The sequence below is a fragment of the Rutilus rutilus genome (assembly GCF_951802725.1).
Source record: "Rutilus rutilus genome assembly, chromosome: 9".
Classification (NCBI taxonomy): domain Eukaryota; kingdom Metazoa; phylum Chordata; class Actinopteri; order Cypriniformes; family Leuciscidae; genus Rutilus; species Rutilus rutilus.
The window spans coordinates 25,156,708-25,278,913 of NC_140223.1; the positions used below are offsets into that span (position 1 = coordinate 25,156,708).

A 122,206-nucleotide genomic window follows, 5' to 3' on the forward strand; every position below is an offset into this window, starting at 1 on the left:
TAGAGTAACAAGTGTTCAAATAATTAAAGCACTCTGTGATGACAAGTTTATGGATCATTTTGTGTTTCTCTCTCTTTATAATAGGATATTTTTGGCAGTGACTGGTATTCTCTACAGTTGGACAGAATTCTGCACTGGGCTTTTCAGGATGTTGGTGTTTATATTCTAGATGTGTGGCAAATGACCGCATGTCACTACAGAAGAGAGAACATTCATCCTGGCCCTATCATCATTAAAAATGAGATTGACATTTTACTCTCTTTTATTTGCCCTTACTGAATTTAAATTAAAGTATCTTGACAATTTTGTGTTCAATAACTGTTATTACAAGATTAAAAACTGTCTAAAAAAACAGAAAAATTCTGTTTGACTTCCATGAGTTGTAATTAAATTGTCCAAATTATAAACCGCTTGAATTCTCAACTACAATCATTTTTTTTTAGAGAATGGTTTAGTACTTTTTTTTTTTTTTTTTTCATCCTCAAATTGGAAAAGCAACTTCTTTAACTTACTAAATAAACCTGCTGTCAGTGTCATTACTGTTTTTCAAACAACTTTAATAATAGCTTTAATAATAATCAGTTTATTTGTAATGAATACACTAAAAACTATGCAGTGATTATTTTTACATGTTTATTACATTTCTGTATTAATTATTACTTCATACTTCTGTTAAATAGATGTAAAATTAAAGCACTGTTAATTCAGTTTGTTGCTTTCTAATATTGTATTTGTTACTGTTTGTTATTTGCAACATTACTCTTATTTTTAATAACAAAATAATTATCTATCACAGAAACTTCTGTCTGTCTGTATGTCTGTGTGTCTCTATGTCTGTGTGTGTCTGTTAACCACATATCTCTCGAACTGTTAGTCCGATGGATTTCAAATTCGACAGGTGTCTCGCCACGGGCACGAGTAAGTGCAGTGCCAAGTATGACGTTGTTTGGATGTGAAATGCTAAAGATATCGTTAAATATATATATTTTAAAAGGTTGTGGTTTAAAAATAAACATTCTGACATTATAGGGTTGTATCGGTCAAAGAAGCCCCAAGAAGGTTGTGGTTTAAAAATAAACATTCTGACAATCTGTCAGCTACACTGTTTACTTCTGAATATTATAGTTTGGTTCCAGAACGTGATAAATCCATTTTGATTAATTTGAGTAAAAATGTGTTTTCTTTACGAAGAAAGTGGCAAGATGAAAACCACTATTTTCTGTTTAAAACTTTCACATAGCATCTTTAGGTTATAATATCATAAAAAATTCAAATCCAGATTTGGATTTTCTAAAAACGGATTACTTTTCCCCAAAAATGCAATAAATTAATGACACTTTTTTTTCAAAATGCTATCAAATTGAAACTATTGAAATCAGCCATCACTAAGAAATATCTCCTGAACTTTTTTGATGGCGATCAGCTCACAAAAACAGATTTTGCACAGGCACTTTGCACTGCTCCCTGAATCGATGCGCTTATTCATTTGTGGATGTTAACTGAATCTGTAAGTCAGCTATGCTGTTTACTTCTGAATATTATATTTCATTCTGGTGCGCTTAAAGTTATCGCTACTGTGTAATAGTAGCCTATGCTACTCACCAACTAAACATATCCTATTCAATGCGTTCACAGTCTCTTACACGGGCATCATTTGTAGTAGCCTATTCACAAACTGTTTCCTCAAGCATAGCGTTTTCTCGGAGTTCACTGTGTGCTTTCTACCATGCACAAATAAAAATGTCACTGAACTTTTACTGTGTAATTGTAACAATGAGCGCTCAAACACACCAAACCAACTATTACTAAAAACTCACTCAAAAACTGATTTTGCACTAGCTCTTAGAAGGTTGTGGTATTCATAAACACTCAGTCAGCTACACTGTTTACTTCTGAATATTATAGGTTATTCACAGCCATCATTTGTAGTAACCTAGCCTGCTCCCTGAATTCAATGCGTTCACAGTCTCTTTCACGGGCACCAAACCAACAATTACTAAAAACACACACAAAAACTGATTTTGCACAGGCATTTTGCACCATTAAAGAATTAGAGGAAAAGATGAAAAGAAGAATCGTTTTATAATCAAATTGTTACTGAAGCATGGGAGTCATTCAGATCCAAGTGCAGCTTGTCTTTATTAAACAGAGTAGTCACCAGGCAAGGGTCGTGCACCAGCAAACACAGCAGAGAAGATCAGGGTCAACCAAAAAATTTTGGTCAACAAACAGGCAGGATATCAGGGCAGGCAGAAAACAAACAGGATACAGGAACCAGGCAGAAGATCAGGAACAGACAAGGTCACAACCGGCAGGTAAACACATGGAAAACGCTTGGAAATGTTCACAGCAGCAAAACAAGACTTAGCCCCGAGTGTGGTGTGAGTGTGGCTTAAATGAGTGTTTGAACATGAGGTGCAGGTGTGTGTGTGTGTAATCAGTGCAGTGCAGGTGTATGGTGTAATCAGTCCAGGGAGATGCATGATGGGAAATGGAGCCCAGGGAGTGCGTGGCTAATCGTGACAGTTACACTTTGAATCGTAATTGAATCAAATTGTGAGGCAAGATTTACACATTTTATATATTCATTTTATTTTTTGCAAAAACTGTTTCCATTTTACCATACTTCAGCTGTTGAAACTTGTGTATATATATGTGTGTGTGTGTGTGTGTGTATAAATGTGTATGTGTGTGTGTGTGTGTGTGTGTATATACACACAGGCTATACTAATTCTGAAACTTGAAATCTAAAGCTCCAAGTAAAAAAAAAAATACACTAGATCTACTCAATAAAATTGTGGCAACAGATTGCAAGCAATATTATTATTTCAATTTAACAACACTTAACAATTTAGTGATAATGAATCAAATGAGATCCTTACAAATCAAAAATGAGTAACTGCAAATTGGTTTCCTTGGACAAAACAAAACACTATGCTAATGAATACTACTAAATGGAATTGTTTTGATTTAACACAAAAACAAGTCGGTATTATTATTTTTTAATGAGTGGATTAATTAAAATAATTTCATTAAATCTCATTTCAGCTATGAATAACAGACAGACGTCAAAGATGAATTATGAACTCCTTTATTATTGCCAACAACAGTCACAAAAATAGCATCTATTAGTATTCTCATAGTGAACATTCACTACTAAATAAAATTTAATAAAATAGATATAAGAAACAAGGTTTCTAGATTTGAGCAACTAGACTTGGTTAATCTAATAATCTCATATTAAAACAGCAGTGAAGACTTGTGCAACTGGACTCCATTTGACAGCTTTGAAGTATCAAGCTCCAAGAAATTTATACTTTGACTTGTATAGCCTACTTTGCAGGTTTGCAATAACGGGGCCCAGGCCCACTGCCGCCAGCGAGCCTGTCACTGTCACTGTCGGCATCAGAGAAGGACTGGGCAGCGTCCGAACCGGACTGCCCCGACCAAGAAGGCCCTTTAGACCTCCAGGAGGAGCTCGTCAGGGTCCTCTGCAAAGCTGTCAAGGAGCTGGACTTAACGTGGAATGCTCCGGACGAGCCTAGTAAGAGCAAGCTGGACTCGAGGTATCTTCTTTCTGGATGTTCATGAGCACGTGGTGAAGTCGCTGTCTGCACCAGTGATCGGTCACCCGCAGTTACCCGCGGTTACGAGTCATCCAAAAATATTTTTAATGATATTCGGGTCGCGGTCGGTCGGGTCGTTTGAAATAAAGATGCCAATTAAACCTTTGTAATTTATACTAGACACAATTTTCTATGAAATACACTTTATTGGCTGAATAACTGGTGCGAAGATGATGCATGAGCTCAGTCTGCAGGTAGAGATGGAGGCGGCAAGAGAAAAGGTGAAGACTGGGGAGTGGAAGCTCCGCAAATACACAAATAGAAAGAGCAAAGTGTCGGAGACATTTGCCGAAATAATGAAAGATGATGACCAAAGTGCTGGCTTTGTCATGTGTACTTGCGATGCTATTTACACATTTGATAGCCACAAAACTGGCACGAGTCCACAGGCTGGATTAATGGATATTATAGGCCAGGGAGGCTGATGTGGGGCATATGGGAGGGCCACACCCCCTCCCCCCGCACCCCTAGTTCCTATGTCTCAATGACGCTACGATGAGCATTTACTACTTTAAAAAAATGCGGGTCAGGAAGCGGGTTGGGTACAATATTTTCTTTTTCTTTTTTTCCGGTCTGAGTTGCGGGTGGGTTAGTTGAAAACGTCGGTCGGGTGCGGGTTGTTTATACATTGACCCGCGCATCACTGGTCTGCACCCCAAATGGCGTGCACCCACTCTTCCACGCAGGCTATGTGCGCATGCCCCCCGTCGAGGAGACTGTCGTCGTACACCTGTGCCCGTCCTCTTCTTCTTTGAGCACGGATCTCAGCCTGCTGTCCAAGCGGAGAAGCCCGTGCCGCGAGAAAGTCAGCGCGCCATCCTCGGCTACCAAGCCTTCATCCTGACAGATCGGTCAAGAGGAGGAGAGAGTTCACTGGAGACCTCGCCCCCAAGCGCCGTGTTCTGCATCGTGTTCCCTATGTTCCTGCAGGCGACAAATGCAATGTTTGTGTAAATGCTGTGTCTGTTTGTGTGAGTTCCACAATAAAAACACTTCGAACTCAAATGAAGATATTTTTGATGAAATCTGAGAGCTGGCTCACTCCATAGGCTTCTATGGGATCGAAACTTGCCGGCCCAGAAAAGTTATTAAAAACATTGTTAAAATAGTTGAGACTGTTGAGGCAAAAACAAGTAACTAACAAAATAGCATCAGGCATAAGAGACATCAGGATTCAAATTGTCCTTAAAAGATATTTATTCTTGCAAGAATGTTCCCAGTCCATCCACAGTCCAGCTGCAGGCGGAGTGAGGGCCCGTCCACACGGAGACGCGTTTCGCTGTATACGTATACATTTTTTATCGTATTGGCGTTTCGTCCACACGGATCCGGCGTTTTGGGAGACTGAAACCGCTATTTTTTGAAACCGGGTCCCAAAGTGGATAAATCTGAAAACGACACCCTTGCGGTTTCGTGTGTACAGCCAATCCGTATATTTTGTGAAACGATGATGTCATCACATCACGTGTCGTCTGTGTCACGAGTAACAGCAACAACAATAAAGGCGGACTTATATGATCGTATTCGTGCTGCAGAAGCTGCTAAGCCTACTAGCTTTATTACAGCAAAATCTATTGCTTCTCTGCAACTGTGGTGAGCAAAAAGCGATAATCTTTGTCTTCTTCTTCTTGGTTCGTATACAGCGCGCAAGGTTATGCGCATGCTCAAAGTCTTCTTCTCCGTGTATAGTGTATCTCTGTGGCAGAATTACAGCGCCCTATACTGGTCTGGCATATATACTACACCGTTTTTAGTCGGTTTCAGTGGTTTCGTGTGTACGCAGATATTTCTTGAGACGACGCCGTGTTTACGGAATTTTTTTTTAGAACGAGGAAAAAAAAATATCGGATCGGGAACGCACCGGCTTCGTGTGGACGTGGCCTGAGACCCAGAGCAGAGGTTGGCCAGCATTTTTATAGTGTTATCTCTTGTCACCCTTCACAGCACAAGGAACAAAAGGGACCCCCCTTGACCCCTCTTGACCCCTCCCCAGCACGGGAATCTCCTTACCTCTGAAATCTCACACACACACACCCTGCAGCTGTATCAATATCATAAAAGAAACTCAAAATACAGCCAAAGAACGCATGGCATTCGTTTGTTAAATTGTTGAAAATAAAATACAAAGAAAAGATGAATTTTTCCACAACAAGACCTTGTGTGAAATTGTATTTACTGGATGTTCTTATGTCACGTTCACAAACCTCTTTCGTTTCGTTTGGTCACACCACAAAGACATGATTGACATGATTGACATGACATAGGTCTGAGGTAAAACATTAGCAAAACATAAACCCCCGCCATTAGCATAAAGATAAAGAAATGTAGAAATGAATGTATAAATAAATGTGGACATGATTCATGAATATATATATAAATAAATGTGAACATAAATAAAATGAGAAATAAATAAATGCATAAATGAAAAAAAAATTGAAAAAAAAAAGCAATTATTCATAAATAAGGTAATACAGTATACAGTGGGTACGGAAAGTATTCAGACCCCCTTAAATTTTTCACTCTTTGTTATATTGCAGCCATTTGCTAAAATCATTTAAGTTATTTTTTTTTCCTCATTATTGTACACACAGCACCCCATATTGACAGAAAAACACAGAATTGTTGACATTTTTGCGCATTTATTAAAAAAGAAAAACTGAAATATCACATGGTCCTAAGTATTCAGATCCTTTGCTGTGACACTCATATATTTAACTCAGGTGCTGTCCATTTCTTCTGATCATCCTTGAGATGGTTCTACACCTTCATTTGAGTCCAGCTGTGTTTGATTATACTGATTGGACTTGATTAGGAAAGCCACACACCTGTCTATATAAGAGCTTACAGCTCACAGTGCATGTCAGAGCAAATGAGAATCATGAGGTCAAAGGAACTGCCTGACGAGCTCAGAGACAGAATTGTGGCAAGGCACAGATCTGGCCAAGGTTACAAAAAAAGTTCTGCTGCACTTAAGGTTCCTAAGAGCACAGTGGCCTCCATAATCCTTAAATGGAAGACGTTTGGGACGACCAGAACCCTTCCTAGAGCTGGCCGTCCGGCCAAACTGAGCTATCGGGGGAGAAGAGCCTTGGTGAGAGAGGTAAAGAAGAACCCAAAGATCACTGTGACTGAGTTCCAGAGATGCAGTCGGGAGATGGGAGAAAGTTGTAGTAAGTCAACCATCACTGCAGCCATCCACTAGTCGGGGCTTTATGGCAGAGTGGCCCGACGGAAGCCTCTCCTCAGTGCAAGACACATTAAAAGCACACCTGCAGGACTCCAAGATGGTCATAAATAAGATTATATGGTCTAATGAGACCAAGATAGAACTTTTTGGCCTTAATTCTAAGTGGTATGTGTGGAGAAAATCAGGCACTGCTCATCACCTGTCCAATACAGTCTCAACAGTGAAGCATGGTGGTGGCAGCATCATGCTGTGGGGGTGTTTTTCAGCTGCAGGGACAGGACGACTGGTTGCAATCAAGGGAAAAATGAATGTGGCCAAGTACAGGGATATCCTGGACGAAAACCTTCTCCAGAGTGCTCTGGACCTCAGACTGGGCCGAAGGTTCACCTTCCAACAAGACAATGACCCTAAGCACACAGCTAAAATAACGAAGGAGTGGCTTCACATCAACTCCGTGACTGTTCTTGAATGGCCCAGCCAGAGCCCTGACTTAAACCCAATTTAGCATCTCTGGAGAGACCTGAAAATGGCTGTCCACCAACGTTTACCATCCAACCTGACAGAACTGGAGAGGATCTGCAAGGAGGAATGGCAGAGGATACCCAAATCCAGGTGTGAAAAACTTGTTGCATCTTTCCCAAAAAGACTCATGGCTGTATTAGATCAAAAGGGTGCTTCTACTAAATACTGAGCAAAGGGTCTGAATACTTGGGACCATGTGATATTTCAGTATTTCTTTTTTAATAAATGTGCAAAAATGTCAACAATTCTGTGTTTTTCTGTCAATATGGGGTGCTGTGTGTACAATAATGAGGAAAAAAAAATAACTTAAATGATTTTAGCAAATGGCTGCAATATAACAAAGAGTGAAAAATTTAAGGGGGTCTGAATACTTTCCGTACCCACTGTAAATACATTTTCTTTTCTTTTTTTTTGTATATTTATGTTTATTTATTGATTATGTCAACTTTGGCATTCCATACAGACGCAATAACACATTGGCGTTCCCAAAGCATAATTGACGCAGCATCTCATTTCCCTTGTTCTCTGGGAACGAGGTTTACAGTCGTAACCAGAGACGTTTTTGAAATGTTCTCAAAATTGGACTGAATTCCATTTAAAAAAATACACATTATGACCAATAAATCAGTAGTTTGCTTTGCATTGAGTCCTCTAAAAGAAAATCTCACTTATCTCAAAGGTTTAATTCATCGCTGGAATAATGGGCTTTTAATAAAACTTGCGTGCCTATACAGTAAATAGTCAAATAAATGTTTTTAACTAGGTGCTACCTGACTAGAGAAAACGTGAATTTCTCAGGTAATATGGGGAGCGAGTAAACATTGTTAATTTACACATACTACTGACATTGTAACGGTGGGTTGAAATTCAGCTAAAGTTACACTGTTCTTTTGATACCAAAAGTAATGACAATGATTTCCACACAAAAAAGTAACAACTATGGTGACCATGCACCTATCCCACATTTTGCAGGACAATCCGAAATAGAGAGCTTTGTCTCGCGCCTTGCAAGGTGTAAGTAGTGTCCCTTTCATTTATGTCTGTATTATTTTTTTATTATACAAAAAATAATAATAATAATTTGCACAGCCGTCATGTTCTAGCTAGAGCTGGAAAATAACCGACCAATGCATTCGTAAAGAGGGTTTTTTATTCTTAAATACAGCTGCACCAGCCAGGACTTCTTCTAGACATACACTGGATAACATCCTGATTAAACCTGATGCATCCAAAATACTGTTGGAAAACACTTGCATCAGAATAATTTCTGTCAAGCTTGTGTATATTTTTGTTAAAGCTGTTATTAAGCAATGTCTCCTGTGTTTTATATGAGGTGCCCTTGGAGGTTCTCTACGCACATGTTTACTGGTTTTCCCTAAATAAATATACGTTGTTGTTAAAAATGAAAGTAAAAAAAGTGATGAAAGTTTTCACAGTGAAATGAGAGTTCCTTGTTTTTATTAAAATCAACAAATACAAGTTCAAGATGCACTGAATCCAGTAAATGCATTTAATGATTACATAATATAATAAAGGAAAATAAACTTGCCACTACTTAAGGGAATTTATTTTAGAATAAAAAGCTATTTTTACCAACTAGCCTTTTATTCAGTTCATTATATTTAGAACTAGTATAGATTGAATAGGTCCCATAGACTAAATTACATCGTATCACTCGAACCTGGGCAAATTAAGTGCCAGTCAAGTTTATTTGGTGATTTAAAACGTTATTATCCAAATTGATGGCAAATAGGCTTTACAACTAATGTAAAAAATATCAGTATATTTGTATGGTAAAATAGCAGTGAACTTACACACATGTCCCACATTCACTCGAAATCACATCTACTGTTCTGCAACAGAGCAATAACCAGGTGGTCACCAGATTAACGGCTAATAGACCCTATTCAGAGCAGCTCCATGACAGGTATGAAAGCGAGGCTTACCATGTTTTCAATGGCATCCACTGTAAAAAAACAAAAAAACCTCCTTGATCACTTATAATTTTCCACACCTCATGTTGTCTGGAGTTTGTTGTCTACTGAATTTTTTTGGGGAAAAATATGTTTAGAGAACAATCCCAAAACATTAAATAACAGTACAACCCATTGAAGAGATGTATGTCTATCCCTCACAGCATCGCTTTCCTTCCCGTTAAAAGATGGCGCTGCTGTGAATGAGGTCTATTGTGTAACGTCAAAGAAACGCAACAAGGCAAAATCATTTGATCATTTCCCCCAACATTTTATCTGACTTATAATACACTATGATACAGTTTTACACAGTAAGTGTAGATACAAAATAAAAATAACACCATGCAAACTTATTGACCATAAATACGTAAAATACAGAAAAGGAATAGACTACTAATGTACTGTTGTTTTGCTTGATAATAGCAAAGGTTAGTTTGAAAGCTAGTTTGATGTTACTGAAGTTATTGTACTACAGTATATTTATTTTGCAAAGTAGAAATAGCAGTGGGAAAACAACACACATAAATGTAATAAAAAAATGATGTCATGGATGGATCACCCATCCAGTATATAGTACAATTCATTCATCCATATAATAATAACAAGCCAATAAAAATGATCAGTGACTTAAAACCACCTGTATTTATACAATATCAATACCGTTCTTTCATCTAGCACCTTTGGATATAAAAGTAAAACTTTCATTTGGATGAATATCAATGCCATCAAGCAGAAGTAACAGTAGCAGTAGTATACAAGACTCTCTCGGCAAAAGATTCAGACTTCAAACAATTATTAAAGCAGTGACAACAGAAGTGCTTCTGAAATTCAAGTACACTTTCGGACTGTCAAAATCCCGAGGAGAGGTAGAGAGCAACCACTCCGAGTCACTATGTGTCTTTGCGTGCCCAAGCAAATAAACAAAAAGAGGCACTTGCAAACAAAAAGTGATTTGAATAGAGGGGTCCACTGTTGGGAAATCAAACCTCTGAACTGTTGTTGCTATCGAGGCATTGCGTCATCATGGGCTCTGTGCTGTTGGAGCTTTTGGGGGGCTCCGTGATGTTCTTCTCCCGCCTAGATCGCACCACCAGAACGGCGAGAACGACAAGGAGGATGGTGAAGAGAAGACCTACCAAGATTCCTATGATCAAGACAAGCCGGTCGTCACTAGAGTCCCTGTGATTCAGTTCTCTGGGAACGACACCCTCCGCTTGGGATTCCTTGTTAAGGTTGGGTTGTTTTTGAGTGCTGCGGTCCAGCGCTATATGCAAGATGTTTGTGCCACGATTATTTTCTGCTCCAATATCCTGAGCCAAATCTGGAACGCTGCTGGCTGACCTTTTGGAAATTGAATGGCTGTGTGTCACAGAATGATAGTCAAGGCTCCTTTTCCCAATGCCCCGATTTGCGTTGTCTCTGGACCGGACGGTGTAGATGGTGTGAATGTACCACTCTCTGCCTGCCGACACCTGGGAGGAGTGTTACAGTGTTAGCATCAGAACATGATCGCAACGTTTCTTAATGTGCCGGCTGTTGTGTGCATCTCACCTGAAACAAAGCTGTGGAATCCATCCTAAAGCCATCAGAGCCTGGCTGCCTTACCAGCACCAGCGCTTGAGGATCATCTACAGCGAGGAAAGCATTGAAACTAATGCTACCAAATGTTCTCGCCTGAGTCTCTGGCTGAGCTTTGTCCTGTAAAGCAGATTAAGTTCAAACTTATATGTTACACTGTCAAATGATCCTGAAATCAACGCAAAGCCAATGTTGTTCTCCATGCATGTTGTTCTCCATGCTCAATCCTGAACAGTGGTATAGTTAATTAAAACTAAAACGATTAACTCTTTCCCCAACATTGGCAATTTTCTGGCAATCCATGTTTTCAGTGTTATACGGTAGGGGGCGCAATTACGTATCTTCTATAAGAGTACAGAAGCTCCAGATCCCAAAACAAGCGAAGAAGCATTGGGAAAAGTAGCCTAACACAAACGTTAAACAGCATAAAAATCAAATCTGCCTAATATTACCGAATGAAATGTCGACCCAGGAAAAGGTATAGGACTTGAAGGTATAGGTGTTGATGGACTCAGTATATGTTTTGATCATCGTTCTGAGGCCGATCTGGATGTAGTCTTTGTCTCAAGTCTAGTCTCACGATTTTCTCAGCTTTTTGTTCAAAATGTTGCTTTTTTATGAAACTTGCCCACATTCAAGTGTTGATTAAAAAAATGCATGGTTCTGGGGGCCATGATTGTTTTGTGAAAATTATCAAAAATGCAGGTGCTGGCTGGCAACGTTTTTAAAAAAGCTGGCGAAGAAAGAGTTAAACAACATTTATGATGTTCTAAATATGATTAATTGTAACTACAATTAGCTGTTTGTATGTATTTCTTTAATGCAACTGCATGTAAGTGTTTTTTAGTTTTAGTTTTTTCTCAAAAACCTACTAAAAAGTAAATATTCATTTATATTAATGAATATTTTTTACAATTGATTTAAAGTTTAAAAGTAAATATTCAAATAAAAAATTCCAACTGTTTATGCAAAGTTTGTGTCAGTACTTACAATGATCTTGAATCGGTACAAAAGAGATGGTGAATCAGCTAAGCAGCCGTACTCAAAGTTGTCAGGGCTGTACTTTGGGATGTATCCATCCGCCCCTGTGCAAAGGAACACCTTCTCGATGTTACAGATGAACGAGTCTCCAAGATTCTGAACAGGATCTACCATTACACGGCCGTAGATGACATCTCCTAGAGAAATGCAACAGCCCTGAATTAGTGATAGGTGTCATACTTCAGTTCTCATAATCTTTACTTTGGTCACAGGATCAAATCACATATATGAATAATGTTGTTTTTAGCATTTTACCCTCTGAGAAAGCAGTATCACTCTCCTGACCAAAGCCCATGGAGCCGTCTGACAACCAGAGAGTCCTCTTTGAAAGTAGGAGCATCTGTGTGTTAAGACTGAACTCTGCTGGCACTGGATCACTCACCTAAAGGGAATAACATGCACATTACTTTTAACTAAACTTAATTTAACACAAAATTATAGTATCATTATATATTATATAATTAGAATTTTACTAGATTTTGAAATAGAGTTTGATGTACTATGAAAAATGACTGTAAATACTAAGTCCAAAAAGACAATTTATTGAACATAAGTTGCAAATATACGTAAGTTTCACTTATGAATGAATGATTGAATGGAGGCATTTACATAGCACTTTTACTGTGTATTGTTGTACACCCAAAGCACTTCACAATCATAACAGGGGTCTCCCCTCAACCACCACCAGTATGCAGCATCCACTTGGATGATACGATGGCAGCCACAGTACAACGGCGCCAGTGCGCTCACTACACACCAGCTATAGGTGGAGAGAGGTAGATAAAGCCAATTCAGTAGATGGGGATTCTTATGACTTTATCTTGTTGGCAGTGTTGCCAGACTGGGCAGTTTTGAATTTGATTGTGCGGGTAAAATTTGGTTTGGGTGGGTGGACAATTTTTTTGCTGGTTTAGGGTCAGCTCGGCGGTTTTCAAACTTCTAAATGTTATAGTCTACTTGGTTAATAAAAAAAACCTAAATCATGACGTTACTAAACACATGGTACTTGTAGCTGGATATTCAAGTGATTGCTATGCCAAAGTGGCATAAATATACAGTAAGTTGTATCTACAGTAAAGACTGGGAAAGTAACCCAACTCTCAAAATGTGGATTATACCTGTGGTGGGAGACGACTCAAAGGCTCTTTGTAAATATAACTAACTGTGAGAGCCAGGCCCAGAATGGCCATCGGGAGCACCGGGAGAATTCCCGGTGGCCTGGCGACTAATTTGGCCTGCTGCCCGTTTTTTATTTTTTATTTTTTTATATTACTACCTTTACCAGTGATCATTTTCAAATTCAAATTCACATTCAATAAAATTATTATTATAAAATAAAATCATGAATCTGTTAGTCTTGACTTGCAAGGCTACGATTCGACTTTAAGCCTCAGCCAAACGGTTAAACAGAAAATGTGAGCAGCACCCGATGATGGACAGAAAACGGCCAGGTGGAGCAGAGAGGGAAAGGACAAAGAAAAAGAAAGCACTCCAAGAACAAGCAGCAAAATGTTGCAAAATTAATTACCTGTTCAGGGCTTCAAGTGCAGGTCAGTTTCATCTTGTAAATACTGTATTATTTTCCTCGTTAACTTAGTATTGAACTGCTAGCAAATGTAAGCGGTATATATATATATATATATATATCGATAGATATAGATGGTCATGTTTTAGTTTAAATTTCCAATAACACTAGTACTCCACTTTACTTAGTGTATGAGGCTGATGATCCTGGTGGAAGGGAGAGATGGAGAGATATTAGGGAAAATGAAGAGAAGGAAAAGAGAAGTGAGGGTACCGTTTAAGAGAAAGTCTTTAATTATTTTTCACGCCTAAGGACAGCCTAAGGATTTAGACCAGGGGTGTCACACTCAGTTCCTGGAGGGCCACTGTCCTGCAGAGTTTAGCTCCGACCAGCTCCAAAAACACCTGCCTGGAAGTTTCTAGTAATCCTGAAGACCTTGATTAGCTGGATCAGGTGTGTTTAATTAGTCTTTAAAACTCTGCAGGGTTGTGGCCCTCCAGGAACTGAGTTTGACACCCCTGATTTAGACCAATAAATGTAATTTAGGAAAAAATAGGGTTGTCTGTGTTTCTGAATTTTATTTGGGTGCATAGGATGGCCTGGATGGCTGTAGGATTTCCCGGCCTGAAATTGTGTCCCAGTCCGGCCCTGGTGAGAGCACAGCTGAATGACTTAATTGAAATCGATTATGGGACAACTCCTGTCCATCGTCATGTGTACACTGGCTTGACCAGGACATCTGCCATTTTAAAACCATCGAGACTGCACTCTACTCATCCCCGACAGCTGCTGAAAGAGGTTTGAATCAACAATTAATCAGTTTTGACTGTGCTAAGTTCTGCTTTTTAGAACTGATTGTATTGTAAACCTGTTAGACTGTAATGCAGGCTTTGCAGTATGTATGATGTGGTCCCTGCAAGCTTTAAGTGCCCTAGACACACACAGGAAAACTCGGCTATACAGCCACTGACGTGAACCCTTTGATGAGTGCTTGTGATTCAGTACTGACCTGTTGGAAGCGTATGTCCAGATCAAAGGTAATTGGCTCTCTGGGATGGCACACAGGGCGGAAGCTATACTCGACACTGGGAGGAGCCGTGCAGGGAACCAGTTTCACTGTGTAAGTTCCTGAGTAATCCCTCACCTGGAGGAAAGTATTTCAACACTTATCAGGAAAGACAGTAAAGGACCCAATAATGACAAATACAATCATGAACATTATGGGCCTTATCATACATCCGGTGCAATGCAGCGCCAGGCGCGATGCAAGTGTTTTTTGCTAGTTTCAGACTGACGCAGTCATCATTTTCATGTACTGCGCCACGTTGTTTAAATAGAAAATGCATTTGCGCCCATCTGTGCGCCCACATGGGCGTGCTGGTCTGAAAAAGAGGTGTGTTCAGGTGCATTGATGGCACATTGCTATTTTGAGGCAAATGAAATAGACTGTGCCATTGACCAACTTAAAGGGCACCTATTATGACTCTTATAACAAGACGTAAAATAAGTCTCTGATGTCCCCAGAGTATGTATGTGAAGTTTAAGCTCAAAATACCCAACAGATAATTTTTTACAGCATGTTTAAATTGTCATTTTTTGGAGCTCAGAAAAACGTTTTAGTGTGTATCCCTTTAAAAGCAAATGAACTGCTGCTGCCGGCCCAGGGGGCGGAGCATCACGAGCTCGCGCTCAGAGCCAGGACAATCTCATCTGATAATATCAGAACAGAAACTCTCACTTGCGGTGTTCATTTCGACTCGGAGTCGGACAATAATGCCCACAGAGCCAGAGAATATATGCTGTATGGAGATAGAACAGGTAGCCTGACGTCGTCATACTCATATTCTAGTCAGAATGTGAGTCTGATACTGCTCCATAGGACTTTAATTATGGGGCGTGTCTCAACTGAACCAGGAAAAAAAAAACTCTGCACTCAATTGAATAGACCTACAACCAATCAGAGCAACGGAGTAAATGACGCATGTTCTTCATTCATATTTTCAACCAACAAAATGTCGCGGCTCTCTGTTCCTCTTTTAAAATGAATGCGCTGTGGATATCTTCTATAACAGACGCGATGGCGGAATCTACACGATTCCGGAGGAAGTTCGGGAGGAACACGTACAAATAATCAATCCAATATCAACTTGTCATCAAACAATACCATGACTAACGTTACCCTATATCAGCATGAGGAAGCATATTCACTCAGTCAACTTACCTAACACTCCTTGACAGTTTTTCAGCATCCCTCCACCACCCCGAATCCTCACTCTTGTCTTGGCTTGTTCTCTCACAACCAGGAATACCGGGGGGAGTATGGCTACCGAGCCCACAGCCCTCTCCTCGGACAGCACGTCATATACGCATCTGACTTATTTGTGTGAACTCATGAAATCTAATATACGCATTTATTCTATTTGACTTATTTGCAAGTGTGAACTCGTGAAATCTCAATTCTCCAGCGGCAGTCTTCTTTGTTATAAACTAATTCAAATCAAGCGCTCTTTGGTGACGTGGGTGATTACGTAACCGCAGATCTTCTGTCCATCATCGATTAAAGCCCGCCCTGGCAATTTGATTGGCCCGGCCTTCTGGGAGCCGAGCATAATTACTCCTCAACGGATCGAGTCCAGACCGAACTTCCCGACCAAAAAAATGTTGTGGGTGGGGTTCGGGCTGGCACCCAGGCTATAGAACAGGTATAGTTTAGTTTAATTACGGTTATAACTTATTTGTCATCTGCTTTTATCCACTATTAATGCAAGCCTGCTGTAGCAAACCCCGTCTGAATGATGACCAAAATATACTGACGAGTTCAGTGAAGTTTACTGTACATCACACAAAAGATGAGCGTTAGTTTTACTCCAGAGAATCACTGTAAGAGCTGAATAAACACAGTATAAGAAGTGCGCATTAAAGTCTTATCCATAAACTCTCTCTCTCTCTCCCTTTCATTATCATCAACATACACAGCGAAGTACACAAAACACTCGTTACAACTAACAGTAAACAAATATATACACACCTTTTCAGTGGGTGCTTAATAAACTGGTAAACCTTATATCCGTAAATTGACTCGATGAGCTGTCATAAAGTGCGTGCTCTCACTTTCATTTCTGCCGTGGTCAGTAACATTAGGCCTGTCGCTCCGGAGACCGTAAGCTGGATCACAAACAGTACAGAGCCATCCTCGAGTAACAACGAGAGTAAATGAAGACTGCTATGTTCATTCTTACATCCAACAACAAAACACCTCAATCGCTTAGGAGACATTCTTGTCTACAGCTGCTCAAGCGTCGAAACAATGGCAGACTTTGTGTCCAGCTCACTCAGGGCGGGTCTATGCTCAAACTGCAGTGTCAATCAACAGTCGTGGGAGGGGCCTGTGCAAAGTGACGTCACATTGCCCCGAATCTGAGAACAGCTCGTTCTGAGACAGTGCTTATGATTTATGGGGATATAAAAAAAGCACTGGGTGGATTTTTTATCATTATAGGGTGGTTGTGTACACACACTGCCAACACACATTTATGTTCAAACACCATGTAAAAGTGAATTTTGCAAAATAGGTGCCCTTTAAATCTGGTCTAAAGTCAATGGCGCAATTTTGTTATTTAAAGAGCGCGTTGGTAATGTGCGCTTATAGGTGGGTCCACAACGTGCGTACACTCTGCTTATTAAACACACAGGGCACACAAACATGCCAAATATGAAAAATAAAAGGATTACAATGTAAAAGATTATTATTGTGTACATAAAGATATGGTGGAATCCGGCTTGTCCCGTATGTAGATGGTCTGCTCACACGCTTTAACCTTGCGCATGAGCATATCTGTTTGCGCTCTGGAGACGCATTCGGTCTTTCCACTACCAAATTCCTTCATGTAAATAGCGAATCTGCCATGGCGCGAGCACAACTGTCATTTACAGGGAATGGAAGATGAGACTCTGATTGGCTTATTGCACGTAAAGCCCAAAACACACCCATTACTCAAGAGAATAGACACAACCCTTTTAAACTATGCGCCTGATGCGCCGACCATTTTTCCCGTCGTTAAACTAGCAGAAATGGATTCCGACACGGCCTAAGTGAACTTGCGCCGTGCACTTTAGACCATGCGCTTAGATCGTTAAAATAGGGCCCATAGTATCAAGAGCAGATTTTGATTTGAATGCAGAAAAATCAGACACCCTAAAGACTTACAGCAAAATCAGAGATGAAGGTCCATTGCTGCATTGGCTGGTTGTATGTTGGCTCACTTCTCACCAAGCTAAGGTTAAAAGTCAGCCCAGGGTGATCCGCACACATGACCATGGAAGTCATAAGGGAGGCTGTGTTAACAGAAATGTTATTATTCAGACTGAACACAAGTAAGTTCACATGACACTGCCTCATCGTTACAAGTTTCAATGAAATGACCCATTAAATGAACAAATTTCACAAGAAAGGTCTCTTAATTCACCCCCAAATAATTGTTTTTATATATATTAATTTATAATAATTTGAAAACACTCAAACATTACATTTGGCATTAACTGTTATTTACAAAGATACTTTAAAATATCTTTAATTGAATTACAGTTATAAGAATAGAGTTATAACAAGAGCTGGTTCTAGAAATAAGCTTAATTTTCTATATTCAAAATACATTTTATTTTCATCCAGTTGTATAATTGCTTTCATGAAGCTGTGAGCAAAATAAAAAATAAAAGCAAAGGAAAAACAATTATTAGAACCAGATGAAATCATTTACAGGTACCTTTTATATATATAATATGCTTAATAAGTTATAACACACCTGAATGTGCAGTAACAAAGAGCCCCCGAAAACGTGCTTCTGTACGGAAGTTGACAACCAAGCGACCTTGTTCGTTTATGCGCATGCTTGTAGGATAGAGGGCCCCTAAAAAATAAATTTCACATAATGAAAAAATCCATATAAACTACTGTTCAAAAGGTTTGGATTAGTAAGAATTTTTTTAAGTAACAATAACAACTTGTACATTGTTACAAAGGAATTCTATTTCAAATAGAATGCTTTTTTTTTTCTTCTGTTTTTCTATTCATCAAAGAATCTTGCAACAAAATGTATCACAGTTTTCAAAAAAAAAAAAAAAACCACATTAAAAACACAAACGTTTTCACCATAAATAAATGTTTCTTGAGCATCAAATCAGCATAGAATGATTTCTGAAGGATCATGTGACACTGAAGACTGGATTAATGATCACAGGAATAAATTACATTTTAAAAATATATTCAAATAGAAAATTGTGCTGTCTTGCCTTGTAATTCAGCCTCTGGTGGACTACCAATGCCATCTCTCCACAAGATGGCAGTATCATAAACAAAAGTGAGACGCAGCTCCGACTGCAGGTCAAAGTGCTGCCAACCACCAGCACCAACGGGTGAATGGAACACGTATGACACGTGCAGGGGCACACGCAGGGTCACATAAGACTGCACCAGGTTCAGCACCTACACAGGACAGAAAGGTCAATACTATAGTAACTACCCAGATAACAGTTTTTGGAACATACCTGGAAACCTGCCCAGAATGAACATACTAACGTTCTCTATTAATTAGTCAGAAACGCTTTCTTTACGTAAATAGAATGTTCCCTTTAGGTTTGGAGAAGGTTTAGATTTGTTTCATTTATAATTATAAAAATCACTTTTAGTTAAAGATCCATAAAGGTTATCTTTAGGTTGTCACCAAAAAAAACCTGCCCGCAACATTATGGGAAGATCTGTTTATGTTGTCAAAAAAAAAAAAAAAAAAAAAACTCCTCCAATGTTCTGGAAAGGTCAATTTATGGTTATAAAAATAAAACCTACAGTTCTTTATAGGTTCTGTACAGGTTGTCACAAAAACCTCCCTGAAACTTTCTTAAAATATATTTTTGTTTACAAAAAAGAACCTACATATTTTTTAGTCCTGAAAAAAAAACCAAAAAAAAAACATGTCATTATAAGGTTGTTCTGTGTTTGCTGGGTAGACAGTCTCAAATAATTTAGCACATGAGAATTAGACTTCTAACCTCATGATTATTACACATATCCATTGGTTGACTATATTAAGAGAAGCAAAAAGCTTTTGGAAAAACTGCATGTACATATGTGCAACCAGCAGATGGTGCTGTTGCTTTTACTTTACGTTAACTCTGCAAGCCTCATCAGTTTACCCCATAGACTGATTTAAGAAATTATAAATGAATTGAAATAAAAAACTTAAACTCTTAAAATTACATTGACAGTCAGAATCACACATTTCTAATAGAAAAATGTATCCTTAAAGATTTGCAGTAAACTCAAATTAAAAGTACTTTAGCTGTGAAGCACTGCAGCATAGTCCACTAACTGCTAACTCTTTAAGAAAGTGTTTTGGATAACTTCACAGATCGACTTCACTGAACTTGAATGTGGCCTGTACACCCGTCCATCCCTGTTTAATGACACTAGTCCACTTTAATTAACTGCAGAGTAAACCAACAGAGCCTGTGTCCATGGTGAAGATGAACAACTGCCTCAAACAGGTATGTAAACAGTTGTCTTCCAAGCTTGTTTTAAGGTCTACCCTTTCCAAGCTAGTTGTTAAAAGGGAAGAACAGAAAAAAAAGAGAAGATTTTTTATAATCTAAAGGTCAGTTTTGACTCATTGTTGGCAAAAGACAAATAGTGGGCTGCTTAAACTTGAGGTACATAAAGCAAATGCCTTTGCCAATAATCTAAAACGGATAGCCACAACATAATGGTTTGATGTGATCTCACAACTGTGAAATAAGTTTAATATGTTTGGCATAGACTGGAAATCCATATATCAAGAGCAGGAGTCTAAACCTTGAAATTAATTAAATACATTCCTGAATTGACACTGAAACAAAACAGTTAGCCGCTTTTAAGGGCACAAAATACATTCTTACACTACCGTTCAAAGGAAGTCTCTTTTTCAAAGTCTTAATCAAAGGCTGCAGTTATTGGATAAAACTTACAGTAAAAAAATAACTGTTCCCTTTCAGTCGCTCGACTGAATGGGATCACGCTAGGGAGCCTGTCATCTTCGAGTACTATTGAATGAGCCAATGCAATTGGCGTGCATGATTCGCATCACACACTCCGCCACCGCGGCACGGGTATAAATACGGAAGTGGTGGCACGCACTAGTGGCCTCGGAGCCGATCGTTTTTTTTTGTCTCTGAAGAGTATTGTTGTATACAACGAGTGAGTGTGTCGGTGTTCTTCTAGGAAGACTCTCCCAGTTGCTGGTGGTTCTACAGTGCGAGTGTAGCGGTGATCGCGAGCATTGAGCTCTCGACTGCTGTTTCAACAGCATCAAATTTCTGTGTTTGTTGACGGCTGGTTATTGGGGGCGGAAAAATGTTTCAGTTTACTGTTCATTGTTGCCGTGGTCATTCCCCTGTGTGCTTCGGCACTGGTGATGGGTCCCATTCCCTGAAAGAACAACACGGGTGCGTTTGCGTCTTTTTCAAGATGCCATTCCACCCGTGCGTTTCTGGATGCGATTGTTCCCTGTCCCCCCAAATGGACGGTCACAATAGTTGTATCACGTGTTTGAAGAATGTGTATATATATATCTCTATCACATCACAGCCGGTGGAGCCCCCCGTTGACCAGCCGTTTTATTTGGGGCCTCTCCAGAGGACAGAATGCCGATTGCAACATCGGAGGGTGAGCTGACCTCTGGAAATGATGACTTGGCTCCCTCTGGGAGTGTAATGTTGCCCGAGTCAGATCCAGAAGCATCAGCTATGCTGAATTGGGCCGCCGAGGCTGTCGGGCTCGAGTGGAATCCTCCACCATATCCCGAATGGTTGGATGATTGGTATCTTGGGACAGGCCGCGCTGGTTCTCAGCTCGCTGCCCCAGTGACTTTCTTTCCGAAGTGCATGGAGAGCTTGCCAGGTCGTAGACGACACCTTTCTCTGCCAGAAACTGCCCGAATAAGCTTCCCCCCCCAACTACCCTTGACGGAGGAGCAGTGAAGGGTTGCGAGGCTGTCCCTCCAATAGAGCGGTCTGGCGCGACACAGGTGCACCTGTGTCCGGCGGCCGCTGCTTTTTGGACTGGGCCCCTTGTCTCCCCCCTAAAGCCTGTGAGTTCTCGCCCGTTCTGACGGGCAGAGCTTACAAGGCCTGTGGGCTAGCCACCTCCTCTTGCATGCCATGGCGCTGCTGCAGGTCTAGCAGGCCCGGGCACTCATGGACATGCACAGGGGTAGCCCAGACCATGTGCTCATAGGTGAGCTCCGCACCGCATCAGACCTTGCCCTCTGGGGCACGAGTGTCGTGGCGTGCGTGATTGGTCTGGCGATGTCCACGTTAGTGGTCCAGGAGCACCATCGTTGGCTCAATCTGGTTGTTATGGCGGATGCGGACAAGGTTCGGTTCCTGGTCACTTCATTCCACTAATTACTGCTGGCCTGCTCAATCGTGCCGCTGACAAGCCTCACGACAGCCTCTGGTCCAGATAGAGTGGAGACTCCTTCCCCAGCTGGTCAGCTGTTTGGGACCACTTCGGGGCCGCACAGTTACGTCTGTTGCCCCTCCGGACTCGTCCCTCCACCAGTTGTTTCTTCTCCTGTCTTAGTGGATATCCCTCGACACAGAAAAAACTCTGGCCACAGCTGGCCCAAGGGCCCCCGCAGAAATGCGTTCCCCAGTGAGCCTTCTTGCACTACGCTGCTAAAATCAGGAAGAGATGGAGCAGGTCCTGATAGTTGCCCCTTATTGGCCCAACCGACCTCTTCTCTCTACAGCCTTCCTGACTCATTCCTCTGAGTACGTTCTCAGGGATGGGGCATGGTGGCACCCGCGTCTAGACCTTGGAGAGTTCCAGGTCTGGTTCTAAAAAGAACAGGACGCAAAGGTTCTGGTTACTACCGCAATAATTTTTTTATGCCGTAGAGACCATCGCTTCTGTGAGACAACCTCTTAAAAAAAGAGGCTCGCTTCCCCTTAGAAGTGGAACCTATTCGTTGAATTGAGTCTTCTCTCCGTGAGGAGATCCCGAAGGTGTTCGATCACTTCAGTGCTTCCTTTCTGCTAAAGGTTGGAGTGAGGGCTGTCTCCTCCACCTCAAAATGTTGTGGCCTCAGTATTGACGCACATCATGATGCAGTAGATACAAATCCGTGGGAAGTACGACTGGATCTTCAGGATCCTGAGGGGAGCAAGGAGAAAAGAAATAACCTCCTTGCATCCCTTCTTTACCCTCTTGGGACTTATCTCTGGTGCTACTGCACTGCAGAGACCTCCCCTGAGCCCTACAGGCAGTGAGTTAAAAATTCTGTTTTTAAAGAAACAGTTCTCCTGGGACCAGGTGGTGAGCCTGCAAGCGCTGCCCCGGAGGAGGCAGACCCAGCCCTGGCTTTTTCTCTGTCCGTCCGCTCCAGTGCGGTTATACGTGATCAGAATGCAAAGCCTAGACCTTAGACCAGCTCTGTCTGTTACAGAAACCAGCAGAAGGGAAGGCTGTTTCTGGACGGTGAGCTCCTCCTAAGCGAGGGTATTGCTCCATCCTAGGCATTGACACAGAGTGCCTCGCTGAACAGATTTTAAATAGAGTTGGGGGCTGGGCGACACCTATACACATTCACTAGAGAACTAGTCCTCTCTGCCGTCACTGTTCGGTTGATCTGAAGTCCCTGTTATAGGCTGTAGTCATCCCAGTGACATTTCAATATGTTGTACTGCCGGTCATTCGCTCAGTCCATATGTGTATTCTCCACATGTTACCTCCCTTTGGGCAGGATGTGGTTTCCGCAGCGTCCCTTCCTTCCTTGATAGGGTACGCTCTTCCAGTGGTCCTGTGGAACAGCAGTTGACTTCCCTGGCCTAAGCCTTGCCCTTCTCCGCCTCAAAATTGCGGGGGGTCAGGAGGCTTTCGTCCAGGCACTGGAAGGTGGCAGCTCTAGTGGCGCTTTCCATAGTAGATCCCGTTCAGTCGAACGTCGACTACGTCGAACGTGAACGACTGAAGGAGGGAACGGAGATGTAGTCCCTTAGCCACTATAGCTGGACCACGGCTGACTCCGAGTTACTCTCGGCTCCTCAGCGAAAAGCAACTAGTGCGTGCATCCACTTCCGTATTTATACACGCGCCGCAGGGGCGGAGTGTGTGATGCCAATTGCATTGGCTCGTTCAATAGTACTCGAAGATGACAAGCTCCCTAGCGTGATCCCATTCAGTCGAACGTTGACTACGTTTTCTATTTTATGTTATTTATTCTTGTGATGCAAAACTGAATTTTCAGCATCATTACTCCAGTCTTCAGTGTCACATAATCCTTCAGAAATCATTATAATATGCTGATTTGGTGCTCAAGAAACATATCTTACTGTTATCATTGTTAAAAAACAGTTGTGCAGCTTCATATTTTTGTGGAAACCATGATATTTTTTTTCAGAATTCTTTGATGAATAGAAAGTTTAAAAGAAGAGCATTTATTTATATAAATCTTTGTCTTTACTGTCAATTTGATCAATTTAATGCATCCTTGCTCAATAAAATAATTTCTTATAAAAAAACACTTTTGAACGGTAGTGTATTTGACTTTTTATTTGCCTGATGCTAAAGGCATGATGAAATGTAATTAAATAGTTTTCTTCTCTTTCCTCACCTGTCCATCAGTCCCGATGTTCCCTCCACAATCGTTGAGCAGTTCAGACATGTCATAGTAGCTGACAAACTCCCACAAGCATGCCTCCAGATGCAGGTTTCGGTAGAATCGTAGGGTATTTTGGCCCCTGAGGGTCGTGCTATACTGGTAGGGCGCAGTCCCGCCAATGGCATCTGGATTACGGGTGGCGTTGGAGATGAAACCGTAGCGTGTCCGCACCTCTGTGAAGTCCAGCAGGTTTGAGCAGCGATGGTTTCCAACACGCGTGCCATCTGGACTCAGGGTCAGTTCAAAGTTGGAGAGCGGCCGAGTGGAGACTACAGGTAACATACCTAACAATGGAATGAGGCAGATGATGTAACATGGATGTATCTGTTGTTATTGTTAAGTAAAAGTCAAACTAAAAATATTGAAAATATTTTTTGACATTGGAATAAAACATGCAGGCATAAATAAATAAATGAATAACTGTTTGAAGTTCCAAAATAACTAAAACTGAAACAAAAATCAATTTAAGCTAAATAGAAATATAAAAAACTCAAAACACTAATAAAAAATTACAAAACTACATAAAAAGTTTTAAAACCTAAACTAAAATTACAATGAAAATGGAAAATCTAAAAATAAAAGCTAATTCACAATATTATATAATTTATAATAACTATAAAAGTACAGAAATAATACTAAAATAACACTGATCTGATCTGACAGACATTTATCAAACTCTTTTAAACAGCATTTAAATATATATATATATATGTGTGTGTGTGTGTGTGTATGTATATATATTATATATAACATTTTAAAGAAAAGTCATTGTGATTTATCAATGTATATGATTTCCTATATGCTGGACAGTCTGATAAGCAAAATCTGCTTACACTACGGTAGGTGTACTGACCATCAATATGGGGCATGGTGACAGTCAGTTTAATGAGGTTTGGATGGTCTGGATCTTCTGCTCCAGTGTAGCGCAGTCTGGCAGAGAAAGGTTCAGCTCCAACTGTGCCAACAACCCGAGGCTGGCACATACCTGATGCCAAAAGGAAGAAAAATGAAACAGCAGCAGATTAAAGGGGCATGAAAAAAAATGTGCAACCCATTTTACTTCCATATATTTCTGAGTGAAATAGTAAATTTGCTAAATTTGTAAGACGGGACTTAATGTTTTCTACTGGAAACCGATTGGATCACAATAAGTGGGTGTGAATTATGCACATTAAGCAAATACGTTTTTTTATGCCCTTTTATGCAAACTTCCCTCCGTCTCATTCACTTGGATGTATGTCATTGCTTACGTTGCACGAGTGCCCACTACTGGTGGAACAGTCGTAAGCCCTTAATCACTTAGAATCTGCTATGGTTATGCTTTATTATTTGAAGTTTTTCAGTTCACTTATGAATTTGTTTAAGCTCCATTCTTTAGGCCTTTGAAGGCCCAAGAAAAAGTGCTTAGGTAAGTTTGTGAGTCTATGTCTAAAGGTGGAGTTAAATGCAGCCCAGCAAAGTGTAATTCTGACTTTTTTTCTCAGATTTGCTAGATATAAACTCGCAATTGAAAGTTATAATGTCAGAATTTCCAGTTAGAAAGTCAGAATTGTGAGATATAAACTCGCAATTCTGACGGTTTTTCTTGCAATTCTGACTTTTTTTTCTTGCAATTGCAAATTTATATCTCACAATTCTAACTATATAAACTGGCAAGTCCAATTCTAAGGGAAAAAAGACTTGCGAGTTTATATCTCGGAATTCAGAATTTTTCGAACAATTCAGACTTTTTGTCTCACAATTGCAAGTTTATATCAGACAATTCTGACTTTATATCATGCAATTCTAAAGGAAAAAAAGTCAAGAGTTATGAGATAAAGTCATAATTACCTTTTTTTTTTATTTAGTGGCGGAAACAAGCTTCCACAGGTTTTAAACTATGGTCATGGGAAACTACATTTTCCCATTGACTAACATTATAAGTGGACATTTTATGGAAATAAACTTTTAAATATTATCATAGAGATTACTTTCAAATGTACTGTGGAAATTACAAATCCTAAACAATACTGTAGCATAGCAAGGCTAAAATTTAATCAAGATCAAATGATGCAGAGCTCAAAAAAAAAAAAAAAAAAAAAAATTATTCAGAAAATTAAATCAGACAATCACTTGTCTTTTCATCTTATTTTATTTATTTATTTTTGTCCCAGAAATGGTCTAAAACTAGTGCTAATTCTGTAATGCACTAAACTCACCATCTTCCTGGCTGATGGAAACTATGGGGCTGGTGAGCTCCAGGCCTTCATCCCCATTTGAGTTGACAGCCCGGGCTGCACACTGCACACGCGAGCCTGCCTGGAAATACACTGAGTCTAATGTGATTGTTTTGGAGGAGGTGAAGAAGGTGTCAAAATCCACCTCCTTCATGGGGCTGGTCACACCGTCAGGTCCTGTAGGGGCACTGACCAGCCAGCGGTACCGGGTCAGGGTGTTATTGATGTGCTCCGAAACACAGATGGAGCCCGTCCGGTCAAAGTCAGGATACTTGGAGTTGCATGACTATAATAAATATAGAAATAAATTAACATACTGTATATCCCGTATATATACTGTATGTATGTATACATGTGTGTGTATATATATATATACATACTGTATATACTGTATGATGGAGACAGAATATATAAATAGTATATATATACAGTAGGAGACAGTATATACAGTATATATATAAATATATATATATATATATATATATATATATAGTAGGAGACAGTATATATACAGTATATATATAAAACTAAATACTGTATGATGGAGACAGATGGATGGAGACAGACAGACAGACAGACAGACAGACAGACAGACAGACAGACAGATAGATAGATAGATAGATAGATAGATAGATAGATAGATAGATAGATAGATAGATAGATAGATAGATAGATAGATAGATAGATAGATAGATAGATAGATAGATAGATAGATAGATAGATAGATAGATCTTTTATGTTCATTGTTTCCCTATATAGTGAACCTACCGTGACACAGAGTACGGGATATCCTGCGGCTGGCTGAGTATCTCTCATCCTGCTTGTATCATCGTACTGCAACAGAGACACCACCACTGGCACAGAGGGGAAGGTCACGTCAGCCATACTGTTCGCCTCTTCAATGTAGATGATGGCTTTGGTGACCTGAAGGTTTGGAAGAGAAGCTATAATGTACACAATGTGGGTCTAATAGACAGCAAGATTATATACCTTGTTTCCATACTCCAGGGCAAGCATATTTTGGAGTACCTGAATTTCTGCTACCATGTTCTCATCAGGTTTGAGGTGGACCGTGAAGGCCTCTCTCATCTCTCGCACACCATCATACAGGATTTCCACCTCTACAATGTGCTCTGTCTCTCCCTCTTTAAACTCCACATCTGCAGTTGGGAAATTGCCATATTAACAATTATATTCTTGGTAGTATTTATTATATTTAAATCAACATAAATTATGTTAATATAACAAATACTATTAGGAATACAATTGGCTTTGTGGAATCTTTGTTTCTGATTGGTCAATAGTGCTATCCAGTGTTATGTTATTCCCAGATAACAACCACTTAAAACAGATGACACAGGCTCATCTGGGTTACTAATGTCAGCAGCGTAAGGAACGTTTTTTCTTTGTGGATGTTTTGCGTTTGGTGAGCTAATAAAATATTAAAACACAGTCGAATCAATATTTTGTGTACAGTTATTTAATTATGCCATCCAGTATTGTGGACTCGCTCTCTCTTGTTTCATACAAACGCAGCTGCTGCCATTTTGTGACTATTGTATTGTAAAATAAAACAGTTTATCGATTTTATCGATTTATCGATTAACAGTATCGATTTTAAAACAGTTTAATCTGAAATCAATATATCTAATCCCATTATTTATGTGGCGAAATGCTATGTAATAAGTGGTATGACTGTATACTGTATTTCTTAAATGTCCGTTTAGTTTGAACTTGCTGCGTTGCAATGGCTCTCTCTGCGAAACTTTGCGTTTAAAGACAAAATTTTTTTTTTTTAACTCAGACCAATATTTCGTGTCTAATTATTTACTTATGTGGCAAGTAGCCGTGTAATAAGCGGGACAATGTACATCCAGCCGGTTGTTCTTAAAATAACCCCCTTCAGGCTGATTAAGATCCTCATCACCCTGTCGGGGGTTATTCTGAGAGAACCACCAGCTGGATGTACATCATCCCTTACATAATTTATGCTGATTTAAAGGAAAAACTGTTGTTTTCATAGTAGTATTTGTTTTAAATCAGAATAAATTAGGTAAATATAACAGATGCAACTATGAATAATTTTTTTTAAATCAGCATACATTAGGTACATATAACATACTACTATGATGAATACTAAAAACTTTTTTTACAGTAATGAAAATTCTTTTTTTATTCTATCTTATTCAATTTATTCTTTTGTATAAGGTTACTGTGAATGTGGGTTGGCAATGTTTTTATTGTTATGAAAATGCTTAATGTTCTTTGATCAGCATCATTTGAAAGTTAAAATTATGATTTTGGGGTAAAACATGTTCTTGTGAAATTCCCCAGTGAGTTGTCTTACAAAACTGTGCTATGATGTTGTGTTTGAACCCACCTTCAGAGATGGGATGGTAATCTTCTCCAGAGGAAGCTGAGCCGTCCTTTGTGTGGACCCGAACCACTGACACTTTGGACGTGTCTCCTGTCCTCTGGACCGGGATCCTCACCACTGAGATTTGCCCTGACTCACTGGGTTCACTGACACTGAACTTGGTTGCTCCAAACCTGATAATGGCCTCTGGGGAAGGAGGGTTGTGGGAAAGTTGATATGTATGTCAGCACCGCATTATCACTTCAGTCAGTACTAATATCGACCAATCAGCTTGACCAGACTGATGATTAAAGATCTTTAAAGATTTAAAGGGATAGTTCACCCAAAAATGTCAATTCTGTCATCATTTACTTACCCTCAATTTATTCTAAACCTATATAAATTTCTTTATTCTGCTGTAACACAAAAGAAGATTTTGAAGAATGTCGGTAGCCAAACATTTGATGGACCCCATTGATTTCCATAGTATTTTTTCCCATACTTTGGAAGTCAATGGGGCCCATCAACTGTTTAGTTACCCATATTCTTCAAAACATATTCTTTTGTGTTCAGCAGAACAAATAAATTCATACAGGTTTGGAACAACTTTAGGGTGAGTAAATGATGACAGAATTTTTGGGAGAAGTATCCCTTTAAGCAATCTATTTGCAAGTGAACTCATAAATGTTGACAAAATCATACATTTATCTTTAAAATTGTCTATCTGATAAGTGCATTTAAATTCTACATTCATTCTTTTTGATCCTGTTTGAAATATTTATTATGAAATACTATTATACTAACGGTTTTCCTCTTTCCACATCTCCTATACATCTTTAAAATCAACATTTCTGAATTTCTGAAAAAAACCTCACAGCCTTACAGTACATTTTCTGCTCTTAGGCCAATTAAGTACTTTCTAGGACAGAGATTAAAGAAATTGCAAGTGAACATAAGTGGGTACAGAAATGTGGGAAAGTAAGAGATAAAAGCCTTACTGTCAGCATCATCCTTTATCTTGATGAGTGTCTCATTCTGAGCCCCTATGGAGGCCCCAAACGGAGACTCACTTTTGGGGCTTCCTAGCACCAATCTCAGCTCCTCATCTTCCTCATGTTCAGTGTCATCCACGAGGATGAGGACACAAGGCTTCTCCACCTCACCTACACAAGTAATCATTTCAAGAGAGAGTTGTTGTTAAGAACGCATAAAATATGTCAGCACATCAAACAGCAAAATAATTATTTAGGAAAAATCAATGGATTTTCTTTTAGAATAAGTCATTTTTATAGCTTAAACACACTTAATAATACCTGGTAAAAAGACAATGGTGGAGACGTCTATGTTTGGCCTCTCATTGAAGTCCATCATGACTTGGGCTGTGCCTTGACGACTGTAGCATCGCACGCTTGACTTGTAGCTCAGATCTCCGCTCCGGTACACAATAGCAGAAATCTGTCCATCATTCTCATTACCCGTGTACGTAGGATCCCGGAACTGCACCTTGGGCACTAAAAAACAAAAGTCTCAAATTTAACCAAATCCTGTTTATCGTAATTGCTTTGGCCTTGTTTTTGCATACTTTAATTTGCCTTTTTAAGGTTTACTATAAGACCGCTCACAATCTGAGATTGAGTCGTTGATGTAGATTGTAGCTTTTCCTGGTTCTCCCAATATGCCATTCATGGGCATACGGAGAACCAGCTCAAACTTCTCTGGCCCTTCTAGCACCGGCTGTCCCAGGTCATCCAGGATCGTAACCTTGAACGTCTGCATGTTGACGCCCGGGGAAAAGTCCAGGTTCTTACTAATCCCAACATAGTCCACACCAGCTGTATTAAAGATTTGAAGAAAGTCAGTGGGTCAATGGAGAAACAAATTAAGAAAGTTCAATGACAAAATAACAATTTCCTCTCACAGGTAAATTAACAGTGGGAAAATAAATGCCTCTCTCAGTATCACAGGACTGCAGGAATGGCCAACCTTTTTGGCCCGAATAAAGCAAAATAAATAAAGAACTGATATTATGCAAAGATGCAAAGAGAATAGCTACAAACCTCACAAATGCACTAACCAAAGTTCAAAACTGGTTAAGTCAAATTTGTCTCATTCTTAACACGAAAAAGACTGTTGTAATGATGTTTACAAAAAAACCTGTGAAGCAGGTCTAAATACTGTAAAACTTGATTGTAAGACACCCACTGAACAACCACCAACAAGAAGCAGATCTACTGTGTTTTTGGGAGGAGAGGAATTGGAGCTGGTAACTCAGTTTAAGTACCTTGGGGTTATACTAGATTTGAACCTCACTTTCACAAAACACATAAAAAAGGTAACTATTGCTATAAAATTGTATTTACATAATTACAAACAAATCAGGTCTTTCATTACAACCGAGGCTGCTAAATCCTATCTCCATTGTATGATTTTTTCTCACATTGAACACTGCTTTACAGTATGGTCATTTGCTGGTGTCACTGCACTAAAACCCATTGATCAACTCTACAAAAAAGCAGTTAAGGTATTTGATAGGAAATGTCTCGGTTACGTATGTAACCCTCTTTCCCTGAGTAGGGAACGGAGACGTTACGTCAGTGACGACGAATGGGGTTTCGCTTAGAAAGCCTATCACCTTCAAGTATATAAAACGAGCCAATGGCAAAGAAATGCCATGGGTCTGCGGAATTTGCATAGTGTAACTCTGCCCCACCTCGTGGGTATATAAGGTATATAAAGTACGCCGGCAACATGCAGATATGTCTTCGCTGAGGAGCCGAGACTGAACTCAGGCATTCCAGCGGTACAGCGGAAGTGGCAGGGTTACATACATAACTGAGACGTTCCCTTTCGTGGTCACTACGAGTTACGTCAGTGATGACGAATGGGGTTCCCAGTCTAATCACGCCACCTCGGCTGTCTTCCAGTGCTCTGCTTAAGTCTGAGATCCCTTTCATGAGACTAGCACGGACGAAGGACTCCTACTTAACACAGGAATACCAAGGTACACTGGGAAGCATATCTCAGCGGAAATATGCAATCAGTGCCAGCCCGAGGGGGCGGGAATTTAAGAATACACATATGACCCGGGAGGGAGCTGCATATGGAGTATCACTGGGGTGTCCAGCCGCAGGTGGAATATTTCAACCCCAGGGGTGGCAAGGTGGCTTGCCAAGGGAAAGACACATGCTCAGAGAGGCTTACAGTGGAAATACACATGTGGGGGTAGCCCGGATGGGGAACCATGCACATGGAGGCACCTAGCCAAGCGCGAAAGCTGCCGGTGGCATAACTCTGGCGTTGACGTCGACAGTGCTGGAGGAACTCAGGGCCTGCGGGGAGGCTACCTGAGGAGAAAATCGCGCGTATCCCGTCCGTGGAGAGGAATGGCGGAATGTCTAGTACTGGCTGGTTGAAGCGAGTACATGAGAAGAAACTGGCTCCACTCGGAGATTGTAGAATCTCGCGAATGTGTTGGGTGTCGCCCAGCCTGCAGCTCTGCAGATGTCTGTTAGCGAGGCGCCATGCGCTAGAGCCAAAGAGGAGGCCACACTCCGGGTGGAGTGGGCCTTCACACCTAGGGGGCACGGTCGGCCTTGCTGCTGGTATGCCAAAGCAATGGCGTCCACTATCCAGTGAGACAACCTTTGCTTGGAGAGAGCCTTTCCCTTCAGCTTCCCACCATAACAGACAAAGAGCTGGTCTGAGGTCCTGAAACACTGCATTCTGTCTACGTAAGCACGGAGGGCGCGTACTGGACAGAGCAGTGCCAAGGCTGGGTATGCCTCCTCCAAAGGCAGCGCTTGCAGGTTCACCACCTGATCTCGAAAGGGAGTGGTGGGAACCTTGGGCACATATCCAGGCCGGGGTCTCAGGATCACGTGAGAGTTAGCCGGCCCGAATTCCAGGCACGCTTCGACAACCGAAAATGCCTGCAGGTCCGCTACCCTCTTAATGGAGGCCAATGCAACCAGGAGCGCTGTCTTCATTGACAGGAACTTAAGCTCCACTGATTGCAGAGGCTCAAAGGGAGCACTCTGCAGGGCAGTTAACACCACTGAGAGGTCCCAAGAGGGTACGAGAGGAGGGCGGGGAGGATTCAGTCTCCTCGCTCCTCTCAGGAACCTGATGATCAGGTCGTGCTTTCCCAGAGACTTACCTTCAACTGCATCGTGATGTGCGGCAATGGCGGCAACATACACTTTCAGGGTGGAGGGAGACAGCCTTTGCTCCAACCCTTCTTGCAGGAAGGAAAGCACGACACTGACCCGTGGGGTCTTCATGACGGGAAGAACACCAGTTGACGAAGAGGTTCCACTTCAACGCATAGGCATGTCTCGTGGACGATGCTCTAGCGGAAGTGATGGTAGCCACCACCGCTGGTGGTAGGGTACTCAAACCTGCCTCGTCCCGTCCAGGAGCCACACATGGAGGTTCCAAAGATCGGGGCGAGGGTGCCCTGTCTCTGAGAAAGGGGGTCCTTCCTCAGAGGAATTGGCCAGGGAGGTGCTGTCGCGAGGAGAACTAGTTCGGAGAACCAGGTCCGGTTGTGCCAATAAGGGGCAACCAAAATGACCTGCTCCTCGTCCTCCCTGATCTTGCACAGGGTCTGTGCAAGACGGCTCACTGGGGGAAACGCATACTTACGGAGGCCGGAGCACTAGGTGCCGGAGCACTAGGTCCCTGTGTTCTCAAACCTGGTCTCGAGAGTGAGCTAGGATCAGCCAGTCGTCGAGATAGTTCAGGATGTGAACCCCGTGTTCCCGTAGAGGAAGAAGGGCTGCCTCGACGACCTTCGTGAAGACGCGAGGAGACAGGCGTAGCCCGAATGGGACAACCGCGTACTGGTATGCCTGCCCCTCGAAAGCAAACCGTAGGAACGGTCTGTGTCGAGGTAGAATGGAGACATGGAAGTAGGCGTCCTTCAGGTTGATCGCTGCAAACCAATCCTGTGGCCGCACACATTCGAAGATGTATTTGGCTGTGAGCATCTTGAACGGCATCCTGTGAAGGGAGCGGTTCAAGACGCGCAGGTCCAGGATTGGTCGTAACCCACCGGATTTCTTGGGTACAATGACTACGTTTACATGCAGCCAATAACCCGTTCAAAACCGGGATATTAGCAATAACCCGGTCGCGCACGGCCATGTAAACACCGGCAAAAACCCGGATATGCTCATATCCCGGTTTTTAAAAACCCGGATATTACCCCTGGGGTACCCCTTTTCTAACCCGAATATTTGGTCATGTAAACGTGTATCGGCATATCCCCATCAAAAGGAACATTGATTTGTGTTCTGCGCATGTTCTATTCGCAAGGAATCTTGGTCTTTTGAGTAGAGACGGCGCATAAAAAAACCCGCGTGCAGTATACCGGAAGTAAACAAGAAGTAGAGGTAAACATTGCGAGACGCAGCACAGCAACACACTTTTGGAGCGAGAAGGAAAGCGCAAACAAGGCGATCGCTATCTGCCCCGAACTATTCATTATCCGGGTGCTGCTGCTGTTGTTGTTGTCTTTGGATACAGGAAGAAGAATTGGAAATGACGCATATTGCGTCTTAAGGTTGTCCGTACGTCCTGACGCTAACCGTGCGTCGCCGTTTACATCGGGATATTCCCAACTGATTACAAATTCCATGTATACAGGAGTAACTGTCTCTGCTCACGCATGTAAACGGGTTATTCCGAATGTTTCAGAAACCCAAATAGTGACCCTAACCCGACCATAACCCGGATATTGGCTGCATGTAAACGTAGTCAATGAAGTAGGGGCTGTAGAAGTCGGACTTCATTTCGGCTGGAGGGACGCACCTTCTCGATCGCACCCTTCGCCAGTAGGGTGGTGATCTCCGCTCTCATGACAGGGGCATTGCCACCGACCATAGTGAAGCGGACTCCCCTGAAGTGGGGAGGAGACCGCGCGAACTGAATCGCGTAGCCGAGCCTGATGGTTCTCGCGACCCAGCGGGACAGTCTGGGAAGCTCTAGCCAGGCTCCCAAGAACTGTACCAGCAGGGTCATGTGAACCACAGACGTACCCTCGGTGGTGCAGCGAGGCGGAATGACCGGCCCAGACGTGGGCAACGTAGCGACCCGGTGTGGGGGCACGGTCATTAGCCGCGGGGGCGTGCTCTGGCAGGGGTCTGGTGACAGAGGGGGACGAGAGTGGCGAGGCTCGTGAGCGGCGCGCACTGTCATCCGAGAACTCTGTGTGCTCAGAGATGGGTGTATCAGTTCTTTCTTCGACCAAATTAGGGTGCTGCTCAGCGTGGAACGAGCAGCGGGGTCGGGAAAACCAAGGATTCTGGCCCTCCCCCACCGGGGGAAGGAGTGGCCCTGCTACCATCTCCTGGGAAGAACTGATCGCCATCTCTGAGCAGCCTGTCTCAGGACCGCCGCTTAGCCTGGAGTTTAGAGGGGCGCAGGGCGGGAGAGGGCTGTGGCGCCTTCCTGCGGCTTCCTCCACAACGCGGCCCGGGTGAAGGCTGCTGCCAGAGCCGTGCGGGAGGGGCGGGAGGGCGCCCTCGGCGGTGAGCAGACTGAGGATTCTGTGCCGACGGCTGGGTGGAGGCAGCAGCGGGCTGTCGAGGCAGAATATGCTTAATCGACAGTGCTGGAGGAACTCAGGGCCTGCGGGGAGGCTACCTGAGGAGAAAATCGCGCGTATCCCGTCCGTGGAGAGGAATGGCGGAATGTCTAGTACTGGCTGGTTGAAGCAAGTACATGAGAAGAAACTGGCTCCACTCGGAGATTGTAGAATCTCGCGAATGTGTTGGGTGTCGCCCAGCCTGCAGCTCTGCAGATGTCTGTTAGCGAGGCGCCATGCGCTAGAGCCAAAGAGGAGGCCACACTCCGGGTGGAGTGGGCCTTCACACCTAGGGGGCACGGTCGGCCTTGCTGCTGGTATGCCAAAGCAATGGCGTCCACTATCCAGTGAGACAACCTTTGCTTGGAGAGAGCCTTTCCCTTCAGCTTCCCACCATAACAGACAAAGAGCTGGTCTGAGGTCCTGAAACACTGCATTCTGTCTACGTAAGCACGGAGGGCGCGTACTGGACAGAGCAGTGCCAAGGCTGGGTATGCCTCCTCCAAAGGCAGCGCTTGCAGGTTCACCACCTGATCTCGAAAGGGAGTGGTGGGAACCTTGGGCACATATCCAGGCCGGGGTCTCAGGATCACGTGAGAGTTAGCCGGCCCGAATTCCAGGCACGCTTCGACAACCGAAAATGCCTGCAGGTCCGCTACCCTCTTAATGGAGGCCAATGCAACCAGGAGCGCTGTCTTCATTGACAGGAACTTAAGCTCCACTGATTGCAGAGGCTCAAAGGGAGCACTCTGCAGGGCAGTTAACACCACTGAGAGGTCCCAAGAGGGTACGAGAGGAGGGCGAGGAGGATTCAGTCTCCTCGCTCCTCTCAGGAACCTGATGATCAGGTCGTGCTTTCCCAGAGACTTACCTTCAACTGCATCGTGATGTGCGGCAATGGCGGCAACATACACTTTCAGGGTGGAGGGAGACAGCCTTTGCTCCAACCCTTCTTGCAGGAAGGAAAGCACGACACTGACCCGTGGGGTCTTCATGACGGGAAGAACACCAGTTGACGAAGAGGTTCCACTTCAACGCATAGGCATGTCTCGTGGACGATGCTCTAGCGGAAGTGATGGTAGCCACCACCGCTGGTGGTAGGGTACTCAAACCTGCCTCGTCCCGTCCAGGAGCCACACATGGAGGTTCCAAAGATCGGGGCGAGGGTGCCCTGTCTCTGAGAAAGGGGGTCCTTCCTCAGAGGAATTGGCCAGGGAGGTGCTGTCGCGAGGAGAACTAGTTCGGAGAACCAGGTCCGGTTGTGCCAATAAGGGGCAACCAAAATGACCTGCTCCTCGTCCTCCCTGATCTTGCACAGGGTCTGTGCAAGACGGCTCACTGGGGGAAACGCATACTTACGGAGGCCGGAGCACTAGGTGCCGGAGCACTAGGTCCCTGTGTTCTCAAACCTGGTCTCGAGAGTGAGCTAGGATCAGCCAGTCGTCGAGATAGTTCAGGATGTGAACCCCGTGTTCCCGTAGAGGAAGAAGGGCTGCCTCGACGACCTTCGTGAAGACGCGAGGAGACAGGCGTAGCCCGAATGGGACAACCGCGTACTGGTATGCCTGCCCCTCGAAAGCAAACCGTAGGAACGGTCTGTGTCGAGGTAGAATGGAGACATGGAAGTAGGCGTCCTTCAGGTTGATCGCTGCAAACCAATCCTGTGGCCGCACACATTCGAAGATGTATTTGGCTGTGAGCATCTTGAACGGCATCCTGTGAAGGGAGCGGTTCAAGACGCGCAGGTCCAGGATTGGTCGTAACCCACCGGATTTCTTGGGTACAATGACTACGTTTACATGCAGCCAATAACCCGTTCAAAACCGGGATATTAGCAATAACCCGGTCGCGCACGGCCATGTAAACACCGGCAAAAACCCGGATATGCTCATATCCCGGTTTTTAAAAACCCGGATATTACCCCTGGGGTACCCCTTTTCTAACCCGAATATTTGGTCATGTAAACGTGTATCGGCATATCCCCATCAAAAGGAACATTGATTTGTGTTCTGCGCATGTTCTATTCGCAAGGAATCTTGGTCTTTTGAGTAGAGACGGCGCATAAAAAAACCCGCGTGCAGTATACCGGAAGTAAACAAGAAGTAGAGGTAAACATTGCGAGACGCAGCACAGCAACACACTTTTGGAGCGAGAAGGAAAGCGCAAACAAAGGCGATCGCTATCTGCCCCGAACTATTCATTATCCGGGTGCTGCTGCTGTTGTTGTTGTCTTTGGATACAGGAAGAAGAATTGGAAATGACGCATATTGCGTCTTAAGGTTGTCCGTACGTCCTGACGCTAACCGTGCGTCGCCGTTTACATCGGGATATTCCCAACTGATTACAAATTCCATGTATACAGGAGTAACTGTCTCTGCTCACGCATGTAAACGGGTTATTCCGAATGTTTCAGAAACCCAAATAGTGACCCTAACCCGACCATAACCCGGATATTGGCTGCATGTAAACGTAGTCAATGAAGTAGGGGCTGTAGAAGTCGGACTTCATTTCGGCTGGAGGGACGCACCTTCTCGATCGCACCCTTCGCCAGTAGGGTGGTGATCTCCGCTCTCATGACAGGGGCATTGCCACCGACCATAGTGAAGCGGACTCCCCTGAAGTGGGGAGGAGACCGCGCGAACTGAATCGCGTAGCCGAGCCTGATGGTTCTCGCGACCCAGCGGGACAGTCTGGGAAGCTCTAGCCAGGCTCCCAAGAACTGTACCAGCAGGGTCATGTGAACCACAGACGTACCCTCGGTGGTGCAGCGAGGCGGAATGACCGGCCCAGACGTGGGCAACGTAGCGACCCGGTGTGGGGGCACGGTCATTAGCCGCGGGGGCGTGCTCTGGCAGGGGTCTGGTGACAGAGGGGGACGAGAGTGGCGAGGCTCGAGAGTGGCGAGGCTCGTGAGCGGCGCGCACTGTCATCCGAGAACTCTGTGTGCTCAGAGATGGGTGTATCAGTTCTTTCTTCGACCAAATTAGGGTGCTGCTCATCGTGGAACGAGCAGCGGGGTCGGGAAAACCAAGGATTCTGGCCCTCCCCCACCGGGGGAAGGAGTGGCCCTGCTACCATCTCCTGGGAAGAACTGATCGCCATCTCTGAGCAGCCTGTCTCAGGACCGCCGCTTAGCCTGGAGTTTAGAGGGGCGCAGGGCGGGAGAGGGCTGTGGCGCCTTCCTGCGGCTTCCTCCACAACGCGGCCCGGGTGAAGGCTGCTGCCAGAGCCGTGCGGGAGGGGCGGGAGGGCGCCCTCGGCGGTGAGCAGACTGAGGATTCTGTGCCGACGGCTGGGTGGAGGCAGCAGCGGGCTGTCGAGGCAGAATATGCTTAATCGCCTCAGTCTGCTTCTGGACAGTCGAGAACTGCTGGGCAAAGTCCTCGACTGCTCTGCCGAAGAGGCCAGCCTGGGATATGGGGGTGTCGAGGAAACGGGTCCGCTCGGCCTCCCGCATATTGGCCAGGTTTAGCCACAGGTGTCTCTCCTGGACCACACATTTCACTTTCGTCGCTCAGAGAGTAAGGTCAGTGGCGGCACACAGCTCATCAAAGAGCCCTGGGTCAGTCCTCCCCTCGTGCATGTCCTTGAGCATCTGGGCCTTGTAGACCTGCAGAGTGGCCATGGCATGCAGTGAGGCGGCTGCCTGCCCCACGGCTCTATAGGCCTTTGCCACGAAAGTGGAGGAGAACTTACAGGGCCTTGCAGGGGTGCCTTTGGTTGCCACGGGAAGAAGCACTCTGCGGACACAGTTCCATCGCAACAGAGCGTTCAACCTGGGGAACCCCAGTGTACCCTTTGGCAGCTGCCTGATCAAGAGGAGGAAAGGCGGAGGAGGTCGCCGCGTATTGCGGTTGGACGGTGACGGGGGTCAGCGGCCGCACCCAAAAAACAATCGTCCAGCCGCGAACGCACAGGGCCGGGTGGCGGGGACCACTCGAGCCCAATGGCCGTGGCTGCCCGGGAAAGCATGGCCGTCAGCTCGGGATTAGACTTGGGCAATGCTGGCACGCCTGAAGGCGGCAGCACAGCCGAATCGTCATCTCCCGAGGACTCCTGCCCACATTGTGATGCAGCGATCGACATCGTATCATCCTCTGGAGCGCCGAAAGAGACCCGTGGCACGCCGAAAGACGATGCCGCAGGCTCAGTCGGGACGCTCTCGGGTTGCATTGCTTGAGAGGGGGGTGTGGAGCATGGAATAGTCGGCGCTTTATTCCACACCGTCACCCTCAGGTCACCCTGGCCACCAGCCGAAGTACCAGCTCTCGTGGAGGAGGTAGATTGGGGTGTGGATGAGGGGACTCTCCCTCGAACGAGATCAATGAGTCTTGACCGAAGCAATGCAATGGCTTACGCTGCCTTAGCGTGGTCAACGCCCAGACAAGCAAGACAGCGATTGTGCCCATCAGAGTCGGATATAACGCGACACAGAGTGTTGAAGTGACCAGGGAGATGAACACAGAAACACTGGCAGATCACTGCACAGATCAGCAGGGAATGTGCACTTGCTGGAACTCGCTGTCACACCAACACCTGGAAAGAAGCTCGTCTCGAAGAGTGAAGAGAAGATCTCAGATTTGGCTTGTGGAGTGAAGTGAATACTTGGCTCCGAAGTGAAAACATATCTGCATGTTGCCGGCGTACTTCCTTATATACCCATGAGGTGGGGCGGAGTTACGCTATGCAAATTCCGCAGACCCATGGCATTTCTTTGCCATTGGCTCGTTTTATATACTCGAAGTTGATAGGCTTTCTAAGCGAAACCCCATTCGTCGTCACTGACGTAACTCGTAGTGACCACGAAAGGGAACCACAGTCGTTTCACCTTTGTTCAATTTTAGTCAACTCCTAAGTTTTGAAAATCTCGAAGTATTTAAAAGTAGCTGTGGAATGGCCCCACCACCCTGGGGGATTTTATCAAAAAAGAGAAACAGTGAGACTAGTACTAGGTCAATTACTCGGGGGGGATTGTTAAGTACAATTTAGAAAATCTACTTTTGGACAAAACGTCCTTTCTATTAAAGGCTGCACAAATTGGAACAGTATGCCAACGGAAATTAGAGGTAGCCCCACTTTTGTTTCGTTTAAGAAACAGCTTAAAAGATGGCTGAATAACAATCAAAACTGTGAACATTAGGTAAGAACTATGCATAGGCTCTTTAAAATATGTAACCCTGGATCACAAAACCAGTCACAAGTCGCACAGGTAAATTTGTGGCAATAGCCAACAATACATTGTATTGGTCAAAATTATCGCTTTTTCAAATAGTCGTTTCTCGGCCAAATATTGTCCTATCATAACAAACAATTCATCAATGGAAAGCTTATTTATTTAGCTTTCAGAAATCTCAATTTTGAAAAATTGACCCATGTGACTGGTTTTGTGGTCCAGGGTCATATATGCACTTGCAGATAGGTAGATTTATATATTTATAACAACCACTTTGGGAAAAATACGCGCTCTATATGTCTATTAGTTGTTATGTATGTTTTTTTTTTCTATGTCTGGGACTACGGATGGAAATCAGCATTGTGCTAAATCCGGCGTATTTACGTCAACTTATATTGTACGTTCATCAATATGCACTGTCCCATCCAAATAAAGAAAGAATGAAATGAAATATTAGACTGATAAAAGAATACATTTGTGGTTAGCCGTGTTGGGTGTAATTAATTACTAAATAATCTATTAACTGTCATTTAATTACTTTTCCCTTGAAAAGAAGGTCCCCGGTTCAAGCCCCGGCTCAGCCAGGAGTCCTTTCTGTGTGGAATTTGCACATTCTCCCAGTGTCAGCATGGGTTTCCTCCGGGTGCTCCGGTTTCCCCCACAGTCCAAAGACATGCAGGTTAGGTGAATTGTACATGCCAAATTGTTGTAGGAGTGTGTGTAAGTGTGAATGTGTCTCAGTGCTCGGTTGTGTCAGAAAGGGCATTTGGTGCCCATCTAATGTATTATATTAACCGAACATGTTGACAGTAATTATATATAAATGCGTCTGCACAAAGAACTGCCATACATGTGTCTGTCTGATACATACCTTCGGCTGAAACAGGGTCAGTCTTTCGAGACCGCACTGTAACCGTTCCGGTTTTGGAAAGATCACTTCCTGTTCTCCAAACCCGGACTTCGACATAACCGTCACTCTCATCTACATGGTACTCCATTTCTCCGAAATAAAATACTGGTGCTGTTAGAAAATAAAGAGAGATGTTTAATGGAAGGAACAATCTAGATATAAGCATGATCACTACACGAGTAATGTCATAAGATAAAATAAAATATTTAGAAGAACTGTTATTGTTCATTTTATGAAAGTCAGTGGGGTCCAAAACAACACTGGACCCCTGTGAATTTAATTATACGGACAAAGAAACCCAAATATATTTTGTGTTCCATAGAAGAAGGAAAGTCATACAGGTTTGTATTGAGGGTGAATAAATTATGACAAATTATCCCTTTAAGAATGAGGAACTGTCTGAGGCAGCTTTGACAAAAGGTACAGGGATGAGAGAGACGGGCTAGCATGGACCTGTCTGTCTGCAATTAACACTTTACCCATCTTAGAATTCAGTGCCAAATCCTTGTTCATAGCTCACAAACACCTTATCTGCTGGTGAAAGGTCTATGTCACACTCAGCTTCCAAATGTGTTTTCTTGGAAAACACAGTGTCATGTCCTGAATCTGATTGAGAGTAAGACATTGAGGGTGTTGAAGGAGTTTAAGCCACTATCCGTCCATATAGGAAGTGCATCTAAGCCCAAGGAAAATAAACAAAAAGTGTGCTAGACTCTTTTCCTCCCGTTTTATTCTTGTGTGGCATTGAGGACTCACACGACGTGATAAAAAAAAACCCAGCAGGTAAATTTTTTACCCCTAAACCAGCACTGAACTGTTGATGCATTAGGATGGAGTGCATTGATGAGGTCATGCGGGGTGTTTGGAGGGTTTTTTTCCATTAAAAAGCTTAAAATAGAACCACTTCAGCATTTGAGCTTTTGTTAGGGCCCATCATAGAATGGTTTTACCAGTCAAAGAGTTATTCAAGCTCCAACTCTTACATTATGAGGAAATACTGACAGGGACAAAGTAAAAGTTGAGTGACAGAAATAGTTCACGGAAAAATGAAATTTCTGTCAAATTTTCCATGCCACATTATGCCAAGTTTGACATCTGAATGCATGTCTTTTGATTGATTACCAAGTGATGCATTCTAACGTTTAGTTTAGAATGTAGAGTTAGTTTAGAAGAAAACACAAGTTTGGAAGTTAATGTGACAGAATTACATTTTTTGGTTTAAAAAAATCCTCAAAAATGAATAAATACTCAGAATGAATTCTGAAGGATCAAGTGACAATGATGCCATCACAGAAATCATTTACATTTTAAAATATATTCAAATAGAAACCAGCTATATTGAATTGTAATAATATTTCACATTATTACTGTTTTTGTTCTGTATTTTTTATCAAATAAATGCAGCCTTGGTAAGCATAAGATACTTTTTATAAACATAAGTGGTGCTTTTCTATTCCAAACTTGCCGTCGCAATACAGCTGATTACTATTGCTTAATTATGAGCACTAGTAAAAATTTTGTATTTCACATTTCCTTTTTAATGTGCTGAAACTACTAAATTAACGACTTGCATTAATGATCAAAGGCTAAACTTAAACTCACAAAAAAGTTGACATGCTTCACCTGCAATAAAACGCTCATAACAATCGTGTGAAGTTGCGTAAAAGCTCACAGGGGGCTAATATGTCTTTAGGCACTGCCTAGAGTTTTGTGTCCAAGGGCGAAAATTGTTCATGATGTGAAAATCCCATTATAAAATGTAGAGTTCAGAAAAACAGAGAGGCAGTTATCTCCAGCTTTATCTAGGTCTTGGAGACACATTAAATATAATTGCATGATGTGCCTTGGCACTGCCAGAGCCTGTCCCTGCAGAGACATAAAGTACTGTGGGCGATCGGAAGGTGATATAAAATGAGTGCTTTGGTTTTGCTAGTTGTGTGGGTGCGTTTTGGTGTGTGTCTCACTGCTCCCACAATCAGATAAGGTTCATTTGTAAAAGGTACAAACAGTGAGCTTCAAAGCACCACAGTCCATTAACTGAAAGGCAAGCCATTGGCTCCTACACGACCCAAACCCAAACTCAGGCGCATCAAAGGGTGGATCAGGTTACCCATGTGGCAGTCTGCCTTGGTGCTAGTGGGCTAAATTTGGACAACTGAGGGTTTTCTTTTCTGCAGTTAGGTACACTAATGCATTATCTTTCCAAAACTTGAATTATCTGGCCTGTAGCCTATAGTGCACTCTGACATTCACTCTTAACTGGCATTTTACTTCACTGCACATTTGACCGCTTTGGTCAAAAGCTGCTCTTTAAAGTAACTCCAGCCAACAACCTTTTCACAAGGACAGAGCCAGAAGACATTAATGCACAGCTCCTTCTCACCTCATTTCAACTCTCTGTAATTAAACCTTCAGGTGGAAAAAGCTGAAACAAACCAGGGAAATGCAATCATTTCAAAGACTATGATTTCTGAAACATAAAATATTTCTTCCTATTTCTAAAATATTGTTTAGTGTGACATGGCCGACGATAGCATCTTTATTTATTTATTACTAAATTACTAAATCAGTCATTTTACTTAAATGACAATTAATAGCTAATTTGAAATGACTGAACTTAAATATACGAGCTTGATAAAAAATATATATATGTATATAGCACAGTTTACATCTGAAAAAGACTTGGCATTAGCCTGGGGAGAGAGGCAGAAAGAACCCAGGGAGTCTGGTGTGCGGTTCACACATCTAGGCACAGACACGTTTGTGCGCTTGAACTTTCCTTAGCATTCCCACCGAGCGACAGCATTTATAAAAAGCAAAGACCTCTGGGTGCAAGAAAATGGCAGAACACATTAGCACAGCGCTAAGTGTTTTTCAGAGAGAACACATTGTACACCTTTCCACAGGAGCTCTCAAATGAGTCTGAATTGATTTAAGGTAATTTTCTTGCAAAAAGCACCAGGACAGGTAATTTTTGTGCAAAAAAGCAGGTCACATTTACTTCAACCGCATGTAATATGGAGACCAAACGAATGATTTCAGTCACAATTGCAAGTTCTATATGCTCAAAAGTCCAAAAACTGATGATTACGTAATGAATATGAGATTTAGATTCCTTTTAAATTTAAACATCTGATGAATGGTTATTTAACATTTTTAATTATTTCAAATTTTCATTTGAATCAAAGAATCATTAAATGCTGTTATTGTTGATAAAATCTTTCTTTAACTAACCAGGAATAAACAAACAGTTTCACAACAGGACTTCACCACAGGACATCTGCCTCGTCTCCCCCAGGCTGACCCAGAATCGGAAGACTGAATCTTAATAATAGGCTCCAGACAGACAGCCACCTACACTCATTTTGCTCCCTCCGGATACTCCCTTCCATCTCTCTCTCCAAGTGGTTCATAATCATAGCTTTATTAGCCCAACACACATTCACTGCCTGACATCAAGCAGCATATTAGTGAGCCCGATCCTTAGGTACAAGTATCCTCTTGTTTTACAGTTACAACAACTCGCGCAGTTCTTTCTCTACGCTTCCGAGAGTGATTTTTGTCAAATCCAGCGGCAGTTACTGCAGCGTGCGAGAACACGTCCCCAACACACTCATAATCAACAAACAGATTTTCTACATGTGATGTTGCCAGCTGATTTCTGTTACCAATACAATTAAAGAAGGCTTCTGAGAACCAAATGTTTCTGTTTATTCTAAGTACGTGCTTGTCTGTCACTCTAAATGCTCGAGCTTGTTACAACAGGATGGATTCTGATTGGCTGTCATTGTTTTTATTGTTCTTAAGCTGGATAAAATCGTTCTGAAAGTGATTTCAACGATATTGTTTCTCTGTGCCCCTAATAGATGTGGTGTGAACTCTGCTATTCTTTAATATTAAGAACGATTTTTAGAACTATATCTTTATCGTTATCTTTATAGTTATCGTCCTTGGTGTGAACGGGCCTTAAAAGGTTCAGAGGTAAAGGTAGAAAAATGAAAATACGGCTTTCTCACTATAAGCTAAAACAACAGAAATCAATAGAAAGTCCCAACCTGGAGAGTAAAACAAACGTGTGTGAAAAACTCAGTACAGACAGAATAGAGTATAGTACTACCTGTATAAAGCCTATAAGAGAGGTTTGTCTATCTATCTTTCTATCTGTCATTCTATCTATCTATCTATCTATCTATCTATCTATCTATCTATCTATCTATCTATCTATCTATCTATCTATCTATCTATCTATCTATCTATCTATCTGTCCGTCCGTCCGTCACATATTTTTTTAAATAAAAAAAAAACTACCAAATAAAAAAAAAGTCCAGTGTAAGCAGACTATTTTTACCCGGTGTTGCTGCTGTCTGTGCGTGCTTTGAGTACTCTAAGTAGGTGGCACTCAATAAGCTGACACGGAGCTGTCTTTTCTAAAAACAGTCGATCAGGTTTCAGGTGTATGCGTCATTTGCAAAGGCGAACGAGCACTGCTGTCAGACAGTAGCTCCAGGCGATGTTTTCGTTCTTTCTTTCTTTTTTTTTTTCCTCTCCTTCTTGCGGAAATTCTTGACATCAGCCAAGAATCTGGACTGGAAAACAAAATAACAATGAAGATACAAACAAAGCCAGTTTCTACAAGGCAGTGTTGTCCTCCACCCTGTGTATTTATCCTTGACAAATCACCCGTAAGAAACAGGATCAACCTGCGAACTGATATGCGTAAGAGACTTCCAAATGTCATTTACGTCACCTTGAAAATCAAGAGCAGTTTTAAAACTGAAAAAGTGCTGAACAAAATATCTTTAGTGAAATTTGTTAGCTCAAATATCTATCTATCTATCTATCTATCTATCTATCTATCTATCTATCTATCTATCTATCTATCTATCTATCTATCTAGTATAAAGTTTACAACATCGGATAAAATAAATACAAGCAAAAGCAGTAGAAAACTAATTTCACAAATAAAATCAGTGACAATTTTCAAACTAAATAGCAAAAGAAAATCAAAATACTAACAGAAGTCAGATACAAAAATAATCATCAAGGAAAATTAAGCAATGGAATAATATTGAGTTTTAAGCAAAGATTTAAAAACCTGTAATGTGCAAATCTAATGTGAACTGACAACCTGTTCCAGAGTTAAGGGCCCGCAACAGCAAAGGCACGTTCTCCTCTTTGTTTTAATCTGGCTCAGGAAACAGTGAGCAATCTATGACTACCGGTGCGAAGAGCTCGAGAAGGGTTATGTAGAGATATAAGTTCAGATAGATATGAGGGTGCTAAGTTGTTTAGGGACTTAAAAACAAAAAATAGGGTTTTCAACTCCACTCTAAACCGCACAGGAAGCCAATGCAATGATGCTAACACAAGAGTAATGTGAGTGAATTTACAGAGGCCCAATAAAAGACTTGCTGCACGCAATTTGGACCAACTTGAGACGGACCAAGGAAGTAGCGTTCATTCCACAATACAGTGAGTTACAGTAGTCTAAACGTGATGATATAAAAAAAATGAATTACTCTGTCAAAGTCTTGAAAAGAGAGAAAAGGCTTGATTTTGGAAAGAAGACAGAGATGAAAGAAACAAGATCTAACCACTGAGTTCACTTGTTTGTCAAGTTTCAACTCCCTGTCAAGCCAAACGCCTAAGTTTTTAACAAGAGTTTTGGCTTGAGATGCTTGAGATGTGACATAATGATCATTTACAAACTTTGTGTGACATCCAGATTTACATCCTCCAAACTCCTATCTATCTATCTATCTATCTATCTATCTATCTATCTATCTATCTATCTATCTATCTATCTGCAAACACAGTCAATTATCACCTAAAAGTCAGCAAAGCAGCTGTAATGAAACGGTCACCATTGATCACAGTCACAGTCACTTGATCTCCCACACTACCTCAAATGCTTCCTGTCAATGTTTCACTTTCCTTACATTTGGAATGGCTTGGTGACATTCTGGACAGAGTTACAGATTGAAAAATATTCTCTGAAGCTGACCCTCATAAAAATCCTGACAGAGACATCAACGTGGCACCACAGTTGTGCTGACGCCTCCAGAGCTGACCCTGGAGTCTCAAACACGGCGTTTCAACACGCAACGGTTTAAATTACATCACAACGACCAACTGTTGGGAATTTCAGGCATGTAACCTCTGTCCTCTAAAAATAAGGACACTTTAAACACCATAAAATGTTTCCATAAATAGTAATAAAATCAGTCTTATCCACAATTCAATTGCCCAGAGATAGGGGAGCTTTGGCAAAGGCAGGCTGTCTATCGCCTGATTTCCCTGCTGTTTTGTTTTCCATGAGATTTTTTAATGAAAGATTTGCTTGTATAAACCAAATTATTTCAAAAGATGTTATACATCAAACACAAACTGAATAAATTTAATTTGCTGAAGTTTTACCTTCTGGTGTGTGTGTGTGTGTGTGTGTGTGTGTGTGTGTGTGTGTGTGTGTGTGTGTGTGTGTGAATGCAAATAGATTTCAGACCTCCCACAAACTTGAGGGCTCCTTTTTTCCCAACAGAATCCAAGTTTCATGTAGGTAGAAATTAAAAATCAGCGTTTTTTGTTGGATCTTTTACTTCCAGTGTACCCCATCTGTGTAGGATAAGCATCGGTCTCAGGAGATAGCCAGGCAGCTGGGAGGGGAGGGGAGGCCCGGAGGTGTTGCTGAACAAAGAGGCACCGTGGGGAGATATGATAGAGAACAGCACCTGTAACTACGCCTGGAGATGAGCGATAAGGTGCTTTCTGGGGCACAGACGCACGTGTGCACACGACTGAACACTGCTTTCTACTTCATATTGGATAGTCTTGTTTTCGGTGCACATTTAGGGCCAGATTTACTAACAGCTTGCGCCAGCGCCAACCTTCTTTTGGTGTTAGAAAACCACTGTCAGGATTTACTAACGACAGGCAGTGAAAAATTTGCGCTGAAAAGGTGTTGACAGGGTTACTTTTGTGGCTGACCTTATTGCATATGCATTTGTAGGAGTTTCCCTTTCAGATGCAACATTTATGAGAGGAGAGTATTGAAATGAATCACGCAAGGTGATTTACTAAGGTTTGCGCTAGTCGATTTACTGGTATTCGCGCCATTATTTAAAGACCAAAAAAAGCATGTCTTAAACCAGACGCTAATTTGCGCTGCTCTTGGTAGATTGTGTTGGTCATAATGAAAATGATCCGGCTGTGTCTGTGTTCTTTAATTTGCGTGTCGTCAGTAGATCATGCACAGAACTTTCCACTCCAGTCGACTCTTTTTTTGGAATTGCACTCTCACGCTTATTTGCCCTGTTTAGTAAATCTGTCCCATAATGTAATTGTAAATCAAATTGAATTTAAAGGATCAAATATACACAACAGGATCTGTTATATATGTTTTGTTTATCAATAAAAACTTCTACTTTCTAAATGGGTAGTTTATCTAAAAAGGGAAATTAATTATGCTCACCCAATGTCAGTTCTTCGCACATAGCTTTAGTATTTATTATAAAAGTCGAATAATTCAATGATAATTGCACTGTATGAAAAAATATATATACACGTTTTGAGCAACATGAAGATGAGTAAATGATAACGGAATTTTTATTTTATTATGAATTAAACTATATTAAATTAAAATTAATTATAATTAAATAAAAATTTCATCACAAAAATCTTTTTTTTTCCAAGCACAGCTTCACTTTGAAAAGTTCAGACAGGTTGCTCTTTGAAGCACCAAAAAGAAAGAAAGAAAGAAATCCAAAACACCATATTGGAATAATAACAATCTCTCTACAGACAAAATAATCAATTCTCCCCACTTTAAGGTGAGGCTGCACCCTTCTATGCTTTCATACTTCAGGAATTATGGCTGGAAAATCGTTTCAAGGTTTGCTGTGGTGTTCAATAAATCCTATGAATTTAGATTAAACATTCAGTGTGATCTTGCCTTCAGATTTCTGCGCTAGATCGCTACGGGACTGTGTTAAAACAAAGCCTCCGACAGCTTCCCAGACTGCTGCCTCGTATGGAAGCACCTGTCAAGACATTTTTTTCAAACGTCTGAGCCTGCAAGTGCCCCAAAGATTTAAAAGAACAGTTTGTTTTATAAGATGCCCTGCCTAAAAATTCAGAGCGCTCATAAATTATTTAAGAATTCTCCAGTCTTTGTGTGCATTGCTTAAGCAGTGTAAAACACTACTGATTACGTGAAGTCCCACTCAAAAGGCCCTGCAACTGTTACAAAGTCGTACTGCAGAACTTAATCCCACAGGATAATTTATATATATTTTTTAATGCCTCTGATCATCAACCTCAAACTACTCTCTTTTGGTGAAACGATATTACGAAACTGAAATATAAACAGCAAGCATGCCAAACAAATCAAACACATCCAACACAGTGAAGATTCTCACCATCATCTGCATCGGGCAGGATGGTCACTCTGGTGGTGGGGAACTCCTGACCCAGACGGCCGCCCATGGGCATGCTTAGGGTGACATTAAAGCTTTCCTCTGCCTCGTAGAGGGAGTCATCGATGACGACGACACGGCAGTGCCTCTCTGTCTCGCCCTTATCGAAACGCAGCACACTGTGGTGTTCCTCGGGTCGGGAAATGTAGTCAGAGTAGGAAAGCACTGTGGTGGGAACCGTGCCCTTGGCTGTACCTGCACGGAATAGGATAAAGGGAAGATTAGAGGAAGTTTTGAGCATTCATATTTAATCTCACAGGTTTAGTCAGGGACAAACGCCACTTTAAAGTCTAAACATGTAGTTGAAGAATTCTGATAAGTTTAAAAGTTCACGAAGTTTGATTTGGTTAGTAAAGAATGGAAATACCTTTAAGTTAAGTTTCATTCAGTTCCAATCATAATTCACCTTGTTGTGTGAAGCAGACCACCATGAGCTCTTGACTGACATCTCCAGATCTTCGCACAGGAATCAGAAGTTCTCCGATATCTTCCTCAATCGAGTATGTAGCCAAGGGGATGAACACTGTGCATTCTAGGGCAAAAAGCAACTATCACATTTAGTATAAATGCACATAAAACTTTATAGACAAAGAAAGAAAAGAGTTACTGAAATCATCATTCTGTGAGGAGCTTCATCGGTTCAGATGGATTCGGTTGTGTTTCAGACCTATAGTTCTGTCAAAGCTTGAAATTGATGTTTTCAAACAAACACCAAAGTTTCTAACCTTGTGTAACTTAAGTTTCTGTTTCTGTATTTTTAATGTGGGATTGATCTCTCACAACTGCTGTCAAAAGGTTTCGAATTTCATAATAATTTAACAAACCCAAGATTCATAAGTAATCGTAGTGGGAGAGATACAAATAACAACTCTTATCAGAAGAGTTGGGAATGGATAAAAAAATAACAGGAATAGGAGTAGCACCGAAGAAAACAGAATATAGCATGAAAGTTAATACTATGGTGTGTTAAGCTTCATATATTCATGGGTTAAAAACCTTTGGCAACTTCACGGTCACCATTTCAATTACATTAAACCCCTTTATCCGTATAAAACTTGACTTTCAGGTTGTTTGCATATGACGTCACGTTACTGCGTTGCCATGGCGCGAAATGCAGATGGAGGGCAGGAAGTGATTTGCTACATTTAGGAAGCACTATAACAAACTCAAAATGCCTATGTTTTGCGTCATTTATGGTTGCTCAAATTGATCAAACCATGAGGAGTTTTTATCGTGTACCAAAAGTTGTTGTTCATAAGGGGGGAAATGCAAGAAATTGACCGCAAACCTACGTCTGCGGTCGGGAGGAGCCGAATCGGAAAATGCCCGTGTGTGTGTGTAGTGATCACTTCATAAAAAGGTAAGTTAATACAACTTATGTGGCTATGTTTGTGTAATGTACCAGTTTCCGAACTTTGTAAAGTCAAAGTGATTGTTTCTTCTTTTCTCTGAGTTTGTAAGTTACCCCTGTAACTGAAGACAAACCCGTAACGTTGGCAAAGCTACCTACAAAGTGTTTTGAGGGTGCAGCCTTCAGTGGTTTAGTGGTGTTTCGGCGGACCTTTGAGAGTGGTTAACCTAATAACGTAAAGTAAACAGCCGTAAAAGTAACGTTGAGAAGCGCCGCAACGTTGAATGGTTGTTAGGGTTAACGTTACGGATTAACGTTAATCCACAGGACAAAAAAGAATGACAGGCAAATCTTTCAATTCAGTTGAAAAATCACTCCTCTTCATAACGCAAGGATCACATCCAACATATGTTTAGATTTTTTGTCTATATCTTTCTCTTGTAATAGCGCCTAAAGTAGTACAGTACAGACTTTCCTCCATCTCGTCCATTCTTCACTTCCTGCCCTCCATTTGAATTTCGCGCGTCATCACAATCACTTGACTGCAAATCACCTATTGGGACAATATATGGCTGAGCAGCTCTCTAAGGACACTAACTGGGTTTTCGTTCAGAAAACAACATTAAAAACTTGATTATATGCTTTGTAATCAAGAATAAAAGAAAAAAGGAAAAAAAGAAAACATAATACTAAGGTTATTTTGTAAGTGTAATAGCAGTAAAGAGCACAAGATATTTTAGGGACATCAGGCGTGAAATTCGCCATCTTAAGAACAGCAGCGTAAGTGTAAGATCTATGGAGAAAGCTCATTCAGTCAGATAAGAGAACAAAGGGACTTGCTCCTGCTAAATCAGCCGTAGATCCTGTCATCAGAGGCTTGGCTGCTCTGTTTTGAAGAGGAGGAACCAGGATGTTATTCAGATGTTCAGGAGATATTATGCTACGATTACAATGCACAGAAGGGTGACCGCTGTGATGTCTGCCCCCACCGACACTCTTTCTCCATATTTTTTCTCTTACCCTTTGCCTGGTTGGATTGTTTTTCTTATACACAAATGATCGTATTGCCTTCAAGTAACACTCACTCAGAAAATGAAATATAAAATGTAATATTTCTCATTTCATTAATTGAATGTACTATTAAAGTTTCATAAACTGACCCTGTTTACTGTCTTAATACACATTATGAGTATTTCAATGTTGATTCCACCCAAAAAAATAAATGGTCTTCGTAGCCTTTCCTTTTTTTTTTTTTTTTTACTGACATTTTTTCTCTTTTTTTCATCAATCCCTCTTAATTTTTTAACCCACCTCCTCAGACCACTTAAAAAAAAAATCCAATTCATTTCATTTCTAATTGATAAAATCAGTCCTGGCCAACATTTTGATTTTAATTTCACTCAGCAATAATTAATCCTACAGCAGTAAAATAGGTTGCAAATGACATTTTGTGTTGACGTTAATGTTGTCATTTGATTTGCCAGTTCAGATATTTGCCTGATATAAGAAAAAAAAAAAAAAAAATATATATATATATATATATATATATATGCATTACTGTTCAAAAATTTGGGGTAAGATTTAGAAATAATTTATTTTATTCAGCAAGAATGTATGATTAAATTGTTCCAATAAAATATATTTCAAATAAATGCTGTTCTTTGGAACTTTCTATTTATCAAAGAATATTATTATAATATTAGATATACAATATCATTTAGAATCCAGAAAAAAAAAAAAAAATATATATATATATATATATATATAGGCTATATAGCAATATATACAGCAAATATATATGTATACAGTGGGTACGGAAAGTATTCAGACCCCCTTAAATTTTTCACGCTTTGTTATATTGCAGCCATTTGCTAAAATAATTTAAGTTCTTTTTTTTTCCTCATTATTGTACACACAGCACCCCATATTGACAGAAAAACACAGAATTGTTGACATTTTTGCACATTTATTAAAAAAGAAAAACTGAAATATCACATGGTCCTATGTATTCAGACCCTTTGCTCAGTATTTAGTCGAAGCACCCTTTTGATCTTATACAGCCATGAGTCTTTTTGGGAAAGATGCAACAAGTTTTTCACACCTGGATTTGGGTATCCTCTGCCATTCCTCCTTGCAGATCCTCTCCAGTTCTGTCAGGTTGGATGGTAAACGTAGGTGGACAGCCATTTTCAGGTCTCTCCAGAGATGCTCAATTGGGTTTAAGTCAGGGCTCTGGCTGGGCCATTCAAGAACAGTCACGGAGTTGTTGTGAAGCCACTCCTTCACGTGAAGCCAGTGAACCTTCGACCCAGTCTGAGGTCCAGAGCACTCTGGAGAAGGTTTTCGTCCAGGATATCCCTGTACTTGGCCGCATTCATCTTTCCCTCGATTGCAACCAGTCGTCCTGTCCCTGCAGCTGAAAAACACCCCCACAGCATGATGCTGCCACCACCATGCTTCACTGTTGAGACTGTATTGGACAGGTGATGAGCAGTGCCTGGTTTTCTCCACACATACCGCTTAGAATTAAGGCCAAAAAGTTATATCTTAGTCTCATCAGACCAGAGAATCTTATTTATCACCATCTTGGAGTCCTTCAGGTGTGCTTTCATGTGTCTTGCACTGAGGAGAGGCTTCCGTCGGGCCACTCTGCCATAAAGCCCCGACTGGTGGATGGCTGTAGTGATGGTTGACTTACTACAACTTTCTCCCATCTCCCGACTGCATCTCTGGAGCTCAGACACAGTAATCTTTGGGTTCTTCTTTACCTCTCTCACCAAGGCTCTTCTCCCCCGATTGCTCAGTTTGGCTGGACGGCCAGCTCTAGGAAGGGTTCTGGTCGTCCCAAACGTCTTCCATTTAAGGATTATGGAGGCCACTGTGCTCTTAGGAACCTTAAGTGCAGCAGACTTTTTTTTTTTGTAACCTTGGCCAGATCTGTGCCTTGCCACAATTCTGTCTCTGAGCTCTTCAGGCAGTTCCTTTGACCTCATGATTCTCATTTGCTCTGACATGCACTGTGAGCTGTAAGGTCTTATATAGACAGCTGTGTGGCTTTCCTAATCAAGTCCAATCAGTATAATCAAACACAGCTGGACTCAAATGAAGGTATAGAACCATCTCAAGGATGATCAGAAGAAATGGACAGCACCTGAGTTAAATATATGAGTGTCACAGCAAAGGGTCTGAATACTTAGGACCATGTGATATTTCAGTTTTTCTTTTTTAATAAATGTGCAAAAATGTCAACAATTCTGTGTTTTTCTGTCAATATGGGGTGCTGTGTGTACAATAATGAGGAAATTTTTTTTTTAATGATTTTAGCAAATGTCTGCAATATAACAAAGAGTGAAAAATTTAAGGGGGTCTGAATACTTTCCGTACCCACTGTATATATACAGCCTTGGTGAGCATAAGAAACTTAAAAAATCTTACCATTCCCAAACTTTTGAACAGTTGAAATGTCCTTAGATCGAATACCTAAGACTGAGTAACAGACTAAACACATAACCTATGTCCAAACATAGTTCATGTTAAATCAACATTTCTAATGACTGGCTGAAGTTTGAGATAGTTTGTTTAAAGTTGAAATTAGTTTGAAAAAGTCTGGCTTTTGAACCCCCATACTGATCTTTGCTTTTGTTTTTGTTTTTTGTGAGCTCACCATCTCCGGGGTCAACGATTTCCACCGTTGCTGCTTCTGGGAACTCCAGTGCTCCCATGACAGGCTCTGACAGGACAATCTGGAAGGTCTCGGACTGCTCGTACAGGCTGTCCGACAAGATGCGCACCTTCCAAGTAGCAGTGGTCTGACCTGGGTTAAACTGGACTTGTTTCTGGGCCTTTCCTCGAAAATCTTTGTCCTTTTCAGCCGTACCATCTTTGGTGCCGATACCTTAAGAATGTAAGAGTAAATCAACTTTAAATCAAGCATATAAAGCATAATCCAAGCTGATAGGGACACAAGTTGTTGAAGCTCCACCCTCTGTGCCGGGAGCACCAGCTGATTTGCATTTAAAGGGACAGACACAAAAACTGAGCGTTTTTGCTCACCCTCAAAAGTGACAACTTTAACAAGCTATATAAAAATATCTGTGGGGTATTTTGAGCTAAAACTTCACAGACACACTCTGGGGACATCAGAGATTTATTTTACATGTTGTGTAAAGGGCATTATACCACCCCTTTAAGACTTTTATATACAATATTTTTTTATTATTATTATTATTTAATTTTTTTTGTTTCTGTAATTTTGCTTAGATATTCTTTCTGGAACTATACAAACAAAAAAATAAATGCAGTTTTTTCCAGTGCTTTGGAGTACTAAGAACATACAATTTTACGAAGGTACTTTGACAAAAACGTCTGCAAGGAATTGGCAACATATTTTTATTGGCAAAATATGTTTATATCACATCTTCTGTGTTTCTATAAATCACAGCAGAGTTTTGTTAACAGCCCAATGTAGAGAAGTTGCAGCATGTGTGACGCAACCATTCGGTAATAAAAAGACTCAAAGGGTGAGGTGTGTAGTTCTTTGAAAAGAGAATAAGATTAAGACTCAGAAGGCTAGTCCATCAACATCCCTCAAAAGATCAGATACTCATAGTCCCGCTGGTGGATTTCTGTCCACTTGGGTTGAAAAGGGTTTTACAATGCCAGGAGCTTCACAGCAGGTGTGCCATGGGCATTGTTAGCTCGTGAGCAACTGTGCGGCAAGGAGAACACTAACTTTCCAACACAGAAATCTCAAAGGTCACCAACAAAATAAGATATTAATATAACCCACAAATAAATAAATAAATAAATAAATAAACACAGAAAGAAGAAGAATTTCCAGGGAAAACTGCCAGGGGAAAGGCCAGACTAGAAGTGTTATGATGGACGCATAATGATGAGCTTTGGCAAAGAAGGAGAAATTGAGCTGCCGAAAGAAGAAAGACTACTTTGAAGCAAACTTAGAAAGAATCGCTTTGATATTAAGGTACATCACATAAAAAGGAGGGGTCCTGTCATGTCCTGCCTTTGCATGTGCCAGCAATAAACGAAATTATTCATAGAACATCAGCCCTTGAAGAGAAACTGAGGGAAGGAGTGAAAAATCTAAATAATAATTGAATAAAAATCATCATTTCAAAGACTTCCTCATCTCCTCGCTTCAGTACAGGAAGGTATGTGATCCAGGCCCAGCGAGTGGCAGACGAACAGCAGGACAGCAGCCCGTCTCACCGAGAGGCCCTGGACCGGAACCGAGGTGAGTTGTGGAATGGTGGTCAAGCTCGGCATGTGGATGGAATATTCATCTGTGTGATGAGAACTTGTGGAGGTCTGTCAGTGTGATCCTGCAAGTCTCATGCAGAGATCTAACCCTTGTTTTTACAGTCTTTTCCATCCATGCCAGTTTTGTTTTGGCCAGAGGTGAACACTCCACTGTTTTACAGCAGAATTGAATTATGTTTGCATCACTGATCATTATTTACCTGTTTATCATTGTAAAGCTGATTTGAAACAATCTGTATTGTGACTGTTGCGTTGACTACCGTTCATCGCCGCCCGCTGGCGGTAGTATGCATTTTCACGGGCGCTCAGGTGGGATTAATCTGTAATCAGCTGAGCGCGTGCAACGGCTTCTTCCTAGTATGTGCTGTCGGTATTTAGTAAGGGCAAACGAGCACCACAAACAGTTTGGAAACTCTACAGGTTGCACTGCACAAAACAACAAACCCGCAAAACTCTGGAAGACTGCCGGTTTTTCACTGTCAAGTGTTGTAGCTTTCCTGCACGTCCTCATCCTCAGAGTCCCTCCAAAGGAATCGGTGGAGGTGTACTTCTTGGTCCTCGAGCCAGACTGAATTGTACATCTTTTTAATGTCCCCAAGTGCGACCTTTTCGAAAGCGAAGGAGGACGGCGCGGATGCTGTTGAGGACGTCCGGGCCCTTTACAAGGACATCATTCAGGCTCTGGCCCTGGAACTTTTGACTGCTGTTCCATACGAGGCGGACTGGCGTGGTGAATGAATGGGGGTTGGGAGCAACCAGGTGGCTAATATACCATACAGGACCAATCCAGTTTCTCAGTACGTCTTTGGAAAGTTTGACAGCAGCATTTCTCTCAAGCATGTCATGGACTTGTGTTTTGTAGGCCTCTTTCCACTCCTTCTCCTTCGACAGTTGCTTTTCAGTTCTGAAGAACGTAGCTTCTACAGCTCTTCGATTGTTTGACAGAGTGGCCGGATTCTCCGTCCAGGGGTATTTTGCGTGCCAGTGTGGCTCGTCACTGTGCTGATCTCTGACTACATATGTCAAGCCACTCTTTATTTGCTCCAGCTCTCGCTCCTCAGAAAATGTTTTTTTTTTTAAATGTCATGGTTTTGTACACTGGTGATTTCTCCTTTTTCTATTTGAAGGTTTTTCACCTGCTATTTTAAAAAGAAAGAAAAGTCAAAATAAACGGACCAAATGGATCCAAAAGGACTTTGCTGAGTGGAATCCTGTTCTTTTAATATTCAGAGGCGAGGTTTTTCCTTTTCAAGTGTGGGAAATTGTGCAGGAAAGCTACAACACTTGACAGTGACTGTATTGGCACCTTGGTGTTGCTAGTGCCATGCTCTACCAGTTGGGCTACAGAAATAGATTTAGATTAAAATCTGATAAACATTCATTCCAGAATCTAACATTTTCTATTGAGGAGTAACATTTGCCCTTAGGAACTGACTTTCAGAGTTTTTTTTTTTTTTTTTTTTTTTTTTTTACATTAATAAGAATGATTTCTCCAAAGCACATAAAAACATTTTGTCCAAATAATTAAACCAATTCATAACTAGATCCTAAACTATTCTAGACTTAGAATAAAATATTATGAAATATATCAAAGATAACATAAAATACCTGGGAAAATATAATACTTTGGGAAATTTTTTGCTGTCATGCTTCTATGGCATTTTGGTTCATTTCTTTCCCTGATTCCCACACAAGCTCAATCTTTCACAAATTCATAAAATTTTGTTGTTCTTCTAAAATTCTTAAATTTGAGATACATATATCTGACAACCATAGTATTGTTCAAAGGTTTGGATAAATAAGATTTTTTTAATGCTTTTGAAAGCAGTCACTTATGTTCACCAAGGCTACATTTATTTTACCAAAAAAAAAAACCAGTAAAAACTGTACATACTTTTAAATATTCCTAATTTAAAATAACTATTTCCCAATTGAATATATTTTAAAACATAATTTATTCCTGTAATGGCAAAGCTGAATTTTCAGCATCATTACTCCACTCGTCAGTGTCACATGATCCTTCAGAAATCATTCTAATATGCTGATTTGGTGCTCAAAAAACATTACTTATTATTATCAATGTTGAATGTTTTGATCAATTTAATGTGTCCTTGGTGAATCTTCTTTCAAAAAAAGTAAAATCATACTGACCCCAAATTTTTGAACAATAATGAATAGTAGTGATTTGAAAATTAGCGCAGCATAGTTTGAAATCTATAGGGTTTAAAGTTTGTCGATCGTGTGTGTCTAATGACAGCTGAAATCTCCTGTCTGCATTTCGCATTGCTGGCACAGAGTAAAATGTTTTTATGCAGTCTACAAATGCACAAATCAGAAGATCTTACCGCTGATTTAGTCTGCAAGGTTAGTGAAATTAAGGTACATCTGTCAAACAGAAAAACTTATCGGCCGATACAGATAATTAAAAAATGCCAAATATTGGCAGATATATCGGCCTTGGCGACCACTAGTAATGAATGTACAGTCAGCTGGTAAATTAATACAAAATAAACCCTAACAGGGTGATCATAACCCCAAAACAAAGCTGAATGTACCACTTAATCAATAAATACTTGATGTTTTACGGTTCAATATAGGCAGTAATATAAAGCTGTAGTCCATTATTTTCTGCATAACATAGCAAATGATAATATCAATTGATATTCTCCAATACAACAAAAATGCATCTCTATGTGGCCTCCTCCCTTTAATTAACTGCTTCTTGCAGTTATGGTAATCCAACAACTAAACTTTGATCTTTGACCCTTCCCATGTGAGGTTCCTGTTTATAGGGATTTAATGGGTTTTTTTTTTCCTGCTGATTATGGAGACTCAACTTTGCCCTTAGGGGACCAGCAATGAAGAGATCTGTGGGAGGGTTTCTGACTTAAAACCAAGCCGTGCCTTGATGCAAAGCAAGTAGCCAAATCTGATGACATGAGGAGCAACATCTACAGAGGTTCAAAGAAACCAAAATAGTGATGTTATAAAGAGACTCCTATCAGCAAATTAGAGGTCACGGTTATTTCACACAACAAAAAGGCTTTTTTCCTTCATAAAATCTTATCAGTAGTGCATGATGGGAAATTAAGTACTATCTTAACATCACTTACTAACAAATGAGGTCTCCCCGAGGTAACCTCTACGTCTCAAGACCACCTCCAGAAACTTAGCCTCTTCATCAACCTGGTAGTACTCTTTCTCCAAGGATATCCATGCCCAGTTTAGCCGGAAATGTTGGTTCTTCAGCTTGTTGCCCCCTACAGAAAAACAGAGGAAACATATTGAACATACAATCAGCTAAAGATTAGTATCAAAGGTGTAGTAATGATTTGGAAAGGATCAATCTTACAGGGTATGAATTGTTTGCTGCTGTGCACTGATTGTATCAATCCATGTACAAACGTACAAAAGTTAGACTCTATACATTTTTGTTAGAAGCATGCAAAGGCTTTCTCTTTGAAGTAATAGCTTTAATATGGCCCACTGAGGTTTAATGGAGCTGAATTCTCTAATTCATAAAGGGTACCTTATTCATCTCAACAAGAACAGTGTGATCTCAGTCAAAAATCTCTGATGCAGCGGTGAGGGAAAGTGCAGGTTTAATTACTTCGTTTCTAATTAAAATAAAAAAGGTTTGTCTGTTTTCTATCTGTGTTAGTCTGTTTTATCGTCAGCGTTTGAAGTGCGATTCAAAGTGAGGGCTCGCTCCTGGAGGCCATCCCTACCAGTTACAATCTGCACACAAAGACAGCCACACACACAGACATCAAACACACACAATAAAAATGTAGGAATGCAAATAATGGAAAAATGTAATATGTCTAGTCCATCTATATTAATTTAAATATGCACTATTCAGATACAATTATGTAAATACATTATATAAATATGTGGTTTAATAAAAATTTGCTTTTTGTGTTTTTTTTTTACCTTGTCTGTAAGCTTTGGTTACCATTTTGTGCACAAAATGTAGGACACAAATATTATAGAACATAACTACATATATATATATATATATATATATATATATATATATATATATATATATATATATATATATATATATATAGTATGTCTATTCAATCTATGTTAAATTAAATATTCATACTTCAGATAGAATTAGAAATCAAATTTCTTCAGATAGAAATTTGTATTACACAATATGGTTTAATAAAATGTAAAAAATAAAAATTGTGGCTTTTTGTTCTTGTCTGTAAGTTTCCATAACCATTTTGTGCACAAAATGTGGGACACAGCTATTATACAAAATAACTACATTTTTACATAAATATTATTATTATTATGTTTTTAATTAAAATTGTAATAACTAAGTTAATAACTAAACAGTGATTAAAAATGGTTTACATTAAAAATGAAACCTGATAAATCATAATTATCAATTAAAAATAATGAATAGATTTAATGTCAAATCAACAGATTATGGCCAAAATTACTACTTTAAAGGGGGGAGTAGATTTGATGTCTTTGACATTTTTCATAGTAAGTTAATTTTGTGTTACATAATAGTCTAACATATATAAGAGACCTCATAAGAAAAACACCGTAGAAGGACACCAAAGTTACCATAATTGTGAAATGTGCCAAAAGTTATTTAATATAAGGACAAACCCTGATAAGTACCACCTAATGTCCTGTTTCATCAGGAAATGGAAAATTGTGAGTCTTACACACACACTGCACACAAAAAAAAACTTTCTTCGTATAACAAAGAGAAAGATTGATCTGTCTGACAGACCCATCCAATCAGCATTTGGGATCGTTTGTCCAGTCCAGTCCAGCTGGCATGTTAAGAGAAAATAAGAGATAGAGAGGAAGTGAGCAAGGGAGAGAGAGAGAGAGACTTCAATCCATAGGTCTGTTCTGCTCTGGCTTCTTTGTACTGAGCTATCAGTGGACTGTGGTTTGTTTGCTTTTGGCAACACTACACAGGCCGTACCCACCCTGCACACTCCTTTTCTCCTTCCTCCTCTGTTCAGTTGTCACGCTCTGCAAACCCGTCACGTCCAACTATCTCCGTTTCCCTTTCATGCAAAGGGCGAGACGCACAAGTCTGGATGTTTTACAGTTAACGCCAATGTGCATGTGTGTAAAGCTTGCTAGTAGCACCTGTTAAGCTTTCATGTATTTTTACAGCTACAATTGTCGAAAAAATCCCATCAATCAAAATATCTAGCATGATCAATGAGGAAGATTCACAATGTTAAACCATTACAGCACAGACACACATCCTATAAAAGTGTGTCACCTCTGATTATTCAAAAACCAACCTTGCACAAATATAGATCAACAACTAGAAGACACTTTTCCAATGATTCGGGGCCCTATCTTGCACCCAGCGCAATTGACTTCGTACACCGACGCATGTATCATTCCTATTTTGCACCCGCGCACAGCAGACTTTTCCCTCCACAGACGCACGTCAGTAAATTAGGGAAGGAACTTGCGCTCCCGAGGGTGGTTCAGTGAAAAGAGGAGGCGTGTTCCGGCGCAAACGTTCCCTGGTGCTGTTTTGCAGTTTCAGAAAACAATTCCGCCACAGACCAGGAAAAACCTACTCTAAAGTCAGTGGCGCGTTATTCAGATGCTATTTTAAGGGCGCATGCTTGGCCATAATGTAGTGTGTGCACAATGTGCATACACTTTGCTTCTCTCATCTACACAGACGCAGCAGTTCCCATTTTTGCAAACCATACATAATTACAAGGAAAAATATTACCACACAAAGGAAATCATTGTGGTGTCCATGAAGATGTGAACAAATAGGTATAAATTAGGGCTGCACGATTAATCGCAATTTCCATGTAATCGCACTTAAATCGAGATCGCTTATCGCGATTTTAAAATCGCAAAGGCTGCGATTATTTTTTATGCGCAGTTTGTCATTGATGTACGGCTCTGTAAACGCTGCTCCATCTGAAAGCACTGTGAGTTTGAGTCACTTATAACGTGCATTTGAAAAAAACAACACGAGTCAAATATCTTTCCAAACACGAGAATCATTTATGAACCTCGTTTTAATAACATGCAACATTTAATAACATGCATTTACTCCAAACTCACTTCATAAGGACAGTTGAGCTCCTCCTTCTGTGAGATGATGAGCTTCTGACACAGAATAAGGCAGTCGTGCATTTATAAGTCATGTTTAATCAAAGCGTTTCAATCTTCTGACTATTCAGCTACAGCGACAGGGATTTCCTGGAATGATGCGCCGTTATTGTACTTCTGCGGCGGGGCATATTTAGCGTGTTTGCGTGAGAGCGCCCTCTGGTGTTCAAATGGGGCAGTGTTTACTACCGATCAGCCGCACTCCACTGACAAGCTGCGCTTAAAATAATCGCAGCCTTTGCCAAATCGCGTGCGGTTTTATTGCGATTAATCGTGCAGCCCTAGTATAAATCTAGTTTACACATTTACCCAAATCATAATATGTCTGTTTAACTGAAAGTAATTCGGATGGGTTTCTCCCATCCCCATACAATCTCACTTCTCTGTATTTTATGGTCCTGAAGAGAACGTTGGTCTCCTTGGCTGCTAACCGCTCCTGCCGTGCGCCTGGCAAATACGCCGTTATAATAGCAATCCGCCATGGAACAAGCGCGCCTGCTTTTAAAGGGAATGTGAGATGACGTTCTGATTGGTTTATTTCACGTTACGCACAAACCACACCTATGAGTAATGTAGCTACTTCAGACCAACCCATTTTAGATTTGCGCTGGGCACAAGTGTCATTTATCCTGCAGGTATAATAGCAACAGCGCCCGAGATCCGCCCACAAAGATCGTTAAAATAGGGCCCTCGGTTTCATTTGAAGGATTTGTGAAAGCTGCTTTTATGAAACGTAACAAGCGAAGAAAGCGTCTTCAAACTGCAAGATGAAGCCCTGTCAGAGTAAAGAATTTAACCAACAATGACAGAAGATTCAGATCTGAGCTGAAGTACCTGCCTCATCTTCAAAGTCCGACATTTTGCAGAATAATTGGCTGTGTCAACACGCTTTTGATGAAAGAGAATTCGAGATTCGCAGAATACAAAGATTTTTGGACTTCAACAAAGCCTGCTCTCTGTGACAAGCGAATAAACAGGATCCACTTTACTTTTGAGGAAAGAAGTGAGGTGAATTTTCATTCTGTTTCTAGAGATTTGCCCCCTAAAGACAACATACAGTAACTATGTCAAAGTAACAACTCTAAACGATTCTAATTCTCCTCAGTGCAAAAACTGAGAAATCAAAGGGACCTTCGGTTGCACAAAATGACCTCTGTATAAGAGTTTATTTTGTGTGTGGGTGAGATCACTTAGCAAGTTCATATGCTATAGGAAGTTGATTTAGTTAAACATTCAATAGTTTCTGATAAAACAAGAAAATTCAACAAGTTCATTCACTTGACCTTATCTGGAAAAACCCTTCAAAGAGCATTTTCCAGAGTCAACCCGTACAACAGCTGTTTCCCACAGAAAGACCACATCAAGCTTTGACTTTGATGCGCATATATGCACATCATTTTAAATGCAATATGATAAGTCATGTTTAACTAACATATGATAGGCCTAGCATTGTTCTAGATCCGGCCCACAGTTCAGGTATTAGAGGTGAGGTTGTGTTTCAGCTGGATCAACCAACTTCAAAGAGTTCAAGGAAAACCTCACAGTTAATCTATAACTGTAGGTTAAAGGGGTGGTTCAGGATTTTCAACATCGGACCTCATTTTCAAGTGAGCCTGTTTGTCATTCATCAGTGGAGACAGTTTTCAAAAAAATTCATCCAGTCCTTACTTTTGGATAGTTCGCTGGTGCTAGGCTAGCGCGAGTCAACGGTAGATGCGTTAGCCTGCCATTAAAAACAGTTTTACCCACTCCACAGTACACCAAAAGCAAATAAATTATATAACGCCAGACTATCGATGTAAATGTATGTTGAGAGAATAATGTTAGAATTCAAACTACACTTGCATCTCAATGATCGCATTACATTTACAGGAACTAGTTTCTCAGCAGTGGCGGAATTTTACTTTGCTCCAGTTAGTACTGCGCCGAAAAGTAAACACAGAAAAGAAGCGCACTACAGTCGGGACGTCTAGCCTTTGGTCTAGCTAGCTAGTAGGAGTCTCGGTTGCCTAGGTAACTTAATATCACTCCGCCGCTGCTGTAGACTGTGCTAATAAACACAGGGAACAAAGTATAACTATTGCAATGCGATGAAAGGGTAGTTTGATTTCTAACATTATTCTCTCAACAGACATTTATATCGGTAGTCTGGCGTTATAACTGATTTGCTTTTGATGTACTGTGGAGTGGGTAAAACTGTTTTTAATGGCAGGCTAACGCATCTACCGTTGACTCGCGCTAGCCTAGCACCAGCGAACTATCCAAAAGTAAGGACTGGATGAATTTTTTTGAAAACGGTCTCCACTGATGAATGACAAACAGGCTCACTTGAAAATGAGGTCCGATGTTGAAAATCCTGAACCACCCCTTTAAGATTGCTGAGTAGGGGTTTTGTTAACACTGATGTTTTCTCAAAGTCCCGCTTTCTAGGTCACGTTCTAGTGCATTTTCAGAACCCCCTTTGAAAAGACAATGCTTTGAAAAACAACTTCAAAAATGTATTTTCCTCATTTCTTTGATGATATGCTGCTTGCTGCAAGCAATATGTTACGAAAACCAAACCATTATTGTAATTAATTATTTGTATTGTAAAACATAATTTTGTAAGCAAGCACATTCTACTTCACCTCTTTAAAAACACATAGGCAATACGTGCTGACATCGAATCTTTTTGCCTGTTATTCAGCATATTTTGGGGAATAAAATAAAATAAATTATCGAATGGTTTTGTTCAAGTTAAATATCAACCTGATTATAGTGGATTCTTTCGTATTGTGATGTACATGCAAGTTAAGCGGATTATCGAAAAAGAAAAGAAGAGACTTGGTTCATCTATTTGTTGTTAACTGGAAGGAAGCAGATCTGAATGTGAGCCAGCAGTCAAAAAAGTTTAAAGTGGACGAAATTATTGGAGAAGTCTGGCATATGTCACCAGAAAGAAGTCTGTTGTTTCACTGGAAGATCGAGTTACAATATTTTATTTAAAAATGACTATGTCTAAATGTAAAAAAAAAAAAAAAAACGTATGCATGGAAGATCAATAAGATGCACAGTACAGGGTGAATTTCCATTTCACGAACCAGCCCATCATTTTATACATTACAGAAATGATGATGTCACTGATTAATGCTCTGGGCAGAGCTAATATAGATTTAGTAGTCACTACAGTCCTAACATAGCATGTCCTGTCTCTCACCACAAGATAATAAGCATGACATCGGCTTTTGATGGACAGATTTGTTATGAATGAGACCGGAGGCTCCGCTCAGCCTGAGCTGTGCCAACTCTGTGCCCCCTGTCTCCTCCATAAGCACTGAGTCTGCAGACTACCCTTATTTGGTCACTGAGAGAGCGATCGAGGGGCCCACGGTGCCCACCATCATTCTCCCTCCATCAGACAAACCCGCCTGTTAGGCATCACTGCTAAACACTGACTTCTCAGCGCCTAAAAAAAAGACCAGCTTGGAGCAAAATGGAAAGTCTGCATCTATAGTTAGTGGATAAAAAAATAAAAAAATAAGACCCAATATTCCAGGTTTTTTTCTTTTTTTTTTTTTTTTTTTTACAAACATGAGACATTAATTTAGCTTTCTTTACTATTTTCACGTGATTACAAAAAGCTTTTCAAAGGTTTGGGGTTGATATGATTTTTTAAGGTTTTTAAAGAAGATTTGATCAGATCTGTAATCTGTTATAATTATATTTAATTATATTTTTAATTTGAAATAACAGTTTTCTAATTGAATATGTTTCAAAATGTTATTTTTTCCTGTGATGCAAAGCTGTATTTTCAGCATAATTACGCCTGTCTTCAGTGTCACATGATCCTTCAGAAGTTATTATAATATAATATGATGATTTAATGCTCATGAAACTGTTGTTGTTATTATCAATGTTAAAAACTGTTTTGCTGCTTATTATTTTATTATAAATTGTGATGGTTCAAAAGAACAGCATTACTTACGTACATTTAATCAATGTAATGCATCTAAGAAGAATAAAAGTATTAATAAAAAGCATACCAACCCTAAACTTTTGAATGTATATATATATATAATTTTTAAAAATGTAATATAAACGAGGGTCTTTTCCTCCAGAGGAAAAAACAAACAAAAAAACAACAAGACAAATGTTTCAAGGAGACCCATGCCAGTGTAGGAGAAAGAACTGAGACATTAAATAGATCTAATTTGTAATTTTTCCAAACGCATAAAGAAAACGTCACTCTTTCACTCTCTTTTTTTCTTTTTGATTCGACAGAGTTTTTGTTGAAACCATTCTGAAGCTCACTTCCTGGGTCACAAAAGCAGGATTCCCACGCACTCTTGAGAGGAGGAGCTGCCTGGAATTCACTGAAGTCAGCGCAGCTCATTTACGTGTGTCTCAAGGAGACTGGGAGTGAGAAATAAAGTTTGTTAGAGCCTAAAGGTCAAACTGAACCTTGGGAGTTGCACCATGCTCTAGTGACTTCCCTTGCAATCACTACTGAGGTCAGTTCCCTCACACACCGTCTTAAGTCCCCTGCCAACCCAACCCCCCATACACACATACAGACAGAGGACTCTGAAAATACCTTGCTTGTCTTTTCATTGCAAAATGCCTTTCACTATGCACTTTTCCAAATGGAAAAAGGACAAGCTAAGAGGATGTAGAAGCTTCTAAGAGCACCAAATTCTGTGACAGTCCAGGATGACGGGGGCTTCACGTTGTCAATAAAATGATACGGCCTTCCACCAAACCTGTCAGTGAAAGCTTCTCACCCATAAAGCCTGTCTGCATTTGTCTCTCACCTCTCAGCTTTCCGGAGATGTTGGTTGTGCAAGGTGTTTTAACATTCTTTGAACGTTTTAAAGTGCAATAGGCATTTCTTTCGTTTAGCACACCGCATTCGTATTGTGGTTCGCTGTGCACGCACTCTGCTATCACACTGGGCAGGGGGATTTTATGAAGGTCACTCTATATGCTTGGAAAACACTGGCACACAAAAACTAAATCCTGTAATTTGGAGTCTAATCCTATTAGCACTAGTTCATTCACACAAGTTCATGCTAGACTCTGAACCAAAAGCACAAACCAGTGCCTCTCTCAGGTTTTTATATGCAGAACTAGATTTCAATATTATTATTATTTCAAAAAGTTATTTTGTAATAATAGTAAGAAGAAGAAGAAGAAATGTCTGAACAGCAAATCAGTATATTAGAATGATTTCCAAAGGATCATGTGACACTGAAGACTGGAGTAATGATTTGCCATCAAAGGAATAAAATACATTTGAAAAGATATATGAAAATACAAAACAGTTATTTTAAATCATAATAATATTTCACAATTTTACTGTTTTCAGCCTTGGTGAGCAGAAGAGACTTCTTTTATTACTCACCAAGCATCTTACCGACTCTGTTTGAGACCGAGCTTTATTCATTAAACATTAAAGGAATAGTTCACTTCAAAATGAAAATTCTGTCATCATTTACTCACCCTCAAGTTATTTCAACCCCGTATTAAGTTCTTTCTTCTGCTGAACACAAAGGAAGATATTTTGAAGAATGTTGTAACCAGACAGTTGATAGACCCCATTGACGTCCATCGTAGGAAAAAATACGATGGACGTCAATGGGGTCCATCAACTGTTTGGTTACAACATTCTTCAAAATATCCTCACTTGAGGGTGAGTAAATAATGACAGAATTTTCATTTTGAAGTGAACATGTAGCTGATGCACCATTTCCAATGTAAACAAATTAAAAGCTATTTAAAGGTTCTCCTCATACAAAACTATAATCTAAGTGGAAGAAACGTTCTCTCTCCCTTCTCTGTGATCTCCTTTAAAGGCAGAGAAAGGCAGAATGTCATTCCAAAGCACCAAGGTCGGGTCTTATCCTTGACCGCTGCTCATTAAAAAAAAAGAGGATTAGAGCGCAGACTTGGATGGACACACGATTATTTAACAGTGCTTTCTTTCACTGCTTTTTGATTGAATGGCCTCCTCTGAAACAGTTTCTTGAGGATCAAGCAAGTGTTTGAATACAAGTAAGTGATAGTAGGTGTAATCCACAATATTGAGCCTGTTCTAATGTAAACTCTCCTCCCCCCCCAAAAAAAGACCAACTACAACCATGGACCAAGTCAATGTGAGAGTCTCTACTTTCTTCAGTTTCAGGATAGATAACATAACCTCTCCAGGATAATCCAACCCTTTTCTTTTTCTATGGCAAGGAAAGAAATAGCAATTAATAGCACAAATACATTCCCAATCCCTGCGACTTTGAAAAGTGGACATAATTGTATTCATAACTCGCTGTAATGCCACTGTGGATCCACTGATTGGCTAATGGGAAACTGCAGCAGAAATAGAACAAGGGAATTATCAGGCAGTCAGTAAAGGCGCTTCATGATGAGAGACTTGTTCATTTATGGCAGCTATTATATCCATAGGAAAGTTCTCTCCACCCACTGAGTGGTTTAATTACCACCTTTGTTGTGATGTTAAGATCAGGAATTCATGGCGGCACTGGAAGCAACAACAAAGTCTTTTAGCATGGCAAAATCTCTAGTGTGCACACATAAAGGTCACTGACGATTAAATATTGAAAGTAGCAATTATGCACAGGCACTGAGCACTCAAAAAGGACATCTCTACTGAGGTGAGATTAATTAAACGTTTCAGAAATACTGCGTGAGCTGATGCTGGCATGCCAAATGCAAATGCATGGACATTTTTGCAGGTTTGCATTTACATTTATGAATTTGGCAGACGCTTTTATACAAAGCAACTTACATTGCATTTCAAGGTACACATTTACATTCTTAACAATTCTTGCGTTCCCTGAGAATCAAGCCCATGACCTTGGCGTTGCAAGTACCAGCGCTCTACTGTTTGATCTACTGATATTATATTATATTATATTATATTATATTATATTATATTATATTTAAATATAAAATAATAAAATATTTTTTCCAAAAAAAAAAAACGTAATTAATTAAGCAACACAACTATTTTCAATATTGATAATAATAATAAATGTTTAAAATCAGCATTTTAGAATGATTTCTGCTTTGCCATCACAGGAATAAATTACATTTTAAAATATATTCAAATATAAAAGTAATTTTAAACTAATAATTTCACAATATTACTGTTTTTACATTTTTAATGATAGTGTATTATTGAAGAATTTTGTACCTAAAAAACCACTTGAAAATAGTAAAGAAAATCAATATCTGTATCTATCTGCCTGTAAGACAAATAAACATTTAAACGTGTTTGTCTTCTTCAGAAATTACAGTAATATGAATTTCTTTAAATTTCAATTATTTGTAACTTCTATTCCTTTAAATCTGAATTGGTATTTAGCATCTTGTTTGCTACCCCAATTTAAATAGTTGCAATGCAACTGACAACATTCCCCTAAAGTAAAAGATTTGTTATTACTTAAGTCATGCATGGTAGCATGTCATTTCAAGTGGACAAGTTTGGCAAAGTCTAGACTAACATGTCAACTGGCTGAAAGGAGCATTATATACCAAACTTCGAAAAGCAGTAGTGCGTTTCTCCTTACTGTTGGACCAGTGAAAACCTCAATGACTTGAAGAGGAGGCGGCGAAAGGGCCAGAGTGAAAACACTGGAAGCAGAAAGGAAAAAACAACACAGGCATATAATGATTCAGGATGAGAGGGACGTGACAATGAGAGAGTGACTGTGGTTTTTCTTGACCCTCAATGCCCAGTGTTTGCTGGCTCATCAGGCAGAATAATGGCAGCTTGTTTGCTGAATGGCTTCAGCGCAAGGACACGGCGAGTAAAAGCTGGGCCCCCTGACTGTCGAGCTCCATGCTAATAGCTCTCAGGTTGTTTGTGGCGAGTCTATTCTCCCCTCTGGGAGAGTTTCCAATTGAGCTGCTTCTTTTGGAAGGACATGTTTGAACAGTAGGCTATTAGTCACTTGTAACTTTTTTTGAGTGGCTTGCCACATCTTTTCCCAAAAACAGGGATCTCTTCTGCAAATTCAAGCAGAGAGAGAATGCCAATTTGCACTGCCTGAAACAATTGCTTTCGAACTGTCAAAAAGGTAACATGGGGAGTTAGTGGGAAAAGACTTATAGCTACTGAAATGCAGCATATGATGTAAGAATACATTTTGGGAAGATAAAAACACAGAACACTTCAAAAACACAAAGATTTTGAAGATCTCTTTAAAGGGAGATTCTGTGTTGTGGGAGTGATTAAAAGGAGAAACATTTGATTCTTTTGCATAAAATGTAGGAGATGAAAAAGATGAAAAATAATGGTGCATAAGCATACTGGGTTAGAGGTACTGCCTTAAATCAATTGGGTGGTGGAAGCTAGTGCTTTTCACAAGTGGGGAAACATGAGCACAAGATAATGCACACTATTGTTGAAAAAGTTGTTTGAACAATAACACATTATTGTTCAAAATCAGAAAGATTTATTTTTAAGAATCTTTAATTCAGCAAGGATGTATTAAATTGATCAAAAGTGGCAGTAATGACATGTTACAATTTCTATTAGATTTCCATTTCTATGCAAAAAAAAATCTATTCATCAAAGAATCCTGAAAAAAAAAAACGTTTTCCCCAAACATATTAAGCAGCAAAAAAAAAAAATTCATCATTGAAAATAATAATAATAAATGTTTTTTTGAGCAGCAAATCAGCATATTAGAATGATTTCTGATGGATCATGTGTGTCACTGAAGACTGGAGTAATGATAAAATAAAATATATTAAAATAGAAAACAGTTATTAAGTAAAAAATATATATATAAAAATATTAGCTTAAAGCTACACTGTGTAATTTTTTTAAGTTGATTCTTAGCAAAAAAACCACTTTGTTCTTTCAAAATGATATGTGCTCATTAATGTGTAATTACTTCTACCAACTAATCAAGCATTCTCGTAAGCGTAGAATCTGCCATTTAGAATACATACGAGCGAGTCGTTCGAATGGCGGCAGCCATGTTGCGCCTCCATCTTGAAAATACATTAGCCAAAGTGGGACATACCTGGAAATTCAAGCTTCGCCTTTCGCGTATTTACACTCAGTGGCACCGTGACGAATGCGAGGGGGAGATTACTCGCGACTGCCGGCAGATTTGAATTAATACGGCCACCGTAGGAGTTAAAACGCCCTCGGAATGGGAGGGGCTAGAAAGTAATATTCAGTTGGTAGTCATAAACAATTTCACCGCTAGATGGGAGAAAATCCTATAAAGTGTAGCTTTAAAACATAATGTATACAGACATGTTCCTCTGGTCAACACTGCTTTATGTAACGGTCAATTGGTATATGCAATGAAATGTTTCATTAGTGTTATTGACTAGCACTAATCTGCCAATGCAGTCAAAACACATATTTATGCTTTTATACACTGTTCTTTCATCGCAGTTAATTAAATGCAACCATTTCACTGCTTATCAGCAAAGACATTAAGTACTGAGTTTTTTTAGTACTGAGCAGCAAACAGAGGCTTTACTTTAAATAAGCCTATTTGGAGTTCAAGCACACCACAAAAACCTCTAAACAATGTGCTCTAATCATGGTTTCCAAATGCCCAACATGTCCTTTTCAGTCTATCTCCAGAGGCTAAGAACAACTTTTTAATAGGTCTGACAAAGTCCGAGTTAATTCAGTATAAGCCTAGTTTATTCCCTGTCTGCCCTGAAACTCTACCCCATTCATCCTTGATGTCCAACGACTTTCGTTTCGAGACCAAACTGAAATCTAAAACCGTAGTGGCCATACATACAATTAAAGTAACACTAAGTAACTTTTCAACCTTCATAATATATTTCCAAAATCCTTGTGATGGTACATCGACTTAAAATAGGTTGAATGACACGTCTGCCATAGCCTGACGGGGTTTACTTTGTATAGTTTTTAATCGTACTTTTAAACTTAGGGGTTCGGGTAGTACCCCCGCGCACAAAAAGAACTACAAAATTCGACTGCTTTACGGCATAGGCTACCTCACTTCTCCCAACACGTCCTCACATGCTGTTGGACTTGTAAGTATATTGCTTATATTGTATATCACTCGGACAAGCACCTGGCGTTCTTGTTGATGGATTAGTAGACATCTTTCGGAGGCTAGCTGTGCTTGTTCGATGTCCGACGATTTGTAACGCGTTGTGTTTATTCCCCAATCGAACTCGTGTAACTGTCTGTCACACGTTCTACCGTCCACAGCATTACTTGATAGACAAAAATAGGACAAGAATGAGCGTCAAACAGAAACAACCCGCTTACGGGGTGTTCGAGGCGCACATACAATACAGACTGCCGAAAGTTAAACAGAGCGCACGCAGCTCTTAAAGGGGCCACACCTTATTTCCACTCGTTACAGCTTCTATCCGACTGAACGGGGATCGGTATACAGGGGGGAGGGAATCAGGCCGTGAGTGAAGAGACGGCTCTGCGTGAGTGGTATTTACGACAGTAACGTTAAATACAAGTAGTCCACAGCGACGGGTCGTTGTTTGACCAAAACGGAAATCCTACATAGTGGGGCTTTAAGAAAAAAAGTATAGGATAACATCCCTGGATGTGTAAAAGTTTCATTGTGGTTCATACTAAAAAAGAAGCATAAATAAATAAATAAATAAATAAATACATACAATAAATACAATAAATATAGAAGACAGGTAGAAAACTAGCAAATCAGCAATGACAATTATTATAAAGATGAACACTGGTTTGAAGTAACAAAACATGACATAGTGAGCATCATACCTGAGTAGGCTGACAGATGTGACATACACAGACCCGAAGAGTGCCTAAAAATGAACATTGCCCTTAACTTTCTCGGTGCACGAGCACGAAAGGCCACTACCATGTTCTGGAGTGGCGTGCTGATGCATTCTCGACAGTCAGTGACCTTTTCACTGAAAAGTGGTATTTAGAGTGCCATTTCTAAGAGATCTTCACTTAAGAGGCTGTGCAAAGCAGAATAGCAACACAGCTGAAAGGAGGAACTGACAATCAAATGCGCTGCGAATAAGAGGAAGATACTTCCGAATCAGATACAGGAAAAAGGTGATTTACATGGATAAATCGGCCATGAAATTCAAATAAATCACAATTAGAGACACACAAAATAAATATCAGACTATATTAGAGATTTCTTAGTAGGCTATTTTTACATTTAGATTACATTTGCCATAACCAAACTCTCACTTAACACACAAGTTAATCTTTAAAAATTCTAATATTTAATCTGTAACACAAGTAATTTGCTATAGCAAATCTTAAAATGAATATCCATTTCTCACACTGTAAATTATAATATTGTGATACAGCATCAGTGTTTTGGTTTTGATTTATGTAGACAATTTATTGTTATCAGCCATGAAAATGAATAAATTATGTAAATTATTTATACTGTATGTACATATATGGAAATGTATGCATCGCATCTGCTTTAATAACGAATAAATTTTTTTTTATATCAGTGCCTCCTTAGTCACTATAACAGACAAGAACAGTGTGCTCCAAATAATAACAAACAATTTCATGTCTTCAATGAACACGCCATGTAAAAAATTCACAGTACAGGGTGGAAACAGTATATAAATCTCTGAGCCAATGACTGCAAAAGCTAACTAAAGTCAGGGGTCAGTTAACCAGCAGGTCAAACAATAAGACAAGATGGGAGGTGATTGGCTCTGACCTATAAAAACACTCACAGATTTGCTATTGACAAGAAATGAATCCAAAGGGTTCACATACTACAACTGTATTTGCAACTCAATGCTTTGGAGTAATGAAAAATCCAAGTCGCTGGAATCGGAATATAAATAAATCTTATGGCTATGTAAACATACATTGCTAAACGCTGGCCATTTTCAGGCCCCTGGGCAAGTTCCCAAACAGAATAAAGTCCCAACGCCATGTAAAAACACATAAATCAAGTGATTTACTTTATTTAGTAGGGCAAAAAAGGCATGCTGAAGCTTGTGCATAAGTACAGTGCTATGATGAAGAGCAGTGAATAGGAAATGCATAGCAGCTTTTACAGACTAAGGTGCTCATGCTGCTGTCCCGAGGCTTAAAGAGGCGGTCAGCATGCGTGTCATTGATTTACAGGACGAAGGTTACACTCACAGCCGGGACAGATTGACTTTCATCCCCAGGGATTGGGCTGTACTTGTTGATGGCTCTTTCACAGTCTGCAACATGCGCTTGTAAAACTCAAGGTTATGAGGACAGCGGTGAAAAGTGCTACATCTTGGCCAAAGGCGTTGACTTGATGATTAGACAAGTGCTAAAGACATGCAGTGTTAATGACATCTATTGACAATGAATATCTATGACAACCATGAATAAATGAATAAATGAATTGACTGAATGAAGGAAAAAGGGGCTTCACTTTACTGGTGCAAAGCCTGTCCTTTCATTAGCTTTATCCCTCATGGTCCATAAAGCCGTTCAGTCACAGTGCTCCTCTTTCATGTTATGAGTACTGGTGTCATCCAGAAAACTAGGAAATTATGCTTTTAAACACTTTTTCAGATATTGATTAGTTTTCAATCATCTTCCTCTACAGTGAGCTGTTAACCTCACCAAATGGATGAACTTGAGAATCAGTCTGATTCATGAACAAATCATTCAGACCTGCTGAACTGAATGACCTGATTAATTGAAAAGATCCCATTCAAAAGAATGGGTCAGACATAACACACAAAAGAGTGCTAAGGCAAATAACAATTTTAATTTTTTTGTATTATTTTTAATTTACTTACTTATTTTGGTCTGTTTCTTGATGGTTTCTTTATAAGACTTTGAATATAAGGTCATATGAATTATTTTAACTATTGCTTTTGATAAAAAACAAAACAAAAAAACAGTACAATTCTTTAAAATGTTGTTCAACAGGGAAAAAAATGAAGTCATACAGATTTGCAACGACATGAGGGCAAGTAAATGATGACAGAATTTTCCTTTTGGGGCAAACTATTCCTTTAAGAAAATTCTGTGCTTTTCTTTTCAACTGAATGCTTTTTCAGAAGAGCCACGTAACAATAAATAGCTAGAAGTCAGAAATTAGAATTTATTTGAGGCAACAGAATGAAAGAATGGCGTGACAAGGCTCAGGGCTTTAGGAAGTTGCTCATAACCACTCTAAGGGATTGAGCCACCTCTCTATCTTTCATCTCCCCCTGCACTTCCTCCCAGTCATTACACAGATCTAAAAATTCCCTTATCCCGAGGGGAGGGGGAGGTGGAGGTGGGGGCAGGTGGGTAGTGCTTCACAGGTTATCTCCCAGGAGGAGATGCTCAACAGCACCGGCTGCTCACACCTCCCTCCCCTGAGATACTTGCATCTGACTATCAGCACAATGCCAGAACATACAAGGCAGCTTGCATGCATTAGTGTGGGCTATAGTGGGATCCAAAAGTCTCATAATGAAATAAATAAATAAATGATCAAATAAAAATTACACCACAGTCAAAGATCGTGCAGTCCAAAACCAACATTTTAAACACATTATTCCATACTGGACAGCACCACAAAATACCTACATCTTTATATCAAGAATTTGGACGGGATCTCATTTCTCTCTCATTTCATCTCAAGACGGTACACTGTTCTGATGGAGCTCTACGATGAGGTGAACTATCAATTTCACACTGTGTCAGTGAGTAGGAGGGTGAGAGAGAGAAAAAGGAAGCTAGAGGGAGAGATGGGTAGGGGTGGAGGAGGAAAGCTTGTCAGATTCAAGTCAAGACACCCAGGCCCTGCGGGAAGGGACTGCGAGTCTGCAGCTTGGCCCTCGCTGTCAGCAGATCCTCAAAGACAGAAGCAGGAAGGAGGCGGTGAGAAAGCGAAGGCCAAGGAAGAATTATGCAGCCTGATGTGATAGAGATACTGCCAGACTTACAGATGCAGAGTGACAGCGTGTCTGCAGCACTGGGGTATCCGGAAGAACAGCAAACAAGGTCTTTTTGTTTGCAGGATATTACCTTTGAAACCCATGACTGAGGCCCACAAAAAATAAGATGAAAGATTGGCTTTACCATGAAGAGCATTCATCCTTACATTGCCAACATGAAAACTGTATCACTGGCTTGACAATGTATCGTATACTGTGTCACAGTTGTCATTCTGTGATTTGTATAGTCTATTTTAGTGCTTATAGCCTAAACATGTTTGGAAATGTTACCAATTATGATTGGATATTTAACTATATATATATATATATATATAGTTGTGGTCAGAATTATTGGCACCCCTGTAAATATGAACAAAGATGGCTCAGTGACACATTTGTGTTGATTTTGACATTTGTTTTGAATTGTTGTCCTGATGGAAGATCCAACCATTATACAATTTCTAGCAGAGGTCACCAGATTTAGATTTTTTATCTTTTGGTATTTGCTAGAATCCATGATACCATGTATCTGAACAAGATGTCCAGGACCTCCAGCAAAAAAATAGGGCCACAACATTAAAGATCCAGTGGTATATTTACCCGTGGGCATGGCATACTTTTTTTCCCTGTTTGCACCCAACCCATCTGCTGGGTTTGCTGCCAAAAAGCTCTTTTTTGGGGCGTTTTCACACCTATAGATAGTTTGTTTTGTTCCGAAACAGGGAATTAATTTGTTGCAATGCCTTTTCTTCTTGGTTCGTTCACTTTCACAAGGCAACCTTTCAAAGTATCCCAAAATGGGTTTATGCAAGTCAAGAGTTTCCTCTGCGTCATCCATCAAAATGATTGAGAAGTTAGCTCCATGAGCTTATTGTGGCTTTATTTGTAACTGTGAGAAACACGCAAACACTATACAAATGTAGCCGTCATTCCCACTGTTAAATTATATACTACATTCGTAATAATACTACAGCAAATTCAAACACGCTCTCTCTGGATCTCCCAGCGCTGTCTAGAGGTTAACAGTGTCAAGACATATGCAAACACTATACGAATGTTATAATGCAACTAGAGCAGGAATCAAGGCTTCAAAGCATCATCAAGACAGCATTCATCAAGACAGCATTCTCAAACGGATAAGCTCAATTACACAACATTTTAGGTGAGAAAAACGGGGAGAAAACGCACCAGGTTCCGAGACAAACGCTCAGGTGTGAAAGCTAGGGTCTTTGGCCACTCAAACTCTCCTCCTCACTGTGCATTAGGACGATAGAGACACATTTCCTCTTCAAGGCAGATTTGTAACATCTTTAGTTGATTGGAACTTCTTAATTATTGCCCTGATGGTGGAAATGGGTATTTTCAGTGCATTAGCTACTTTCCAGTCCCTCCAGATTTTCGCAATTCCGCGATCGCTGAATACAACGCAAAATCAACAAAATGTCGCATTTTTTTGCGATCCTGCATAATTCCTAATTTAACCGCAAAATAATCACAAAAATGAAAAAGACCTCACAAAACGTTAAATTCTAATCACCCAATTGAAATATTTCTAGTTTAATTAAAGTTTCAATGCATTTTTACGTGGATACAGATGTTGCGGGAAAAGGGGAAACTCCTTTTCCTCGATTTACTGAAGCCTATAATGTAAAACGCATTTTGCAGCTGCACAGCTAGCACAGTGAGTGTCTGGCTCACTCATTGGCTGTGCTGCGGCAACTGCACATCCAATGGCGCGGGCGCCTCTGACGTGTGCGCCAATGAGTTAGCATCACGCCATTACACCTCAGAGCCCACCAAGGGGGCGCAGCCTTAGCCTATATTATTATTTTACTGTCTATGATATTAGTCCCCGAAAAACGCCATTTTAGCAGGTTTAACGACTGAAGCGACAACTTGCCAGGTTACTATAGTGCGGCCGGCTACGCAATACTCGTTCCCTACTCTCAGGGAACTGAGGTTACGATAGTAACGAGTAGTTCCCTTTCGAACGGTCACTTCGTCTTGCGTAGCTATACACAATGGAGACGCCATGCAAAACGCCGCACTGTAAGTAACTGGTTGCCTTCTGCAGCTCAGGACCCCTCAACTCAGGATTTACACACAGTTCTACAGTATAAATTACTACACCTGCTGTTAATATTTACATAGGTCAGGTAGAAAAATTGCCCATAGGTTGTTTTAAAGTTAATTTGATGAGAATTTGATTAGACCAAAATAAACAAGCTTTATGCATTTTGTTTGTGATTTGTGTCATGTATGACTATTGTGCATCTGACACAATACTATTATGGAAAATGTGATGTCCTAATTATAAAATATAAAAATCGCAATTTTTTCTGGATATTACCACCACAAAATCAGTCATTTTGATTGCAAAAATCACACACAAAAAAATCGCGAAATCCTGGAGGGACTGACCTTCTATTTTGTGAGGCTCAACAATCTTTTGCTGCACATCAGAACTATATTCTTTGGTTTTACTCATTGTGATAAATGATTAAAATGAAAGAAGAAGTCATGGCTGGACAATTTTATGGCGTGCTAAAAATAAAAAAGTAAATATTAATGGGAATATACTTCAGAGATATTTTACTCATAAAACATTCTAGGGGTGCCAATAATTGTGGGCAATGTGTTTTGGAGAAAAACAATTATTTTACTTTAATGAAAGGTTAGATTTTCACAAATGTTTTGAATGAAAGATCAAAAGGATAAACAATGCAGATTTATTTTTACAGCCATCTTTGATCATATTTGCCAGTCATTCTGACTGTATATAGTTGCAATTTAGCAGATATTCATTTGATGATAATTTTGATGATATTAAATTAATCTTGTATATTATTTTAATATTCTTTAATACGTTTTAAACACCAAATCAGTGTCACGATCACTACATTTCCCATCATCCTCCCTGGCCCTCACCTGCATGCTCTTCCTCTGTTCATTGTCAGCTGTATCTTGTTAGTTTCCATGGTCACAGTCATTGAGTTAATTTGCCCCAGCTGTGTCTCGTTTCCCTGATCTGTTCTCTATTTAAGCCCTATGCTCTGTTTCTCCCTGTTCCTTGTCTTGTATCATTTACTTTAGTTATAGTTGATGTGTGGTTATGCTTCCTAATCTTTTTATTTATTTTTTATTAAAGTCTCCAATTGAATCTCATTTGTCGTGTGCTTGATCTCAACCACCTCATCTGTGACAATCAGTAGATCATTAGAATGATTTCTGAAAGATCATGTGACACTGTAGCCTGGGAAAACCCAGAGAACTTACGGCAAATTTAGATTTAAGGCCATTGTACACTGAGTACGAAATTCGCATCCGAAATTTTCGCACGTAAAAAAAAAAATTCGACCTCACGTTATGTCAATCACGCTTGCACACTGTCTACGAAACTTTCGTCCGTAATAAAAAAATTCGGATTGGGTTCGATTTTCTGCGTTTTTCGCATCCACAGCCAGTATTTTGAGAGTTTTTTTGACAATTCAGAGCCACCTCCCCTTTCAATCAGATCAAAATTTCGGAAAATATAACCTGTATACAGCTATTCTGTCTGCCCAGCGCTTCCGCCGGCCGTACGTGTGTGTCCATACCATAGACTGTAAAAAGGGTCCATAGCCTACCTAGACATACTGCCAGTCTCTGTTCAGGATCGATTGGTTCACGGAAATTGGTGGTCTTCTTTTTAATATGTGGCTCCAGTATCGCTAGCAAAGCATCAAACTGTTCCACTGACATTCTGAGGTAAATTTTGAATTGCTCGGGATAATTTCGCAACTCCTTGATAAGGAGGTGAAACTCTCCTTCCTCTCGGCGCAATCTCAGGATTGGATGGACCCAATATTTCCTCTTTTTATTTTTCTCTTTTTAAGAAGAAAGAGGGCAACAAAATCATCCTCACTGCTTGACGAATCCATTTTGTATTTTTTGCGTTTTTTTCCGCAAAGGTTTAATAAATACGCATCGGACTCAGTGTGCAAGGTTTCTGTGCGTGACGAATTTTAAGGCTGACGAACACGAAAAAACGCATACGAAAATTTCGGACAATGGCCTTTTTTACTCTGCAAGTAGTCTGGCAAAGAGCTCATTCAAGCCCATTTCTAATCCGTCGAAATCGCGGCACCAATCAGAAACGTTGAGGCGGGCTTTACACAATGACGATCGCTCTGATTGGTTTTAGGTCTATCCAATTGCGCCCAGAGGCATTTGAGCGACGTCCGTTGGTGAAGCGCACCAACTTTTAAATGCATTATTATATTCAAATAGCAAACACATGAGGACAGTCTCCATGAAAGACCCACTGGCTGATGAACGTGCTACTACATTTCTCTCCGAAAAGGTAGGAAATAAAATTAGATTTAATAGAGGATTTTAACTGTGACAAGATGATTGACGGCAGTTTACGTGACAGGATGCACACGACAGATCCGTCCGATAAAGATGACAAAGTAGTATGTCCCAAAGCTTGCCTACTTTTTTGCTGCACATTCAAAAGTAAATACCTTTTCTTCACAAAAAGAGTACATACTTTTATGGCGTAGTGTAACTTAGGCTTTACACGATGACGATCGCTCTGATTGGTTTTAGGTCTATCCAATTGCGCCCAGAGGCATTTGAGCGACGTCCGTCGGTGACGCCCCTTTGGAAATGAGTTATTAATGAAGGTTTGCCAGACCATAACTCAGTTACTACTGAGAATGGTCTGGTTTTAACCAGGCTAGTGACACTGAAGACTGGAGTACTGATGCTGAAAATTCTGTGCAAATTTTGCACAGGAATGAATTACATGTCAATAAATATTAAAATAGAAAACAGTTATTTTTAAATTGTAATAATATTTGTATAAAAAATATGCAATAAAAATAAATATATAATCGCACTTTAAGGTAACAATTGCAGGTTAGAGATTACCACATTTTAGAGTGCATAAATGATAAGAAGATATTTATTTATTAACACTGCCCTACTCCATACTTCAATTCCCGTGGCAGAACAGGTCTTGAGGTGCACTGACATGGATAAACTGACCCAGTTTAATAGCTGGTTTTCTGTAAACTTTTGGAATGGAATGTGTAGCCTGGTAAAAACTCGTCTTCAAATCCTCACTGCAAGAGCAACATCCTGAGGGAGGGAATGACGACACTCAAATAATCCGGTGGGGCAAGCCTGGACAGAATGGGGAGAATGTGTGTCGGGCACGTGAACCCGGACAGAAATCTAGCTACTGCCAATACATACACGACACGCTGCTGTGAGCAAGTAAGACATGCTGCTGCTGCACAATATAGCATACATGAATTACCTGTAGCAGATCTAGGTGGAGCTGGGGGAGGTGGAGGATGTCTGAAAACGCCCTACAACTGGTACAGAAAATGCTGACCAGTATTTTGAAGGTTACGCAGCGAGCTCATTGGCTACTGATACAGCAGGAACCAATCAGCTGTTCCCTATAGATAATTATGTGATTGCAAGAAGATTGAGATAAGGACTTATCAGCCTGCACTATGTAGAGTTTCATGACATAACTTTGTATATCCAATATCAGCAATAAAAATAAAAACCCTCTAATTACTGCAAATGCCTGATATGGTCCCAATATATTGTGTCATTAACATTACCATGGCTGTCAGCAGCAAAACCTCTAACTCACAATAGTGCTGGGCTGTATACCGGGGTGTTTATTTTTGTTATGATATGAATTTTTAATATTGCAATACCGGTGTATGTCGCTTTAACATCGTTCGGAACGCGATACGGCGCGACACTGTTTGAGAGGGCCCCTTTCCTTTTGCACTGTGGTGAGGGCATGTTCAAATTCAAGTTCAAGTTCAAATTTATTTGTATAGCACATTTAAAGACAACCCCAGTTGACAAAAGTGCTTAACAATGTCAAGATACACACAAATAAGTATGTGTTAAGGATGACGGTGAAGATGGATAGGTTAAACTATAATTGATAGCTGTCAAATTATATTAAAGTGTTTCCCATACATTGGTTTACAATATCAACACAGCCTTTTGGAAAATCTATTTGTGGTTAGCATTGATATCGTTGAATAAACATGAGCACTGCACGTTTCAAAGTCAAAACGGAGCGGGTGTTTTTATATGAATGTATCTGAAGTGAACTGACAGTCTTTAGAAAAGTTTCGATGTTATTTGAATTGAATCTTTCTTTATCTTTCCTGATAAAGCAGCATTTATGAACGCTACGCTGCTTTGTTTACAGCCGTTACCGGGGAAACCGCTATTTCTGCCGCTCCTAAAGCACCTCCTACTATCATCTCTTTGTAAACAGCCTTGTAAACCTGTAATAATACTAGTGTGGATTTTTTCTACAATATTCACTCATGACAGTAAAATAGGGCATTCTAAGTCAATCTACTGCAGTATTTCCTCTCTCAGTCAGTAGAAAATGTGGTTAACACCCAGTCATTCTTTGAAAAAAAAAAAAAAAAAAATAGCGACATATACCGTGAAACCGTTATAATTTTGAAAAATACCATGATATGGATTTTTGGTCATACAGCCCAGCACTAACTCACAATCAACATTACATTGACTGTTACACTACTTGTCAAGATCCTACTTGAGATGCGCTATATCCCCCAGTGTTAAAGTATTCAATTCATGGAGAGGCTAAAGAACAAATAAGTTTGGCAGTGGAGTTCAACCAATGCTTTCATGACCTGCTAACCTCATGTATTTGTAAGCAAGCTCCACTGAAACATAACTCCCACTCAAGAGTACTGAAGTTACTGCTGTGCAGAAGAAGTGTGCAGAGGAGGATGAGGGAGTGCTTGTTACATCAACAAGTGCAGTGCTTGTTACTTCTGTAACTATTTTACTTTCTAACTATAAGCCTATATTTCCAAACAGTGGACATGAAAATGAAAGGGATATTAAAATCAAACCACTTCACATTTTCCTGTGAAACACTGATGTGCCGATCCAGGAAAATAATAATGACACCCTTGTGGGCAGCAGATGTTACCTGTATATGGTCTATAATCTACAACCAGATGGTTTATGTGAATCTGTGTCTATAATGTCAAAATCACTACTTACACGGCCAGCCGTAAACGAATGTGCTGAATAGCACATGTTTTTGTCTACGGCCCAAAATAGGCTGCAGCGATTTATGATTGTGCTTATCCTGTAATTATGAACGACTTTGCTCTAATCGCTGGAAGATCTGTACCTAAAGCACCATTCTGCAAAGCCAAAGGTGGTATTTTCATTAATAATGGAATGTGAACAGATGAGAGAGTGGAAAAAATATGCTGATCTATGCACATCCGTTGTGAAGATGAAGGATAAAGCCTGTAAGAGACTCTCTGACCTGACCGGTGCATGTATGAGCTTGTTGTCTTTGTAGCACTTCATGGCATGTGGTGAAACATAATCCTTTTGCTAACCTGAGATTGGAGTGAGGTGGTGCTTCAGAGATGAGCTGGAAAGAGACCCCCTCAATGTCAATGGTTATGAATGAACACAAAAGTTTTGTGTTGAGCGACCAACGCCTGAGCAGGTTTTGGAAGTCAACGTAACCTAAACAATTCCTTTACAATGAAATAATAAAGTGGGAGGAATTCACTAAGAATGAATGTAGTGTAGTAGATTATTTGCATACAGTATGCTTTCTGCATCCAATTCATATTATCATATCATATCATATCATATCATATCATATCATATCATATCATATCATATCATATCATATCATATTATTATAGTCACGATTTTGGTTCTTGTGTTATTTCTTTCAGTTTTTCCTGGTTTCCCTTTTCCTGTTAGTTTATTTTTAATTGGTCATCATGGGTTTTAAGTATGTTCTTATTTCTTTTATGACAGTAAACAGAATCAATGCTATTTTTATACTTACAAAATTGGATTCTCAAAAGGCCTTATGTAGCCAGATGTTCCCCTTTCCTGCTGTAAAAGTTGAAAGTAAAGTAATGAAATAATTGAGGAAGCAGCCATGCAAACTTTTTGCATTGTTGGATTGTAACTTATACTTCTTTGTCTTGAAAAAGAATGGTTAAAACATCTTCACTGGCTGCTCACATTTAAAATAGCATGAATTTAGTGAGCACCTAAATTCAATGCACCGCAGCTCTTATAATCAAATAAACAACAAAGTTGCAGTCTTAATTCATACTTTATGGGCATATTACACAAACAGAGAAAACAAGCCTCCCTGGACACAGGAGGTGCAAGCAAGACGGTTAAGTGAGAGAGAGACAACAAGACGGCAAGGTAAGAGAGAGAGGGAGAGAGAAAGAAAGAAAAGGCAGGAACTGAAAACAAAGAGCAAGGTGCAGGCGGGAATCTGTCAGTGGGGACGTCTCCTCCACTGACTGACTGAGTGGATTAGAGGTTGGAGGCAGACAGCTTCTCTAAAGCTCCACAAACAAACCCACAGGCAGTGCTAGAACTTGTGTGTGCTCAGGTAAGCTCAATTTCCAGGGGAGGAGGAGAAGAAGCAGACGAGAAAATGAAAGGAGGGGTAAAGGTGGCTACACAGAACAATTAAGTGAACAAACATGCCAAAAACTGGCCCTTAGGCCTCCATGTCATCTAATAAACAAAAACCAGACAATGTATCTTCATCCACACAGTCTTGACCACTGCCGAGGGGAATCTTTATAGGTTGAAAGGTGAGAGAGTTTGCTGGGTTCAGCCAAAGAAAAGCACAAGTTTCCACTCTCTGTTAATCTCCATTCAGCAACCTGACAGGTCTCACAAATAACAATTATTGCCACATTCGTCTCCTATTTATTCTTCCATTTCTCTACCATTTTTCAAGCTTAGCACTTGCCTTTATTCAAACTAATGCAAAAACAAGATGTGGTAAAGAATGTCGTACCTGATAAAGAGAGTATTATTTCTCAAAAAGGAGGAAACCAGGCTTTTGAAGTCTACCTCAATAAGATTAAATGAACCGCTAGATTGTGTTTCTGAAGTGTGTGACAAAAAAAAAAAAAAAAAAAACATTGCTGAGAATTTTCATGAGGTGCCTTCAGGTAACTGCTATTTCAGCCTGTATTTGGAAGCATGACAAGTAATGTTCATCTATTCCTTGTTGAGCAGTGTTCAGTCTAAAACTGTATACACACAGAGGGAATTGAACAAGGCAGAACAATGCTTCTCTTTTTAAGTGAAGTAATTTTGTTTAAATCAGAATCACCTTTCTATTTTTTTCCACATTGAGGGCTGTGAGATTAAACTGTAGTTACTTCTGTGTAACTGTGTAGGACTTCTGTAGTTAAAGGCATTGGCAATTTCGGAGAGGCTAGCAGTATGCTAGCTTTGAAAGAGTAAGATCCCACCCCTTCAGAGCATCTCCAAAGCCATGCCTTCTCTAAAAGACATGAAAGTACACCGCAGAGTCTAAATTACCGGCGTTAAATTACCTCATGTCTCAAAGCACATAACATTATAATAATAATGAACGTAAACAACTCACAGAGCTCTTACTTGTACCACCTGACTGCTGCAGATTCATGTCCTCGTTGATAGTGTTGTTGACATAGAAAGGCATCTGAGTATGAGGACCTAAACAGCTTCGGGTATAACGTCACGGGTTGCCATATCGTAATTACGGTTACGACATGGCATGAACGTAGCATAAGCTTTTGTTTTGGTTCAGGAGGAACATTCACTGCCCACATTGTAAGAACATGAACTTTGTATTAGTCTCATATTTAAACTTAAATAAAAGCTTTATTAAACTTTAATAGCAATAAAAAGTAATATTATAAAACGTATTAAATAGGAAAAAAAAATCTAAATCAAATGAAATAAAACGTGTATTTTTATAACGTAATGCACCACTGGTGGTAAAGACGGAATTACACAAAAACATCTATAAAATTATATTTTGCTGTATTTTATAATAATCATTTTTTTGTTTTTTGTTTTCAGTGTATCTTGTTTCATCATCTAAAGCATAATATCTACTAGCATCTTCATTTTATAGCGTACAATTTCTGGCATGTTTTTGGTAATGTAACCACTTCCACTAAGATCTGGATTCACCCAAAAACCATCTTTGGATCCTTTAGTAACCACCTGTTGATATTTGTGTCAAAGTTTGCAAACTTAATCATCCTTTGGGAGACCAATTATATTAATCATTGGGAACATCAGCCAAAGGGACAACTAAACTGAAGAATCTGCCAGCAAATAACAGCATAATTGTAAAAAAGGGCAATTTCCAACTCCTCTCATAAAATTATGTTAATTAATTACTTGTAATAGATGATTTGGCCTCCATTAGAATAGGAGAAGGGCAAAGGTTATTGGCAACAAAAACATTTTAACAACAATTAAAATAAAATTATTCTTAAAACAAATGCTGATGCAGTGGGCATACGCATGTAAATATAAGGTATTCAATAAGAAAGACATAATGCATTGCATTTACTGGATTTATTCACTTATACACCCCATATGTATTGTATATACATCTATATGTAATGGCATGTTATGAGTAGCCTACTTGATATGGCATGTTTTACCATATTCTTTTGAGCCAAATTCCCATATGTGCAACTTATTTGGCTAATAGACATGAAATCTGATTATGATTCTGAAAGCAAGCCCTCAGACGAATTGACTGAGAATACTGATGTTTTTTTCCACTACGACTGCCTAAATTTCCCAACAGCTCAAGCCTATGATTAAAATATTTTTTATCTGAGAAGACAGATACACTTTTAAACACAGCAATGCCTCATAAAACAAACTGCTTAATCTGACCACACATCTAGTAGCATTTTCTCGACTTTATTCAGCTTAGCCTAAATAAACCCTATATAAACCCAATTCAATCTCTACAAGCAACAAAAATGCCCTGTTTTACAACCTGTATGAGCTGTACTGCAGTTCACTCACCTTCTATTGCATTAATATAAAGAATAAACAGTCTTTTAGATTCATCTCCATTTTTCCCCCTCTTACTATACAACCTGCAGAGTGATTTTGGCTGCTGGAACATGACAGGATACAGCTGTATATGAGCACTCACAATCCAGTTCGGTTGCCTGATACACTGCCTGTGAAACAGCCGCAGGGGTACCTGGGGAATTTAGTTTGACTGCCACAGTGGCTCTGATGCGTACAAATAACATCAGCAGCCTGGCGGACTTGCTACCAATGATCCAGTATTAGAGTTTCATAAGCACACAATTCACAAATTAAATCCTCAAAACTGACCCTGCATCTGAATGTGTGTACTTTCACTGCTACACAGTATGAAAAGAGCCTCAAAATAAGTCAAATAAGTAGGGAATTGGGATGCATCTAATGACTAACACTAATGAATGGTTAATGAAAAAAGTCAAATATGATTAAGGTAGCAATTTCCACTATAGGTGAGAAAAGGTGACCACACTGAAGCAAAGCCCTGTGCTGGTTTGGAGATTTGAAGCCTTCAACATGTCTTTATGCTTATCGGTTCACCTGGTGGGTACAATTTTAAACATGTAAGGCACTCTCTTTCATGGGGAGGAACATGAACAACTCACCAATAAGCAAATGTTAATGCATACTTGAACTGCACAAGGGTTTAGGGGAGCCTCTAGATCTTATCAAGTCAATTTCACAAACGTTTCATGAAGGTGAGGACAAATTCTGTCCATTTAAGGAGATGTACATATATCATTATAGGTGCACACTGCACATATGGATTAAATTGTTCAAAAGTGACTTTAATATATTTTTTATACATTTATGTAAAATAATTATACCATTTCAAATAAATGCTGTTCCTTTAATCTTTCTATTTATCAAAGAATCCAGAAATTAGTTTTAACACAAAAAATAAGCAGCACAACCGTTTTTAACATTAATAAAAATAATAATAAATGTTTCTTGAGCAGCAAATCAGCATATTAGAGTAAATGCTGAAGGATTATGAAGACTGGAGTAACACTGAAGACTGGAGTAATGATGCTGAAAATTCAGCTTTGCCATCACAGGAATACATTACTTTTAAAATGTTAAAACAGAAAACAATCATTTTAAATTGCAAAAATATTTTCAAAATATTACTGTTTTTACTGTATTTTAAAAGAGATGCAATCTTTATGAGCATAAGCAACACGATCTCATGAAAGTGCGTATCTATAGCACGAATGATATTTCTCGTATCATTTATACGCCAAAACGAGTTTTTGTAAACTCCTTGGGTAGGATTAGGGATGAGGAGGGCGTGCATATTACACGCCATAAAGTGCGTATCATATGCACGCGAAAACTGCGTATCATATGTACGCAAAAACTAATTTTGGCGTATAAATGATACGAGAAATATCATTCGTGCTATAGATACGCACTTTCATGAGATCGGGCTCGCATAAGAGACTTTCATAAAAATCGTACAAATCCCAAACTTTTGAATGGTCTTTATCTTTATCTTAAAATGTTCGTCCAATTATTGCATTCAGTCCGAATGCAATGATATGATGTCCTGTCAGTGAATGTATTTCTATTCCTCCGGCCCGTAAGGCCATGCAGAGTTGTAGACAGACAGTCACCGAGCGCCACAAACAAAAGCAGCCACTATTATTGTAATGTTATGTGCTTTAAGACTTGAGGTAATTTAATGCCATGTCTCGTGATTAGGGTTGCAAAATTCTGGGAATTTTCAAAGATGGAAACTTTCCATGGGAATTAATGGGAATTTAAGGGAATTAACAGGAATTTATGGGTATAAACGGGAATAAACTGGGAATTTTCAAAGTTGAGGGTTTGCTCTTCATAGGGAACTTAAATATAGTTGAGGAAAGTATATTTTAGCATAATCTTGACTAAAACATACATATGCCATTCAAATACACTTGAATATCCATGCCATTCCTCAATCACATGCACATAGCACACTGCTTACTGCATGGCTATTGAGACCACACCCCCTACTGGCACTGTGCATGCCTCCATCACATGTACAGAAGCCCAAAGCACAAGACTATTGAAGGCACACATTTAAGCCTGTGGACTAAACAAAGTGAAGTAAGTTTTGATGATATTATGGGAAATATATTTATTAAATGTTTAAACTGCAAATATCACATACAAATGTATTCATCTAGTAGATAGCAAGCTGATAAGTTAGATGCTAAATAAGCTAGCATAACTTTATTTACCACATAAGTAGGGCTGGGCGGTATGACGGTATATATCTTTACCGCGGAAGAAAATGTCAACCGTAACAGATTTTTTTATTCCGTGTATACCGCGACATGTAAATAAGTAGGCGTGGTTAACTCACGTGCAGCGTGCGTGAGACTGAGACACTGATATTTGTCAAAGAAACATTAAGAATGACCAAGAGGATCCACAAAAGGAATTACGTTTTATTTTCGGGGGGGAGGGTGCAGAAGTCAACTAGAGCAGTGCAGCACACTGAAAGTTTAGAGAGACGCACATGCTCGCAACGGGGCTTACTTGACAACAAGTTCATATATCAATATTCTAACGAATAGAAATAACCTTAAATAATGTATCTATCCGTCTCTTATGTGTACAGTTACTTTCAGAGTGGATGCGCAAGCGGTTGCCGTGGTAATGAATATTTCCAAAATTCCCCAGCTTAACTTCCCATGGAAATTTACTGTAAACTTTCCGGAAATTTACCGAAAATTTTTCGCCCCTTTGCAACCCTACTCGTGATGCTTTGCAGACTCTGCTCTGGCTGTGAGCGTTCATGTGTTTTGGAGGAGGCATGGCTTTGGAGAGAGCGCTCTGATGGAAGGGTGTTATCTTATGCTTTCAAATGTATAGCTTGCTATTGCTAGCCTCTTCGAAATTGCCTACCCTACCTTTAACCTTAGGGAGACAATGGAGTAATTTCCATCAACATAATTTCCACTACAGAATGGAACTTAAACAAAATACATAATTAAACATAGTTGTGATGCAGTGGAAATGATCATGATGTTTCAGAAAATGACAAAATTCTCCTGCAATTTGTGAATATACACTGTCGAGATGAGATAATGTTTCAGAGTTTATATAGTAAACTTATATAGTAAACTCAGCGCTTATAACTGAAGAAGCACAAAATTCCTCAATCTTTTGACAAGGCTTAAAATGAAAGGAGAAATCTTCATTTAGAAAACAAACAGCCATAAGACAAAATGAGGGATTCTTGAGCCCTTTCTGAAAGGAGTGTATGACAACATTCAGCAGAATCCCATTGTACAATTGCCAAACTTCAGAAGACACACACACCTCGTGCCAACTTCTGATAGACAAAGGCTCTTTGTGCCAGTTAATTGTGCCAGTCAATTGACTCAGCAAATGAGTAATCTAATTAGCATGCACACAGAACAACAGCAGAGAACGTCAAATTCATAAAAAAATAAGTCAGTCTTCATCTTTTATGCTTTTATGATACAAAGCAAATGATTAACAAATTAACCTACTCATGAAGAGTTCAAACTCATTCTGCAGATCCGAAGTAAACCACGCGAAACGCTCTGATTTAGTCTTCTCCCAACCTCTTTAAATATTCATATATCTACATTCCACATACAGAACCATGCAAAATGACGCTGGTTTTCACCAGATGATTCCACTGTGGCTACAGAAGATTGGGAGTTGGAGGTAAGAGCATTTCTGGGGGAAAAAGAGAAATTGCACCATCACAATACAGCATGTTTCTCTATAGCCATGGCGAAGGAGAACAATGAGCAGGCAGTCAGGAGGGTCTCGAAACGTAAAGCGTCCTCAAAAGCCCACTAAAACAAGCAATCAGCATTTGCATATGTAAAAGTGGAAGCCTTTAATGTTTTCAAGTGGGCTGTGTGTACAAAAACGAATTAGGGAAGACAGGTAGGACCATACATTTACAAGAAAATCAAATAATGAAGGCATGGATTAGCTTTGTAAAAATGTATCAGAGTTTCAAACAAAACTATCATACAACTTACTCAGCATTACCTAATTAGCCCGAAAATGGCAGTCATTAAGACAGACAGTCATCCTTCTCAAATGATATTATGGTGGCTAAATTTAGATGAAAGCTTTCATCGCACAAGTGATCTTCAAAGTGGAACACTTGTTTCTAACATATGAGCTCTAATTTTATTTGGCAGTCAAGCAATAAGTCCTTAATTGCATTCTGGGACTTCTACCTCACTGGGTACTAAGTGCACTTGGTGGGCTTATAATTGGACAGTTTCATTCAATCCATGAGTGAGAGTCTGAGACTAAATTTTTTTTCCCATTTTTCAATAAAATTATTAAAACCCAACCAAAGTTTTCCAGCCCAATATGCCAATGTGTCAATCAAAAGACATTCCAGACAGAACTAAATCGTACAGATTCTAGTTATTGCTGTTGCAGTCACACCATCGCAAGCACTTCGTGAGCACACAAAGAAATGAAGGATGATGCAGATAGGAATGCACACTTCTGTAATCCAACTAGTCCTATTTTAAACATCCTGGGGCAAAAATAATAAATAAAAGTTGAAATGGCTTACCATTGTCTTCAATGGAAAAGTGGAATGCGTCGCTTGTGGCATTGTCTCCGTCTCGAAGCACGTAGCATATATGCATGTCATCAATGTCAGCTGAAGGAGAAAACATTCAAACAGATAAGTAACTTTTTTAAACTATATTAATAAACTAAGTTGTGATGCACTTTATTGCTTTATATAGATACTAAATAGATCAATATCCATTGTATTATACATTTCAAACATTTTTCAAAACCTATTCCAGTAATATATTTTTATAATGATCAAATACTCAGATGCAAACATTTCTATGCAGAATGATATATAGAAATTATATTATATTGCATGGGAAATTATATTATGTTGCAAGGAATTTATATATATATATATATATATATATATATATATATATATATATATATATATATATATATATATATATATATATATATATATATATTATATAATCAGCTGTACATTAAGTATCTTTTCTATACCTAAAAAATACATATTAGTACAGGAGGCAGGAGTTTTCAAACTTTTTAAAGTCAAGGACCCCCAAATATAGGAAATCACAAAAATATAAAGGCAGCTATATATATGTATATTTTAAGACTAATTTGGACTGATATAGTAATGTGTGATATTAAAAACTAAACAATTGACATATATGTTGCCATTTACTCCTGTCCTAATGTAATAATATGTACTCCTTATAGGTACTAATGCACTGCACACACTTTAGGGGGTAGAAAAGGCACAGAGAAGAACTCCTAAATGTAAAATCTTTGCACATTTTTCCTACAAGTGTAGCCATCCCAAATGGCCCACATGATGTGAACTCCACAGGAACTATTACCTAACAGCCAACAACCCATGTGTCAAAGTATAGACTTTGAAAAGGTGAAAAGGACCATGAGGGAGCAGGGTTCCATTTAGGACAGGGTCTATATGAACCAGGTTGAAAAACACTTTCAAATAAGGGCATATTGTTCATCTGCTCCTGCACAGAGGGTTGCAGGCACCAGACTGCATTATGTCTGAGATTCGTCAGCTGGGCAGTTTTTAATATAGAGTGAAAAAATATATATGGCACAAAAGCCAAGGTACATCAATTCCCTTCTGAGTGAAAGGAGCCACAGAGCAGCAGGTCTCCAGCTGGCACCCATCTATTAATTTCTCCATCACCCTCTCTTTTGCTCAAACTTTAGAGTGCATTTAATGTATTTGTTTTCTCTGAGAGGGTGTTACATCAACAGCACTAGCCTATCTTCAATATTTGATGTCAAAACATTTCTCTTCAAAGCGGTCAGCTCATAAAAATGTAAACCCATCATTTTCAAATGCCCGCAAGGGAGCAGAAACTTTATTTACTGTCAGTAGCCCACACCAACATCCCCCACCCCCAACTGTGCTAAATTCCCTTGAAATATTCAAAGAGAATCCTCAAAAAGGAGCTTATTTAGAAAGGGGAAGCACAGTGGCAAGTTGAGCATGTCCCCTGCTAGTTTTGACATTTACAACTTTGTACAACTATACTAAGGCTTTCCTGATACGCCTGAAAGCTGAAACTGAAAGCCCTTTATTGTAACTCTTTGACTTGTGTAACACGGTTGTATAACTGTTTGCTTTGTACTATCTATTGGTGAAAAAAGACTTGTAAATTATTGGTCTTAATTGATGCCAAACACATCTTACAATAGATACTGATGCCATTCTTTTGATTCATTCTTCAATGTGGGCACTTTTCCAGACAGGCTTTTCAGGACAATCATGCCTCATAACACGGTTCAGAAAATGGTGAGACAGTGTACAGTATAACGGTTCACCCAAAAAGAAAAATTGTCATCATTTATTAACCCTCCTACCCAGGCTGCTCTTCTCCAAATAATAAAAATGGAAGAAACTTGAGGCTGTCAAGCTCCAAAAAAAAAAAAAAAAAAAAAAACGCCATAAAAGGGATTTATACTGTGAAACTATACTGTGTTTTCATAGTGATGAACAGACTTTTTCACTAAAAATCCTCTGCAATCTGCAGTAGCTCTCAAATCAAACTTAAACCATTGACGTCAATGTTGTTTGGTAGTGAGACAATCCAAAGCAGTGCTGATGCACCATTTTTCTCATCCATATAGACTTACTCACAAAGTGAGGTTTTGTTTTTGGGGGACAAACTGATTAAATTTAAGTCTGCTCCTACTATTTTTATGATCATTTTTTTGTGCCTTTTTGTAATTTTGTAACTCCCCCCAAAAAACAACCTGAGCTGATTTTTGCTTCCAGGGTTGCTGGTCTGTTGGTTTTAGAGGGGTTGTGGGCATTTTTCTTCTAGTCAAGCCGGTATATATATATATATATATATATATATATATATATATATATATATATATATTCAAGAAGGGGTTGACAGACTCATTCCCGATTCACTTTTATTATATGGAAATGAGCAGCCAAGATATTCTTCAAAAACTTCACCTTTTGTGTTGCATGGAAGAAAGAACATATTTTGGGTCTGGGACAGCATGAGGGTAAACAAATGATCACAGCATTTTCCCTTTAATATAGTATTCTCAAATTTATGTTAATCCAGTATTCTCTCACATACTATTCTGATGCATTAAACATTAATCTACCATTAATATTAATCCATTTAAATGTTTTAAATTAATATAACCTATTGCATTAAATTAACATCACAAAACTTACCTTGGGTAAATGTGGTGACAGTTGCATTGCCTTTTCCCAAGTTAATAAGATAGCCATGTTCAGCACCCACAGTAATTTTAAAAGTCACTGCTCCTTGAGGGCTGTCTCTATCCTCTGCCTTTAATGTTTTACTAGTGATTAGGAACCCAAGGTGACCAGTAGGGAGAATTCTTACTGTTGTACCACCCTTATTAGTCACAACCTGCGGAACTCCGTTGTCCACCGAAAAAATTAGGATTTTCATCATCTGGGGTTTGCGAGTTGCATAAACAGTGTCAGGGAACACGTAAAAGTCTGTGTGAGTTCCGTCGGTGACCGTAAAGGAGAAGCTGTCAGAAGAAGACTCGGTTCCATCGTGCTTGTAGCGGATCATGTTTTCATTTAGGTCCTGCTTGGTGAAGAAAGTGACAGGTCGGGTGTTGTTAAACAGCAACTTGCCATGAACAGGCACCTGGGTGATTGTGAACTTTAAAAGCTGGTCGGCTGTATCACGGTCCTCCACCGTCAGCTCAAAAGGAGTGATTAACTTATTTTCGCCTTCATTAACAACCAGTCCGTGAATGGTGACCACGGGCTTTTTGTTGTCAACATCCGTAATGGACACACGAAAGGTGCGGAACACAGGGTTGTAACCATCAGTCACCTCAAACTCGAAGCTGTCCATCTTCACCTCGTCATCAGCAGTGTGGATGTAGTATATTTTATTCCCAGCTAGTTGAAGCTGACTGAACGTACTAATGGGCATCCCTGGTACATCAGTGCACTCTAAGTGTCCTCGTATAGGGGCACGAGTGATGGTGAACACCAAATGCTCATCGGGGCTGTTATGATCACTGGTGCTGAGCAGGTCTGTGGTTAAAGTCACCCTTCCTCCTTCTTTCAGAGAAACACCTTTGCTGATCACATCAGGGAACACCATGTCTATTCCACCCACAGTTACATAGAAGTACCTGTCAATCAAGGGGTTAATGCCATCAGTAACATCAAATTTGATAAGGTCACGAACTCCCTCTTGTCCGTTGTGAATGTACATGATCATATCTTGGTCAACATCGTTTTGTGTGAAATTCATTCCAACGGTTATGTTTTCAAGTGTTCCAAATGGTGTTCGCTTTTGTAAAAATCCTTGATTTGGACCATAACGGATGATGTAGGTCAGAATGCTGTCTTCTGTATCCAGATCAGTTGCTTTTAAAACTTTATTGTTGATTATTTTCACCTCTCCTATCTCTATTTCAAGGCCATCATTAATCGCCATCCTTGGCGTTTCATCATCAACCAAAATGACCATAATCATGACGGTTTTCTCCACCGTGAATTTTCCATCAGTAAGAAGAACTTCAAAACTATCCTCTGTGTTTTCTGAATCATCATGCTCGTAGACAATACTTGAAGCCTCTCGTATCTGATCAAGAGTGAAATTTGTGACAGGAATAGTGCCTGAGGTTAACTGATTGAGGATATATCCATGTTTCGGAGGTTTTGAAATAATAAACGTGAGCTCACCCGCTGGAACATCAGCATCAGCGCCATTTAATATTGGAGTGTCAATCACAATGTTCATGCCTTCCATCACAACAAACTCTCTCATATGGATCTCTGGCTTTTCGTCATTGGATGGGATTATCACGATTGGAAAAAAGTGTCTCTCTGAAAAATTGATCCCATCTGAACACCTGAAAGTAAACCTGTCCTCAACTGGCTCGACACCTTTATGAATACTTTGCACATAATAAATGTGGTTTTCCCGAATGTCTTTGATGGTGAAAGCACTAATTGCAGTCCCTGATCTGGATTTCTCAGAGCCTGGTGCAGGGGAGATGTTTTCTACGTATCCTGAGGTGGGCTGCACAATAATTGTGCAAAGGAGGTCATCATTAGGGGTGTCAATGTCATTAGCACTAATATGTGAAATTTCGATTACGTTTTTCTCACCCTCCACGACAATGAATCGGGGGCCCACAAAGACCTCAGGGGCCTGACTATCCAACGGCAGAATGGTGACCTGCACACAAACCCCTTTGATTTTATTTCCCCCAACTGTCCATTCATCAGACATATCAGTGAGCGTCAAATTGAAGAAGTCGAGTTTTGTTGTCAAGCCAATTTCTCCAGTACTATGTGTATACATTACCAATCCACTAATGATGTCTGCTTGAGTGAACGTATTGGACGGCACACCATTCACTAATATTTCACCAAACACTGGGGGTTCCTCCACGATAAAGGTCAACCTGAGGTCATCAGTGTCCTCGTCTCGACCCTGAATGACATTGGTGGTGATCTCAGTTGCTCCGTTCTCCAAAACATCTATGTAAGAACCGATAGTGCCCTCTGGAAGACTGATGGTTGGTGTTTCGTCATCAATAGGCTTCACATTGATCCTGACTGTGATTGTGACAACGTGGACACCGTCGCTGACATCAAGCTGGAAGAAATCACTGGTTGACTCATCACCGTTATGTATGTAAGATATTCTGCCATTAGATATATCGTCCAAATTGAATGAATTCCCTTTAGTCATATCAGTGAATGTGTACTTAACCTGACCGTGTTTTGGAGGCTGGGTAATTGTAAACAGAATCTGTGAGCTGTCTGTGTCTGCATCTGTGGTGTCCAGCTCAGCACGAGTGATGACATGCATCCCTCGTTCTTGCAGGGTAAAGCCTGTGTTGGTGATCTGGGGAGGCTTGTTGTCAACAGGCTGTAAAAATATAGTAAAAATTCCATTGGCACTGTTTCCCGACATGTCCTCGACTTTGTAATGGAACTGCACTACATGTGGAGTTATTCCGAGCTCTAGATCAGGAGGCTTGTAGGCTATCTTGTGATGGTTTATCTGTGCCTGAGTGAACTCGGTGACCTCTGAGTTTGGACTCTCAGTTAGAACGATGCTTCCCAGAATCCCAGGGCTGTTCTCATCTGTGTCAGTGGGTGGCTGGGTAATTGTGTACTTCAGGTCCCTGTCTTCCGAGTCCAAGTCTGTGTAGCGCAAGAATTTCTTTCGAAAATGGGTAAGCTGGTACTCGTGGACGGTCACTTGCAGGGTGGTCCCGGGGTACAACTCTGGGGGGATATCATCAATGGGGAGAACTTTGATGATGAAAGAGTTCTCACCTGATTGGTTCGGTGGGTCATTGTCATCTTGCACACGGAAAACAAACTGATCCATGATGGTTTTTGTATTATGTGGTCCGACATGCCTGTAAAACAGCTTTCCTTCTGTGATGTCATACTGGAACCACTCGGTCACTACTTTCTCATACATCTCGTCCTCAGCATTGAACCTCCATGTGGATGGATCCTCTGGTGCATCTGATTGACGAAGTATCACTTCTCCGATATTAGAGAAGGGAGGTACAATGATGAATTTGATAGTTGAATCCTCAGAGTCTATATCTGCCGCACTAAGCATTAAAGGAGAAATGGGCATCATTTGGTTTTTAAACAAAACTAAACCTGTGTTGGCATTGATTATGGGAGGTTCATCATCAGTTGGCACCACTGTAATGGGAAATAGAAACTCAACTTCATTTTTGCCATCTGTCATTCTGAAAATGATATTATCGCTGTACGTATCGCTGCCATCATGCTGGTAGATGACGCTACCTACATCAAGATCTGCTGGGGTGAAAAATTTTCGCCTGGACCCCAGAACTGTGAGCTCTCCATGGCGGAGCCCATTAATTACTGTGATTTGGACGTTGTCTAAATTGTCCTCATCGCTAATTTGTAGGTTTTGTGAGCTGGACAGTGGCCTGGACTGACCCTCATAAAGCAGTTGTCCAGTGTTACGGGTCACAACCGGTGCTAGAGTGTTCATGGGCTTCACCACTATCATGAACGCAAAAGGGTCTGATATAGCCCCCTCAGTGTCTACAACTTCAAATTCAATTTGGAAAATTCTCTCTGCATCTGAATCAACAGAGGGAGGCTTGTAGGCTATTTTAAGATCTTTCAGGTCTGCTTGATAAAAAGACGTGATGGGCAAATTCCTGTCATCTGTGCTTACAATGTAACCCTCCTCAAAGGACAGCGGAGAAGTGATGTTAAAGATTAAATCATCAGGATTAGATTCCACATCCTCAGCGGCAAGCATGTCGTGGGTTATAGCTGTCATTACGAACTGGTCGACTTCCATCATCATCATTGCTACAAAACTCGGTTTAGGAGCAGTGTTTTCCTCACCCTCTTTTATAAGCACCACAATTTGGAAAAACTCTTGTTTCAGTACATTCACTTCTTTGTCTTGTAACTCTAAATACATGGGAATATAATCTCGGTTTGGAGAACGATGTGCAAAAGTGTGCTGATAGCGAATGTCCATTCTGACAAATTCATCACAGTTCACTGGTTTGCCTAATTTTCCATTATCAACCAGCTTTCCATACCTGGGTAATGAGCTGCCACTGGCCAGAGATGTAACTTTACACAAATGAGCATTTCTATCATAAGTAAACTCCAGGATTTTCTTATCAATAGGATTACTCATTCCAAACTGTTTCTCTACAACTACAGGCATGTGTTTGGTGAGAATCTCAAGCTGAGTGAAAATCACCTCCACTTCCATCATAAAGGGAATGATGACTGTATCAGTCTGAGTATCATATCTGAGCTGAAGTCTTACTCTGTCTTTTGAGGGGCTCCTGGATCCGAAATGCGAGTACTTTACATCATTGGGACCAAATTCACAAGGAAACTTTTTCGGGGACAGCTGTCCCGGTCTCTGTGACAGTGGGTCATTATCCAGAACTGTTATGGTGCACTTGTCTCCGGGCTGAACTTGGATAACCAGATCATTGATTGGATCAATATAAACAGATCTGCCGAAGGGAACCCGTATTCCATTATTGGCAACAAGAATAGCATCCTCTGAAAGTTCAGATCTTAAACCGTAGGTTAATCCAAAACTCTCAAATCCCTGTGTAGATGCATGGCGAATCAAAGTCAATATAAAGATAAACAAGTGCACATGACAAGCTCTACGTTGCCGCTGATCTGTTATACTCCAAGCCATTTGTAATGTGAGCCAGAATTACTCATTCACGTTCGGCACAATCCGTGGCAAGATGAGAAAGTGGGAAAAGTTAAAGCGCACAACAGAAAAATCTCCCATTCGCATCCGCGCAAAGGTGCATCATTCTCCCTGAGCAGCTCGCACTCTGAATAAACTTCATGCCTCGCGGAGCCGTGCGGGGGAAACCACGCCCCGCTCTCACGCTATTGACTGAACTTTACGATGGAATTCGTTCGGAGAGCTCTGATTGGTCGCACGCACTGTCACACAAAGGCAAGCGGGGACAGATCGGCATTCAGAAAGAGTGACTTGGTGTGGCAAGCCGTATTAGCATTCCTTCCTTTAAACTAACTAATATCTGTTATTATTGTAGCCAAGTTTAAGTTTTTCATCTGGGTATATTTTGAGCAAAAACTTTTTTTTTTTTGTTCCCTCTTTTCTTTTTCACGATCTCCTGTCGAAACGAAAACCTGTCAGAATAAACAACGTGTAATAGTAAGCCTATTTTGAGAATGTATAGTTTTGAACCTGTGCTATAAGCTTTGAAATGAAATAACAATGACATGAAATCCAGCACTTCTGAATTTCCTAATAGCCTGTAATCTAAAATGTTATTTATGCATGACTACTTCAATAGCCTACACATTTTACCACAGTGTAGCCTTCTTGACAGAATTTGGCACAGTCATCACCATTTGTAGCCTACTGAACAGGTAACCTATAATTCCCATCATAAGAGTGTTCAGACAATCAGTGGTGATGTATTCCGTAATTCTGAAATTATTTATTCTTTGGTTCCATGAAATAATCAGAACAAAGCAATAACATTCTTATTACCAAATAACATTGGTAACACTTTACAATAAGGTTTCATATTACATTAGTTAACATTAACTAATAATGAACAATACTGCATTTACTATCTTAGTTGTTGTTCATGTTCATTTCTGTCAACATTTATTAATACATTATTAAAATAAAAAGTTGTATTTGTTAACATAAGTTAATGCACTGTGGACTAACATACAAAACAATGAACAACTATTTTTTTATTAACTAACACTAACAAAGATTGATGAATGTTAAGAAATATATTTCACACTGTTAATTCATGTTAGATAATACATTAACTAATGTTAAATGTGACCTTATTGTAAGTGTTACCATAACATTTTAATTCTGGAACAATTGAAAGGGATAGATGGATAAAAACCTGGTGTTCTTCATTTTGAAGCAATGCAGTTTGCTTTGACAGCTATGACAAAGAAAGTGAAAAATAGTCAGAAAGCATAAAACAAATGATGTAAAAAAAAATTAATGTCTATAATGCTCTAAAATGCATTACATCTGCTGTGCATTGTGTCAGCTCTCTCTGGTGGTGAAAAATAAAATCATGAACTTCATTGTGCAGTAGATCTTTTGAGCTTCTACACTTATTGCAACAATTGTTCTGTTCTTTGCAATATATTCAGTTGAGGTGAGTTTTATTCTAACATTTATCTAATATGGGAAAGAAAAAGACACCCTATTGATTTAATACAAAATAAATATTTTCCACATATTATTTAAATATATTTTAAATAAAAGGCAATCATTCTGTAACCTTGAAAACAACATGTTGTCTTTACAAAAATATCCTCTTTACAAAACTATAGAATGCCTGCCGCTTCTTACACAGCACAAATGGGTCTGAATTTATTAAAATATTTAGCTGCTTTTATATTTTAAGAATGGGGTCTCTTACATTTGGGGTCCTTAACATAAAAAAAAACATAAAAAAAATTGTAGTGATATATTCTGTCATTCAAACTTCTTTATGTTGAGTTTATATACAAACTCAATTTTATTTATATAGCGCTTTTACAATGCAGATTGTATCAAAGTAGCTTCAAAGTGATAACATGAAAATAATACAACAAAGTTTGTTTCTAGAAGAAAATTGCATCATCGTCCACCTTAAGTAAGGCAGATCAATAATAATGTTGAATATTAAATGTCCCCACCTAAACAAGCCAAAAGCCAAGGCAACAGTGGCAAGGAACCAAAACTCCATCAGGTAACAGAATGGAGAAAAATACCTTCTAAAAGAAACCAGGCTCAGTCTGGGGCCAGTTCTCCTCTGGCCAACGAACGAACAGTGTATGATTATGATTCAGGCAGCATTACAGGTCAGAAGTCAGATTAGATCAGAACATTCAGAATATTTATCCAGTTCCATCTGATTGGAAGTTGGAGTCTTCACGCCGGTATGGAGACGAGTTAGTTGAGGATCAGTGCCGATGGCTGTCGTGTCGATGAGGCCTTGGCCTTCACAGGGCTGATGAGGCTGGCACCTCAGGGATGCGTCATGGATGGGTCCAGGCGCTGTTTCCACCATCTGACCTGGATACGGCCAAGATCCGGCTGACTTCAGTAAACCTCGGAATAAACAGAAAGACTAACATTAGCGTAGATGCTATTCTTCTTATGATGTAACAAGTACATCAGGTGTTATAGGAAGTATCCCAGGTTCCAGCTGACCTAATTTATGCAGCCTAATAATCATTTAACTAATCTGAATAATAGAAATGTATAATGTTCTATATGAATGCCAGGTAAAAGAGATGCGTTTTTAGTCTAGATTTAAACTAACAGAGTGTGTCTGCTTCCTGGACAATGTTAGGAAGACTGTTCCAAAGTTTAGGTTCTACTGTAAATAGGAGAAGGATCTACCGCCAGCAGTTGATTTTGATATTCTAGGTATTATCAACCTAGAACCTATTGAGTAGACAGTAGACGCGAAGGACTATAATGCGTTAAGAGCTCTCTCAAGTACTGGGGAACTAAACCATTTAGTGCTTTGTAAGTAGTCAGCAATATTTTAACATTTACGATGTTTAATAGGGAGCCAATGCAGTGTTAATACGGGGCTAATACGGTCATACTTTCTAGCTTCTGCGTTTTGGACCAACTGGACTTTGTTTATTAAGCATGCAGGGCAACCACCCAGTAAAGCATTACAATAATCTAGCCTTGAGGTCATGAACGCATTAACTAACTGTATTCTGGGTTAATACGTGCAGAGGTTTTTTGCCCAATAATTAGAAACTCTGTTTTTTCAGAATTAAGTAGTAGGAAATTACTAGTCATCCAAATTTTTATATCAGCTATGCATTCCGTTATTATTGTGAATTGGTGTGTTTCGTCAGGCACAAAGAAATATAGAGCTGAGTATCATCAGCATAACAGTGAAAACTAATTCCATGCTTCCTAATGTTATCTCCCAAGGGTAGCATGTACATGCAATTGGAACGGAAGAACGGCGTTTTGTCCCGCGACTACAGCATCTCACGGTCACCCAGTTGTCCTGCTGCACAGGCTCTACAGCTATTTGATGATTAAAGTTTGATGCGTGTCTCTAGTTCTGAAATCTTCTCCGTCAGGCTGACTATCTCCCTGCATTTTTATCACATGTAAAGCCCTCGGTGCTGACAGAGAAGGCTATACTATACTTGTGACATGAAGTGAAAGTGGCAATAATAGGAGAAGACATGACTCACCGTGTTTGTTGACTGATCAACACAGTTGTTTAATGAACTCGAAAAGGTGCAAGAGAAAAAAAGACGGCAAACACTGATGGCAGATTAACAGGCTAGCGGAAGGCTAGCGCGTTTTGCGAGCGATAGTGATTTAGATTAAAGCTAGCGAAGTCAGATCAATGTGACAGACAAAATTAGATAATATCAGATATCTGGTTGATGAGTACGATATATTTAGCAACAAAAACAACAAGGAATGATAATAAATAGAGATTCAAAACCGAAAGTTGAACGGAGCTTACAGACCACACGGCGGCGAGGCAGACCGGAGCAATCGATCCTCAGCGATTGAGGATCGATAGCTATTCCAGTTATGATACCATCTAAATAAGACTCTAAATCAGGCATGTCAGTTATTTAGGTCAAATGCTCCTTGGGACTGTAGCTGTATTTCACACATGCGATGGGTTTTATTGACTGATAAGTCATGCACATCTTTCTGTGCAGCTGCCAAAGGATGTGAGAGAACAGAGCAGGTGTTGGGGAGAGAGGAAGAGAAGAGAACATAATACACTCAACAGCGGTCTTAAGTCATAGCATTATATTTTATTCAATAAATGCGATACAGTTTGTAATACAATAATGCTTGCATGGTAAATTATATAGACATTTGAAGTGCTTACATTTAACCCCTAAATGCATGAATGTTTCGCCAATCATTATTACATATTCGAATCCACCCGGATCGATATCTAACACGGATGGATTTCTACCTGTCGCGATAATATAAAACAAACTATTAAAAATATTTGATTTCGTTCAGTACTTGCTCTGCAGTAAATCGCTCAGCCATTTCTTGCTGATGATATTTCATATTCTTTTGTTTTCTGCCTGCGGTAACTATAAGTGAAACGTCACTTCATCATTGTGTATCAGACATCGCCACCTTGTAGGATAAAGGTGAAATTGCACTTATTCAGGCATCAAAGATTAAATTATTGTTGTGCAGAAAAAATATACTTACACTGTTACTCACCTCAGGTCATTAGCAACCCTATGCAATTTATCCAAAAAATGAAAGGGAAAACAGGCATTCTTTTATAATTGTATTATTTTTTTCTTGTAATATTGCTCATAATGAATTGATTGAGGAATACTAAGAAGGTTGATGTCTAACTTTAAAAAAATGAATGAGGAGGAGGGTAGTGAATGACGTCCCGGGTCACTAAAGACCTGAGGTTTGCGTTTAAGGGTTAAGATAGTTTCTTTAGCGGACATAAACAGGGTTATATAAAATGTCTACATACACTTTATATGATATACACTTTTACAATTTATCCAACCAGGACTTGTGCAAAATCATCCATGAAAAATTCTGCATAAATGATACCATGAAACCAATTTTAATTAATTATATGTATAAACATCCCTGCCATAAATGCACAAATAAATCTCCATCTACACATAAAGTCACACAAAATCACACAGCCAACTATTCTGGCATCCTGCTGTTTGGCTGATGTTTCCAGAAAGGCTTAAAATTATCACAGAGGAATTCAGCCCTGTCAACACCCCCAGTGTGAATCAGACAGATCAGATTAGAGGTGCCTAGTGCTGATTTATGGACCTATTGCCCATTCTTGAGCTATTTGCAATTTTCTGTTTCTAATGCACAATCAGAGGAACTTAAAGGGTCTTAATTGTATGACGCATTACCAGACTTAATCTGGCATAGTGTTTTCTCATATGTGTCTTGCATGAAGAATGAAAAAGGTTTTCCCAACTCTGACTTCAGGGAAATGGTCAAAGTGAAAGCTCTTTTTTCATCGCCTGGCTGCTGCCCTGTATTTAACATAATGGTTATTTTGGTTTTATTGGATGTGTAGGAAGCTGCAGATGTTCACAAAAGATGAAAGGCAGCAGTGAAACAGTCAGCAGTTTGAGTGTTAGTCAGACTATATTTTCACGTGCATTTAAAACAGATTTGATCATTTTTCATTAAATGCACTCTTAATATTTCATATATTTTGCTTTTACATGGTTATAAAGTCATGTTACAGAAAAATAATCTGTAAGAGACTTTGAAACCTCTTACATCCTCTTGCATGAGCCCATATTATTGTCATTACCTCAGTCTGATCCTGCTCGAAAATTACAGCATGAGCTCTCTACATCTCTATTGATAGAGTATAAACCCAGTATTACCTGGGTTTCAATTCAAATCCATTTATTTTCTAAAGCACTTCCTCTAGGGGACTTTCCACTTAGGATTGTATGTTCTCTTCGAGGCTTGATTTAAGCATATACCCTTCCTTGCTATTATGAGTAATGCACTTTTGACGCCAGACAGTACAGTGGTTCGTCTTCTTTTTGATGCATAGTTTTTCCAGAACATCACGTGGTTGTGTGCCCAGACTTGACATGTTGGTCAGGGAATTTGTTCCCTGAGGGTGTACTTACACCTGGTCACTTTAGATCAATTTTACTGCAATCTGACTCTGCACATTACATTTGGCCACATACAATATACTGTTCAAAAGATTGGGTTCAGATTTTAGTTTTCTTTATGAAATAAATGTTTTATTCAGCACTGATGCATTAAATTGATCAAAAGTGAGAGTAAAGACATTTATGTTTGAAAATACTATATATGTCTGCATCAGGTTCTGTCTTGTTGATGTATGACAAATTATGACACACAAACTTTACCTTGCATCATTCATAACTGGGTGTTGGAATAAAATGTTGAAGAATTAAAGCAGAAACTTGTCTTGTCTTACATTTGAAATCATTAGCCTATAGTTTAAAATTGCTTAACAGGAGAATTGAATAGCTATGACATCATATGGATAATCACAGAAAACATGGTGTGCTCTTGGATGCTGTTGATTTTCCATTTGGAATTCAACGTTCATAGCTGCCTAGCCTCGCAGTTGTCAGTCTGCCTTTCCACTGCAACAATTGCTGAGCTTATCGGGTCTATTTTTTGCTCGAAATGCACTCGGTTGTGTCTCATTACTGCTATTTTAGTTCACTACTGCATTATGTCTTTGATTGGACATGCTTTCCATCCGGAAGAGGGAAGCTTGTTGTAAAAACATGTCAAGGCAATTTTATGGCAGACGAGTTTAGGTCGGCAAACAGAGGTCAAAACAGAATATGTCAGCGGTGCATTTGTCTGGGCTTGTCTTTGAGTCTATAAGGAAAGGGTTGAGAAAACTGATTTTGAGAGAAAACATCAAAGAAAGTATCATCTATAATTATGAAGATAGTTTTAGATCTACAATCAAGACATATTGTTCATATGCGTTTGCATGACATGGTTTTAAGATTACTTTAATGAGTTGTTCTGTGATTTTCCATAATTATGCAACATTCCAACACATTCTTCTAGGCTTAGCTAGATAGAACTCATATGCTCATCTACATCTGCATCTTGTCTAAACAACCATTACATGCACTTAGAGGTAATACTATGGTTCCAAACTTTGAGGTCGGTAAGATTTTTTTTTAATGTATTTGAAAGAACTCTCTAATGCTCACCAAGGCTGCATTTATTTGATCAATTGTTTTTTTTACAGTAATAATGTGAAATATTTATAAATACAAATGACCGTTTTCTATTTTAATATATTTTTAAAAAGTAATTTATTCCTGTGATGGCAAAGCTTTATTTTCAGTGTCACATGATCCTTCAGAAATCATTCTAATATGCTGACTTGCTGTTTTAGAAACATTTCTTAATATTTTCAATTTTGAAAACAGTTGTGCTTCTGTAACATTAAATGTCTTAACTGTCTTTTATAATCAAGTTAATCAAAATTATACCAATATTTGAATGATCGTGTCACACATTTCAAGTTTTTTAAAGTTAAATCTGTCTCTAATTAACACCGTTACCATAATCAAAGTGGTTCACTTTTATTATATTATACCCAATGTGATTTATCTACGATATCTTGTTTTGAAACTTTCAAATTTGGCCTAAAACTATATTTGCATGAGATGAGTATAACTGATGCTGAAATAGTAATGAGCAGAAAGATAAATTCATATTAAAGTTGCGCCGGTGGCGCTTAGAAATAAATTAGTCGTAGATAATTAACATCAGAAGTTACTCAGTTATTAAACAAGCTCGCTCAGGAGAAACCCCTCAGACCCTAAACTTTTAAACAGTTGTTAATAAGTCTCAGGACCTCCAGCTGTTCAGTGGTCAGTAAGGCACATTAGGGGTCATTTGTTCTAATCCTGCTTTGGGCCAAATCTACATCCACACCCAGCATGATACAATTTCTGCCTGATGGACCCTCATGCCTGTCTACACCCACTCTCCACTGCTGCACACTGTAGAGAGAAAAATGTTTTAGCAGAAATATGTTTCGTATAATAGCGTTTTGAAAGCCTACAAGGTCTTTTAACACATAAATATTGAATTTATTTCACATTGTATAATAGTGATTTTTGCTTCTCTGTAAAACATTTTCTTTCTTGTTACATTTTGCAAATGCCATCATCCCTTTCACTTAACACGTTTATTTGAGTAACCAAGGTCTGTAGGTGTTGTTTGGAATTACAGTTTTTCTTAATTGCTAAAACACATTTCTTGAAACCATCACTCATTTTCTAAAAACCTTAAGCACAAAACCAAATTTTGGTTGAAATTCTTGCAACTCTTCTGGCAAAATCAAACAATTGCCTCAAAACCATTTTATCTGTGCTCAAAATCAAACAAGGCTTTCAGATAATACATACATGAGTCAATATTATAAACGCTACACATCATTCATTAGACACTACATCAAAAAATGGAGAACACAGCATCCAAAGCATGCAGTTAGTTACAGAACAAAAGTATATTGTAACAAAGTTAATCAATTTGGCAATTACGTAAAAAAGTATAGTAATGACATCTTACAGTAAGGTGAATGAATTGTATGCTGTATGTACTGTAAGTATAGTATTGTACTGAATATTGTATTGAATGTCTGTATATTCAGCACTTGCATACTGCAAAAATACAGTGACCCAACTGCAAAAGCCAAAAAGGTTACAGTAATAAATTCTAAATGAAAAGCATGTTACAGTACACTCAGAAGAGTTGTGCAACTGAAAAAAAAAATCAAGGTCAGTGAGAGAGATTGATTCTGCTTCAGCATCATGTCTTCATGTTGGTCTGGCCAGAGGACTTTGTCCACATCACAGACAATATAATCTCTACAGACAAAGGGAAAAACCCTAAAGCCAGATCCAGCCTTGGCAACATTCTCCACACCTTGCTCTCCCTCGTCCTCATCCTCTTCGTTCACCACCTCTTATACTCATACTCTTCCTCCTCTTGCTCTTACAGTATATTGTCACATCCATTGTTGGTATCAACATTCAGTGCAACATTTTGAGTCAATTTTGGCACTCAGAACTTACTTGTATCATGTACTGTTGGTTTGGACACATCATTAGAAATAAGTGTGAACTATTTTGAGTCGTTGTGTGTAAACGATGACAACTGTGTTGTAGTTGTGTTTAACTTTTGCCTGCCTGTGTTTAGCTTTTTGAAACATAAGTACACCACAGTGTGAAATATGTTTTAGCGAGTGAGAATGAGTTTAGAGTTTTGCATGAGATTTTTTAACTACCTGAACTTGTTTAATGTTTTACAGAAAGAGTGATTTATTCGACAAATTGCTTTAGGCTATTGAGAATTTGGTTCAGAGAATGGGGTTTAGTGTTTTAGCAATTCAGAAACACTGTAATTACAAATTTTGAAGGAAGAGTAAATAACACTGCATTAGACATAATATTGCACACTGCATCCGTTTAAAAAAAAGAAGGTGTCTGATTTATGTTCCTTAAAGTGTATCATCCTACAAATGAATCTATATGTAACAATATACTGTATGACATTCATAACAGTTTTAATACTAAGAGCACAAAGAAGAAATACTCTGGTTTCTTCCAATTTCATTATTTCAGAGTCCTGTCAAACTGCCTGCTAAAGGTTAACATCAATGGCAGCTAATGCTTCTTTGTTTTGGGGTTGACAAAAATATTTTCACTGTTCCCTGCTTGGCATTAATTAAGTGCAACATTAATCTTTCATTGAGCATCTCAAAAGTTCCAAAAGTTAAGCTTTTTCCACTAGACTTAACAGCAGGTATGACACTATACAGTTCAAAATATCTGCCTCAAGGGATTGATTTTTTATGTTGAGTGGATGAACCGGCATTATTACCGGTCTCTCATGTTGTACGGAACTATTCAGAACACCTTACACCCTCAATTGAAATTCACTGTTTCAGAATCAACATAAACTCCCATTACTTTTTAACCAGGGCTAATCATGTCAGGTTAATGTAAGTCTGGTTTGTTAACATATGATTGTTCATTCCCGGGTATACGTTGACAGAAAGTCAAGTCAGAGAGATTTCCTCAGTTCTCAGTCCTGCTCCATCACTAATGTGTTCTTGAAAAAGTAACTTATAAGAATGTTTAAGCCTACGAAATGGTAAAAAGTATAAACTTTATACACAAATCCAAGAATTGCACACACAAAATGAAAATTGCCTCACATCTCATGCAAAATGAAGCACTGCATTCAAAATATCACAAAAACATCTCAAAAGCAAACATTTGTCTTATGTTGCAAACACCTTTGCCATAATATGATATATTTTGGATATATCATACACAGTTATTCAAAACCTAAAGCTCTTCTTTTACGAGCTTCTATGTACATTTCTGTACAAGATTGAAAGTAATTGGCAGAGAGATGTTAAAAAAAAAAATCACGGTAAACACAAAAGCAAGATTGAAACCAAACTATTTATTTTTTTACTGTAAGCGTTTGTGGTTGTGAATACAGTATTACACAGTCCGAAAAACCTATAACTTGACCTTTGGCCTATTTGTAGGCCTATTTTAAAGCCATGATTGGTTGGTGTTAAGTAAAGCAATGAGTGTTTGCACATGTTCACACATGTTTGTGTGAGGCACTGATGAATTAGCGTGGCATTTTGATAGGTTGTGTTTGAAAAAGGAAATCAAGTTATTTCCTGTTCGATTTTTGTGTGTTACGTAGAGAATTGTGTGTTGTGGTTTGCAAAAAAATGTCGAAGGCCAAGAATTGGTGTATGGTTTTGCAGATCTGGTGTGTGGTTATGGTGTCTGAGTGTCAGGTTTCAGGAACTGTGTGACAAGTAAGGATTTTGTGTGTAAGCAGTTGAAAAAAAACTGTAAAACAGTGTTCTATGACCCACTAGCAGTTAGTCAGGAGCAGTCAGGCTAGGGGTGTGCGATAAAAATGCACATGATATGTGCATAACTATACTATACTATATGAAGGAATATAGTATGGTGCTACAGTGCATTCCATCAGTTGCATTTCTGGCACCTTCATCCCAACATACTGTACAATGCGACACACATTCACATCACATGTTAACACAGAGGTCGAGTTACACTCACGGGATACTGCAATTCACAAAAGTTCATTATTTATATGTGCTTTAAAGCCTTGTCGGTTAAACATTTCATTCACGTGCTGATGCGCTGTTCTAATGTAACGGAGGCCAGTTAGTAGTCGCTGTCCGAGTAAACCTCACTCCTCTGATCTCAATAGGCGCTCTAGGACCTGGGTGGGGGGTTACACTAACACACGCTTTTCATACACACGAAGCGCACATGTCCTTAAATGCCTGTCAAACAGCGCCTGGTTACTGGACTAAGTTATCTTTCGAGTCTTATTGGGTTAATACTGGCAAATACACACAATGTGTACATAAACACAGTTGGTTATGTCTAAAGCAAAAGCAAACATTTGAGAGAAAATCCTGTCTAACTACAGGCCTATATCTATTCTTCCTTTTTTGGCAAAGGTTCTGGAGTTTCAAACCCAGTTTGTTGTTTTAGAAAACAATAAATCTAATGTCGGAGAGGTATGTCATGGTGTTCCTCAGGGGTCTGTCCTCCACCCAATACTTTTTAATATAGGGCAGATTATTAGAAAGCATGATTTGGGGTTTCCACTTCTATGCTAATGATACCCACATCTATATTAGCACAAAAACTAATATCACAGGTATCTCGGCAACACTTTCTGACTGTTTGCAGGAAATTAAATTATAGATGTACCACAATTTTCTTAAATTGAATGGTACAAAGTCAGAGGTACTTTTAGTTGGTACCCTTGCAGTCACCTGCAATGGAAGAGATTTCAGTTTGCACCTTGAAAATAATGTAGTATTTCCATCCTCTCAAGTTCGTAATCTTGGTATTATTTTTGACTCTCATTTGACACTTGATTCACATATCAAGAGCATTTCAAAATTGCCTTTTTTCATCTCAGAAATATTGCCAGGATTAGGCCTTTTCTTTCATTACCTGATGCAGAAAGGCTTGTCCATGCTCGTTACCTCTAGGGTTGATTATTGTAATGCCCTTTATCTTGGCCTACCTGGCAGAGTCTATTAAGTGCCTGCAACACATTCAGAACTCGGCTGCACGTGTTCTTACACATACTCCTTCTCGTCAGCATATCTCTGGGGTGCTTAGGAACCTGCATAGGTTTCCGGTCCATGCCCACATTGATTTTAAAACTCTTATTTTAACATGCAAAGCTGTACAAGGAACTGCATCATCATATACAGTGAGGAAAATAAATATTTGAACACCCTGCTATTTTGCAAGTTCTCCCACTTAGAAATCATGGAGGGGTCTGAAATTGTCATCGTAGGTGCATATCCACTGTGAGAGACATAATCTAAAAAAAAAAATCCAGAAATCACAATGTATGATTTTTTAACTATTTATTTGTAAGATACAGCTGCAAATAAGTATTTGAACTCCTGAGAAAAACAATGTTAATATTTGGTACAGTAGCCTTTGTTTGCAATTACAGAGGTCAAACGTTTCCTGTAGTTTTTCACCAGGTTTGCACACACTGCAGGAGGGATTTTGGCCCACTCCTCCACACAGATCTTCTCTAGATCAGTCAGGTTTCTGTGCTGTCGCTTAGAAACACAGAGCTCCCTCCAAAGATTCTCTATTGGGTTTAGGTCTGGAGACTGGCTAGGCCACGCCAGAACCTTGATATGCTTCTTACAGAGCCACTCCTTGGTTATCCTGGCTGTGTGCTTCGGGTCATTGTCATGTTGGAAGACCCAGCCTCGACCCATCTTCAATGCTCTAACTGAGGGAAGGAGGTTGTTCCCCAAAATCTCGCAATACATGGCCCCGGTCATCCTCTCCTTAATACAGTGCAGTCGCCCTGTCCCATGTGCAGAAAAACACCCCCAAAGCATGATGCTACCACCCCCATGCTTCACAGTAGGGATGGTGTTCTTGGGATGGTACTCATCATTCTTCTTCCTCCAAACACGTTTAGTGGAATTATGACCAAAAAGTTATATTTTGGTCTCATCTGACCACATGACTTTCTCCCATGACTCCTCTGGATCATCCAAATGGTCATTGGCAAACTTAAGACGGGCCTTGACATGTGCTGGTTTAAGCAGGGGAACCTTCCGTGCCATGCATGATTTCAAACCATGACGTCTTAGTGTATTACCAACAGTAACCTTGGAAACGGTGGTCCCAGCTCTTTTCAGGTCATTGACCAGCTCCTCCCGTGTAGTTCTGGGATGATTTCTCACCTTTCTTAGGATCATTGAGACCCCACGAGGTGAGATCTTGCATGGAGCCCCAGTCCGAGGGAGATTGACAGTCATGTTTAGCTTCTTCCATTTTCTAATGATTGCTCCAACAGTGGACCTTTTTTCACGAAGCTGCTTGGCAATTTCCCCGTAGCCCTTTCCAGCCTTGTGGAGGTGTACAATTTTGTCTCTAGTGTCTTTGGACAGCTCTTTGGTCTTGGCCATGTTAGTAGTTGGATTCTTACTGATTGTATGGGGTGGACAGGTGTCTTTATGCAGCTAACGACCTCAAACAGGTGCATCTAATTTAGGATAATAAATGGAGTGGAGGTGGACATTTTAAAGGCAGACTAACAGGTCTTTGAGGGTCAGAATTCTAGCTGATAGACAGGTGTTCAAATACTTATTTGCAGCTGTATCATACAAATAAATAGTTAAAAAATCATATATTGTGATTTCTGGATTTTTTTTTTAAGATTATGTCTCTCACAGTGGACATGCACCTACGATGACAATTTCAGACCCCTCCATGATTTCCAAGTGGGAGAACTTGCAAAATAGCAGGGTGTTTAAATACTTATTTTCCTCACTGTATATGTGATTACATCACGCTATATATGCCCTCTGTGGTCAGCCACCACATTTTCCTCACTCTTCTCTCCTTCCTCCGCCATCGTATTTGCTAACGGCACAGTGTCGCAACTAAATTGACACCTAACAAATATTTCTGAGCGTAGCTGACACTTCCTGGGGCTTCACCTGATTGGCCAAATAGCATGAACGCGCCAACCATGTCTTCAGGGCTAAACGTCAAACGTTTATTACATGCATGTAATAAACTGCTTTCCCTCCATCGTGTCAGGCTGTCTGTTGCGATGTGTTCATCGCGCGAGTTCATATCGCGATGACGATGAAAATTCGATGTATCGTTCAGCCCTAGTTGCCAGTGTCCGTCTCCATGTTGGTGTCTGTGCCAGTGTCCATGTTGGTCTCCGTGTCGGTGCCGGTGTCGATGTCAGTGCTCCATGTCGGTGTCCGTGTTGATGCCTGTTCCGGTGTCTATGTCGGTGTCCGTGCCAGTGTGTCCGTGTCGGTATTCGTGCCGGAGTCCGTGCCCATGTTGCTGTGCCTGTGCCGGTGTCGGTGCCAGTGTCGGTGTGTCCGTGTCGATGTGCCGGTGCCCGTGCCCGTGCCGGTGTTCATGTCAGTGTGCCTGTGTCGGTGTTCGTGCCGGTGGTCCATGTCGGTGTCTGTGCCAGTGTCCATGTCGGTGCCTGTTCCAGTGCCGGTATCAATGCTGGTGTGTCCGTGTCGGTGTTCGTGCCGGAGTCCGTGCCAGTGTCTGTGTCGATGTCAGTGTCCGTTTCATGCGGGTGTCCGTGCCGGTGCCTGTGTCCGTGCCGGTATTAGATCTACACCACCGTTCAAAAGTTTGGGGTCAATAAGATAAAACAATTTTTTAAAGTAATTAATACTTTTTTTTTACCAAGAATGCAATAATTTGATCAAAAGTGATGGTAAAGGCCTTTAGCTTTTACAAATACATTTCAAATAAATGCTGTTCTTTTGCTCTTTACATTCATCAAAGAATCCTGTAAAAAAAAAAGAAAAAAAAGAAACAGTTTCCACAAAAATGTCCCAAAATCAGCATTTCTGAAGGATCATGTGACACTGAAGACTGGAGTAATAGATCCTGAATATTCCGCTTTGCCGTCACAGGAATAAATTACATTTTTACATTATATAAATATATTAAAATAGAAAACAGTTATTTTAATTTGCAATAATATTGTCACATTTAGTTTTGTTTAATGTTCATGTTTCATGTCTATTATTTTGAAATGCTCATGTTTCCTGTTTGTAATGTGTTTCCCTTGCCATCATGTGATTATGTCTTGTGCTCCCCTAGTCTTATGTGTCATATTCTTATTGGTTGACTGTCTTGTCTGTCCTTTTATTTTTAACAGAAGAAAGAAACTTATTTGGGTTTAAAACAACTTGAGAGAGTAAATGATGACAATTTTCATTTTTGGGGGTACTATTTTATTTTTAGATTTTTTCATTTAATTCTTTCTTGAATGTTTCTGTTAAATACACCTTCTGTAGCTGAAAAAAACAAAGCACTGTTTATTTCATTTGCATATTATATGTTGTGTATATGTAATGTTTCTTTGTTCTTATCTTTTAATAAGAAAATAATGACAAAGATTTTTATCTTCGCCACTTTGTCCAAATGTCTGCCATTATTTTTTATTTTATATTTTATTGCCTTGTAAGGCTTTGTTTTGAAAACTAGGACATAAGTTTGGCTGTAATGCTCAGTCACTTTAAAGAAGAAAAAAAATCGATGTCTAACTTGTAAGGCTAGTCTTAGAGGTTTATGCAACCGGCCCCAGGTCTATATTTGCTATAAATCTGTAAGAAAAAGATTCGGGGCATGCAAACATAAATGCAATAATACATGGTCCCTCTCCATTTTGTTACTCTATATAGGTCTGAACTGCCCCCTTGTGCCACTTTACAGGTATGCAACCGATTACAAGTCATTATTTACAGCCCCTGTTCTAATGCATCTGTTTTAATGATGTGAAACAAAATGAAATCTAATAAACCCATAAAGCATATACTATCATCTTCATCCAGGATAGCTCTCTTTTATTCAAAACAATACCAAGAAAAAGAAAGAATTTAGGATTGTGCCACTAGATGGCGCTCTAATAAAAAGTGGAACATTCCCCACTGCTTATACATCACAAAACATTGCATTAAAAGAAGAAAAAATACATAGATTTTTAACTTGGTCACCTTTAAAAACAGGACATGGGATTGTTATGGATATTATGGATATTAGCTTGCAATTGAAAATACAATAAAAGTGGCATACAAACACCAGTTCTAACCTCATTCATATTTCATGTCAGATTGGATGTAATTCAATCTGCTCTGTTTACATCTGCTGGTTTTAAATTGCTGTTCTGAACAACAATGGTAATGAAAGCGTTAACTGAACAATTTATAAAACAACCACCGCCTGAATTCATATCACCATGACTCACAAGCAACTCAGACAAACTAAACAGTATTTGACCACAAGCAAACTGCCCAAACAGCAGCTTAATGAGCAGCAGATGACTGTCACTGTTCATGGGATAGTCTTCCTGTCCATTTCCATCCTCCAGTGATGATGACTAATCTACTGTATATATCAGCGTTTCAACTTTTAATCAACTAGTAATGAAATTCTGAATGGTTGAAAAGGTGGAATGAACTTCAATGCAATAAGTGTCATTTAAATTTTAGTTAGTTGATTTTTATTTATTTTTTCTTTAGGGAAAACAATGGCGTATAGTGCAAAACATGACCAAAACTGTTTGACACTTCCATCTTTATACATGGTGACATTTACATCAGCAGAATTAACAACAACGTTCTCTTTACAGGAAACCGAATGTTTAAGGTCAATGGCCTTAGCCATCCTTCAAACTGAGCCCTATTTCTTTATGTAATCTTAAGGACTACGTTTTGTTTTTAAACAAGTAGCGTAATGACATCTGAATGATCATTGAGGGAAAAGATCAGTGGCATGCAGATCAGTCCTCAATGAAACTGATTTGGTTTACTGTCTGTTTAACAGTTTTATTGGCTCTTTGTAAACAGCAGTGATGTGAGAACAGGAGCCGTGCTGCACATTACCACTTATTATGAAACATTAGGAATGCTTTGTTATTTTCAACAAAGGAATATCTAAACACAGACTTATCTACAGATGTACGTATGAATTTTACTGGTACAGTGGCCAGGTCAGAGGTTTTGATTTATAAAATGAAGGTGGTTTGTTTTACTCTGTCTTTTTAAGCAACCTTATCAGGCAGTGTAAGCAGGAAAGTACAATGTCAAAGCGGTAACATGTCAACGTTTCCTTGTAAAGAGAGTTCTCTGTCTAACAACAGAAATAGAAATCTAGCAATAAGGCATAGCAAATGATAATTAGCTACAGGATCCCACTTATTACAACACTAAATAAAGAAATGGAAATAAAAAATGTAATTTGTTACAATTATTTTAGAATTGTACCTACATTATCTTAAAACTTCTGCCAAAAAAAAAAAAAAACTCAATTAAATGTACAAAACAATCATCCCAACAACAAGATGAACACTGCAACAATATCACTGTAATATTAATCATGAAGTTCTCTGAGCTAATTTTCACTAAAATCTATTGCTGAGATGCAAGATGACGACAGCTGTGTGATACGAGAGAGTGCAACAGTTGGGTTACGCAAGTAAAAATCCCATCTTCCCCATAGGGGAATAGATCTTTTTTTTCTTTTTTTTTTTATAAACAACAATCAGCAAAAAACATATTCACACATCAACACACCCAACAACACAGCACACATACAGACATTATGTATATATTTATAAAGGGAAGTTCTTCCACTTATAGTTAATTGATTTTGAAGATAATTTATGAAAGGACGCCACATGACAGTGAATTTAGATCTGGAGCCCCTTACATTAAGTCTTATTTTTTCTAAACTTCGGAATTGTAAAACATCTCTAGCCCACTGTTTAAAAGAAGGAGGAAAGGACTGTTTCCAATAAATTAAAGCTACACTGTGTAATTTTTTTAGTTGATTCTTAGCAAAAAACACTTAATACTTTCAAAAATATATGTGCTCATTAATGTATATTTACTTCTTTCAAGTAATAAAGTATTCTCGTAAGTTTATAATCTGCCATTGAAAGTACGTACGGGTGAGGGGTTCGAATGCCGGTCGCCATGTTGCCCCTCCATCTTGAAACTACATTAGCCAAAGAGGGACATACCTGTAAATTCAAGCTTCGCCTTTCGTGCTTTACACTCAGTGACACAGAGACGAATGCGAGGGGGAGATTACTCGCGACTGCCGGCAGATTTGAAAGATTGCTGATGGAGGATCACGCCTGTTTTCGAGGACATGTAGCAGAGTCGCCAAGGAAGTGAAAAAGAGAATTAAAACGTCAACGCGACAGGCAAATCAGCAAAACCAAAGTCAATACTGGAGTAACTTTTCCCAGATGGAAAGAGCTCATGAGGAGCAAAGATGTTAAAACGGACGCCGAAGTTGCCTGCTTTCTTCTCGACAGGTAATTCAGCCTATTTGTGTAAATTCGAAGTTTTATAGTTGCTTGTCCATGGTTGTGCATAACGCCAGTACGACCTCTAGTATAACTTGCGTTACTTTTCCTCAAGTCAATGGTGAAAAAGTATTGTTTACCTTGTAACATAAATCTGTGCTGCGACGGATCACAGGTGATAGTTTTAAAGGCGCAATTGGACGAAGTCGAACTGGAAGCCATGTTAATCTTGGAATAATACGGCCACCGTAGGAGTTAAAACGCCCTCGAAATTGAAAGGAACAGAAACTAATATTCACTGGGTAGTCATATACAATTTCACCGCTAGATGGTGGAAAATATTACACAGTGTAGCTTTAAAATGAAGCGCCTTGCCAACAATGAAGTAAGAATATACAGTCCAATTCACTTTCTGACAAAGTATTTTTTTCACACACAATGCCAAAGATAGCAGTTAAAGGATTTGCACAAACATCTTTACTAAATATTCTAGAATAAGATACAAAAATCTACGTCCAAAAAAAAAACCCGATAGACAAGGACATAACCAAAACATATGGGCTATTGGCTAATGTAGCAGGGGATTGCTTACATCTTGTAAAGGTGGTGTCAACAGAGGAATGCATCTTTGCCAGCTTGGCCTTAGATAGATGAAGTCTATGTACCACTTTGAATTGAATAAGGCTGTGGCTAGCACAGATATAAGAGCCATGGATTCTACACTGAACAAAATTATAAACGTAACACTTTTGTTTTTGCTAAAAAATAAATTAAAAAAAGGTTGTTGATTGTGGCCTGTGGAATGTTAGTCCACTCCTCTTCAATGGCTATGTGAAGTTGCTGGATATTGGCGGGACCTGTAGATATCTGAAAAAGTGGGCTTTATTTAAATTGAGATTCTAATTGCGCAAAAGACAAGAAGCTACCATCATCAAAAAGATCTTTCAATGTTAAGATACCCTTTTCTTGCCAAAGCAAGATTGCCTGGTCATTTAGAGGCTGAGTGAATCTATGATTTCTGGCAACTGGGGCACAGATTGAACCCCTCTGCCATCCAAAATATTTTCGCATTTGGGCCCAAATCTGGACGGAGTTCCATACCATGCAACGAGTCTAGACCTAGTGGTAAGGGTGAGAATAGGAGGGCTGAGAGTGAGAAAGAAGGCAGGCTGAGGATTCTATCCGGACCCAGTCTGGTGAGTGGTTTAAGAAATGTGAACCTTGCCAGTAAGTCAGAGCTCTTAGGTTACAAGCCCAATAATACAACTGAAAATGTTTTATTTGAAAAAGAGTCTGGGAGGGTTCTTGTTTCAAAGATAAGAGGAGATTATCTTGTTTAAATAAGCAAAGTGCGGTCATAACATGAGGGAGAGAATTATGTGGGTTTGCAATAAATAGTAGCAGAATGTGAGCTTGGAGCGATAGTTTGTGCTCACTGCCCCCAAAATATTTGTATTCTTTCCTTTTTAATGTCATGCCAGCTTCTATGGCTATGTTCATGGCGAGATTCAGTTTTAGTTATTCAAAAATAAAAATAAATAAGATGCTTAAGATATATATTTTTTCTAAAAACCTTAAGACTAAATTTTAATTTCTTTTTCAAAAGTATCAACAGAATAAAAAGTTTCTCAAAGGGGTAGATGTATTACAGTCCAATAAAATAAACGTAACAAAGGTAAAATATATTGTTTCATTATACATAATAAACATGTTTAAATCAATAGTTCTATATTTATCCATCTTTTTTATTTTGGTCATGCCATTTGCAATGCTTCACGGGATTGTAGTTCTTTCCCTCACTAAAGCCATTAAACACACAGTCTTGTACCTTAGTCCTTTTGTCTGATTTTTAAATACTTTTTGGCTTCAAATCAAAGTTTGTAATGTTGTGATTCCCCTCGTAGCTGGTTGGTTTTTGGTCAATTTTCGGAAACAAGACGACTGTAATAATGGGTGGGCACTGTGGAGCACCGGTTAGTCACGTGGATAAGCGGGCTGATACACAATTGCCATGGGCGACAATAATACCCAACATCTGACAGCTGGATGGCACAACTGACCAATCAGAACTAGTCTTCACATAATAACTCAATTCATTAACTTGGTACTGGTTAAACTTTGACACAGAATCAGTGTTAAATAACTGTAATTTCTTAAAGTCCCCCTGTATAATAATTGTATCCCTTAAAACTCATCTTTGACCACCAAAATGACATATTGCCTCATTTACTATGGGTGGTTATATGAATATGCTAATTAGTCCCAGCTCAACTCACTCACTCCAACTCAGAGATCCACTCGTTGACGATCACATGTTGACGTGATTGGTTGCAAGGTATTTAGTGATGTCAGAAACACCAGTGATTTCAAACAGCGTTCTGAGACTGTCTTTGGTTCACTGCAGTTTTAAGGAGAAAATACTCAGCAATGGTGTTGACTTATGAATTTGCACATGGTTTGTCTTTAAAGCGGGGCTCAGTAGTTTCGGGATTTCTTCGCTGTATTCTCGCTTTTTGCTCGCAGGTTTCTCTCTAGAGCTCCCCCCACAGCTTCGGAATAGATATTTGACAACACTGTTGTAAAAACTCGTTGGCTATTCTCAGACACCAGAGGCTAGTAGATCAACGACATCAAAGCAGATGGGATATTCTTTAAAACGTCTTCTTCATTCGGGTTCGAACAGCGTGAGGGAGCGCAATAATGACAGCATTTTAGCAAATTTCTTTTGGGCGTAAAGCAATTGTTTACATCGCGAGACCTGATATCACGCGATACTTCCTGACGCGGCGGCCGGTGGCCCGCCGCCCCAAAGTTGCAAGTGCGTATTTTCCGCTCACGGGCACCAGGGGGGTGCGAAACAACCACCATTCAACCCGAAATAAGTAATATAACCATTCCAATGACTCCGAAGCTGTTCAGTTAAGGTATAAAAAGTTACTTAGTTTACCTTTAAAGCATATTAAAAAACACCACATAGAGATATAAACAACATTAAAATTTAGATTTTCACCACAGGGGGACTTTAAAACATGCTTGACACCATTTTATAGCATACAACATTATGCTGAAGTTGCTCTATCCATAAACATGATTGAAACTATATAGGTTATACTACATAACTGAACCTTCAAAATCTCTCTTCTTGTTCCTGAGATACTCTCATCTGTTTGAATGATTGAATCATAAAACAACCTGCAGCAGGAGATTCCTTTCAGATGATGCTACCCAGAGACTGCACTGTAAAATAAACTAGCAGATTATTAAAAAACAGTTGCTGCTGTATGTTGCTCTCCCACATTCTGAACAGCTTTGAGATCTCATAATTGTAAGGTGGGAATGCTTTGGTCTTGTTACACTGTTTGCATTAAACGGACACGTATACAATCTGTTGTTTTCCAGAACGTTGCGTCATTTTACATCAGATACAATATCTGTTCACTTTATATTATCTGTTTTTCTCAGTCACAAACCAGTCATTGGTGACTATAGCTGCAGTAACACATATCAAACAGGAAATGACACGGACTGAAGCGTTAGTGCTCAGAGTTCACACATTGGGGATCAGAGACTGTGTGGAGAAGTTGAAATGTCTCACTTCGTGGTTAGAGGGATCTGCTCCCTAAAGTGCCATCAGTGAATGATGAAACTCTGGGACACACAAACTCCTACACCAACTATCTGAGGAACAGAACTGAATGTAGAAAGATGTTCCATGAGGAGAAGTCCAAAGTCTTGCAAGCTGGCGATTTACTCAACCAAAGAAAATATTTGTATAGCTCTGAGCGCAAATGTCGAATACCATGACCAAAGAATTTAGCAAATAAGCTTCATAAACCACAAAAGAACAAAAATACCTTCCAAGAAAGCCCTTCAAATTGTGTCTGAAAGTCAAATAATTTACTTATGTGTGTCATTTTGTGTCTCAAGATCAAATAAAGTCAATTTAAAAAACAAATCAAATGCATACATTTATTTAATATAGCTAAAGATCCCCACTACACTATAAAGATATATTCTGTTTTATCATACAAAGTCTATATAGTGTAATGTAAATGTAATATAAAAGTCAATGCTATCAACAAGAGACATTTTATTTTAAAGATTTTGACTTCTACAAACAAAAAGTTATTTTAGTCACACAAAGTCCATGGATCTGCTTTATCTGTCCCTGCCAATCTAATGATAACAAAGCCCATCAGCAATCTGTCTTCT

At 39.7% G+C, this 122,206-nt stretch overlaps 1 protein-coding gene across 1 annotated transcript; it reads right to left on the minus strand.

Moving 5' to 3' along the window:
• Positions 1 to 8,766: 8,766 nt before the first annotated feature.
• frem2b (FRAS1 related extracellular matrix 2b) lies at positions 8,767 to 99,831 on the minus strand. The gene is made up of 24 exons (XM_084419769.1): positions 94,690 to 99,831; positions 92,008 to 92,097; positions 59,600 to 59,746; positions 54,871 to 55,101; positions 50,262 to 50,387; positions 49,799 to 50,050; positions 41,346 to 41,495; positions 30,338 to 30,547; positions 30,029 to 30,226; positions 29,714 to 29,878; positions 28,740 to 28,922; positions 27,389 to 27,519; positions 27,128 to 27,283; positions 26,342 to 26,645; positions 24,997 to 25,128; positions 24,096 to 24,427; positions 18,742 to 18,934; positions 18,255 to 18,359; positions 17,660 to 17,787; positions 14,462 to 14,596; positions 12,183 to 12,309; positions 11,877 to 12,064; positions 10,860 to 11,006; positions 8,767 to 10,780 (listed from the first exon to the last, which is right to left on the minus strand). The coding sequence occupies exons 1-24, from the start codon at positions 99,704 to 99,706 to the stop codon at positions 10,289 to 10,291; spliced, it is 9,339 nt and encodes a 3,112-aa protein (XP_084275895.1). The 5' UTR covers positions 99,707 to 99,831; the 3' UTR covers positions 8,767 to 10,288.
• Between the last annotated feature and the right edge of the window lie 22,375 nt (positions 99,832 to 122,206).

Bases quoted from the DNA above. Each gene is read 5' to 3' on its own strand.
- frem2b (XM_084419769.1), bottom strand. From the start codon at position 99,706: ATGGCTTGGAGTATAACAGATCAGCGGCAACGTAGAGCTTGTCATGTG. The intron at 25,129-26,341 runs GTGAGTTTAGTG...TTTTGGCATCAG, and splicing joins TTCCATCAGCCAGGAAGATG to GTATGTGCCAGCCTCGGGTT. The intron at 12,065-12,182 runs GTAAAATGCTAA...GCATTTCTCTAG, and splicing joins TGATACTGCTTTCTCAGAGG to GAGATGTCATCTACGGCCGT.